Source organism: Cervus canadensis, chromosome 10 (assembly GCF_019320065.1).
Source record: "Cervus canadensis isolate Bull #8, Minnesota chromosome 10, ASM1932006v1, whole genome shotgun sequence".
Lineage (NCBI taxonomy): Eukaryota > Metazoa > Chordata > Mammalia > Artiodactyla > Cervidae > Cervus > Cervus canadensis.
In genome coordinates this window covers 59,338,365-59,445,276 of record NC_057395.1, presented here as the reverse complement: position 1 = coordinate 59,445,276, position 106,912 = coordinate 59,338,365, and the positions used below count along the sequence as shown (strand labels likewise).

At 43.0% G+C, this 106,912-nt stretch overlaps 2 protein-coding genes, 1 long non-coding RNA gene and 1 pseudogene across 6 annotated transcripts in view; 1 reads left to right on the top strand and 3 right to left on the bottom strand.

The window, feature by feature from the left end:
• Positions 1 to 318: 318 nt before the first annotated feature.
• Positions 319 to 55,590, bottom strand: CSNK2A1 (casein kinase 2 alpha 1). 4 transcript variants are annotated; one of them, XM_043478723.1, is made up of 13 exons: positions 55,445 to 55,590; positions 23,132 to 23,342; positions 20,768 to 20,879; positions 16,210 to 16,311; positions 15,645 to 15,695; positions 14,425 to 14,484; positions 12,875 to 12,958; positions 8,154 to 8,264; positions 7,328 to 7,429; positions 5,886 to 5,986; positions 5,004 to 5,152; positions 3,730 to 3,816; positions 319 to 1,700 (listed from the first exon to the last, which is right to left on the bottom strand). In XM_043478723.1, exons 2-13 carry the CDS (start codon positions 23,230 to 23,232, stop codon positions 1,585 to 1,587), a joined length of 1,176 nt encoding a protein of 391 aa, XP_043334658.1. In that variant the 5' UTR covers positions 23,233 to 23,342; positions 55,445 to 55,590; the 3' UTR covers positions 319 to 1,584. The 4 variants fall into 4 exon arrangements, with proteins under 4 accessions (XP_043334658.1, XP_043334660.1, XP_043334661.1 ...); XM_043478725.1 differs by lacking the exon at positions 55,445 to 55,590 and adding an exon at positions 41,660 to 41,682; XM_043478726.1 differs by lacking the exon at positions 55,445 to 55,590 and adding an exon at positions 37,257 to 37,278.
• LOC122447942 lies at positions 35,784 to 37,250 on the bottom strand (annotated as a pseudogene).
• Positions 55,591 to 55,678: 88 nt separating the features above from the next.
• On the top strand, positions 55,679 to 82,215 carry LOC122447943. Its single transcript, XR_006271461.1, has 3 exons — positions 55,679 to 56,068; positions 77,776 to 77,875; positions 78,941 to 82,215. It is a non-coding gene; the product is annotated as an uncharacterized LOC122447943 (long non-coding RNA).
• A 24,080-nt stretch (positions 82,216 to 106,295) lies between these two features.
• Positions 106,296 to 106,912, bottom strand: part of TCF15 (transcription factor 15) — a 6,339-nt gene continuing 5,722 nt past the window's right edge. Inside the window, exon 2 of the mRNA XM_043480160.1 lies at positions 106,296 to 106,738. Within this exon, the coding sequence (XP_043336095.1) occupies positions 106,664 to 106,738 (75 nt within the window). The 3' untranslated portion in view covers positions 106,296 to 106,663. The remainder of the gene's footprint in view (positions 106,739 to 106,912) is intronic.

Sequence of the window (106,912 nt, the reverse complement as noted above, 5' to 3'; positions counted from 1 at the left end):
GGTGGTTGGATTACAGTGGAAAATCCACTTTACACACACACAAACACACAAAAACTGGCGACTTTTCCCATCCCCAATCCCTGCACTGCTGAGACACAAAATGATTTTATGGCAAAGGATCCTTAATCCCCAGAGACACTTTGGCTTGTGGTGCTTTTTTAAGGCCTCTCTGCCCTGCCCGGTACCATGGGTTGAACGAAGGGTGTATAAAAATGGGGGCCTTGGGAAGCCTCCATGGTACAGGGCTGCAGGCCCTTCAGATGTGAACGTGAGACACCCACCCAGCGAGACCTTTACACAGGGAACTTAAATCTAACCTTGATAAATAAAACCAAACGTTTATTTACACCAAAGAATTCCAACACTGGATCTTTCACATATGAAGGACAAAGTATTATATATATACACACAGCAAGGGGTGGCAGGGCTGTAACAAGAGAGTTTAGTTTTCCCACAATTACAGGTCTACCATTTCAGTTTCACTGGAGATAGTGGCTCTGCTCCTACCACTCAGATACATTTATAAACCTGAGGGGCAGGTCTTCTCATTGGATGACATATGAGGGAAGGGGAAGGTAGGAGGAAATAAAGGTAGAAAGCTGAAAATAAACTTCAGTGGCCACATCTCTCATTAGCTCTTAAAGAGTTGCTAGCATGAAACCTACATAGACAATGTTTTTTTCCTTTTGTAAAAAGCAATAAGTTATGCCCAATAACTAACTGAATTCAAAAGGGCCAAGTCAAAGAAAACTGAAAAAGATTTTACCTTCCCCCTCCTACCAGCTATAGAGCATGTTGGGAGATGAAAGGGCAGAGGACCAAGGTAAGGAGTCTGGGAGGGATGGTATTAAAGTTTTAAACTAAACAAACTAAATTATAAATGAGCTGGATTTAGGTTAGGTCAATAAGACATGATTCAAACTGCAAGGAAGTTTTCAGGACCTGTCTGCACTTTGGGTAGATTTTCAGCATCTCAATGTAACTAAGACATATTTCCACTAGATTCACCAGGATAACCCCACTGAAGCACTTTTAGAGTAAAGTGATGTAAGTGACTAGCAGTGCACTGCTTTTATAGGTTGGGTCCTCCCTTCCTCCTTCCTTCCCACCTCCCTTGAAGAAGCTACATTTTTGTAATCTCTGGAGAAGAGTGTGAAGTACAACCCCCCCAGAGTGTGGGATGGTAGGGGAGCAATGGTGAGCATGGGAAGAAATCTCCACCCAAACACAGCAGCTGGAATTGAGGCTGGTTTATCTTTGATCTTTAGTGACGAGAAATTGAATTTGGAAGGGGAGAAAAAAATTTGTCCGTGAAATAGTCCACCTGCAGATAATTTTTCAGGGAATCCCCTGAGTTATGAAAAGTTCGAGTTAAAAAAAAAAAAAAAAGAAAGAAAAAAGAAAAAAAGAAAATCAGCCTATTATAATTTTTTTTTTATGACTGAACTACTATAAATCCACAAGCAACGGTTCAGACACGGTGCTTCTGAAGTATTTCACCCCTCCCCGCCAGGCGCAAGCTGCATCAAGGGAGAGAGTGGACTCCCCAACCTCTGCTCAGGCATCAGGAGACAGAAGGGGCCGTTACTGCTGAGCGCCGGCGGCAGCTGGAACAGGCATCCCAAGGGGGTTGGCAGCAGCAATCACTGGTGAGCCTGCCAGAGGTCCAAGGGGTGAAGGGGTTGGCACTGAAGAAATCCCTGAAAGAAAACAGCTGACAGTGAGCTAGAAGCACCAACCACAGAACTCTTAAGTCACCAGTTTTTCAAAGCACCTATTTCAAAAGTGACACAATAAATACTCTCTTTATTGAATGCCTCGCCGTAATTTTTACAAATTAATTTCAAATTAAATCCTCACAAATTAAAATTTAAGTTCCAACAAATTTAGAAGACAGAGAAGGAAATCTAAGTTTGGCGAGTTTGAGCAGTTTGTCCAAGGTGCAAAGCTAAGTAGCAGGTATGTATGCCTGGATTCCAACCCAAGACTGTCTAAGATAACACAGTCCAACCAAACCTTCTGCTCTGTAACCTGTACTAACATGACAGTCACTAGCCACATGTGACTACTGAGCATTTGCAATGTGTAACTAAACTAAGCAACTGATTTTACAATTGTATTTGACTTCAGTGAATTTAAATAGCCACATGTGGCTAGTCACCACAAACTGAACAGCAGAAGGCTAGAGTCAAAGTTCATGTGCTCATGGCCACTGTGCCTAGAGTCAGCCGGTGCAGAAAGGATCATTTCTCATCTCTAAGTTAAAATAGTGTTTTAGGATTTATTTCCACTTACTTTCTTGATCATATTACCTGTTACATTGCCCTCAGTCAGCTAGTTCTTCAAATTTTCAAAATAGTATATATATTTTCTGAATATATAATATGGTTACATGACTCAAGTAACTGCAAAGAGGATACAGTGAGAATTCTCCCTTATCCTATAACTTGGCCAACTTACAGCACTATTTTTGGGAGTGTATCCTTCCAGAAATATTTTATGGATATACTTGAATTTTATAAAAATATGCATATAAGAATCACATATAAGAACTTGATTCTATGTTTTTGCCCATTCCTAGTCTTGAGCATGGTTCTGCATCTGGCTTCTTTTCACCTCACATTACTATCTTTGAGTTGAAGCTACAAAAGAACACAAAACACTTGTTCTTTTCTCAGAGTATATAGTACTCTGCTGAAAGGATGCCCCATAATTCATCTTATCAATTCCTTATTCTACAAGGAGCTGTTTTTAATGTTCTCTGATTACAAATATGGCTAGAATGAGTAACCTTGGGTATGTATCATTTTGTACACTTGCATGATACCCAGAGGTTGAACACTAGAAGGCAGCTAGTTCTTAAAAAAAAAAAAAAAAAAAAGAAATTGAGACAACAGCAATTTTTTGAGGGTGTCGGAATAGGTGCTCTCACAAGAGTATCCATGTGGGTGCTGCCCATGTATATAATTCTTAGGGGACAGGCCTATGATTTCTTTTGGGTAACTGTGGTTTCTTCTCGGTAAAAACTCACTCTAAATCATAATGACTCAACAACAACAACAATAAAAAGTAATTGCACACAAACCATCGTAATTTACTAGGCACCCTGTAGCTGCTCTGGAAAAAAGAACCATTCTTATACACATATGTACCCATGTACAAACCCCATCTCTACTCTCCCTCATTTTCTTATGTGATGAGGACATCATCACCTACTGCCACTCTAACCTGTGAGATGAAAGGATCTCTTTTCATTCTTAATGGCTTGTTGAGACTGTCAAGTCCCAAACAATTTTTGTGATTCTGGCCTCAAAGAGACTGTTGATACTCTAACTCATCGATGCCCAATCTTTCTGGCACCAGGAACTGATTTCACAAGCTAATTTTTCCATGGACTGGGGTTGTGGGGAATGGTTTCTGGATGATTCAAACACATTACATTTATTGTGTGCTTTATTTCTAATCTAATGCCACTGCTGATCTGACAGGAGGTACTGTTCTGTGGCCCAGAGGTTGGGGTACACTTGCTCTAACTACTAAGGGATAAGAGGTTTCAAAAGCATCCTGAAATCTGGTGGAGAGAGCCACACAAGTCAGTATGTTAATAAGGTAATCATTATAAAGGAGAGCCATAGAAATCAGGCCACAAAGAAGGAGCAAAATTAAGAATGACAATTGACTTCTATATATACATTTAACAAAAAAAAGAAATTTACCAATGACACTGACCTGACATCATATTGGCGCTGCTGACAGGCGTACTGCCCCCTGGCATGCTAGATGAGCCCATTCGAGCCTGGTCCTTCACAACAGTGTCTAGAAAAAGAGACAAAAATGTTAGGTTCTGTTATGAACTAATGGTCTAGGGTCTTATAGCAGCCATCCTGATTCTTTACATTTTATTTAGACTCTGTATTATTCCCCTAATAAAAGAATTGAGGTGTCAACTACCTTCACTATGAAATCAACAAGTAATATAAAATAGAACTATTTTTGCTTGAAACTGTGACAAAGGCCAACTGTTAAACTAAATGGTATGAAAATGAAGTAATCATAGTAGAGCTAATTTCTAAAAAAAAAAAAAAAAAAAGTATTTACTTTTGGACATGCTGCATGGCATGTGGGATCTTAGTTCCCCAACCAAGGATTGAACTTGTGCCCCCTGTGGTGGAAGCACAGAGTCTTAACCACTGGATTGACAGGGAAGTCCCAGTAGAGCTAATTTAAGACAAAAACAATCCTGTTATAGTTTAACGAGACAATACAATCTACCCTACCTATCAGTATTATATTATGAGAATGAATGAGTTTTGCTGCAGTTGGTCAAGCATGGTGCCAAATGGGCCAAAACTACAGGTCTGATCAAGTTACTGCTATGACCACAGACTTCACTCTCCATCTCGATCAGCCTGTCAGTCAGCTTCAAGTACAGGAGACTGAGCAAGAATATAATTGATTCACTAAAATACCATCCCACCACTCCCCAAGAACAACCTGACACTGAAGCTAACATTACAGTGAGGATGCAGTGGAGTTAGCTAAGTGGCATTTTCACTCAAGACAGCAGAGTTAGCTATATTCACAAACCTAGATCAAGGTGTTCATATAATTAGACTTTCAAGCCTCTCTGGCTCTCTCCAATGAATGATTAATAGGACAGACATAGGGCCGTATGTTCTAATCCAACCACTCCAAACTAGCGACGAGAACTGTTGCCCACACAATAAGAAAAGAAGTTTATTTAGGGATGACATGTGTCAGGTATTCTGTTAGACAAGAATCCCCTCAACAATTCTGCAAGACAACTGCCATCATTATCCGCACTGAAGAGACCAAGGCTCACTGTGGGTGAAGTAACTTTGCAGCAAGCTAAGTAAGGGAGGCTGGGATTCCAATTGTGTTCTAGGGGTCCGGAGCTTTCTTCACAGCATGTATTCTCCCTTGCTCTGTACAGTCTGCTGGGCAGGCCTGCAAGGCTCTGTGGACTGAACAGCTGGACTCACAGAAATAGGGGTGCTCCATGGCCTCTCTTGCAGTGAGCCGTGACTGGTGGTCATATCGCAGCAGCTTGTCCAGGAAATCCAAGGCCTCAGGACTGACAAGGTGCTGGTTTTCACTGTGGACAAAGCGTTCCCATCGCTTACGGGAATGTCTGCAGAGCCAAAAGGGAGAATGAGAAATGGACCCAGAGGGAGAGAAGCCCAACATTTCAATCCTACATTTTCCTTAGTGGCTAGCATTCCAGCCAATCACAAAGAGAGGTCAAAACTCAAGACTTAACTGGAGAGACTGGAAATGGCAGTGTTGCAGAAAAGAGAAATCTGGGTCCCCACAATTTTATGAAACACAATTCAGGTTATAGAAGGCTGGGCTGGTTGGCCTCCTCCCCACCCCCACCCATATTCCTGGCATCTCTACCACTTGGCCTCCAAAAGCCTTTGTAACAAGAAAGCCTACCTCTTCGTTAAGTGGTAAGTGAATTAGGATTGGGTCTAGTCACTACTTTTAGAGTATTGTCTGTAAATCAGTTTGAAACATGCACTTTCTATGATTATTTCTTTCTCTTAGAGGGGTTTTTGTCATCTACAGAAGCAAGATAAACCTAGATTTTGATTTCTGACTCAACTACAACCCTTCTATTAGACTCTACAAGGTCAGGGATCCTCTGCCTACAACCTCCACACTCAGACTCCTGTTAGTGAATCTGGGAAAATGGCCATTCAATCCAAAGCTTTCATCACAGGCTTGCCTATGCAGCATCCTGTAGCAGTGGACCACAGATACTTTGCAGGCAAACAGAACATTAACTATTTTGGGAATCCAAAGTATCATTTTACATCCAAAGTGCTTATGGCACAGATGCATAATTTTGTTTTATGACTTACCTGCCCAAGATATCGTTGAAACGTGGATCTAATTCAATGTTGTATTTGTCAATATAGTCATATAAATCTTCTGTCCCCAGAACCTTGGCTATCCTCACCAACTAGGATTGAAAGAAGACAAAACCCACACCAAAAACACATTACATGATTAAATCAACAATTAACCATGATCGAGTTAACAGAATGGGACCATCATGGCTACAGGTATGAATGCTACACCCATTTACTTCAAATTTCCTTGCACAGCATGAATGGATTTCCACACAACATTCACATTGTTGGATGTGAACATATCCAACAATGTGAACATATTAAAAAGAAAAAACAAACTATTTTATAACCTGGTTCCTTCCCTCTGGTGAAGTCTCATCCCTCCCCCCTGACCCCAACAACCTAGCTGAAGATGTTACTTCCTTTGGAAAGTTCTACATACACTTCTTCAGACCACTCTCTCCCATTATAACCGCCTTTGTGTATCTTATCTACACTTTCACTGACATTTATGACTATAACTTATTTTCTTATACATTTGGTTCTCTTACTAGGTAAGACTGTGAAAAACCTTTTGCGGGACAGGGGGCTATTTTTTTCTATATTCCTCAAACCTGTGTGGCACCTAACAAAAAGCTGCTGATTTTAACTGAATTCACCCAATATTCTTCAACTCATATGAAGAGTAGTCATCTTCATATGAATTGTAAGTCATAGGTAAGTATGACTTCATAAAGTCATATTTACATAACATTCTTGGAATGATAAAATTGCAGAAATGGAGATTACAACATAGTAGCGTGAAGGCCGGGGGGAAGCTGGTGTGACTACAAAAGGGCAAATAAAGGATTCCTGAGGTGACAGGGATGTTCTGGTATTCTGGTTGTATTGACATTAATATCCTGGTTGTGATCCTGTACATAGTTGGCAAAAAGTTCTATTTGGGGGAAACTGGGTAAAAGATATACTATATCTCTCTGTATTAATTATGGTAACTTCACGTGAATTTGCTTCCCTGGTGGCTCAGCTGGTAAAGAATCCGCCTACAATGTGGAAGACCTGGGTTGGGAAGATTCCCTGGAGAAGGGAAAGGCTACCTGCTCCAGTATTCTGGCCTGGAGAATTCTATGGTCCAGGCAGTCACAAAGAGTCGGATACAAGTCAGTGACTTTCACTTTCACATCAATTTACATTATCTCAAATTAAATCACTGTGCTCAAACAAAGCAACAGTACCTCCCACAAGACCCTGGAATCATTAAGTGAACAAGCCATTAACTGAAAACTATTTTGGAGTTTTACACTCAGAGATTCTAATTTATTAATAGCTCTCAGGTAGGGGTTAGGCATTTGTATTTTAGCAAGATTCATTGCAGTTTCTAAGGAGTAAGCAGATCTGGCCATTGTGAGGGTACATCAATAAATTTCCCAACAGGAACAACATAATATTACCTGATCATAATTGTCATGTCCATGGAAAAATGGTTCCTTCCGGAAGATCATACTTGCCAGCATACAACCCAAGCTCCACATATCCAAACTATAATCGTACATCTGCATTAAAGAAAATGTTGTCATCACACGTCAAATGACAAGATGAATCTTGTCACTTCAAATAAAAAGCTCTTTTTTAAAAATAGAAAAACAAACAAATCCCACTCCATTGACTTTAAGGTCCAAATATCAGTATCTTTATATTCTTTTCAGTCTTTTCTTCTTTGCATTTCCACATATACTTCCTAACCCTCTCCTTTGAAACCTGTACCTACTATTTTGAATTCCTTTCTTCACTTACATAAGAATACCCAATTGTTAGCTTATGGAAACCTTTTAATATGTACCATTGTTTTATAGCATTGACTGTTTCAGAATTTAATCTTTAGTGTACCCTATAGTAGAATAGTGTTTTTCACCATTATAAATAATGCTGTAAAAAATATTTTTATGTATAAAATGCTCTTTGAATTCAGGGCTATACCAGAAAAGAAATTTCTAGGACAGAGCCTGAACTTTCAATTCTAAAAGCTCTGGAATTTCTGATTACAAGTGTCTTTCTTTTCAGTTAGGATCAAATGCAGATTTATATTCTACTGACACTGTGACAATACACACAAAAGTTGTGGTAGATGAACTGAAGAGATTCATATTTTACACTCCTATAAAAGGGACAGTCATGGATGTGCAAAAATGGCCCATTCCAAATGCAAAAGAACATTTTTAAAAAATCACATGCAAAACAAACATAGGACAAAAATTTTATCTGCCCTTCTCTTCTCACCTGATAGTCTACAAGTAGCTCAGGACCTTTGAAATATCGGGAAGCAACTCGGACATTATATTCTTGGCCAGGATGGTAAAACTCAGCCAAACCCCAGTCTATTAGCCGTAGCTGAAGGGAAAAAAAAGATAATAAATAAGTGTGTCTTTTAAGATACCCCCACAGTGCCATTAGAGTACTCTTTTTTTTTTTTTGGCCACATTGTGTGGCCTGTGGGATTTTTAGTTCCCCGACCAGGGATTGAACCTGGGCCCTTGGCAGTTAAGAATTCCCAAAACTACTCTTTTTAACATACAATTATTTTGTGTTTCTGCAAATTTCAACTACTCCTCTGACTAAAATGTCTCTACTATTCAATCTAGACTCCTGTTCTGGTGAACATCTCTTCTGAGTTAACTCCTTCAGCGAAATCTTTTCTAATTACGTAAATAGAAGCAACTACTGTCTTTGAATTGCCTCACCCACCAACCTCAGATAAATTTCTTTAATAGAACCTACAACTCTTTACTGAATATTTGCTTTCTACTTTTTTAAAAAATATGGACTGTAAGATCCTTGAGGGTAGGGACTGTTTTATTCACCTTTGCTAATTTTTATAATTCAACATAATGCTCAGTACACAGGAGAAAAATAAAAATACAGCTCTTACCAAAATAGTATTGGGTTGGTCAAAAAGTTCCCTCGGTTTTTAAGTAAAAATAAAAGACACATTTTTCATTTTCACCAAGATCTTTATTGAACAACGTATTACCGTTTTGTTCTACTACATCCTGCCATTTTCCAGGCAATTTCACAATTCCATTTTCCCAACACTTTCTGAGTAAAGAACTGTTCCAGGTGCCTTTACAGTCTTACAGGAAACTGTAAGTTTTTTCCACTAAGATAATTTCATAAAGACCAAAATAAACAGACATCCGAAGGTACAATGTCTGGTGAATATGGCAGATGAATCAGAACTTCCCAGCCAAGGTGCTAAACAGTTTTTGCCTGGCCATCAAAGAAACATGCGGTCTTGTGTCATCCTGGTGGAGGTTATGCATTTTCTGTTGACCAATTCTGGAGCGCTGCTTTCAGTTGGTCCAACTGGGAGCTGCACTTGTTGGGATTAATCATTTAGTTTTCCAGAAGGAACTCATTATAGAGGACTCTCTTTCAACCCCACCACATATACAACATCACCTGCTTTGGATGAAGATCAGCTTTTCGTGTGGTTGATGGGTGGTTCATTTCGCTTGTCCCAAGATCTCTTCCATTCCACATTACCGTACAGTATTCACTTTCATCATCCGTCACAATTTGTTTTAAAAATGAACAATTTTGTTACGTTTAAGTATAGAGAATCACATGTGGAAATACGGTCAAGAAGGGTTTTTTACACTTAACTTATGTAGAACCCAAACATCAAAGTGGTTAACATAACCAAGCTGGTGCAAAGGATTTTCAACGCTTGATCTGGATATTTTGAGTATGTTGACTATCTCTTGCGTGGTATGTAACATTGATTTTTTTCAATCAATGTCTCGATTTGATTGCTATCAACTTCAATTGGTCTACCTGACCAAACAGCATCATCCAGCAGGAAGTCTCCAGTACAAAAGTTTGCAAACCACTTCTGACACAATCAGTCACAGTACCTTCTCCACACACTGCACCAATCTTTTTTTTGCATTTCAGTTGCGTTTTCACCTCTCTTGAAACAATAAAACATAATATGCTGAAAATGTTGCTTTTTTTCTTCCATCTTCAACATTAAAATGGCTTCACAAAAATTCACCAATTTGGCTAAGTTTTTAAAAAATGCACACTGATAACAATATAATCCAACAAAATTATTTCTAATGAAGTTAAAGACAACTAAGTGCTACTAGAGTCATCGTATGGAGAAATAAACAAACTTTTTGGCCACCCCAATAGTAGCAAGGACAAGAGGCAACCTTATTTGACCTTCATGCAAAGCATGACCATATAACTTGTGTGAGCAGAAGGGCCTGAGTAATGCCTGACTGCTCCAGCACTGTCTCCAAAACTTCAGTTAATTAGGTTCACTGTATTCTTTTAGAAAACAAAGGGAAATATAACAAAAAATATGAAAATGTAGCTTTTTAATAGTCTTTCTCTTCAACATCTTAATATCAGTGCTCCAGAGTTATTCCTGAGTTTCCTGTCTTATCAGTTAAGTATTCCCAGATGACTATTTCTGGTCTTGTGGCTTCACACAGCATCTCTGCTATTCCCACCTATATTTAGCCCACACCTCTCACCAGCCATCTCTCTCTGATCACCTGAAAGACATCTCAGAATTAAAACTCTGATTATTCACTGCAAAACTTGTTTTTCCTATGGAATCCTCCTCCTCCTCTGTTATATTAAATGTAATTCCATTTATTCTGTCATTCAGGTTAAAAACTTTTCACCCTGGACTCTTCTCTCCCTCTACCCCGCATCTAATCTGTCAGCATATCCTGATGGTTCTATCAGATTCTGACCCTATCATCACATCCACTGCCACCGCCCTGGTCCATGCTATCACCAGTCTCTGATTTACTGCAATAGCTGCTTTTCTTAACTGGTCTACCTTTCACTTTTACCCTCGATTCTCCCCACAGGAACCAAAATGATCCTCTTAAAAAATATTGTAAAATGGTTATAAATTCATAGGAATCTGGAGGTGTTCTGTGTACCCTTCACCCAGTTTCCCCTCATGGTAACATCTTATGTCACTATAGTACAATATTAAAGCCAGGAAACTGACACAATTCAGAGACCTTTCTTTTCAACAGTTTTACATGTGTGTATAGTTCTACACAATTTTATCACATATGCAGATTCATACAGCTAGATTCATACCTAGTCCATGATTAGATAAAGAGCATCACAACAGTTATCCTTTATGCTACTCCTTCCTCTCATTTTCTAAGCCCTGGCAACCCTTCCGTGCTCTAACTCTGTCATCGTGAGAATTATAGAAATGGAACCATCAGTTTAAGTTTCTGAATTGCTTTTTTCACTCAGCATGAGACTTATCCAAGTTGTTGTATCATCAATAGTTCTTACTAATCAGTAATGATACTACAATGGTATAGATACATCAGAGTTTAAAGAATCATTTAACCAACTGAAAGTTTCTCTATGGATCTCAGTCTGTTTCTCCGGGATAAATGTCACTGCTGGGTTGTTTGGTAGGCATATGGTTAGTTTTTAAAGAAACTGACAAACTATAAAACAATATAGACTGACATTCTCCAAAATGAGTGTGCCACCTAACATTCTTACCAGCAATGTGTGAGAGATTGAGCTACTCCACATTCCTGTCTATATTTGGAATTCTTTTTTAAAACTTTTAGCTGTACTAATAGATGTGTAGTAAATTTTTAAATACAGAAGGGAGAACTTATCAACCCTCTGCTCAAACCCTGCAAAAACTTCTGTATCTTCAGAGAAAAGGCCTGACAGTGATCTTCAAGGTTTTACAAGATATGGTTCTATTTATCTCTCTCGATCTCATTTCCTTCTTCTCTTCCTCGTGTTCATTCTATCCTAGCTCTACCCTTGCGCTGTTTTAATATGCCAGGCACATTCTTGTCTCAGGGTTTTTGCATCTGCTATACTCTCTTCTCAAACCACACAGCTAATTCAAGTGTTCTACAAAATGTCACTTTCCTAACAAAATCTTTTCCTTGTCACCCTGTTTAAAATTGAAACACCCTCTGACACTCCCCACTCCTGTTTTATTTTTCTTCCATACAACTTTTAACTCTGTATGCCACCAGTCTCCCTCAAGTGCAAGCTTCTATGGACAAGAATTTTTTGTTTTACACATACACCCCAGCCTCTAGAATAGTCCCCATTACACATAGTGTATAAATGTGTAACAGGATATTAACTGAATGAATAAATCACCTATATCTCCAAAGCCTGCAACAAAAAGCCATCACTGCATACAAAAGGTGGGCTTGGGTCACCTTAATAAACAGAAATGTTATACTGCAACTAATACTTATGACACCTGCAGCAGCAGTTTCTGAATATTTCATCCACTTTACAACTGTACACACTTAATCCTCATAATAACCTAGTGGCATGTACAACAAATATTATTACTTGTATACCCCCATAAGAAAAAAAGGCAGATGAGAAAAAGCATTTCCCAAGAGAGTAGTTTTTCAATAAATAAGACTAAAACCCAAACTAATGTTTTACCCACAACACTAATCTCTTTTATTTTTGATAGGAATATGAATGAAGTTTTAAACATTGTGATTTTTAAAAAATTTTTTTATTCTAGTTGATTTACAATGTTGTGTTAATTTCTGCTATACATAAAAGTGATTCAGTTATACATATATATACATTCTTTTCCATATTCTTCTCCATATGGTTTATCACAGGATATTGAATATAGCTCCCTGTGCTATAAAATAGGACCCTGTTGTTCATCCATTCTATATATGTTTTGCATCTGCTAATTCCATACTCCCAGCACCACCCCCGCCAACACACCTTCACTTTGGTATCCAGTCTGTGAGTCTGTTTCACAGATAAGTTCATTTGTGCCATATTTTAGATTCCACACTGATTTGTTCATTCATTCATTTGTCAAACATTTATCAAGTACCTAATAGGTACCACAGACTATGACAGATGCTAGGGATAAAATGTTGAAAGACGGGCTGTTAACTTTCTTGTGCTGATAAATAAGACTTGTCCTTCTATCACTTTACCTTTCTGTGCTCATGATCAATCATGACATTATGGGGCTTGACATCTCTGTGCATAATCCCCATGCTGTGGCAGTAATCCAGAGCCTGTGGGAGGAACATGTGAAAAAGGGAAGAGTTAGCTTGTATAAGACTTTTTTTTAGTTGAAGTCTTTTACTTTCTCTTCCAGTTTTCCTTCAAGCCTCCAACACTCCTGAGAGTCAAGGTTAGGACAATCACTTCCACAGGTATTTTTCAGAGACTTGTGCAAACCCACGGACTCTAAATTCCCAAGACCTGTTCCTGCAGAAGTATTTCAACATCTTTTTTGTTAAAAACTCAAAGTGTATACCAACTACTTCACTTCTAATTTCTCCCTCTTACCGAGAGCCTGGATTATTTTCACAAACATGAGCCCCTCAAAGGAAGAAACCTGACCTGTACTACAAACCTCTTATTCAAAGAATAGTAAATCTCTAGTAGCTAAGAGTCTACAACAGAGGTCGGCAAACCACAATGGTCCCATGGGCCAAATATGACCTGTGGTTTGTTTTTGTGAATGTTTTATTGGAATGTTTTTATAAATTGTTTTATTGTTTTTAATAGCCACAACTATTTGCTTGCATGTTGCCTGTGGCTGCTTTCATGCTACAACAGCAGAGCTGAGTAGTGTGACCAAGACCCTCTGACCCACAAAGCCCCAAATTTTTAAACCATTTGGCCTTGTAAAGAAGTTTGCAAACTCCTGATTTATGACATCAAATCCAATTTGAAAACCAAGTCCAATTTCAAACTAGTGAGAGGCATAACTTCTGGAGTTTGCTAATCCAGGCCTTCAAGCCAGCTGAAGCCACTGGTCAAATTTTTGTCCTTTCTGAAGGGCAACCTGGGTTCCTATGATACCCAGGGTTAGGCAAGCATATCCTTAACTTTGTGAAGTCCTGCGTGCCACAAGACTGCATGAGCCAATGAAAGATAGAATAGTTCTGCTGGCACAGTTTCTCTAGGGTACTTCTATAGTTCAAATGTAGACTTTATGTCAACCCTCATTTAGTAAGGCACTAGCCAACTCTTAGCAATTTTCTTACCTATAAAGCTGATCTTTTGAGTACTGGAAGCAATATATTTGGTGATCCTACTTTAGAAATCAAAGCTCATTCTAAATCAGCAACTTCTAAGCAGAGATTCACATAATCCTTAGGACAACGGCTCTTTGAGGGTTAAGTCAAAGTTTACTGTTTTATTTGCCCAATTTTAAGTGAAATAAAGTACATCAGAAGCCAGTACAACAGGAATTATTTTTGATAGAGATTACAAATGTTTGTTAAGGAGTCTTTTAACCTTTCTTCTAAATACCCTTTCCAAAGCATTATAAATTATATTCCTACTAGACCCTATCTTTCAATCAGTATAAGAGTTCTGATGCTATTAGTTTATTAAGTATTTACAGAAACAGACTCCCCCACCCCAACAAATTTTACAAAGTCAACCCACTGGCTTTTCTACAGTCATTTGGATTATTTAACAAAGGGGAGATCAATCCAAAGATATTTAGTATTCAAGAATCCCTTACCTTCAGAATCTCATACATGTAAAATCGAATATCATAGTCTGTTAACGTCTGGTACAATTGCTGTTGAAGACAAATGCAACATTTGAGCCATGAAATAGTACTGAAAAGAAGGCAACTTCTCTTCCTCATTTGTAGTAATTCAAATCAAGACTTGGCTCATGTACCACTGTTCTAAGACCTGTCTGTTTACCAGTCTCTACTTCTCCAACAATACATTAACTTTAAAGAGATACTGTGGGTTTTCAACTCTATATGTAAAAGTGAAGAACTACTTAAGCTCATATTGTTCAAACTATAATCTACTTTTGGAAGCATACCAATTGATATTTGCAACATGCGCTGATACACATTTTCGGCTTAGTTTGTTTTTCATTTACCTCCAGATCCTCTCATAAAAGGAATGTGGGCAAATATATCACCTCCTTAGTAGGGAATTAACCCACCTTTGGCCTACACAGTCATAGCCACTACAGATCACCAGTGGGTATGCAGATGGCTTGTTGCCAAACACATCAGGACAATTTAACAGAATATTTCTGCCCCAATTTGAAAGTAAACTTTTCTTCCTTGTTTTCCTCCTCTCAGCATAAGAATTCAATCATTTATTGACATCCAACATTCTTAATACTGGACTTGTGCAAACGCAAATCAAGTATTTCTGCAAGTTAAAATCCAAGGGAGTGCCCACGTTCTTCTACTGTACTGGAATTGAGAACTGTTTGAATTTGGCTAGAGGTCAGAGATACCTATTTCAGGAGTTTGTGTTTTAGCAGAATTTACTACCACCCTTTCTTTCCCATCCATCTCTTTTTAAGATCAAGAGCCCAAAGTTTCTGAGGAATTCTAAGGTACAGCAAGCAGTCCTTGCTTTTATATATATAATATATTCCTTCTTGAACTTTGTCATTTTTAAAGCAAAATGCTCTAAGGCCAGATCCTGATTAAACATGAGCTGTTGCTTTCATTAAGTTTGACATCAGTGGTAACTGTCAAATGAATGGTAAACTGTCAAATGGTGACAAACCTACGCACTGGTCATTAAAGAGCATTAAACAAATAAAAGAGCAAAATACAAGATGTGGAAAGTGGGCACTATACAACAGTATGTCTATCTTTAAATTAATACTATCAGGATGAAAAGCTCTTCTAACAGGAACATCCCTAAAAGGTTTTTTATATGGCCTAAAACCCAGCTTGAAATGGTTGGTTATACATTATACCTTGAAGTCTGTGTTGTTTACGTGTTCAAAAACCAAGGCGGGAGTTCGTGACTAGGGGAAAGAAAAAGAAAACACACATTAGCAATAGACCTGGCAGCTTTAGTGGGCACAATGTTTGTGGACACTACGTGGTGCATTTGGCAGTCCTCGCCTCAGTAGCAGGAAACCCTCTATTGCTACAAGCCCTCCCCACTCTGATTATCACCACACTTAGGTCACTTTGGGGATGGATTTCAAACAGAAGACATGGAGCTGAAGTCTCACCAGGCTCTAGGCAGCCCAACAATGCGCCCATCGCCCATCGGCATCGGACCTGAGTTTGCAAAATGGATTAACACATTTCAGTTTCCAGTGCTATCAGTCTCTTAGCCTAGAAGAATAAGAAATAGTCTGTGGGTGGAGGTCTCTTTGAAAGAAAGACCCGAACTAGTCAAATGGTATAACTGATTAAGCACTTTTAAAGCAGGACTTAATGGCAGAGGGAAGAACAGAAAGAGGCCAGTTGTGCTCAAGGTCAAACACCACCTCAGCCCTTGTGGGCCTTACTAGTGCCTACTATACTCACCACAGGGTCTTTTACAATGTCTGCCAGTGTGATGATGTTGGGACCGCCTCGCAAATTCTCCAAAATCTTTATTTCACGCTTGATTTTCTTCTTCTTTACTGGCTGAAAGGGTAGAAGTACAAAATTTAAAAAAAATTATTTCAGGATATTTCAACAGGTAGTATAATACACAAATGGTTTGCTTATGAACTCCTTGAAGGAAGGACATGTGTCAGACATCTCTCTGAAGTCCCCTCTCCTCGTCCTGTGCCAGGTACTCGGCAGCTACTTAGCAATACTCAACTGAGAGAAAATACAGATTTCTACTCCAAACAGCAGAACCCTGCAGAATTGGCATTTAATTCTGATGATCAGTCTTAATGTGTTAACATTAGAATGAAACATGGGGCTGTTTCCATTCCTTCCTCTAAGTCTTATTAACACCCTACAGAAATGAAGGAAATCAGGACCAGTAGCAAAGATGGCCAAACTATCTTTGTGCAGTATAACCTTTTGGGTTAAAAGTGGGCCTGGGAGTCAGACTGCCTAATGTGAATCCTACTTTCATTACCTGCTAGCTGTGTGCTTATGAGCAAGTTATATAACCTCTCTAAACCTTTCATTACAGGTAAAACGATCAATAAGAATACTTATAAAATTATTGCAAGACTCAAATGAGACATCTAAAAAGATCTCAGAATATGGCTGAGACATAATATCTGTTAAGCCTTATAACCAATGTATCTTTCATATTCCTTTGTCTTCACCCATCATTTCCACATCTGTTTTAGTACAGAAATAGCTTTCATTTTTCTGAGAAGGGCTGTGGTCCAAATGCACCTCCTCTGCAAAGTCTTCTTTCTAAACAGTCTAAAACAGTGCTGGTCCAAAGAAATACAATGCAAGCCACATGTGTATTTTATTTTTCAATCTATTTTGGCCATGCCATGAGACTTGCAGGATCTTAGTTTCCTGACCAAGAAATGAACTCTGAGGCCATGGCAGTGAATGGACAAAGTCTGAACCACTGGACTGCCAGGGATTTCCTCACGTGTCTATTTAAAATATTCTAGCACCCACATTTTTTTTGTTATGTTACACATAGTTTTATTCAACTGGGTCAAGCAGCCATTATATTGGAATAGAAATGCTGAAAAGGAAGACTGTTCAGAGGTGGTATTGCTGTCAGTTAGCACCCACATTTAATATTTTAGGGCTAACAAAAAAAAATCCAAAATCTTATAATTTCAATATGTAAATCAATATAAAAAATTACTAATGAACAATTTTATATTCTTTTGTTGGTACTAAGCCTTTAAAACTACTGTATTTTATCCTTACAGCATATCTCAATTTGGATCAGCCATATTTCAAATGTTCAGTGTGACCTGTGTCTGCCACAATGGACCATGTGAGTCTTTCCTATCAGTTTTGGTCACCTCAGACTACTGACACACAGTATACACGTCTTAGAAATTATTGTAAGCATATAACATCTCTTCCTTAACAAGACTACTGGTCACTAAACTTTGATGATCAACCTGGATTTTTTAATATACAAACTGTACAGACCCACTGAATCAGAATCTTGAGAAGAAAGATGGAGATCTATTTTTAGACATTTCGCCAGTTGATGATTTAGGTCTAGGAACTACTAAACAATACTGCAGACTTTTTAAACCTTGAATCCTAAGCACATGGTACAGCAGAAAGGAGAAAGTTTTGGAAACCGACTGTCCTGAAAACCTGGCTTTGTAGCTGTGCAACTTTGGCAAAGACACTTAAGTGTTTCTGAACTTTACACCTGCCTTGCAGAATTGTGATATAAAACCACAGCTAGAAAAGGGCCCAACGTGGGGACTTCTCTGGTAGTTCAGTGGCAGAGAAGTCGCCTGTCAATGCAGGGGACACAGGTTCAATCCCTTGCCTGGGGAGATTCCACATGCTGCAGAGCTGCTAAGCATGCATGCCGCAACTCCTGAAGTCCGTGTGCCCTAGAGCCCGTGCTCTGCAACAAGATAAGCCACTGCACACACAACTAGAGAGTAACCCCCGGCTGCCATAATTAGACAAAGTCCATACACACCAATGAGGACCTCGGGTGGACAAAAAATAAAAAAAAAGTCCAATGCAAAGTAGGCATTCAATAACTGAAAGCTATTTGATTATACTAACAGTGAATTCCATTTTTAATTCAATCCATGGCTTCAGCCTTGCTTCTATTAGAATTCAGTATACTGGGTGGGAAACTTAGCCAATCATAAGTTTTCTTTTTGCTTCAACTATATCTTTCTCATCTGCTAGAGTATCTAGGAGATGTTTCTCCTCTCTAGGAAAGTCAAAGTGTTAGTTGCTCAGTTGTATCTGACTCTTTGCAACCCCATAGAATGTAGCCTGCTAGGCTCCTCTGTCCATGGAATTTTCCAGGCAAGAAAACTAGAGTGGGTTGCTATTCCCTTCTCCAGGGGATCTTCCTGATTCAGGGACTAAATCCAGGTCTCCTGCATTGTGGGAGAAGGCAATGGCACCCCACTCCCGTACTCTTGCCTGGAAAATCCCATGGACAGAGGAGCCTGGTGGGCTGCAGCCCATGGGGTCGCCAAGAGTCAGACATGACTGAGCGACATCACTTTCACTTTTCACTTTCATGCACTGGAGCAGTAAATGGCAACCCCCTCCAGTGTTCTTGCCTGGAGAATCCCAGGGACGGGGGAGCCTGGTGGACTGCCATCTCTGGGGTTGCATAGAGTCAGACACGACTGAAGCGACTTAGCAGCAGCTCCTGCATTGCAGGCAGAATGTACACCATCTGAGCCACCTGGGAATCCCTTCTCTCCAGAAACTAATCCAGTAATCTCTCTTCTGTTTTCTACTAATTGCTTTATCTCTACTGCTGGTTGATGGCAAATAGCTCCTGGTTTACAAAGTGTTTTTCCTATAGAATCCTTTAAAATCTATAAACTTACAAAAGCTAGTTTGTGATAGACCAGGCGGGTCACTTAAACCCTAATTTAATGTGATCAATGTAAATTTTGTCTTAATAAATGGGAGGAGATTAAAAAAAAAAATCTTTCCAAACCACCCATCACTAAAGACCATCAATGGCTCCCAACAACCTAGAAGAAACAAAAATTGTAATTTTTTGGCTGGAAGGAAATGCAGAGGTTATCTTTTCCAGGTCATCACTAATTTATTCTCCCTTTCTAAGTTTACTTCCTATGTATGGTCACATGATAGCTTCCATATGAAACATTTCTCTCACTTATTTCTTCCTCTTTTCTTATCTTGTGCATTCTAGATTATGCTTCCCTCCCACCCTCCCATGCACACCAATCCAAATCCTCCTCACTCAGGCCCTGAAAACAGTTTCAGGAACCTTTCCCCAAGTACCACCACTGTCTTCTACACTGTAAGACTCACTACTTGTGCCTTTCATATGACTCTAAATGATCTATCACCTCAGTATATCATATACTTTTCTGTAGGAATATCATTTTATAATTACATAGAACTTCAGTCTCCAAAGTGTGTATCTATATACAATTTTGTGTTTGATCCTAATAACTCTGAAAAAGACAGGTAAAGCAAGACTATCTCATTTTCAAAGATAATCATGTCTTTAAAAAACAACTACCACAGCTAATTACTCTTAAAGTGGGATTAGAATCTAAAAGTCCAGATTTCAGCCTAGTTCTCTTCATACACACAATAAGATATAAATACTTAAACTCTCTGGTTCTTGAAAGGTATGCCAAAACTTTCACAGGTGCTCTGTGGGCTTTTTAATTTTTGAGGGAAGCACCAGTTAATACTTGTGGTCTGCCAGTCACGATGAGCTTGAGGTAGTTCACAGTTTCAATATTACACTGCACTACATTATCTTTGATGGCATATTTTTGTGAAGCTGGGTTTTCAGCAGTTGCTACGACAAAAAGCAAGTATCATGCAAAAATCAGTGTGGAACAGGAAATGAGGCTACCGATGTCCAGTGTGATTCTGACATATGAGAAGCTGTGTAGTGACTAATAGGTATACATATCCCAATAGTAATTAATTATGGTGACAGAAGAATAAAACAATATTACTTTTCTCTTTAACTTCATATGTATAATTTTTTAAAAGGCTACCAAATTGAAACATAAATACTATTTTTAGTTATTTCTACTTCACTTAATAAAACAAAACTATTTCATTTGGCTTAGGGGCACCATCAAAGTTAATGAGGCAATATGGGTGCTATAAATTGAGAAAGTCTGGGGCCCTCTGCTTCTCGTGTCAAATATAGAAAAGTTTCTGTGGTAAGGAACTATATGCTAAGTTCCTGGTATGTGACAGGACACAGTACAGTTATAACTAAAACAATCTGTACAACAGTAGCCCATGGGCCAATGTGGCCTGTACAGTGTTCTATACAACTTGAGTCAAAAAACTGCTCTTGCTTCAGTTTCCTGATTTGTCAAATGAAGATAATCTCTTCTATCAACTTCAAAGGAACAATAAAATAAAGGCATTAAAAGCACTAGAAAAACACCTTCAAATGCTACTTAAGACCTCTGAATTACAATCTTTTTGTACTTACCTTGAGGATTTTAACAACAACTTTTTCATTATTTGTGATGTTGATGGCTTCAAATACTTCACTGTATTTACCCCGACCTAATTTTCTAACCAGCTGGTAGTCATCTTGATTTCTGGGAACAAAAAGAATCAAAGTGATTTACAAAGTTCAAATTATCAAGGACTAATTCAATTTACAGAACTGTCAAGTGTCAGTTGCTCAGCTGAGTACAACTCTTTGCAACCCCATGGATTACAGCCCGCCAGACTCCTCTTTCCATGGGGTTTCCCACCAAGAAGAATACTGAAGTGGATAGCCCTTCCCTTCTCCACCCAGGGACCAAACCCCAGCCTCCTGCATTGTGGGCAGATTCTTTATCATCTGGGCCACCAGGGAAGTCCATACAAAACTATATATACCCAGTAGAGTAAAAGAAGTAAGAGGTAGTTCAAATAATTCTTTAATTGGTTTCTTTGTATTTTTTTTCTTAAGTTGGCCAATTAAAAATGTATCTTCCAAATCCCAGAATTAAAAAATTCAAGTCTTTCAGTTATTCTTTCAAATCCCAAGCTGTTTATATTTCTACTGACATACCACACATAGACAGCTTGTATTGGGGTTTGTTATGTATGTTTATCTCCAACAACAGACAAGTTTCCCTTGGAAAATAATTTTTATTATATTTCTGTCCCCCATAGCCCTGCTCACTGTTGGCATCTAGTAAGAAGTCAATACGTGCTTTAAGAATATTTCAATTCAGCCACACTTCGGGAGTTGCTGATTTCTAATGAGTCTCTTTGCAGATAAGTGACTTTCAAACATATAGGTTTGACTTCCAACTTGTTCTCCAAGGCTCTGAGGACAGTCCATGTACTGGAGTTTGCAAACCACACTACACAACATGAATCAGTTTGGTGTTCTTCCCGCTACTTTCACCCACATTCCAAGCCCACTAAGCAACATCTGAGGTGAAAAGGAGTAAGGGAAAATGCCAACACTTTTTCTTTACCTCTGCTTACAACTTAGAGGAGTTTGCTCTTAAGAATGGCAGCCTTTTCAATAAGGCCTAAATGCTATTTACTCCTGCTGGGGACCCTTGAAAATCCAACATGTAAAAAGCCCACCATTCATTTTCCTCAAGCAGTTATAAAGAAAGTAAATGAACAGAGAAGGCAAAAGGTACTATGGACAATGGACAATGTAATAATCAGTGCAGGCCTAGGGAAGGAAGCTCTTAGTTCTGGTTGAGTTCTTTTCCTGTGGGAGGGCCTAGAAGACAAATGAAAGCAAGCAAACAGCACTAAGCCAAAAACTCAAAAGGGTTGTTTAGTGTCATTTAAGCAGAACTAAGCACAATGGACTTAATTTGAAGACAGTGGTTGAAATTTCTGCAGTAAAACTCAGATATTCCTAGAGTCCAAAGCATGTGATGTAGAGGAAAACTGTTAAGATTATCAGTAACACTTATTGGCACTGTACCACAGTTCTTGATGGCATCTTTGAAGCACACTGAGCTTCCCTGTGCAGAGGCAATATACTTACTGTTAAGAATTACGGCCATCAACATATTAATCATCAGGATTAAAACACACCCTATGATAATTTTTGAAGATTGCCTGTAAACACTTACATGCTATGAAAATCACATGTGGACAAATATAAAATGTAACATATAGGAGCTGCAGCTTTACTGAGTTTTCAAATTGCCACCTTTTGTATCTGAGTATCAAAATAATTTTATCACAAAATGTACAACCCGATCAATTATATTAGTACATACTATGCTGGGACAAGATATGCAAAAATCCAGAGGGGACTGCACAGAGGATTGAGGATTAGAAGGGCAAATATAGCTGTCCAGGCAGACTGCAACTGCTCAGAATGGAATTGGGGCTGAATTCCATGTTACACATGGCTAGTCTCATGATAAGGGCAAATGTTTTAAGGTTTTAATTTTGCTTCTCATCAGAAAGAGGACACCTTTCTGGAGAACTGTTTTATCCATCAGTATCATCATGGGACAACATTCTCTGACCTCAAAAATTCTTTTATATAAGAGTCTAGTGTTTTCAAACTCTCTCAAGTATTAATTCTCACCTAACTGCAAAGCCTTTAGCTGAGCAAGCTAATAGGTAACTCTGTTACCAGCTTTATATGTATCAGAGAAAAAAATAAGAGATTGAAATGATTTTTAAATGATAACCCAACAAAACTGTTAATTTGCCAAAGCCAATAACCTGTTTCTTTTCTGTAGAAGAAAACAAAAACTGGGTTCAATCTTGAGATTTATAAATGCAGTCAGGGAATTTCTGATGTAAATTACTCAACAAATCCACCCCAGTCGGCCCTTTGGATGAGAACAATGAAGTGAATGGAAATGATTACCCCCATTCCACGACATGTGACTCGTAATCCCAGTACTCTCGGGGTCTGTGTGTGTTCACATCTGTGTAAACTCTGGCTCTGCTTGGCACGGGTCCCGACATGTCAGACAGGTTGGCGGACAAAGCTGGGCTTGGTGTCTGGAGAACTGGCAGTCACTGTGTTGAGAGGCAGCTGGGGAGCAAGACCTTGTTTCAGACCTGTTTTCTTCAAACTGCAGAAACAAAACACATAAAGGCCAAGGAACCATTTTTAAAAAGCATATGGGAAGAAAAAAAGTCATCTTACAGTAATGGTCTCAAATATACCTCAGGCTCTCTACTGGTTAACCAATGAATGTATCCCAACTGTGCCAATCAGTATTTCCTAAAACATGGGGAAAAAAGTAAAACAACAGAACTCCAAGAAACATATCTAAGCCTATACTGGCCCTGATCCTATCCTACAAAGTAGCCTGTTACCTCTTCATCAAAAGCTTGGATGCTCTTGCAGTCTGAAAGCGAACAATGGCATTGAGGATACACCCATCAGCATTACTACTATTTACACATTCTACAAAAAGCTTTCTTTTCAACAGTTTTCTACAGCTCAAGGAGGGGTGCTAAACGGCTCTAGAATGGTGGCAAAGTTGAGTACAAACCTTAGTCTTACTCTAATATTTGATGAAACCAGGAAGGGAATAAACACTTGTTCTCATACATCAAAGTTCAATATTATTTTATTATTTGGGGAGCCTTATGTAATAATTGATAGGCACATGATCACCAATTGAGAAATACACTTCATTAAAGAAAAAAATCAAACAGTAATTTCCTCCTGATTTATTTAATATATGAGCAAGCTTAATACAAATTGGTAGAAGACAGTAATATATATTGGTTGAACTAACACAAAATTTTATACCCAGGAAAAGGTGGTCAAATTTCAGAAGCGTGCTTTCTACCAAACCAGTAAAAAATGAAGTCTCCTCCATCACCAACCACTCCAATCTAGTTATCTCCATTCTCGAAGAGTCCTATAGCATTTCTTGATTCCCTTTACTCTGCATTTAATTACAAATGTATTGCGGGAACCCCCCTCTGTTTGTTTGATGGGACACTGTCCAATGCATAAATCTGAATAAACACAATCATATTTTTAAAAAATGTAATGAGTCTCCAGGCCATGCATATTTCAGCCTAGATTGTGTAACCTCAATCTAATTACAAGGAAAACAAACATAGAAAATGAGGAAGCTTCTATTTAAAAAAGTCAGCAATGGGGAATAATATACTGTGCTCTCCAAAAATGTAAATATTATAAAAGATAAAGAAAGGCTAAAGAGACATGGCAACCTACCCTAGACTAGACTGTATCCTGTACTAGAGCAGGAGAAATGCTATAAAAAACAATACTATCAGGTCAAATGACAAAACTGGAATTTAGACAGGTACGTACACGAGTACTTACACATGATAAAGCAAATGGGGTAACATGTTCTTTGTACCATTTTTATTTTGCGGAAACACTTTTAAAAACTATTGTAAAATATATATAAAATTTATCAACTTAAACGTTTTAAAGCATACAGTTAAAAGGCATTAAGTACTTTCACATTCTTGTCCAATCATCACATCATCCATCCTCAGAAATTTTCACCGTGCCAAACTGGAGCTCCGTACCCATTAAACACCAACTCCCTCATCCCCGAGCGCCTAATAACCACCATTCTATTCTCTCAGTCTGACTACTCTAGGTAACTTATACAACTGGAATGGTAGAATCCTTGTCCTTTTACATTTGGCTCATTTTTTCATTTAGCATGTCTTCAAGGTTCATCCATGTTGTAGCATATGCCAGAATTTCCTTCCTCTTTAAGGCTGAATATATCCATTGTATGTATGTATACTGTCTATCTATCCATTCATTCATTAATAGACAGGAGTTGTTTCCACCTTTAGGCTATTGTGAATAATGCTGCTAGAAAAAGTGATGCACAAATATCTTCTGGAGTTTCTGCTTTCAACTCTTCTGGGTGGAATTGTAGATCATACGGCAATGCTATGTTTAATTTTTTGAGGAACCAGCACACTCTTTTCCACAGTGGCTGCATCATTTTATATTCCCATCAGCAATGCACAAAGATTCCAATTTCTCCATATCCTCTCCATGTAATGGCTTTTAAAAAAAATAGCAGCCATCTTAACAGGTATAAAGTGGTATCTCATTATGATTTTGACTGGTACTTTCCTAAGGATTAGTGATACTGAGCACTTTTTCAGGTGTTTATCGGCCATTTATCTTCTTCAGAGATGACCATGCAAGTATTTTATTTAACTGTTTATTTGGGGGGGGTTGAGCTGCAGAAGTTCCTTATATATTTTGGATATATCAAATATCAGATATATTATTTGCAAATATTTTCTCACATTATGTGGTTTGTTTTAAAAAACAAAAACAAAAACAAAAAACTTTATTTACTTATTTTTGGCCGTGATGGGTCTCGGTTGCTGTGCGGGCTTTTCTCCAGTTGGGGAGAGCAGGGCTATTCTCTAGTTGCAGTCCACGGGCTTCTCAGTGCAGTGGCTTCTCTTGTTGCTGAGCATCAGCTCTGGAGCGCAGGCTCAAAGTTGTGGTGCATGGGCTTATTCGCTCCGTGGCAAGTGGGATCTTTCCAGACCAGGGATCGAAACCCGCAACTCCTGGGTTGCAGATGGGTTCTTTACCACCGAGCCATCAGAGTAGCCCTGTGGTTTGTCTTTTTAAACTGTTGATTGTATCCTTTGATGCACAAAACTTTCAAATTTTGATGAAGTCTAATTTGTCTCTTTTGTCTTGTCTGTGCTTTTGATGTCCTATCTGTACTATTTTTATTTTGGTCTCATGTAAATTTGAAGTTACGTCCAAATAAAAAGTTTTTAAAAAACGAGCATTAGAAAACTGAGGCTCATTTACCTCAGAGGAAAATTTACCTACAATCACATAGCTACTTAATAGCAGAATAAGGACCAGAAACCAAACTTCTGTTTCTTGTGACAGCAACTTATTTTTGCCATGTAATTAATTAGATAACAAAAGCTAACGTCTACAGGCATTCATGATGTGCTTTACGTGAATATTTCATAATCCTTACCACATGAGGAAATGGTAAGGAAAGGTTACTATTCTTTCCAATTTACAGGATGAGGAAAATGAAGTGAAGAAAGACTAAGTAACTTGCCAAAGGACACACAGTTAGAAGGAGCTGGCAATGTTCAACCAGACTACAAATCAAGAGATAATTGTATTCACACCTCTTAGGTTTGTGTTAAGGATCCAATAAGCTAATAAAATATCTAGAACTCTGCCTATTTGAGAGCTCAATGAAACTCATTTACAGCGATCTGCATGTTCTCTCCAATTTGTCTCCTTATACCTAGTTTCAGTGGCTTAAAGCTTTAGAGGAAGAGCATGAGAGAGCAGGGGTTAACCATATATTCCAGAAGTGACAGACAGTGATACTCCCACTCCTCCCACAATACACGAGACCAAAAGATCCATATGTCTACTTATGGATTCTCCCATTCATAAAACCCAATATAACCACCACTGTTGACCTCTGGTGTCCTATAATTATACAATTTATATGGCCAGAAAATAACAACATAGTTCAGATAGTTATTAAAAAGTGGATCAAAACTGCCTTTAAAATATTTACAAATTATTTCTTTGGTTTTATAAAACAACTTGAGTGGTAATAACCTAAGTTATCTTTATCTAATATCAGTTAATTATAAACAGACACACATACCCCAAACAAGCAAAAAACCAGAAAGCAGACACTTTTAAGTTTCCTTTTTCCCAAAGAAACAAGGTCATTTGTGCTTTAGGGCTGTTGGCTTCTTTGGTGACTATTATCCCTGCACTAAAAACAGCAAAAGACACTAGGGAGATGAGTAAAGCTGTGTGTATGTGCACAAACAGCCAAAACAGTAGAGACAGCAGCATTAAGCCAGAAGAAATACTGTCCCGGCAATTTATAAATTATAATGATACTAGATACTTTTAAATTCTTACCTTCTTCTCTGCAACAGTATTTTCCTCTTCAGTCTCTATATTCCTTTAAAATTTACTCTTTCTGTTGATATTCTATACCTATAAGACGACCTTTAACTGTGGGTCTCAAAGCTCTTCCCCTATGAACTTAGCAAGTTTACAAAATCAGCATAAATTTAATAACTAGGATTAGATGCAACAGGGTGATGAAACAAGCAGTCAAGTCCTGAGTTCAAATCCCTAATTGGTTGCAGGACCTCTACTGGGCTTCTTCCAGCTTTGATTCATCACTTACAAAAACTTGCCTAATTGCACTTGCTCAAGTGAGATGTTCTTCCAAAAAGGGCTCAGAAACACCAAATACAATGTAAATTAACACTGAATGATTACTATACCATTGTTCCTTTGTGAAAACTAATAAGCAGAAGCCTAGCCTTAAAAGGCTGTGGTCTTCAATTTTAGTTTTCTTCGCTTCATTTACAAAAATTATAGGAGCTGAGGTTAACTCCCAGCCTCTGAGGGCCAACTTATGGGTGGACACGCCATTACAAAATGAGACCTCATTTCTCCATGGAAATCATCTGACTCACATGGAAAATATTCCCCAACTCCTTTAACAGACCAAGTATCAATCACACGCTTACCAGCAAGTCTTCAGCTCTCATATGGCCTTGGTATTCTCTGAGAAGAGCAGAGCAAGACTACTCACTAATGAAACCCCTGAAATCCTCAAATACCTGTTTAACTGACATTTGCAGCTTTGTGCCTCATTAACAGGGACCTGATTTATTATGAACAGGGGAATTTCATCCTCCACTGGGAGGACAACTGGCTGTTTTGCAGCAACCCAAAGCGGTACTTCACTTTACTGTCATGCATACCAAGTAATCTGCTTAGAGTCATTCACATGAATTTCAAATAGCTGGCCTTCATTAATTATGCGGGGAGAAGAAAATGGGTGTGTGTGCATGTGTATAATCGTGAACTACATAGCCCAGCAACTTCAGGTAAGTAAAATGGTACAAGGAGAGGTGAGGGAGGGTGATGGAATGGAGAGGGGATGTGAAGATGGAAAAAAGAAGATAAACATTATTCTACTCAGAAATACTACTTCACTTGCACCTCTGTAAATGTGTATGGATATTCACATGCTCTATACAGTCAGCAAAACAAGACCGGGAGCTGACTGTGGCTCACATCATGAACTCCTTATTGCAAAATTCAGGCGTAAACTGAAGAAAGCAGGGAAAACCACTAGGCCATTCAGCTATGACCTAAGTCAAATCTCTTATGAGTATACAGTAGAACTGAAGAAGTGAAGTCACTCAGTCGTGTCCGACTCTCTGAGACCCCATGGACTGTAGCCCACCAGGCTCCTCCATCCATGGGATTCTCCAGGCAAGAATACTGGAGTGGGTTGCCATTTAGTGGAGAGGATGAATAGATTCAAGAGATTAGAACTGGTAGACAGAGTGCCCGAACAACTATGGACAGAGGTCCATAACACTGTACAGGGGGCGGTGACCAAAACCATCCCAAAGAAAAAGAAACGCAAAAGGGCAAAATGGTTGTCTGAGGCGGCCTTACAAATAGCTGAGAAAAGAAGTGAAAGGCAAAGGAGAAATGGAAAGACATATCCAACTGAATGCAGAGTTTCAGAGAAAAGCAAGGAAAGAGAAGAGGGACTTCTTAAGTGAACAGTGCAAAGAATTAGAGGAAAACCCAGAATGGGAAAGACTAAAGATCTCTTCAGGAAAATTTAGAGATACCAAGGGAACATTTCATGCAAAAATACACAGAAGAACTACACAAAAAAAGGTCCTAATGACCCGGATAACCACAATGGTGTGGTCACTCATCAGAGCCGGGCATCTTGGACAGTGAAGTCAAGTGAGCCTTATAAAGCATTATTATGAATAAAGCTAGTGGAAGTGATGGAGTTCCAGCTGAGCTATTTCAAACCCTAAAAGGATGCTGTTAAAGTACTGCATTCAATATGTCAGCAAACTTGGAAAACTCAGCAGTGGCCACAGGACTGCAAACGGTTGGTGTTTATTCCAATCCCAAAGAAAGGCAATGCCAAAGAATGTTCAAACTACTGTACAACGGTGGTCATTTCACATGCTAGTAAGGTAATGCTCAGAATCCTTCGTGCTAGGCTTCAGCAGAACATGAACCAAGAATTTCCAGATGTAGAACCTAGATTTAGAAAGGAACAAGAGATCAAACTGCCAATATCTGTTGGATCACAGAAAAAGCAAGGGAATTCCAGATAAACATCTACTTCTGCTTCACTGACTATGCTAAGGCCTTTGTGTGAAAAATTCTTCAAGAGATGGGAATACCAGACTTACTTGTCTCCTGAGAAACCTGTATGTAGGTCAAGAAGCAATAGTGAGAACCAGACAGGAAACCATGGACTGGTTCAAAACTGGGAAAGGAGTGTGTCAAGGCTGTATACTGTCACAGTGCTTATTTAACTTATATGCAGAGTACATCATGCAAAATGCTGGGCTCAATGAATTCCAAGCTGGAATCAAGATTGCTGGGAGAAATAGCAACCTCAGATATGCAGAAAATATCACTCTAATGGCAGAAAGTGAAGAGGAACTAAACAGCCTCTCGATGCACGTGAAAGAACAGAGTGAAAAAGCTGGCTTAAAACCCAACATACAAAAAACTAGTATTATGGCATCCAGTCCTAACACTTCACAGCAAATAGATGGGGAAAAACTGGAAACTGTTTATAGATTTTATTTTCTTGGGCTCCAAAATCACTGGGGATGGTGACTGCAGTCATGAAATTAAAAGACGCTTGCTCCTCAGAAGAAAAGCTCTGACAAACCTAGGGAGCATAAAGCAGAGATATCACTTTGCTGACAAAGGTCTGTCTAGTCAAAGCTACGGTTTTTCCAGTAGTCATGTAGAGACATCTCTACACGACTAGAGAGTTGGGCCACGGAGAAGCATGAGAGCTGAAAAACTGATGCTTCTGAATTGTGGTGGTGGAGAAGACTCTTGAGAGTTCCCTATACAGCAAGGAGATCAAACCAGTCAATCCTAAGACTTCCCTGGTGATAAAGCAGTTAAGAATCCGCCTTCCTGGAGAAGGAAATGGCAATCCACTCCAGTATTCTTGCCTGGGAAATCCCATGGACAGAGAAGCCTGGTAAGCTACAGTCCAAGGGGTCTCAAAGAGTCGGACATGACTTACCAACAACAACAAATCGCATTAAAATAAATAATATGAATTTGTTAAAAAAAAAAAAAGAATCCACCTTCCAATGTAGTGGATGTAGGTTCCATTCCTGGTCAGGGAAGATCCACATTCTGTGGGTCAACTAAGCCTGTGTGTCATACCACAGACCCAGCAGAGCCAAAAATAAAATAAATAAAAATAACTAATTTAGGGTTAAAACAAACAAACAAAACCACCAGTCAATCCTGAAGGACATCAACTCTGATTATTCACTGGGAGGACTGATGCTGAAGCTCCAATATCTTGGCCACCTGATGCGGGGACTCATTGAAAAAGACCCTGATACTGGGAAAAATTGAGGGTGAAAGGAGAAGAGGCGACAGAGGATGAGATGGTTGGATGGCATCACTAACTCTACGGACATGAGTATGAGCAAACTCTAGGAGATAGTGAAGGACAGGGATGCCTGGCATGCTCCAGTTCATGAGGCTGCAAAGAGTCAGACGTGACTTAGCAACTGAACAACATTTACATGAAGCCTAACAAGAAAGAAATACAGGGATGGGCTAAATCTCTCAACTACAGATTTGGTTCTTTCAGACATTCCTTTGTTCATCTCTTTAACTATATGAGCATCTACTATGAAAAAGTAGTGTGGTAGACTGTGGGAATATAATAATGAGCAAGGCAGAACGGGGTGAGATGAATATGCCTTTAAGATTTTATCTGCAGATTAAGGACAATGGAAATTCATTGAAGAGTTTTACGCAGACAAGTGACCTGTATGTACATTTTGAGTAAGTTTATTCTGGCTGGTGTGAGACAGGCAGAGAGAATACATTCGGGGAAACAGAAAAGTTATCAACAGTAGCCTATGTGAGAGAGATGATGAAAGCCTGACCTATGGTGGTAGCAATGGAGATAAAAGAATTAATTATGATGAACAAAATTTATGGTGTAAAATCAACAGCTCTGGGTAGGCTGGATTAATGGTGTAAGGAGTGGAAGTGACTTTCAGATGTCTGGCTAGGGAGACTGTTGATGCCATTCAGGGAGATAGAAAACATTCTGGAAGAGAGCTCACCAAGTCAGGTTTTGAATGTAAGGTTAAAATGGTTCTTTGACATGTTAAAAAGAGAACTGAACAGGCAATTAGGTATTACAAGTCTGGAGCTAAAAGTTTTCCAGCTTTAAAATATCTACCCCCCACCTCTCCCCTAGAATCCTATGTGGCAGGCATTTCTTTTCCTAATCTACAGGTAAGAAAACAGCCTAAGTAAATTCAGCAGCTTTACCAAGAACATCCAGTAGAGATGGAGCTGGGATTCAAAACCAAGATGACTGGCGTCCAAGGTGTCTTTACATTCCTATCGAACTTAACACTTCCTACCTCATATGGTAGTCTTCAAACTTTAATTTCCTTATTAGACCTTTGGCTCCTTGAAGTCAAGATTCATTATCTAATCCATCTTTTTACATTACAGTACAAGCCCAAGGCATTGCATTTTGTAGGATGTTCAGTAAATATTATTCATCAATCAAATCAATGTTGGTTTTTTTCCCAAAAATTGAAACATAAATGAAGTTGCCTCCAAAAAGCAGGGTACCCCGAAACACTTCAGGTCATCTGGTACATAGCTAGAAAAACTAAAAGACTAACTCAAGGGCTCTTGAGTAATTCTTCCTTCCACTCTCTCCCCCTTCACAATATAGCTTTTTCTATCAAATGACAGGGCCACAGTTAAAATTTGTCTTTCACACAACAATTAGAATTAAGAGAATACTAAGAAATTTAGTTTAGCAATTTTTACAATGGCTTATCTGAAAAGTCAGGGAAACTGCTTGAGTTCTGAAGGTCAATTCTCCTATCTGCCATTCACAATCAAGGGTACCTTTAAAAAAATATAACTTACAGAAGAAGCATCACCTTTCCTTTTAATTTCTATTTTAAATGACCTTACTTAGTCCTTACTGTCCCCATGTATGTATAATAGATGCAACTTTTGTGGTTAACAATTTCAGATCACTTCTATTTTAAAAGCCCTCAGACTAAATGAAGACATGGCTAAGTTTTGTCTGTTCAAAGTTTAGCCTAATAAAAGCCAATTAATCAACTATGGAAAGTTATCTTGTCAACAAGTTTCCCTACTAAAGCCAGACTACACCTACAATCAAAGCCAATTACATGGCTCTGATTGACCTATTCTTTAATAAAATGCAAGGAAATGAAAACTTCATTAAATCATCAGGCTAAAATATATACCGTCAAAATCATAAGTTTATTGACATAAATGTAACAGAACTAATTAATTTCAATAAAAACTCCTTTTGCCCTCTTCAGCCAGTCTCTCCCTCTAATCTCTTCTACTCCATGTGATTTCTGTTTTTCAATCTGGTAACTAAAAAAGAAAATTAAAGGCTTAGTAAATGGTCCAATAACAGAAAACTGCATAAGTCTAACCAGTTATTTGTGCTAAATATATCTTTATGGATCAATTTTCTAGTATGAGAACTGGAAAAGATTATTCTGAAACTTTCAACAATTTTCAAGCCGTGAAACAGTTCTAGGTCTTTTAACCCTACTATTTACTGAGGGTCTCCATCTTAAAAAAAATAAAAATTGCCCCTTCCATCCCTAGATCAACCACGATGAACAGACAAGAGCTCATACTCATCCAGACAGAACAAAGATGAGTTCTACCGTAAGGAATGAGGAATGTGCTTATACTGCATTGACTACATGATTTAGGACTACTCGTTTAGAGGAAAAGCAGTTGTATGAGGAAAAAACAGCTTTGAAGCAGTGGCAGAGAATGACCTCTTCTCAGCAACTAGGCAGCATAAACTAGTGAGAGGATTTGTGGAACAAACTATGTATATGTTTTTGCCTTGTTGTAGAAGCAAAAGCAAACATTTGTTTAGTCATACAAACTTGTCCTTTCCTCTTTCAAAGTAGCACTGTTTAGAAGGTCAAATGAACACCAAAAAAGCCTAAGTAGTTAATACTATCTGAAGTCAATTGTTTCAAATGTCCACAGTTGCTCTTAATTTCCAATTATCTACTCCTTTCACATCAAGAGCAGAATGTTCACTAATTAAGCATTTATCTAATACTTACTATGTACCAGGAAACATGCTTGATTGCCAGGAAGGGATCTTTTCTCTAGGCCCTAGAGAATAAAGAGAAAGTAACTCTGCCCTCCAACAAAGAAAACAGACCATTACAATCGCAAGCAATAAGTACTTGAAAGAATAAAGTCAGGGTGCACTTGCAGGAATTGAAGGGAACTCCAGTCACCCACCAATCCATTACCATGCATTCAATAAATATCTGTGGAGTACCTCTATGTTTGGGAAAGGCAGTCAGGGAAGAAATAACACCTATACTCAGTTTTGAGGCATGCACAGGAATTATTCAGATGAAAAACACAAGAAATCACAAAGCCCTTCTTTAAGCAAGTAAGGAATTTTAAAGACTGTAATTTGTATCCCCAAATGACCAAAAGCTGGCACACCCTGTAGTCCTCTATAAGAAGCATATCAAATCAACAATCTTTTAATATCTGATCTAGAAAACACCAGTGCACTCTACTCCACTGTTACTGTGTGCGCCTCTCTCCTCTGCCCTGAAACAATGATTAATTCACAACCATTCCACCTGAGATCTCATTCTCTTTCCTTTTCTACTCCTCAAACAAATCAGTTCTACTGTAGAGGTGCCGAGGTCACAAAGGAAAACGCCTAGAAAGGCCAAGTAGCTAGAGTCTGCAGATGATCCTTAAAAGTGTGACTGCTTCTCAGTTTTAAAAATAAGAAATCAAGGTTTTCGCAGGTAACTCCTGCTTTCAGTAACGGCAGACTAGGTCAAGTTTCCTACAGAGAACCAAAGAGAATGGCTTTAACACCCCCCCAACCCCCTGCCATTTTCCTCTTCCTCTGCTCATCTGTCTCACTTAAAAAAATTTTTTTTTAAATTAGAGAATAACTGCTTTATAATAATGTGTTGGTTTCTGCCATACATCAACATGAATCAGCCATAGGTATACGTATGTCCCCTCCCTCCTGAACAACGCCCTCATCTCCCTCCCCATTCCACCTTCAAGGTTGTGATGTCACAGAGCAGTGGGTAGAGCTCCCTGTGCCAAACAGCAAATTCCCACTTGCTACCTATTTTACACAGGGTAATGTGCATGTTTCCATGCTATTCTCACAATTCATTCCACCCCTTCTTTCCCCCACTGTGTCCACAAGTCTGTTCTTCACATCTGACAAACAAGCATAAAGCCAAAAGTGAAGAGAAAATGAGAACTCAGAGAAGAAAGCAAACAGGGGAGCCCAAAGGGTCTTTGTTTGATCCCCTAAAATTAGAGCGTTGTTCTGACAGAAGGCAAAGCCCAGGGTTCTGACAAGGTGAGGAGTCATAATAAATAATGAATAGATATTTATTATTAAAAATTTATTCATAATTAGTAAACAGGTAAATAAATAAATGGAAGGGAGGAGGGAACGAGGGAGGATAAAGACCCTTGTCACAATAAGCCGAGACTTGAGAGTCACAATCTTAGGGAGGAAGTGAACAGGAAGTAAAAGATCCAGGGAAGAGTTACAGTCCCATCTGTAGAGGGAATATCTGAGATGAAGCCTGTTTTTTTTTAATGCCTTAGTACTTGGCTCATACAGCAGATACTTTATTGATTATTACTACTATGTAACAGGGAAGATAAAACCTACTTCTCATTTGCAAAGAGTATAAAGTTAACCCAGAATGGCTTTGACAAGTGTGTGTTATGTGCCTTTATTCCAACTCTTGCCAAGAAAGTCTTTTTTTTCTTTGGGCCCCTTTTAATGGTTATAAAGCAAAAAACAAAACAGGAAACAGTACTGATAAGGACAGAAAAGAAAAAAAAGGTTTAAAAATTAAAAATAGGGATGCTCAAAATGATGGCTTCAGTTCTATCTCAATAAGGCTGTCTAAAGAGCTCAGACAGCAGCCAGCAGTTCAGGTTCAGATCATACCTCCTAGACCGGTGGTGGTTCAACCCCCACTGTCCTGGGGTTCCAAGGCAGCAGACTGCAACTTTGAACCTCAGTGCAGTTGAGGAGCCCAAGGATATTATTTTCTGTCGTTTTAAATTAATGTGACAACTCACAACTGAATACCAAGCAAAAACCAACATCTGAGACCGTGTCTGAGGTGCCACTCTTTCTCTGCTGTAAAGGGCAGTTTTGAGGCACAATATCCGAAGCTTGGGTAGAAGTCATTCCTCCCCGCCCTTCAAAGTAGGCCCCACACACCATGGATGGAATGGGCATGAGCCTGACTAGAGGCTAGGAGTCAACAAAGCAACAAAGCAGGAACCCAGGGAAGAGTCTGTATCTCAGTCCTCAGTTCTGGTCCTGTAAACAGTGAAGACCCCACTGAAGACTTTGGAAGCAGAGGGGTAGGCAGATAAAGGCTTGTCTTTTATTGAATGAGTGATCTATGCAATTGCCGAGGCCACTATGTACAGAGAAGAGGGGGAGAACTTTATTTCTTGGTCTCCTCCTCCTTGGACAGAGTCTTGATGATCTCCTCCTTCTTGGCCTGGAGCCGCACGGTGCGTGCGGGCTTCCTTGGTCTTAGACCTGCGGGCCTCAGCCTGGTCCGCCAGAAGCTTCTTGCGAGCCTTGTCTGCCTTCAGCTTGTGGATATGTTCCATGAGAATCTGCTTGTTTCTGAACACGTTACCCTTCACCTTCAGGTACAGGCTGTGACACATGTGGCGGTCAATCTTCTTAGATTCATGGTATCGTCTGAGCAGCCAGCGCAGAATTCTCATCCTCCTCATCCAGGTTACCTTCTCGGGCATTCGAGCATTGGCAGTAACCTTTCGCTTACCTATACCCATGTGCCTGCCCTTCCGGTGAGCCAAGGTGTTTTTCTGGCATCGAGCCCAGGAATGGACAGTCACAGGCTTCCAGATGATCAGCCCATCTTTGATCAGCTTCCGGATCTGCTGATGGGAATTGGCATTGGCGATTTCATTAGTCTCATTGGGGTCCAACCAGACCTTCTTTTTGACACAGCGAAGGACGCTGGAGGCAAGCCTCTTCTGAAGCCTGAGCATACTCGTGGCCGCGGCTGCAGCGGCGAAAGGAAAGCTGAAGCCTGTTTTAAGGTGACCTCTAGATCACCTGTGTCCACAGATACCTGACACGAGCAGGTTCTCTGTAGAGAAAAGAACCCTGCTATGGGCTTCAAATGAATCTTACAAATAATTTCTCAAATACGACATCCAGGTTGTAACAGAGTAAGAACTAAAAGAAAAAGAACTGATAACAAAAGAACTCTACAGACTTTTGATCTTAGACTCAAGGAAACAACTACGTTGACTACCCTTACAGAAGTGAAATAAGGGATGTTCTGCAGGGAAAAGAATATTTTAAAAATAGCCAATTTCAGGGCTTCCCTGATGGTCAAGTGGTTAAGAATCCACCTGCCAATGCAGGGGACACGGGTTCGATCTGTCCTCTGGGAAAATCCCACATGCTGTGGAACACCCAAATGCCACAACTACTGAGCTCTTGTGCTGCAACTATTGAAGCCCATGCACCTAGAGCACCTAGAGCTGCAACAAGGGCAGCCTATGCAATGAGAAGCCTGTACATGGCAATGAGAAGCAGCCCCCACTCGACACAACTAGAGAAAGCCCGCATGTAGCAATGAAAACCCAGTGCAACCACACAAAAAAGTGAGATACACTATATATTAAAATAGTCCAATTAAAAAAAAAAAATGCCAGCACCAAAAGTTGGTGAGGATATAACAAATTAATTAGAGCAAAAGAAACGAACTGACTTCTGATGAGAATACAACATGGTATAGGAACCTTGGGAAAATCTGGTCACTGATTACAAAGTTACATAAACACTTACCATAAACTCAGCATTCCCCCCCAGGTATTTACTCAAGTGAATGTATGTTCACACAAAAACCTGTATACAAATGCACACAGCAGCTTTATTCATTAATTGCCAAAAAAAAGGGAACCACCAAGATGTCTAGGAGGTAAATGGATAAATGGTACGTGTATAATCACACAATGAAAACAAGTTATTGATTTGTACAACATGGATGAATATTAAATATATTTTGTTAAGTAAAGGAGCCAGATCCAAAAAGCTAGATATTATATGTTTCCAATAAGACATACTGAAAAAGACAGAACAGGAATGACCAACACATGGAAATGCAACTGTTCTGTTTACTATTAATTTGCTACTCTAAGTATTCTCAAAACCCACAGAACTGTCCATGACAAAGAGTGGACATTACTGGCTGCAAATTCCGAGCTCTGTCCACTGAGAGCGCCCAGAAGCTGTGCTAATGAGTAGCGTCAAGAGAAAGTGGCATCCAAACCTTGGTTTCTCAATACCTTTCTCCAATAAAAGGAATGAGGGCTCTTTAGAGAAATGGCTTAGTCTAGGATTGAGTCAGGGAAAATATAAGAAAAAGGACATAACTGGTAAAGATTGAAATACAGTCCACAATTTAATTTACAGTACTGTATCAATGCTAATTTCTTAGTTTAATAAAGTGTCATGGTTATGTGATATGTTAACATCAGGGGAAGCTGGGTGAAGGGTATGTGAGGATTCTATCTTTGCAACTCTTCTAAGTCTAAAATTATTTCCAATTAAAAGTTAAATGCAGACAACACTAGGCGCTAGAGAGACATGAACAACTGGACGCTCTCCTACACTGCTAGTGTAATGCAAACAACACTAGGTGCTAGAGAGACATGGAACAACTGAATGCTGTCCTACACTGCTAGTGTAATGCAGACAACACTAGGTGCTAGAGAGACATGAACAACTGGACGCTCTCCTACACTGCTAGTGTAATGCAGACAACACTAGGTGCTAGAGAGACATGAACAACTGGACGCTCTCCTACACTGCTAGTGTAATGCAAACAACACTAGGTGCTAGAGAGACATGGAACAACTGAATGCTGTCCTACACTGCTAGTGTAATGCAGACAACACTAGGTGCTAGAGAGACATGAACAACTGGACGCTCTCCTACACTGCCAGTGGGAATGCAAAGAGTACAGCAAAGCCCTTCTGGAAACAGTGCCGCAGTTTCTTGGAAAGTTACAAAGTTTCATGTAACCTGGCGACCCTCCCATGTTATAAAGCCTCTACAAGTGCATCTACAGCATCTCAACTCATAATCACCAAAAAAATCTTAAATGGATAAGCAAACTGTTGTCCATCCACACAGTGGAATTCTACTTAACGATAAAAAGGAACTGACCACTGATATACCTAATTTCAATGAGTCTCAAAAACAATATGCTGAGTTAAAGAAGCCAATTTTCAAAATATTATATATTGCCTGAATCAATTTATTTAACATTCTCAAAAAGATAAAACTGTAATAACTGAGAGCAGAATAGTGGTTGCCAGAGAACAGGAGTGGGAGGCTGGGTAACATGGGGAGGTGATATGTTCTGTGTCTTAGCTGTGATGGTGGTTACTTCCCTGGTGGCTCAGACAGTCAAGAATCTGCCTGCAAGGCAGGAGACCTGGGTTTGCTCCCTGGGTTGGGAAGATTCCCTGCAGAAGGGAATGGCCACCCACTACAGTATTCTTGCCTGGAGAATTCCATGGACAGAGGAGCCTGGCAAGCTACAGTCCATGGAGTTGCAAAGAGTCAGACACGACTGAGTGACTAACACACAGAAAGGAATCAGTTTTACTGTATATTAATTAAAAGAATAAAATTTTAAAAAAGGGGGGAAATCCTATCACATGCCGTATCCTAAAACATAGGACAACATGAGGAACAAATTTGAAATATTGAGAGGAAGAAGACTTAGAAAAGCTGATACAAGAAGAAACGAAAATCCTGAATATCCAGCCATTTCCATTTCAATCAGTATAACTGGCTATCAGTTTTCAACCTCCTTTCCATCCTAATGTTTTCCTACTGCATAGCTTAATATTTCTATAACACTTTTTATTTATCACTGTGCCTAAGCCATGCTGAATGTTTCATGAATATTTGATGAACTGATATTAAGACAGTGACAGACAATATATTGGCAAAGATCAAACCTGTTTGCATATGGATCTGCTCCTCTTCAACACTGAGACAAGTAGTTTGGCTGTATAGTGGATATTTGATCTGTAGCTGATTTTACAGTTGCTCTTCGGTTTTACATGTAAATTTTATCACACACATCACTAACAGAGGTAAAACAGTCATACTATCACTTCCCAATGAGATGTGAATTTAGTCAAAATGTGTGGGAGATGTTTCTTTAGAGCCATGAGCTTTTATGAGGCCATGTAATTTACCCATGTGATGAGCATCCTTGATAGAACTACAAAAACAATATAGTACTCTGTTACTGAAAAACATGAACCTTGGATTTATAAGGTCTCAGAAGGTGGTAGAAAGAACAGGAACACTTGAGCCATTAAGACCAAATATGGCTCTGGGACTGTCATTTAACCTATCTGATTTCACTGAGAAAACTGCAGGATATAAAGAGTAACAGTCTCTCCCTCTCCCTCCTTTACTATCATGGAGGTAGGTTACCTAAGAGACAACCATACTTCCTGCAGATGATCAATAAGCAATAAAAAATAGGGTGGGTTGTCCTAGACTTACCAACAACAGATAATAGGTTGGAAACAGGACAGCAAACATTATCTATCCAGCTTCCAAATCTAAAGAAATGTGAATGCCTATACCTATACTGTTTCTTGGGATTTAAAATGTTTTGAACATAACAAGCCCAGTGAAAGTGAAAGTCACTCAGTCGTGTCCAACTCTTTGCAACCGCATGGGCTGTAGCCTGCCAAGCTCCTGTCCATGGAATTCTCCAGGCAAGGATACTGGAGTGGGTAGCCATTCCCTTCTCCAGGGGATCTTCCCAACCCAGGGATGGAAACCAGGTCTGCTGCACTGCAGGCGAATTCTTTACCAGCTGGGCCACCAGGGAAGCCCAAGACCTACGTAATACCTTTCCCATGTTACAGTAGGTGAATCCGAACAACTTTTACAATGTCACAGAGGGCAAGTGATTTTAAGATATTCTGTCTAGATTCAAAACCTATTCATTCTGCTTTACAGCAAACATATATACCCTGTTTAGCTCATGCAGTCTCTTTTCTTCCAGTATTCAAAGCTGAGAGAAAATCCACACAACATCACATCCATCATTTTAAAGTGTACAATTCAGTGGTTTTTCTAATGTTTTTAACATGCAACCGTCACTACCATATGATTACCTTCACCTCCAAAGAAAACAAACATCCCATAGTAGTCACTCCTAATAACTCCCCACCCCCCCACCCCACGTCTTAACAACTATTCATCTGCTTTCTGCCTCTAGAGATTTGCCTATTCTGGACATTTCATAAAAGCTGAATCACACAATACATAACCCTATGTGTCTGGCTTCTTTCATTTAGCATGTTTTCAAGGCTCATTCATGATGTAGCTTTACAATAGTTCATCCCTTTTTACGGCTGAATCCACTGTAAGGATATACCACATTGTGTTCATCCATACATCAGTTGATGGACATTTGTTTTCACTTTATGGCCACTATGACTAATGCTGCTATGAACATTCCTAGGCAATTCCTATGAAAATTCCTATGCAAATTTTCCACAGTGTTTTTAAAGTGAATCAGCTATTAAGTTGAATTATGTGTTAAAGATTTTCGTGATAAATAATTAGTATTTTTAAGTGTAACTTGGTTGCCAACACTAAAAACCAAATTAATGTTCAGTTTGTTATAAGAAGAAATGAGAAAAGGTAGGTAGGTCTGTCTTTTTGGTAACAATGATTATGCATTCCTGCATTGACCACATCACTTTGGATCTGCTGACTGTGATTATCCAGTCAAAGATGCCACAGGTAAACCTGAACAATTCTACACATTTATCTTACTGGCCTGACTCCTGCAGGTATTTCAGTTAGCAATCCCTGACCTACATTAAACATATAATTTTATAAGTATAATAAATAAATTTAAAACTATTTTAAAAAGATAACTAGGGAAAAATACAGGCAAAGAAAATATTCAGCATAATCAGATGCAACAGTAATAAGCCCATTTAAGCTCTCAATTTAAGACCATTTGCTTCTTGATTTAGTTTCCGTTATTAGTTCAATTAGAGCTTAAAAAACAAAAATCATGGGGTAGTTCGCAGTATGCTTTCGGCCAATTAGGAAATACAGAACTGACTAGATTCATAGAAAATTTTCAATGATCAAGACCCTCCTTCCTCTGTACTCCAACAGCATACTTTGCTTACCTCTTCCATTTAGCACTGTCACTGTACTGTTTCACACATCTGTCGCCCTAGCTAAACAAAGCTTCAAAGGCAGAGAATATTGCCTTTGCAGTCTCAGGAGTCTATCACAGAAGCTGACATACAGAATACCATGCAGAAATATTTGTTGGATACTGTGACACCTAAGGAATAAAAAACAAAGCAAGAGGTATAATTCTCCCAGACCACAGACAATACTATGTATGTATATGTGTATGTATGTGTTAGTTGCTCAGTCGTGTCCAACTCTTTGTGACCTCATGGACTGTAGCCTGCCTCTGTCCATTGGATTCTCCAGGCAAGAATACTGGAGTGGCTTGCCATTCCCTTCTCTAGGGGATCTTCCCAATCCAGAGACTGAACTCAGGTCTCCTGCTTTGCAGGCAGATTCTTTGCAGTCTGAGCCATGAGGGAAGCAGATAAAACTACAATAATCCAAACAGTGTGGTATTGATACAAAACCAGACATATGGATCAATGTAACAGAACAGAGCCCAGAGATAAAGCCACACACCTACAGCCAATTAATCCTTGACAAAGCTGGCAAGAATATAAAATGGAAAAAAGACAGTCTCTTCAGCAAATGGTGCTGGGAAAGTAAATCAATGAAGTTAGGCCACACCTTCACACTATGCACAAAAATAAATTCAAAACGCTTTATAGACTTAAGCATAAGACACAACACTATAAAACTCCTATAAGAAAATAAAAAGGCAAAATATACTCTGACATGAATTGTACCAGTATTTTCTTAGGTCAGTCTCCCAAGGCAAAAGAAATAAAAACAAAAATGGGATTTAATCAAACGTATGACTTTGCATAGCAAAGGAAAACAACAACAAAAGAAACTGAAAAACCAAAACCAAAACCATGAAAAGACAATTCAGGGAATGGGAGAAAATATTTGCAAATGATGCAAACCGATATGGGCTTAATCTCCAAAATATACAAACAGTTCATACAACTCAACAACAGCAAAACAAACAGACCTTACATTACGTTTGTAAAGATTATCCCCAATAGCATGAGTTTTGTGATGAAACCTCAGGATGCATCAGACATTTCTCCAAAGAAGACATACAAATGGCTAGTGCGTGTGTGCATGCTAAATCGCTTTAGTTGTGTCTGACTCTTTGTGACCCTATGGAATGTAACCAGCCAGGCTCCTCTGTCCATGGGATTCTCCAGAAAAGAATACTGGAGTGGGTTGCCATGCCCTCCTCCAAGGAATTTTCTCAATCCAGGGATCGCACTTACATCTCTATGTCTCCTGCATTAGCAGATGGGTTCTTTACCACTAGTATCATCTGGGAAGCCCTACAGATGGCCAGTAGATACACGAAAAGATGCTCAACATCACTAATTACTAGAGAAATGCAAATCAAAACTACAAGGTACCATCTCACACTGGTTAGAATGGCCATCATTAAAAAGTCTACAAATAACAAATGCTGGAGAGGGTGTGAAGAAAAGGGAACCCTCCTACCCTAAAGGTGGAAACGTAAATGATACCACCATTATGGCAAACAGTATGGAGGTTTCTCAGAAAACTAAAAATAGAATGATCTAGCAATCCTACTCCTCGGCATATACCTGGACAAAACTATAATTCAAAAAGATATATGCAACCCTATATTCATAGCAGCACTATTCACAATAGCCAAAACATGGAAACAGACTAAATGTTGATCAAGATGTAACACATACATATATACAATAGAATACTATTCAGCCATAAAAATGACATATGCAGCCACATGGATGCAAGATTATTAAAACTAAGTGAAGTAAGTCAGAAAGACAAATATCGTATGACATCAGTTATATGTGGAATCCAAAATATAGCACAAATGAACCTATCTACAAAACAGAGAAAGACTCATAGACACAGAGATCGGACTTCTGGTTGCCAAGGAGGAGGGGGGGAAGGAAGAAGTTGGGAATCTCAGGTTGGTAGATGCAACCTACAACATTGAGAATGGATAAACAAGATCCCACTGTATAGCACAAGCAACCATATCCAATCTCCTGGGATAAACCATAATGGAAAAGAATATTAAAAAAAAAGAATGCACATGTATGTAAAACTGAGTCACTGCTGTGCTGCAGAGCTTGGCACAACACTGTAAATTAACTATACTTCAGTTAAAAAATACTGTGAAAAATAATAAAGCATACAAATATTACTGTATTAATAATAAAATGGGGAACTGTTATTTGGACTAAACAAATTTCAAACTGGAGTTCATCAATGAGACTGGAGGTCCATGAATTCCCTAAAGTAATACAAAGTAGTGTGTACAGTACATTTTTTGAAATAAAGTTCTGTAGCTTTCACTACAGGCTCAGAAAAATCTGTAAACCCCAGCAGAATTAAGAATTGTTAAGTTAGACAAAAGGAGATATTTTAACACTACAAAATATCAATTTTTAAAAGTTAACTTGATGGGAATTCCCTGGTGGTCCAGTGGTTAGGACCCCATGCTTCCACTGCAGAGGGCACAGGTCTGATCCCTGGTTGGGGAGAGGCTGCAGGCTGCACAGCATGGTCAAAAAAGGGGGAGGGGGGAAGCTAACTTCATAATTTACATAAATATTAAACAATTAAAATTTTAAGTTAAGTATATCCCATTCTTTCGGAAAGGAAGAGGGGAAGACAATATATCCTAGATTTCAATTTATGTTAAAGCAGGAGACCCATGGCTCACGAATGATTAACAAAGTGTCAGCTCCCAGAAAAGATACAGTGGCATTCAGAGTCAGATGAGGACACCAATTTTATACAAGGTAACTTGTTTTGCTTCACATTATTGCTTAAAAAAATAAGAACTCAAATTTCTTCACAAGTGCCCAAACTCTAATCCTTTAGTCTCACATTTTAAAGTATACCCCCTGAATTATATGTGGAAAGGGAACTGCTTGAGGATCAGAAAGATACACTTTAAAATGGTCTTTTCTAAACTTAAATCAAGACTATTTTCAGATCAGCATCCCCTCAACCTTAAAACTGTTAAGATACTCAATTACTGAACTTTCTCAACTAGCGCTTACATGTAGCCTTTTAAAAACTCAAAACACAAAGAGATAATAGTATTTTTAATAATGGATAAATGATCAAGACTTTTGGGCTTAAGGTTACTGGTTTGGAGGCCCTGTACTCTGCCCAAATGGCCTGAAGGCTGAGGGGACCAGAATCTCAGCATATCTGTAACCCTCCCTGACATAGTCCATTGGCTGAAAAATTCTGATTTAACTAAAGAGATCATAAGCTGAATTGTCAAAATCCATGCAGTAGGCTGAGAAAACTATTTTCATAGTGCTCCTTTAAGAGACACACAATTTATCTTTCACAGCTTTCAAGTACAAGTACTACCATTTCTTCTGGGAGGTCATCCATTCAGAGATCACTGGCACAACAAACCCAAAACAATAAATACAACCTAAATCTCCTAACCCTATAGCTTGAAAGAATAAGCCAAAAGAAAACAGGTTAATGGTGGAAATAAAATGAAGATTAGATGAAGCGATCTTCTTTCCTCTATTTTAAAATGATTCTCCCTCATCTATCAAACTAATGCCATAATCAATGGTGTTTTTTCAGTTGGGGAAAAATACAGAGGTCAAAAGTTAACAATTTAGCTCCTTGACAGTTCACAATACCCACTCCAACCCTCAAATTCCAAGATCCCAAGTAAACACTGAAAAGGAAGAAAACTACCTGGTTCAAAGCTAACAGTATAAGTTTTTTTAATCCTGTTAAGGGTCTGAATTTGGAATATAAATTTCACAATGACACCTGATATAATCCTAACAAGGGCTTCCCTGATAGCTCAGTTGGTAAAGAATCCGCCTGCAATGCAGGAGACCCCGGTTTGATTCCTGGGTCGGGAAGACCCACTGGAGAAGAGATAGGCTACCCACGCCAGTATTCTTGGGCTTTCCTGTGGCTCAGCTGGTAAAGAATCTGCCTGCAATGTGGGAGACCTGGCTTTGATCCCTGGGTTGGGAAGATCTCCTGGGGAAGGGAAAGGCTACCCACTCCAGTATTCTGGCCTGGAGAATCCCATGGGTAGAGGAATCTGGTGGGCTACAGTCCATAAGATCGCAGAATCGGACATGACTGAGCGACTAACACTAAACTACTCTAGTACATACAAATATTTCTGAATCATTTTGCTGTATACCTGAAACATTATAAATCAACTACATTTTAATAATACCAAAATCAAACATCCCCAAGCAGTCTGATCTGAATTAACACAGTTCTACCTCAAACACTTGACATAAGTTTGAAGTACAATACTGTTTCCAATAATATAAAATACAATAAATGGTGGGCAAAGAAGCTACCACCTGTGTCTTTTTACCAGGCAACACAGTGAAATAAAGTCACAATCTGCTACTCTATTCCACTTGCTACCACCCTCCGGAACCAAGATTCTTTGGGACCTAGAGTAATCTAAAGTATAGCCCATATATGTAATATATCACACCATATGTAATATATCATATAGTTATAAGTAATAACTATCATTTGAATGTCTCTTGTAAGCCAGAGATGGTATTAGATGCAGATTCCCATTTTAGAAATAAACATGGATTCAGAGGATAAATAACCTGCCAAATATCACAGGACTACTAAGTAACTGAGGCCAGGTTTGAACCCAAGTCAAATCTTATGTTTCAAAGCCTAAATAGGGATTATTTTTACTAGTTTAACACTATTTCCCCAATTCTGCACACTGATTCAACAACAACCTATCATTTGTAATACTACAATGAAATGGATTTCTTTAAATTTGGAGGCAAGGGGAGGGGTGAGAGATTTGACTTTCAACAATCTGGAGTCTTCCTTATTCTCTTACCTGAATGGGCTGGCCACAATGTCACAGTGGTATACAGAATCAGATTTGGAAAGATGGGACAACTCCCAAGGCAGATGGCTATTTGTATTCATTCTATACAGAGTCAAAAATATACAGAGGACTGTAAGTACTGATGAAGACAGGTTTCTGCTATGCCTAAGGGTGTGTGTGTATGATTTAAGAATACAGAGCAAAGAAAGCAAGTTAGTGGATTACCTGAGTGAGCAAGACACAGAAAAGATGTTAATGCAGGAAAAAGTTCTCCTCCAAACATATCCCTAACACACAATACACAAGTTAATTCCCAAACTGTGATCAAAGAACCATCAGGAATAAGATCTCTGATCTCAGGTTCACAAGTCCATAGGTGAGCAAACTTTGAACTTTCCCCAAGTCTGAGATGGAGTCACTTTTCTATCTAGAAGCAGCAGAACCCTAGATTCACCAAGACTAGATAACAACCTGACCATGTTCACTGTAGATGAGTAACTGAGGCAATCTACACTGGGCATGAGCTACATACTGACCCACCCCTAAGCAGCAATTCAGTACCTCACCCATCCCACAGGCCACATCAGAAACAGGAAGTACAGGTCAAAAGGCCTCACTGAAAAATAAGAACTCCTGGCAGCGGAAAATGGCAATGAACATATAGTTTTCATTGACAGGGAAGGAAAAAGTACCTGGCATTTTATAAATTATCTCCTTTAATTTTCAGTTGTGAAGTCAAAGTCGCTCAGTTGTGTCCGACTCTTTGCGACCCGAATTCTCCAGGCCAGAATACTGGAGTGAGTGGGTGGCCATTCCCTTCTCCAGGGGATCTTCCCAACCCAGGGATCGAACCCAGGTCTCCCACATTGCAGGCAGACTCTTTACCAGCTTGAGCCACAGGGAAGCCAAGAATACTGGAGTGGATAGCCCAACCTTTCTTCAGCGGATCTTCCTGACCCAGGAATCAAACCAGGGTCTCCTGCATTGCAGGCAGATTCTTTACCAACTGAGCTATGATAACTAGCTGGTGCTTTACTCATTAATCCTCACAAGAATATTCAGAGGTAAGTACTGACGCCCATTTTATAGATGAAGGAACAGAAGGCTAATAAATAAGTTGCCCAAGGTAGTTGTTATCCCAATTGCAGAGATGACAAAATCCAGGCTTAAGAGTTAAGTAAACTTGGTTACTAAACCCAAACTTGGTCTCATTCCAAAGCTGACGCTTTTCCCAACTATCCTGCTGCCTCCCTCCCTTAGTTCCCCCAGTAATCTTTTTTTTTCTCTTTCTTTTTTATTGAAGGACAATTGTTTTACAGAATTTTGTTGTTTTCTGTCAAACCTCAACATGAATCAGAAACGGGTATACATATATCCCCTCACTCCTGAACCTCTCTCCCCATCCCACCCCTCCAGGTTGACACAGATCCCGTTTGAGTTTCCTGAGCCATACAGCAAATTCCCGTTGGCCATCTATTTTACATATGATAATGTAAGTTCCCATGTTACTCTTTCCATACATCTCACCCTCCCCTCCCCTCTCCCCATGTCCATAAGTTTATTCTCTATGTCTGTTTCTCCACTGCTGCCCTGTAAATAAATTCTTCAGTACCATTTTTCTAGACTCCATATATGTGCATTAGAATACGATACTTATCTTTCTCTGACTCACTTCACCCTGTATAATAGGTTCTAGGTTCATCCACCTCATCAGAACTGACTCAAATGGTGTTCCTTTTTATGGCTGAGCCCCAGTAATCTTGGTTAAAGAATTTCATTAAGAATCAAAAATCCTGAATCCACTGCCCACCAAATTTCTGCAGCTGTTTCAGAAACTATACCTAAGATACAAAGCCAGTAAGAGTTTTCACAAGAAAACACTCCAGAAAGCTGCTGCTATGGCTTCTCTGCCTTTTGGCTAAGATCAAGTGCAGAAAGCTGCCAAGTTACAGAATGACACATACATTATGACAAAATGACACTCAATTTTAACTTTGAGGTCAAGGACCATCTAGAGATCAGGTAAGCACAGCACCTACCTGAAATACACCAGGCACTCACGGCTTGTTGAAAGAATTAACATCATTTGACTGGTTATAAATCCAATAAGGTCAAATGGCTATTTTGTACTTTCTGATATGACATGATTAAATTTTTAGGAAAATAATTTATCCATTCATTTTAACATGGTTGCTTTCTTAAAAATTATAGAACATTAATGAGAGAGCTAAATTGAGAAATGCCCACTAGGGCATTAGTCATAACTTCAGAAAAATTTCCAAGTGTTCACTTTTCCAAACAGATTAAAATGTTTCAGCTAATAAAAATCTGTCAGAAAAATCCACAAGACCAGAAAGTATGAAAAGAAAAAAGTGGCCAATATAAAGGCATTTAAGACATGACACATATTAAATTATAAAACATTATTCTAAGTATACCCTGGTATTTAACCCTAAAATCCTCACTTCAGATAACACATATTTTCTATGCAAGAAAACACTATCATCACTAATGTAATAAAAGCTTGCCCACCATAGTAACTGTTGCTAAGTACATTTCTTATGTCTAAGGCTGAAAGACACACTTTGTAGAAACCAGTGAAAAGTCACTCTTAGTATGATACTATTAATTCTTTCACCTTAAACTTTTAAAAAGATAATACTTGATTTCTATAATTGAAGGAGAAAAAAGTTTGGTCAACAAGTAGGTCAGCTGAACTCTACCTTGGAGAAACTACCAATTGCCTATAACCCAATGTAAATATTTGTTACAATGGACAGCAGTTCCTTTTTCTTAATAATTCTAGAGGAATTTCTTCCTTTGAAAAGCTAGATGGCTTAGCTCTCTCTCTCTATTCAGGAACAACTAAATGATACAGTACCATTTTAAATTATCCATTTTAGGAGTTCAAAGAAATGTAGATGTATGAAGACACTAACATTCTTGTGAAACAAACTTGGTCCAGGTCACCCAAAGAATTAATTGTGACAGACCAAGGATCAAATCCAGTTTCTCATTACCTTAAAAGAGTAAGTCCTTACCTAATCCAATGCCAAATCACGTAATTCTGTTTCTGAACTTGTACAAATTGTGCTGTAATATTTATGCAAAAGATACCAAACAGCTGTCAAAACAATTATCATAAACGTAACAGTTAACATCTTTTGGGCACTTACTGTGTTAGGTGCTATGCTAAATGTGTTATATGTGTTATCTCAATCAATCCTCACAATGACCCCATGAGGAAAATGAGGCATAGAGAGATAACCTATGTAAGGTAAAATATAGAAAAAGGACAGGATCGAGGTACACAGAGAATATATTCTTAAAGCCACGAATCCCCACTGCCTGGACCAGGATTCTAGGCCAGCTGTAGGACTGAGATACTTGGTTTAGTCACTTAACCTTCAGGTGGCCCAATTTCCTTTACTCTAAACCTAAAAGTCAAACAGATAATCACAAAAGTCCTTCATATCCTGAAATGCTCTAATTTTGTAATCATCTTTCTATTCAGGTAACTCAAAGACAAACTGTCTTATTTCCTCCATGCTCTGAAGTTCCCTTCACTAAAGTTGAGAGTCCACATCTTATGTATCTAATCAGTAACATAGTGATAAACAACAACAAAAAGGCCTTTCTTAAAAGTCAGAAGTCTTTTCTGCAATTATGATTCCAAAATCGTCTTCTTTTTTTAAACTGTATTGGCTCTTCTAGAAATTAATAGTTGCTCTATGGTGCTACAATAGTTTCAGGTGCACAACAAAGTGATTTAGTTACACACATATACCCAAATCTTATTTATGGCTGCTATGGGTCTTCATTGCTGTGCATGGGCTTTCTCTAGTAGACATGAGCGTAGGCTATTCACTGCAGTCCCTTTTCTTGCCGGGGAGCACAGGGTCTAGGTGCACTTACTTCGGTAGTTGCAGCATGCTGTGGGCTCAGCAGTCATGGTGCATAGACTTAGTTGCTCTGTGGTATGTGGAATCTTTCCAGACCAGGGATCGAGCCCGTGTCCCCTTTACTGGCAGGCATATTCCTATACACTGTACTACCAGGCAAGTCCCCAAATCTTATTCTTAACCTCAAGTGACCAATGACAATGACTGGACTTCCCTGGTGGTCCAATGGTTGAGAACCTGCCTGCCAATGTAGGGGACATGGGTTTGATCCCTGGTCCGGGAAGATTCTACATGCTGTGGGGCAACTGAGCCCGTCCTCTGCTACAGGAGAAGTCACCGCAATGAGAAGCCTGTGTACGGCAACTAGAGAAAGTCCATGCAGCAACAAAAATCCAGCTCAGCCAAAAAAAAAAAAAGGGGGGGTGGGGTGGGCAATGACAGGGAGAAAGACCTTATAACAATTTTGGTTTGGGGTGGGAAGTCTGAAAGAAGAGACTACTGTATATAGGTGGTTATCAATTCCTAAAAAATAATCACCCATTTTCAGCTCTTCTAAAAAAACAGGAAGTCTTGTCAAATAAAGGAAAGATTTATCAGGAAGGATTGTCAAATAAACTCAATGCTTTATTCCGCTAATAAAGATGAAGGAATTATCCAGGATGCTTATTATAGGCATGGAAGAATCATCAATTTATAGAAATTCTACCAAAATGGCCTAGAACTTTAGAATCTATGTTTTACCAAGCTGTTCATCTAGCCCCTTCAAACTTCATCTAATGACACATGCTTACACATCTAGGAAGAAGCCTAGGTTCCACTTAACACCATTATTCTGTGAGGTCTTCCAGGACCAAATACCCACTTTACAGAATAATCTCTGCTGTCTTTGTTCTCTAGAAAATAATCCCTGAACTATTCTAAAATAAAGTAAGCAAAACCCCGCTAGTTAGTTTTCTTTTTAAAATTTTCTAATTAGTTTCCTATTGTCGCTGGAACAAACTACCACAAACATAAAACACAATTTATTATCTCACAGCTTCTATAGGCCAGAAGTGACGTAGGGTGGCTGGATTCTCTATTTAGGGTCATGCAAGGCCAAAAATCATGGTGTCTGTAGGGCTATGTTCCTTGGTGGAAATTCTGAGGTGGGGAATCTGCTTTTAAGCTCATTCAGACTGTTGGCTGAAAGAGGTTCCTTGTGGGCACAGGACTAAGGTCCCTATTTCCTTGTTGGTTGTCAGCTGGTGCTGATAGCATTCCTTCTTGTGCTTACCATGTGGTCCCCTCCAGGAATGGCAGGCTGAGTCCCTCTCATGCTTCAAATCTAACTCTAGCTAGATAAAGCTGTCTGCTTTCATGTGAACAGACTGGACCTACCTACCCAGAAAATCCAGGATAACCATTCTATGTTAGAATTCTTAAACCACAGTTATATCTGAAAAGTCCCTTTGCCACAAAACAGTAACAAACTCAGATTCCAGAGGATCTTTGGAAGAGTCCACCCTCATGGCCTCCAAAGACTCATACCTCTCCCAAATGCAAAAACCATCCAATTCATCATAAGGTCTCATTTCACTAAACATCAACTCTAAGTCCAAAAATCTCATCTAAAGTTCATCGATTTAAAACTCCCAAATCTCACCATCTAAAGCAGGTGTGGATGAAGCTCTGGGCATAATACATTAAGTGCAACCCCCTGGAGCACAATTTCTTAAAAAACACCAAAAAAGACAACTAGTTATCTGCTCCCAATCTGTAATGGTGAGATAGGCATAAGGCAATAGTCAAAAACATTCCAGTTCAAACAGGGAATATAACTATAAAAGAAAGCAGGCAAAATATAAGGGAAAGTGGATCCATCGGTCCAAAGCAGTTTCAAAATGTGGGCAAACTCCATTACATTTCAAAGCCAGGGAAATCTCTTCTGTAACCTTCAGTTCCACCTCTTTGGGCTCTTGGTTCCACCCTCTAAGTCACCCTTTTTTAAAAGAAAAGAAACACACTCATATCTCTAGTTTTACCAGCCTGCTTCTTACTAGTAAAAAAATCTGGGGGAGAGGAAGGGTTGAGAGCTCCCTTTAATTTCATACTCATGTTTTTCAATCAAGCGGACATTGTTTCTGCTAGTATAAGATGCTCAAGAACTTAGAGGGCTTCACGTGAATTTCACAGGAGTTCACCGTTAAACCCACATCTACAAATAAACCAATACTTCACTTGGAAATCTCCTCAGCTAAACATCCAAGTTCATCAGTTGTAAGTTTTCTTTTCCACATGACCTCAGGACACAATTCTAAGTTTATTTGCCACTATGTAAAAAGATCTTTTCTCCAGTTTCCAATGTATACCTCACTTCCACTTGAGTCTTCACTACTTCTACTAACAATCTGTTTCTAGGCCTTTTCTATCTCATGCTCCTCTTCAAAAAACTGTTGGCCTCTTCTACTGCCACTTCCACGTTTTTAGGTAATACTACCCCATTTCTGGCACAAAAATTTATACTAGTGTTCTACTGCTGCCGTAACAAAACCACACACATAGTGGCTTAAACCAACAGAAATTTATTGTCTCGTAGTTTCTGTAGGTCAGAAGTTAGGTGGGCTTGGGTAGGTCTTCTGCTCAGGGTTTCACAAGGTCAAAATCAAGGTGTTATCCTTGCTGGAAACTGGGGAAGAATCCACTCTCAAGCTCATTCAGGTTGTTGGCCAACTTCAGTTCCTCATGGTTGGAGGACTGTGGTCTCCATTTCCTTCTTGGCTGTCAGCCGGGGCTCGTCTTTGTTACTAGAGGCTCCCTGCATTCCTTCCTCATGCTTTCCATGTGGCCCCCTCTAGCAACAGCAAATGGAGTCCCTCTCACGATTCAATTCTCTCTGATTTCCTCTTCTGCCCCATCGCTCTTGACTCCCAGCTGGAGAAAGTTCTCTGCTTTTAAGGGCGCATGTGATTAGATTGGGCCTACCCACAAAATCCAGGATAATCTCCCTGTTGTAAGATGTTTAACCCTAATAGCATCTGCAAAGGCCTTTTACCATGTAACATATTTACAGATCTGGGAATTAAGAGTTTGGACGTCTTGAGGGTGGTGGTGGTGGTCACTCTGCCTACTACAACTCCAAACCCTAAAGTAAAGCTTTAAACTCAGTCCCCAAAGAAAATTTCTTTCTCCAAGAGTGTGTGAATTAAAGGTGTATGTTCAGAGACAGAGACAACAATAAAACCAAGGACTCACCCTGGAAGAGACTGGCTAAGCAAAAGAGATTAAAAATACATTTATTTCATCCCTAAACAGTTTTGCAATTAACACACTAGGTAGAAACTCACCCTTTGTTCTCCCTTAAATGTGTGCTTCTCTTCTCTACTGTATCCCATATAAAATGATATAACTAGACATATTTGGGTTTTGCTTTTTAAAAAAAGTTACCTCAGGGTGACCTAATTTTGTAATCAGTTGATAAACTGATCTAAGCAAACTTGAAATATTTTCATTCTTTCTTCAAGTCACACACCCTCCTCCAACAGCAAATGAAAGTCAAATATTTCAAAGTCACAGAAGGACAAACCTGTCTAGGTAAAACTGCAGGTGAACTTTAAAAAAAAACACGAGGGAGAACTAGCACTAGTCCTGGTCTTTCAGCTCAAGGTCCACCAAGACAATTAAGCCAAATGATTTAGAACAAAACACTACAACGACTACAAATATAATATTCTGAAGCCTTGCCTACTGTCAGATTATTGACCATACGTATACTTTACCTAGATTGGCGGAACCCCAAATATACCAAGTAGGCCCTTTAAGAAAAGCGACACGTAAGGTCTATCGAGCACTTACAACCTGCCAGGCACTGTAGTAAGCACTTGACACAAATTATCTTATTCACTCACCACAAACTTATCCTCTAAGAAATATTTTCATCCCATTTTACAGACAGAAAAACAGATTTACAGAAGTTCGGTCACACAGGGAAACAGCAGTGGCACTTCTAACTGGGAATCCAGAGATGTACTGCCACTTCTTAGATGGAATGGACTCTTCCAACTCTTAGAAAAAAATCTTCCCTTTCATTTCCTCTCCACACGCCCACTTCTCATAGAATTCAGCAGTTGAAAAGGTAATCAGGCCTCCCCAATTAATTTGCCACCTCCCTGCCAGAACTCTTTCCTTCTCACAACAGCAATAGCCAAGAAGCAACTTCTCCCGACCTCGACTTCGCTTCCCAAAAACAAACTACATAAGCTCCACCCATCACCTGCCAAGGCAAGAAATGTTCCAACGCTGCAAAAGCAAAAACACAACCACCGAAAAACAAAAATAAAAGTCCTACTCTTCAAAAGGTCACAAACTAACATATAAACTCAGCCAATCTTTCATTCTGTGTACCTCTCCTCTTCCACCCAAGGTCCCAACTAACCCTTAACTCCAACTCCACCCGTTCTGTCCCACTTCTAGGTTCCCTTCCTCTGTATCCTCAATGACCTCGCCCCGGGTCGCCTCCACCTTGCACCCCAGTGTGCAGGTGGGAAGCCCTGCCTCGCCCAGAGGGACCTTAGGAGGCCTCCACTCCAGTAGCTCTGCTCCACAGGGAGGTCCACCCCAGCCTACACTGAGGGTATCACTCCTCTAGTCACCCTCCCCTAGCATCCCCCCCTGCGGCCCCACCCCTCAAGCTCCCTTCCCCCTCTGGCGACCCCCTTCTCCAAGTTGCCCCCTAGTCCCCGCCCCAGTCCAACCCTCTCCCCGGTCATAAGCTGGACTCGAGAGCCAGCTCCCATCCTCACATCAGCCTCTGCCCCCAAAGCCTCCCTCCCCGCCCTGGGGAGTGGCCCCAGGCCTCTCCGATGAGCTGCAGGGGCCTCGGCTGGTGAGTGTGGCGGGGGGGGGGGGGGGGGCAGGGGAAGACGAAGGGCCGCTCGGGAGTCTGCTGGAGGCGTGAGAGGCAGCCGCGCCCTGCTGCCCGCCTGGGCCCACCCGCACCCCCCAACGACCTCGCCTGGCAGCTCCCACAGTACCTGGGGTGGAAGCGGCAGCGGCGGCGGCCGCTCTCCCCTCTCCTCACACAGACAATATGGCGGCGGCGGAGGAGGAGACACACGGCTCGGCCGCCAGCCGCAGGGACCAGAGCGAGGCTGCAGCCGTCGCTGCCGGAAGCGGAAACCCCCCTCCGACCGGGAGGCGGGGAGGGACCGCTTCCGACTCCTCCCCCAGCGGAGTCTCGCAGAGTGCGGCCATGCTGGGATGTCTCATTGAATCCCTAGGGGTTCAGTTCTGAACTGCGGCGCAAAATGGAAGGCGTTCTTATCGTAAATCATAATAAGGAGACTTGAAATAATTAAGCGAACTTTATTGCAGTACCTGTGCGAGCTGACGAGAGAGAGAACACGAACCTCCCCCTAAGTGTACAATTGGTTTGACCTAAGATAAGATGGCGGTCCCTAGGTTTCCCGCATTTCATCCAGTTGGCAAGTCCTACAGTCTGCAAGCCGGTCCGCCTCTCGTGAAAAGAAGCATGCGCGACCTGCAGAGCTGGAGAGCGAAGCATTTTGGGAGTTGAAGTCTCGTTCATTGGTCCCTCGTCTAGGGTCGGGGTTCCAGCAGCACATTTTTTTCTGCTCACACTTCGAGTTCCGGAACAAGTAAACGAAAGTTGGGCCCCAGGAGTGGGGTGGCGCAGGAGTCGAGAAGTGACGGTACTAGCCCTTTGGAGACTTAAACCCAGTTCCTGCTCATCAGGAGTCCTAGCCAGAATAAAATACTTTGTCTCTTCGATCTGCCTCTCCACCCCACTTTCCCGGGCAACCGCCCCAAGGCAGGTATAGGGGACTTTCTATTGTGCAAAACTGATTATGACGTCCTCTTGGTTGAGCATCTCCTAAGACTTTCCTTTGTGCACCAAAAAGAGCGCAAGCTCTTCTGTTAACATCGGAGTTTCTGCATAATTTGGACACTGTCGCCATCCTCTCTCACCCCCGCCCCCGCCGTCTCAAGCCGCCTCTTCTGCCGCTCTCATTAAAATTTCCCGAGGCTCCCACTCACTAAAACTGCAGACTGTTCCTGGATCTTTTCTGTGTTGCCTCCCTCCCTTGGCACTGGCAATTACTTCTGTTACTGTCACCTCCTAGACTGGCTAACTTCGGTATGTCCATTGAACCAATCCAGGGATCCTTTTCTCTGGGGTTCTTCCCTGCCTTTGTTGTTGTTGTTCAGTTGCTAAGTTGTGTCCTACTCTGCGACCCTATGGACTGCAGTCTCCCAGGCCTCCCTGTCCTTCACCGTCCCTGGCCGCCTTCTTCCATCAGACTGTGACCTCCCAGTGGACAGGGCTGAGTCTGATGGTCACCCTGTTCCCTGCAGGCCCTGCTGAAGGCTGGTATGTGTGTTACTGAGAGGAATTCAGGTGTTAGCCTCACCTTTGGTGGGGCAGAGGTGTGAGGTCTGGAACAAGGGCGAGAAAGCTGGGTTATTTTGGTACCTGTTTTTATCCCTGAGCTGCCTCAGAATAGCTGCTTGACCCAGGGGATGGGCCTCCCCACCTTCTCCAGCTCTCCTTTCACAGCTCTTCAGCTGACTAGCACCTCTGCTGTCAAAGAGACAATCTCCTCCCCTGAGGGATGGAGTGGTGGCCGCTGCAGACATACAGTGGTGGCCTCAGGGAGGTGGCTGTGACCTTTTCTGGGCCTCTTCTGTCTGTCAGAGAGGTCTGTGGCATTTGACCTCAGTGGACTAAAAGTCCACAGTAATGACTCTCTTGAGTGCCGTCACGCTAGTTCGGTTCAGTTCAGTTGCTCAGTCATGTCCGACTCTGCGACCCCATGGACTGCAGCACACCAGGCTTCCCTGTCTGTCACCAACTCCTGGAGCCCACTCAAACTCATGTCCGTTGTGTCGGTGATGCCATCCAACCATCTCATCCTTTGTCATCCCCGTCTCCCGCCTTCAGTCTTTCCCAGCATCAGGGTCTTTTCCAATGAGTAGGTTCGCATCAGGTGGCCAAAGTATTAGAGTTCACGCTAGTTACTTCTGCTTTATGAGTCTTAGTTTTTCACAGGTTAGACAAGATGATTCTAGGTTTCTGTGAAGCTATCTTCCAGGAAATGAGGCCTTCATTTAGCTTTTCAGCTGTCTTTTCACTCTCTGGTTCCTTTCCCCTATCTTTATTCACATTTATTCAGTTCATAGCTTTTCATCACTCGCCATGAGACGGACAGTGTGCTAGATGCTGAGGATGTGGTATGAGCAAGACAGATACCAGTTCCTTGTAAAACTCACCTTCTAAAGTGATAACAAATAACACACAGGTAAACAAGTGAACAAACGCTATGAAGGAAAAAGATAAGTAGGTGTGAGGGGAGAACTTTAGCTTGAGTGGTTCAGAAGCCCCTCTGAGGGAAAGACAGAACAAAAGTCCTGAGGCAGGAAAAAGCTTGATAAGTTTGAGGAAGGAGGCCAGGGCAGCCAAAGCATTCGGAATGAAGGAAAGAAGAGTAGGAAATAAGGTGGGAAAGGTGGCCAGGGCATTCAGGCCATGGTTAGGCGTCTGGAATTTCATCTGAAAAGAGTAGGGGTAAGTCCCAGGGTGTAACCCTCATGAGACCTTTCCAATGATCTCAGCAGCCCTCACAGCCTCAGTTCTTCATTCTTCTACCCAGTTCCAGCCTCCATGCATGACGTCATTCAGAGGGCTCACCCAGACACACACATACAACCCCTCACACTGTGTAGGTCACAGTTGAGACCCAACCCCTGCTGTCTTCCAGGCCAGCTTGGTATAGGTCTCTGATTCCAAAAAGTTCTCAATCTCCAATGTTCAGTAGTTATGGCGCCTCCAAAAACAGCTTAGTTATCTTTAATACTAATTCCTCTGTCCTTCCATAGCACAGCTCTCAGATTAAACTTTCTTCAAACAATAACAATAGCTACAGTCGTAGTTAAAATGTTCATAGTACTTGTCCTGTGCCACACACTGAATGTTCATCATCTCATTTTATCCTCACATCAGCCTAGTGAGGTAGGAACTAAAAGTATCCCACTATACAGACGTGGAAACTGAGGTTCAGTCAGGTTGCAGGACATGCCCAAGGTCACTTAAGAAATGGAGCTTACATTCCAACCAGAGCCATAGGCACTGCATAAGAACCTCCGCATATCAACTTTCTATTGTTGCTTAACAAATCATCCCAACAGAGTAGTTTAAAATGACAGTAATTTTTTGCTTATGTTTGTGTGAATTGGCAACTTGGACATGTCTCAGCTGGGACAGCTCTTTTCAGCTGTACATGGTTTTGCCTGGGCTTACTGCTGCATTGCAGTCAGTTTGCAAGTCAGCAAACTCATTGGTCATACATATATTGCCTCATTCACGAGTCTGGCAGATGGCTGGGGCTGCTGGCTTGAGGGCCTAGGTTCTTCTCCACGTAGCTTCATCAAGCTAGCTCAGGCTTCCTCATGATGGCCTCTGAAAGGAAAAAACCAAAGCAGCAAGACCTCTTGAGGCCTAGGTTCTGAAGTTCTCTGAAGTGCTATAGCATAATCTTCACTACATTTTATTGATCAATGCCTATCACATGTCCAGATTCAAGGAGACTAGAAATAGTCTCTTGATGGAAAAGAAAACAGAGTCATATTGCAGAGTCAAGTATGTGGGGTGGGGGAATCATTGTCACCATCTTTATGAACAACGCAGCACACTAAGTGACCATGGGTATAGAACAGGTTAAGTGTATTATGGTATAGCTAAACATGGATCTATTAATAGGGAGAGCTAATATGTTTTGAGCTCTTAATATGTCAGACTGTACAAGATGCTTTCTGTGTATTAACTCATTTAATCCTCATAATGGCTCTGTGTGACAGGTTCATGTTTATCCAAAGCTATAAATTAAATACACCCAGTCTTAGGTTAAGCCACATGTGCAAGATCCCGCAGGTAGTAAGTGGCAGAGCCCTTAAAAGTGATTTCTGGACATACAAAACTGATCTTGCCATACTAGTATGTGATAAAAAGCAAGAGACAAAAGTTTGGTGAGAACACATTTAAAAAACTTTTAAAAACAGGTATATATATAAGTATTATGTGGCTTTAGACATAGTTCAGGAAAGATTTACCATAAACTCTTAATGGAACTTATTTCAGGAGAAAGGAAGAGGAGGGAAATTTTACTTTAAACACTTTTGTCTGCACAGTGTGAATTTTTTGTTTGATTTTTTTCTTTGTACAACAAAGATAACTTTATTTCTACATGTAGCAAAGAAAAAAAATTTTTTAAATGTTCTTGACTTGTCTCTTACTTCTTTCTTTCTATTTGGTTTTTACATTTACTGATTTTTTAAAAAATATTTATTTGGCTGCATCAGGTCTTAGTTGTGGCACTCGGACCCTCTGGTTGTGTCATACGGGTTCCAGAGTGCATGGGCTTCAGTAGTTGCGGCTAGCGGGCTTTGTTGCTCCATGGCATGTGGGATCTTAGTTCCCTCCCTGACCAGAGATTGAACCCATGTCCCCTGCATTGCCGTGTGGATTTTCAACCACTGGACCACCAGGGAAGTCCCTGTTTTCCCTTTTTGACACCCCAGCCCAGCCCCTTATCAATTCTGACCTGAAATTTTGTGACTATCATAGGGGGCCCCTTCTCTTTCCCTCTCCCACATGCTCTGCATACTGACTGCTCCTTTCTTGTTCAAGAGTTTTCAGTGGCATTGCATTACCTTCTAAGAAAGCCCAAACATCTTGGTCTCAGATACATGGCATGTGTAACCTTGACTCCAACTTGATTGGATTCCAGCTCTGTCATTTACTAGTAGTAAATCTTGGAGAAGTTATTTGACCTCTCTGAGCCTTAGTTTCCTTATCTGTTAAGAGAGAGAGAGAAGGAAGAAAGAAAGGGGAGAGGGTATAGCATGACATATATCTTTTGTATTTTTTTTCTGTTAGGATAATATACTGATTGCCTTTTATTTTCAGGATTCTTCCTTTTTTTTTTCTACTTTCTTTTTTTAGTGGAAGTATAGTTGATTTACAATATTGTGTTAGTTTCACATGTACAGCAAAGTGATTCAGTTATATATGTGTATATATATATTCTTTTTCAGATTCTTTTCCACTACATGTTATTGTAAGATATTGAATATAGTTCCCTGTGCTACACAATAAATCCTTGTTTATTTTATATATGATAGTGTGCATTTGTTAATCTCAGTTGCTCAGTCATGTCCGACTCTTTGCCACCCCATGGACTGTAGCCTGCCAGGCTTCTCTGAACATGGAATTCTCCAGGCGAGAATACTGGAGTGGGTTGCCGTGCCCTCTTCCAGAGTATCTTCCAAACCCAGGGATATAACCTGGATCTTTTAAGTCTCCTACAGTGGCAGGCGGGTTCTGTACCACTAGTGCCACCTGGGAAGCCCGTTTATCTCTCACTTCTAATTCATTTCTTCCCCCACTCTCCTTTGGTTACTGTAAGTTTGTTTTTTATGTCTGTGGGTCTATTTTGTAAATAAGTTTGTGTTATTTTTCATTTCTACATATAAGTGATATCATATAATATTTATCTTTTTCTAACTTATTTCACTTAGTATATTAGTCTCTATGTCCATTCATGTTGCTGCAAATGGCAATATTCCATTCTTCTATGGTGGACTAATATTCCATTGTGTATATAGGTATATGTATGTACGCCATATCTTTCTTATCTGTCTATTGATACTTAGGTTGCTCCCATTTCTTGGCTAAATAGTACCACTATGAACATTGGGGTGCAGTATGACAAATCTTGCAGCAAATTAGATTACTATGCAATGACTCAGTCTCTCCCCCAGTTAGGACTGATTGATACTCTCTACTTTGTTGATATTAGATGTGGCCAAGCAGTTTGCTTTGGCCAATGGAATGTGAATGAATATGACAATGTGCAAGTTCAGCCTAGGCCTTAAGAGATCTCTCATGTTTTCAGCTGCCTCCTTGGAATTTCCTTCTCTGTCATAAGGATGGGACTGTCATTAGTATATTCCATCTTTTGAAACAGTGTCAGTCAAAGTTGCCGTAGAAAAGTCTGGGATAAGGATAGTTTCATAGTTTAGTGTTTTCTTTGTATTATTATTTTTGGGTGACTGAGCCACATAGCTTGCAGAATCTTAGTTCCCTGATCAGGGATTGAACCTGGGCCCCTGGCAATGACAGCGCCGAGTCCTAACCATTGGATTGCCAGGGAGTTCCTAGTATTAAATTTTAGGTTGTATTTTTGCTTATTTATTTAGCTGTGCCAGGTCTTTATCACCACATGTGGGATCTCCAGTTTTTATTGTGGCATGTGAACTCTTAGTTGCAGCATGTGGGATCTAGTTCCCTGACCATGGATCAAACTTGGGCCCCCTGCATTGGGAGAGAAGAGTCTTCTCCACTGGGAAGCCTCCAGGGAAGTCTTCTCTTTTGCATGTATTATTTTTTTTTTCCCATGAACTCTTTCTCTTTTGCATGTCAGGAAACTAAACAGGTGGGAGGAGAATGCTCTGTGTCAATGTAGAAAAGCAGTAGTTTCTGTCCAAATCCCTAACATCAAATCCAGAAGAATAAGAGACACATGTAGTAGTCAAACCCAGCAGAGCCCAGCTGAGATCAGCCAAACCCCATATGCAGGTGGAAGAGGGAGAAATCAGCATTTGCTGCCGTAAGGCATGGGTATTTGGGATGGTTTGTTATGTAGCATTACTATAATGCTATATCCACTTCTAAGGGCCCTTGTTAGGATTAAATGAGTGATAACAGCACGTCATGCTCAATAACTCAGTTGTGTCTGACTCTGCAACCTCATGAACTGTATGTAGCCCGCCTGCCATTCTCGATCCACGGAATTTTCCAGGCAAGAATACTGGAGTGGGTTGCTATTCCATTTCCAAGGGATCTTCCCTACCCAGGGATCGAAACTTCATCCCCTGCGTTGGCAGGTGGAGTCTACCATTACACCACCTGGGACGCCCCCAAGTGGTACAGTAAAGCCCTTAACAATATGCTGACATGTAACAAGAGTCAAATCAATGTGAGTGATTATTATGGGGGTGCAACTGGGAACAGAGAAGTCCCTGTTCTCCCAGGTCTCACGTTTTGTAGAGAGAGATGTGCTCTGTCTGAAGGTGATGAGCACTATGGAGGAAAACAAGGCAGGGAAGGGAGAAGGGAGTGCTACAGTGTAAATTCAAACAGAGAGTCGATGGAAGCCTTGCTGGGAAGGTGATTCTTAAGGAAACACGTGGAAGAGGTGAGGTGGGGAGTTGCAAGGGTATATGGGAGAAGATTGTTCCAAGCAGAGAATAGGCAAAGACCGTGAAGTGGACTCATGCCTGGTGGGTTTAAGGAAAAGCCAGTAGACAGGATGGCTGAGCTGAATAAGCAAGGGAAAAATGATGTCAGGGAGATTCCCCTGGGACTAGTTCATGCACACCTTTGTGGATCATTGTAAGGACTTTGGCTTCTGCTATGAGTGAGGTGGGCCATATTGGAGAGTTTTGACCAGAGAAAGGACAGGACTGACTTTGCATTTTTACAGGATCTCATCACTGTAACTGATGGGTGTAGAACAAATGGAATGTGAGTGAGCTGAAGCAGAGAGACCAGATAAGAGGCTGCTGCCAGTCCAGACAAAAGATGGTGATGGTTTGAACCAAAGTTAGACTTTGGGATTATTATGAAGGTAATAATTGGGGGTTATTATGAAATTAATCTACATTTTGTAGCAGATTGATGATGGAGTGTTTGAGAAAGAGGACTTGAGGATGACTCCAAGATTTTTGCCCAGAAGAATTGCAAGAAGGAATTTGCCATTAACTGAGATGTGTAAGTCTATAGAAGGAGAACTTTCTTGCAGGGGAAAGGAGAGGAGAATTAGCAGTTCTATTAATATTTGGAACTTGTTATATTTAAGGCACCTATCAGATTTCCAAGTGGAGAGGTCTAGTTAGAAGTTGCATTTGTGAATCTGAGCCCAGGTTGGAGTTATAATTTTGGTAGTTGTTATGGACTGACTTGTGTCTCCCCAGAATTTGTGTCAAAACGCTAACCCCCCATTGTGACTATATTTGGAGATGGGGCCTTTAAAGAAGGTAATTAAGATTAAATGAGGTCATGAGGGTAGGGCCTTAATTCAGTAATCCTTAGAAGAAGACAAAGAGACATCTGAGTGTCTCCTCTGTCTTTCTGTGTGTGTGTGTGTGTGTGTGTGTGTGTATGTGTGTGCAGAAGGCAGGCTGTGTGAAGGCACACAAAGAAGGTTGCAAACCAGGAAGAGAGTTCTTACAGAAACCAGCCCTGCTGGCACCCTTATCTTGGACTTTCAACCTCCAGAACTCTGAGAAATAAAAAAAAATTCTGTTTTTAAGCCATCCAGTCTGGTATCTCGTTATGGCAGCCCGAGTAGATTAACACAGGAGTCATCATTGTGGAAATGATTTTTAAAGCCATGAGGCTGGGTGAAATCTCCAACAGAGTGAGCATAGACAGAGAAGAGGGCAGGGCTAAGGACTCAGACCCCGGGGCCCCCAACATTAAGAGACAAAGAACCAACAATGGAGCCTGAGATAGGGCAGCTAGTGAGGAAAATGGCCCTGGGAACCAAGTGAGGAAAACATTCAAGGCGGGGAGAATTTATGAACTGTGTCAAATGCTGCTGAGAGGTCCAGGAAGATAAAGATCAAGAACTGATTTAGCCAAGTGGAGGGCATTGTTACTTTGACAGGAAAGAGTGTAAATAGAAAAATGGGAGCAAGAGTCTGATTGGAGTAGGATTAAGAGAGTATATATAAGATTAAGGTATAAACACACACATACATACATACATATACACATAAGGGAAAGGAAAGTTCTTAACAGTAAAAGAACAAGTAAATGTAGAAAAAGAGGAATTAGAAATTTACCATTTGGCAACCATTCTAGTCATAATTGTTTCAGGAGAGAATCATTAATGGATATTGCAATAGTGGATTAAAGTTTGACAAGAAACAGGATATTTGCATAGTCCTGGAGTGTCTCCTCACAGGGTACTTATTAATTACAAATGGTAACATTGTAACTTTACAGTGAAGAAACCGATCAAGTGATGATAAAGAACCACCAGTAATGGGGCAGATTGACCTATCCCTCATATGACGCTGAGGGGGATGCAGCATACTTTTCAGTGGTATTTCTGTTAAAGTGCATGGCCGATTCATGAGGAAATGTCCAGTCATTAAGCTGTGTCTGACTCTTTGTGACCACATGGACAGCAGCAGGCCAGATTTCCTTGTCCTTCACTATCTCCTGGAGTTTGCTCAGATTCATGTTCATTGAGTTGATGATGCTGTCTAACCATCTCATCTTCTGTCTCCCTCTTCTGCTCCTGCCCTCAATCTTTCCCAGCATCAGAGTCTTTTCCAATCAGTCATCGGCTCTTCTCAGGTGGCCAGAGTATTGGAGCTTCAGCTTCAGCATCAATCCTTCCAACCTCTTCAGGGTTGATTTCCTTTAGGATTGACTGGTTTAATCTCCTCACTGTCCAAGGTCAAGAGTCTTCTCCAGCAAAATTCAAAAGCATCCATTCTTTGGCACGCAGCCTTCTTTATGGTGCAACTTTCACATCATACATGACTACTGGAAAAACCATAGCTTTGGCTAGACAGACCTTTTTTGGCAAAGTAATGTCTCTGCTTTTTAATATGCTGTCTAGATTTGTCAAAGCTTTTCTTCCAAGGAGCAAGCACCTTTGAAATTCATGGCTGCAGTCACTGCCCTCAGTGATTTTGGAGCCCAAGAAAATAAAGTCTATCACTGTTTCCATTGTTTCCCCATGTATTTGCCATGCAGTGATGGGACCAGATGCCATGATCTTAGTTTTTTGAATGTTGAGTTTTAAGCCAGCTTTTTCACTCTCCTCTTTCACCCTTATCAAGAGTCTCTTCAGTTCTTTGCTTTCTGCCATAAGGGTGGTGTCATCTGCATGTCTGAGGTTATTGACAGTTCTCCTGGCAATCTTGATTCCAACTTGAGCTTTATCCAGCCTGGCATTTTGCATGATGTACTCTGCATATAAGTTAAGTAAGCAGAATGACAATATACAGCCTTGATGTATTCCTTTCCCAATTTTGAACCAGCTCGTTATTCCATGTCCAGTTCTAACTGTTGCTTCTTTACCTACATAAGGTTTCTCAGGAGACAGGTAAGGTGGTCTGGTATTCCCATCTCTTGAAGAATTTTCCACAATTTGTCGTGATCCACACGGTCAAAGCCTTTAGCGTGTAGTCAATGAAGCAGAAGTATATGTTTTTCTGTAATTCCCTTGCTTTTTTTATGATCCAACAGATGTGGGCAATTTGATGCCTGGTTCCTCTGCCTTTTCTAAATCCAGCTTCTATACCTGGAAGTTCTCAGCTCATGCACTGCTGAAACCTAGCTTGAAGGATTTTGAACATTACCTTGCTAGCGTGGAAATGAGTGCAATTGTGTGGTAGTTTGAGCATTCTTTGGCATTGCCTTTCTTTGGGATTGGAATGAAAATGACCTTTTCCAGTCCTGTGGCCCCTGCTGAGTTTTCCAAATTTGCTGGCATGTTGAGTGCAGCCCTTTCACAGCATCATCTTTTAGGATTTGTACTAGCTCAGCTGGAATTCCATCACCTCCACTAGCTTTGTTTGTAGTGATGCTTCCTAAGGCCCACTTGACTTTGCACTCCAGGCAGCCTGACTCTGCAACGAGAGAAGCCACCATGGTGAGAAGCCTGCACACCTCAACTGGGAAGTAGCCCAGCCTCACTCACCACAACTAGGGAAAGCCCGTGTGTTGCAACAAAGACCCAGAACAGCTAATAAAGAATAAAAAACAACACATAAATATTTGGGCACAATATTGTCACGAAGTACAGTCAGTCCTCCATATCCAAAGATTCAACCAACCTTGGACTGAAAATATTTGGGAAAAAAAATTTTTTTTTTTTCCAGAAAGATCTAAAAAGCAAAATGTGCATATACCACACACTGGCAACTATTTACTTGGTTTTGGGGCTTCACTGGAGGTGCAGTGGTCAACTCCTTGCTTCCAATGCAGAGGGCTTGAGTATGATCCCTGGTCAGGGAACTAAGACCCCACATGCTCCAAACTGCAGCCAAAAAAACAACAACCATCACCACCAAAATACATGACATTTACATTGTTCTAGGTATTATAAGTGATCTAGAGATGATTTAAAGTATATGGGAGGATGTATGTAGGGTATATGCAAATGCTATACACCATTTTATATAATTTTATATATCCACACACTTGAGCATCTGTGGATTTTGGTATCTGCAGGAGGCCCTGGAACCAATTCCTCCCTGGATACCAGGGGATGACTTGTAGTTGGGAGGGCACGGCTGTGAGTGGACTCACTGTGAATCTGTGGGCTGAATCAGGAGCTCCGACTACTCAAACACTACAACTGCGTGGCTGTGATGGTCCAAAATGTGAGTGCCAGCTCTAGGTAAAGTTCTGAACCAAGCACAACCTGATCTGTTCCCAACTTATTTGCTTTCTTGGCAGATTCATTATTTGTTAAAACCAAGCAAATACTGTGTTGGAAAAGGCAAAATTATAGACAATAAAAAGATCAGTGGTTGCCAAAGATTTGGGGGAAGAGCAGGAGGGATGAATAGATGATGCATTGGCATTTTTAGGGTAGTGAAGCCCTTCTCTATGATACTTTCATGTGAATACAGGATTACACATTTGTCAAAACCCACAGAACCTTGCAACATAAAAAAGTGAATCTTAATGTAAACTATGGACTTCCCTGAATAATGATGTGTCAGTATTGGTTCATCGGTTGTAACAAATGTATCACACTAATGCGAGATGTTAAAAATAGGAGAAACTGGATGTGTTCCAGGGAGAAGTATAGAGGTACTTGGTGTAATTTCTGCACAAATTTTCTGCAAGCCTAAAACTAAAATAAAGCCTATTAAAATGAATGAAGCAAAACAAGCCTCCCAGAATTCCCTGGCAGTCCAGTGGTTAGGACTGTTCTCTCTGCCAAGGGCCGAGGTTCAATCCCTGGGCTGAGGTTCAATATCTGGTTGGAGAACTAAGATCCCACAAGCCTCCTGGTTCAGCCAAAAAAGCAAAAACAAAGCAACAACAAAAAACAATGACCCCTTCCTCCCCACCCCACCCCGACACACACACACTGTGTTTGTTGTAAAATAGAATTTAGTCCCAGGCTCAGATTGTTAAAAACAAGATTTTCACCTATGCTAATTAATAATGGAATGTTTGAATACCGCATTTGACTTGGGATCCGTTGCAGGATGTCTGCACTCCTGCTTTCCTCCTGCTCTATGCCCAGGCCACACCCCAATCAGTGGGGCTGCCCAACACCCCTGACAATGCTGCCCCACTTGAGATCTTGGCACTAGACCCTTGCCCTCTGTCCCTTGACCTTGAAGAACATCCTTTGAAACTCCTAAGTGCCTCTTGCTGACCTTGGGTGATGGAGTCTTGATGGCCAGATTGAAGAGTCTCCCTAGGGGCTTCCCTGGTGGTCCAATGATTAAGAATCCACCTTCTAATGCAGGGGACACAGGTTCGATCCCTGGTCAGAGAACTAGGATCCCATATGTCATGGGGCAGCTAAGCTCTCTTGCAACTAGAAAAAAGTCCACACGCTATAATGGAGACCTAGAGGAGCCAAAAAAGAAAAAAAGTCTCCCTAGCCTCAGCAACTTCAGGGTTACTGGAGTTCCTCTAGCCTCTATGAACATAGCTCACACATCAGCTTTCAGAACTCCTTCTTTCTGTATGAATCTCAGCCCCTTACTCATTGTATGAGCTTGAGTTAGTCATGTCATGTCACTTTACTAAGCCTCAGTCTCCCCATTGGTCAGAAAGAGGGTGGTAAGACCTGTCTCACAGTGTATTTATTTGTTTGGTAAATATCTGTTGCGCACCAACTGTATGTACTGGAGCTATAATGTGAATGAACATCCCTCCCTTATTGGAACTCATGGTCTCAGAAAGATAGACAAAGATCAAATAAATGTATAAAACAATGTCAGGGAGGAAGAAAAAGAAGACAGGGTCATAGAAATAGGGCTAGGGCTGCTTGGGTATAGTTAAGGCTTCCAGAAGGAGGTGGCATTGGAACAGAGATCTGATTGAAGTGGAATGAGCCACGCAAGTCTGCAAGGAGAACTTTCCAGGCAGAACAGCAAGTACCAAAGCCCTGATATGCTTGCTGTGTTTGAGAATCAAAGAGGAAGCAAGCTGACAGGGAGTGCATGAGTGAGAGGAGAGAGAGGGTGAGGACAGGAAGATAGGGAGAGAGCAGACCAGGCCAGGAATCTGGGCTTTATCCTGACTGTAGCAGGGAAAAAACCTGAAGTTATTCACTGAGGAAGCCCTCCTATGTTGTGTGTCCTTGCATATGAGAAAAGTGGGCAGGTACACTCTAAAGCCACCCTCCTGTCCAGGACCACGGTCTGTGTCCTTTTGGTGGAAAGTGCTCTTCCTCTTCCCAGCCGGCTGGTGATGGAATGTGTATCCAGGCTGTAGTTCCCATAAAATAACACGAGGTGGCGACTCGGGGTCGCGTTTCTAACTTGTGGGTTATTGATTCAGCCCTGAATATTCATTGGAAGGACTGGTACTGAAGCTGAAGCTCCAATACTTTGGCTACATGATGCGAAGAGCCAACTCAATGGAAAAGACCCTAATGCTGGGAAAGATTGAGGGCAAGAGGAGAAGGGGACGACAAAGGATGAGGTGGTTGGATGGCATCACTGACTTCAATGGATATGAGTTTGAGCAAACTCCCAGAGATGGTGAAGGACAGGGAAGCCTGGCGTGCTGCAGTTCATGGGGTCACAAAGAGTCGGACATGACTGAGTGACTGAATGACAAAATTGATTTCCAGCGCAGTGGTTACCAAACTTGTACGTCATCAAAATCACCCGGAGGGCTTGTTAAAACCCAGCTTGCTGGGTCCCACTCTCAGAGTGTTTGATCTGTAAGTTTGGGGTTGGTCCCAAGAATCTGTATTTCTAACAAGTTCCAGGGGATGCTGATGCTGCCAGTTCAGGAACCTCACCATCAGAACCCCTGGTTGGAGCCCTGAAGTAGAAATCAAGACCGCCTCCTTCCTTTCAGAGATGGGGCAACAGAGGTGTCTGACCAAAACACTCCAGTATCTTCCCATCATGTTTAGAATTAAATCTAAGTCTCTGATCAGATTCCCCTCCATCCTTGCCACAAGTCCTGGTTTCTCTCCTCACCTTATCTCCTGCCACTTTCTAAGCAATGGCCACACTGTTTTGCTCCGTCCTTGAAGCTGGTTCCTGCATCATAGCCTTTGCACGTGCTGTGCCTCTCACCTGTGATGCCTTCCCCACAGTCTTTTCCTTGGTTGGCACCCTCTCATTCCTTATGCCCCAACTTGAATGTCACCATTTGAAAAGCTTTTCCTCTGCTGGCCCGGAAGCTGGCAGCCCTGCTCCTCTTCACCCCTGTTCTTTTGCTTTTGAGTGCTTGTGTGTGTGTGTGTTAGTCGTTCAAGTTGTGTCCAACTCTTTGCAACCACATGGACTGTAGCTCCCCTGTCCATGGAATCTTCCAGGCAAAAATACTGGAGTGGGTTGCCATTCCCTTCTTTCTCCAGGGCATCTTCCCGACCCAGGGATCAAGCTCAGATCTCCCACATTGCGGGCGGATTCTTTACTGTCTGAGCTACCAGAGAAACCCAGCTACCTTATCTTGGTTGATTGTTTCCTGTTTAGATTCTAGGCTTTTGAAGTCAGGGACTGCCTTCTGCTTCATCCCAAGTACCCAGGACAGTGCTGGCAGCATGTAGGCCCCCCAGGAAATAGTCATTGAATAAATAGAACTAAACACTTTTCCAGACCCTACCGGACAGCCAATGGGTGAGCAGGGACTCCATGTAAAGGATATGGATTGTGTGATGTTCAGTATCACCTCACCCTAGTCCCAACCCTGACATTCAGAGTGATCTGGAAGGAAATAAAGATAAATAAAGGGACGTACTTGGTGGCCCAGTGGTTAAGAATCTGCCTGCCAATGCAGGGGACATGGATTTGATCCCTGGTTCAGGAAGAGTCCACATACTGAAGGCCAACTAAAGCCTATGTACTACAACTACTGAAGCTCTTGTGCTCCAGAGCCTATGCTATACAACAAGAGAAGCAGTGAGAAGCCTGCACACCACAACTTGAGGGTACCCCCCCCCCACCATTTGCCACAACTAGAGAAAACCTGAGAAGGCCCAGCACAGCCAAAAGCAAATAAATGAATTTTTTTTTAAAGATGAATAAGGTGGTGTTTGTTAAGAGTTTATAGCCTTGCAAGCAATCCTAGCTCACTGTCTACCTCATTTGTTATCTATCATAGGGGCTGCTCGGAGGGACTCCCCCAGAGTTCTGGGTTTGGTGGGCAGAGACACTGCACAAATAATAAATTTGTAAATCCTTTCTACCTCTGTTATTGTATTGCACCCTCAGGTTAAAAAAAACTACCCCACACTCAGCAATAATGCAAAAGGAGAACTGTGTGTTCTTTCAGAAACATGCTGGAGCATCCTTTTAACAGGCCCACTCAAGGGTTATCTAAGTCTCTAGGGGAACAGATCTTTTTCTGACTTGTCATTTACTCATCTGCTAGGGCCCAAACACAGGGAAGTTCTGTGTTCACTTGTAGGTTTATTTATGATTTTTGTCCAGTAGAAAAGGTCATCCTGAAGATTGCAGTTGTTTTGCCCTGTAGGAGTTTAGGCAGTTTCACTCTGCAATCATTTTTCAGCATTTTGTCTTTCATTGGTTATAAACTTTCTTACACTCTTTGAAGCAGCTTAACGGCCCTGCTGATTGGTTAAATGCTAATGAATTACAGATAATTTTGGCATGTGCTTTTTTTTTTTAAGTAAAGTCTTTATTTTCAAGGAAAAAGTACCTTTTCTCATTTTCTGTTCTTGGTATAAATTTTAATTATTTCCAGAAACCAAAACTTCCTGAACCCCCTCAGTGTCATCTAAAACTTGAGCTTTCTCTATTTCTGGGTAAAATGAGCTGTGCAGTTCTACTACCCTTTTTGACTTCAAACTTTTCTTGGCCAAAATAACAGTATAACACCAACATTTCCTCTATGCTCTTCATCTATGACATCAGCTCCTACATCTATGAAGTGTTTTACAGTCAAGCCAGAACATGGAGCTACTCTCCCAAAGCACCCAGAAGGAAGGGCTAGCTGAATTTCAGGCCATGATCAGGGCCATGACGTGCTCTGAGAGCCAAGCAAAGAGGAGCTGCATGCCGCCTCCTCCGCAACCTGGACGGCTTTGCTGGGGGTGATGACTTATGCCTCTTGAGAACAAGACACGGTTGCACGGAATGTGGGCCCAAGAGAGAGCAGGGAGGACAAGCACTTAAAAAGAGAATTATTTATTTGCCCACACAGGGTCTCAGTTGTGTCATTCGGGATCCTCACTGCAGCGCACTGACTCTCTAGCAGTGGTATGCAGGTTCAGTAGTGTGGGGCTCGGGTTTAGACGCCCCCAGCATGTGGGATCTTAATTCCCTGACTAGGGATCAAATCCACAACCCCTGCAATGCAAGACAGATTCTTAAACACTGGACCACCAGGGAACCCCTTGGCACATGCGTACTTTTTATTTGTATGAGAATTATGTCCTTAAGTTTGAAAAAATTGATCTTTGGGGATCATCTTTATGATAGTGGCTGATCATCCCTGTATTCCAGATGAGTCTGTTGAGGCTCAGAGAGATACAACATTTGTCTCCATGAGCAAAAGTGAAGCGGGGTCTTGACCTTAGATTGGCCTGACCTCAGCGCCCCCGGTCCTTCAGCAATACCACACTCATGTGCAAAGTGCTGTTCTGGGCACTTTATAAACTCTTCCACTTAATTCTCACAACTCAACAAATGACATGTTGCTGTCTGCATTTAAGGACTAGAGTTGGGAAAGAGGTCACTCGATGTCACTCAACTCTTTGATGGCTGGCAGCAAGCCTTTTGGAATCCAACAGACCTGAGTTTCAACTCTGGCTCACAGCCTCTTTAGCTAAGTGACCCTAGGCAAGTTGTTCACCTAACTTCTCTGAGTCAAACTGTAATATGGGAATAAGAGCCCCTTCCATGTGGGGGCTGTTGGTAATACTGATAGGCAAATCTAAGCCTGGGGCCTCCAGGCTCACAATGACACCAGCTTCTCTTGTTCTCGAATCTAGGGGGAAAGAGCAGTTGATTTGTTGCTGGCTCTTCCTGGTCTTCCCAGGTGGCACTAGTGATAAAAAAAAAACCCGCCTGCCAATGCAGGAGATGCAAGAGATGCAGGTTCTATCCCGGGGTTGGGAAGATCCCCTGGAGTAGGAAATGACGACCCACTCCAGTTTTCTTGCCTGGGAAATCCACGGACAGAGCAGTCTGGCGGGCCACAGTCCATGGGGTCACAAAGAGTAGGACATGACTAAAGCTTCTTAGCTTGTTCCTGGGCTGACTGGCATAAGGATCCTGGAAGGACAGGCAAGTACCTGGTGAAAATGGGAGGGAGAAGCTGCTGGGCAGGAGTGTTGGGGAGCTCAAAGGAGTCCCCAGGTTGAGTGCAGGTGTGGACTGCTGGGCCGGGACTCCAGTCAGTCAGCTGGGGACAGCAATGGAGCCTGGACTTTGGGGTCAGGGAGCTGGAAGTTCTCTGAGCTCCAGCATCCGGATCTGTAAAATGGAATAATAATGACTCTTCCCTGCTTTGGATTATTGTGAGGCCTCTGCTGACAGTGGGCTTAGTTGGAGGGGTGCTATTCTAGGGTGTTCTCTGGAACCTCAACCCTTGTCTGTGGCCTTTCTAAAGCCTGAGGAGGTTATTGATCATGTACTGATTAGGATAATGATGGTAGAGAACATCTGGGATAGATTAGGGGCCACTAGGCGGTCCTCCTTCAGAGTTTTGGGTTTGTTGGGTCAGAAACATGGCACAAATACACAGCCAAGGGTCATTTAGGGCTTTGCAGTTTTACAAAGACTTCCACGCAGTGGCATCACGCCCTTGTGTTAAGACAAACTCTCTATGTCAAGCATTCTGTTAAAGGCCTGACAGGCTTTATATTTTGATCTTCCAGGTGAAGTAGGTGGGTGTCTTGACCCTCATTTTTCACCTGAGAAGAATGAGGCACAGGAGGGCTAAGTGACTTGCCTCAAACTACACAGGTAACAAGTGGCAGACTGGGGACTGGAGCACAGACAACTGAGTTTCCGAGCTGGCCTTTTGAGTGGAGAGACCACGCAGCAAGTTGGAGGCTCAGAGGCCTTTGGAAGGACCCCAGGGCTCCTCTGGCCACTCCTGTCTAGCCTTGTGCCCCACTGTACCCCCTGGAAGTGGCTGGAGGGGAGAAGAGAGGATGGCTGGGGCGCTGAGCCTGAGGGGGAGGCTTTAGGGCGCAGGCCAGGGAGGCAGGGAAGGAAAGGATGTAGGGAGGGCCTCTGTCCCTCCAGAGCAGCTGAAGGGAAGATAAAGTCCTGAGGAGATGTAGCTAGGGGCCCAGATGAGGAGGAAAGGAAGAGGCTGGGAGGCGGAAGATACAGCTGCAAGAGAGGAAGCAGAGTCTGGAGTCTCAGGGGAGAGGGGAAGGGGTGGGCTGGGGACAGGCCAGGCCCTTGGCCCAGGGTTCTGGACCCCTGCCACTCCAGACTCCACAGATGGGACCCTGTGGAGGGACCCTCAACAGATGCCACCTTCACTCCTGTGCTGCACAATGCTGGTGCCACCAAGGTGAGCCCAGAGTCCCCGGCCTCAGTGGCTCACACACTCTGAGCGCAACTGAGTGACCAGATGGGCACTGTCCAGGCCATTCATTCATTCATTCATTCATTCAACAAACACCTATGAAGTGCTCACCGTGTGCCAGGCTGCTCCTGGGCTCCTCCTAGCAGGAAACTAAGTCCTTCTGAGGAGACACCAAGTTCCAATTCAAGGAGCCCCCAGTCTCACGAGGAGACAGACAAGACACAGGAAACAAATCAGTGTACAATAATATCAGGTCAGGCTGTAAAGCCCAAGAGGTGAGCAGAGCTGTTTCATGAGGGTAGTCAGGGAGGGCCTCTCTGAAGTGACATTTGAACAAAGACCTGAAATCTTGGGGCAAAGGAACCTCACTCATGCCAGCGTTGATTACTCTCATAGTAAAATTCTGCCATCTTCTCTCCTCTGTGGACTCACTCCCAGGTAATGTCACCCAGCCCCGCGACTTTAGCCTACCCATGCCCTGATGACTCTTAAATGTAGATCTAGCAGGTAGGCAATTCCCTGGTGGTCCTGTGGTTAGGACTCTGTGCTTTCACTGCCAGGGGCATAGGCTAAATCCCTGCTCAGGGAACTAAGATCCCACAAACTGTGGGAAACAACCAAAAAAAAAAAAAAATCTGACATGTGAATCCAGGCTCTCTCCTGAGCTCTAGATGCTGGTATCTGCGTGCCCATCAGCATGCCCACTACTGTTGCTTCTGCAATTCTCTCTGTCAGTAAAGGGCCACCCTTCATGCCGCTGCTCAGGCCCAACACCAAGGAGGGACCGCCTTGACTCCTCCCACCTCACCCCTCCGTCTTGTCCTGCTGGTCTCATCTCTAACATGCATCTGGAACTCCATCCCGTCTCCCCTGTCCCATCATCACTTTCATCTGGCAGCTGGACTGTGATGGCTCTTAGACCACATCAATTCCAGATTGAGAGCTGACGGCCGGGGGCAGGTGTGGGCTTGTGAGGACACAGCCTGGGATCCCAGGTCCAGACTGAGTCCTGCCTAGGCTACTATCTGTCGTGTGATCTTCAGCAAGCTGCCTCCCCTCCTAGTCTGTTTTCTCCTCCCTGAGGTGGGGATGAATGTGTCTGCCTCACTGGACAGTGGAGAAGGTCCAGTGAGATAACTCTGGCCTTGGTGAGGGGCAAGGAGGCCCCCGGCAGGAGGCAAGGATTTTATTCAACAGGTGTTTATTGCACCCCAGCTATGTGCCCGGCACCGTACTTGGTTCTGGAGGTGTGATGGTGGCAGATAAGAATGTCACTGTCTTTGCTCTCAGAGCTTTAATGGTGGCAGGAGAATGGGGAGACCGGGAGGGCACCCCTGTCAGGGGCATGGCATAAGCCAGGGTGTGGAGGTGGGATGGATGGCAGTGCAGGGGCAGGGAACCAGAGGCACAGTCTCTTGCCCCGGGCCATGGGAGGACCTGTGAGAACCTCAGATGTCAAATTCGGTTCAGGGACCTTGCCCAGCAGCACTGGAGCCCCCTGTGTCAAGGAAGGAGCCCTTGCTGCCAGGCTGGAGGGAGCCACCTTCCTGCTCCTGTCACACGGCTCCCCCTTGACTGGGAGCTCCAGCCTAGGACCCTCCCCAGCAGGGACACCCCTCCCCGAGAAGCCACAGCCTGGCAGAGGGTCTGGGGTGCTCAAGATGGCATTTCTCACCTGGACCCCAGATCAGCTCCTGGTTGGGGAGGATCAGCTCCTTTGTGAGAATCACCTCATTGAGTCCCCAGGGCCCCAGTTCTCTGCCTCTGAGGCTGGAAGTGAGACTGTAGGAGTTAGGAAAAGACCTGTGTGTGTATATGTGTGTGTGCGCACGTGTGCGCATGTGTATGGGTGAGTACACGTGAGAGAAAGAAACACAGAATGAGCCTGAGTGTGAGAGGCAGATTGAGGTGTGTGTGAGAGAGAGAATGAATGTGTGTGTGTGTGTGTGTGTAAAGCATGAGAGATCATCTCTGCCCAGGCCAGGCAGCTGGACTAACGGTCCATTTCCCCCCTGGTCCAGAGGCCTCCTCCAGTCCCCCAGCTGCCCTGATGGGCCAGGTCAGCCCCCCCACGGGAGCCCCCAGCCGCTCCCCACTCGGCTTTCCTTGTATTGTGCACAGCCTGGTTCCTCGAGGAAATGGGGCGGCTGCTGGGTGCGGGGGCGGCCGCCAGCAGCCCCACCCCCTTCCCCCCATTGTCACTCCTGGCTTTGGCCCCTGGCCCCTGCTGCTGACGCTAAAAATAGTCTTGTTCACAGGGAGACAGCCGCACCCCTGAGCGGGCTTCCAGACTGGGCTTGGGGCCAGAGTTGCCAGGACAGATTCGTTGTCCCCGGGGAGGGGAGTGAGGTGCACCCATCGAGTAACCAGGGTCAAAGCACAATAGGGCTGTGTGACCTCAGGTCACCTTCTTCCCCTCTCTGGGCCTCAGTTTTCTCATCTGTCAAATGGGGATGAGGACACCTACCTCCTGGAGTTGCTCTTGAGAGTGGACAGAAGTGCGGCTGGGTCCCTAGGGCTCTGTCGGTGCCACCTGAGTATCTGGGAAGCCTAAGGCGAGAGGGCACAGGCCTTCATCCTCATCCCTGTGAGAGACAGTCCAGTGGCTACCAAGGGCCTCCGATTTCCCTCTGCACAGAGGAGCTGAGGTGCAGGAGAGCCCACCTGGAGTCTAGAAGCGTCTAAAGATGTGCGTGTGAGACCTGGGAGATACGGGCTCTCTGTACCTCCAGGGTCTGTGTGAGGGCATGCTGTGAATTACGTGGCCAAGCTGGGACTCGAACCCACGTCTCCAGCTTCTGAGGTCTGTGTTTTTTCCGCTCTGAGGGGCTGCTTCCATGCTAATGACTCTGCAGACTTCCTGGCTAGATCACCTTGTCTTCAGTCCACAAACACATGATTCATCGCGAAGGAAGACGCTGGGCGGTGGGTGTTGAGGCTCGGGCTGGGGGGCTGGGTAGTTTCCCTGGAGCAGGCATGGGTGGACAGCTGCCCGCTCTGTCTCCTGGCCGCTGAGCTGGGTCTGCAAAGAGGGGATTATCTGTGTGTCTGTCTACCGGGCTCTTTCTTTCTTTCTTTCTTTCTTCTTTTTTGCTTTGTCCTTTTTTCTCAACCATGATTTGTTCGACATGGGTTCTGTTGTATACTTTCAGGATCTGGAACTCTTAGAATCACTCTGGCCACAGTTACAATTTTATATGTCTTTCTGTGATTAACTGTGTCTCCCACTAATCCTGGGCCCTTGGGCAGTGACTGAGGCTTTATTATTAAAAGTCATGTATCCCTGGAGACAAATACAGTGTGAGTGTTCTCCCATGAAGACCCTGATCCTGTGCAGGTTGATCTCCATCCACTTGTATTTGGGGATTTGTAGGGACGGCTCATCACCTGGTTTGGATGTAAATCTGGGCGGTGGGGTTTTGGTTTGCTAACTACTTGCTTCACCTATTTTGATGTGGGGATTTGGAAAGATTCAAAAACTGTGTTTCCACCACAGTCACAGTCATCTTCCCAGAAGCCTGACTCTTTCTGAATTTTTATGCACAGGGGGAAAAATCAGTACTCGAGGTGTTGAGCGATGGATCTCCTTGGGACCCTGGAGATGACCACTGTTTCCGGTTTGGGCCTCCTTGCACATCAAGCAAATGTAGGTACCCAGATTGTTTTTACACGGACACTGATGCATCCTGCTTTTTGTATTGCACTTAGCACAGTGTTTTGACACTGTTCCAAGTCAATATACAGAGTACCTCCCCACTTACAACCAAAAATGGCTGCATGTAAAGCAGGGATTTTTAGCTTTTTGTCCTATGGACCCCTTTTGGCATCTGGTGGTAGGATGGACCCCTTATCACAATCATGGTTTTTAACCACATAAAATAAAGCGCATAGAGGTACAAAGGAAGTCAATCATACTGAGATGCCATGACCGCAACAGCAGCAAGAATTCGCGATGTAGTAACAGAAGAGCCTCCTTATAACGACATTAAGTTAAAGGTGCACAGGCAGGTTTGGGGTCTCAATGAGCTTAAACAATATGTGTGTGGGGGGGTGTCTACACGCACTGTGATGATGTCAGACAAGTGTCTCCAACTTCTGCTGTGGCAAGGTCACTGCTGACCCTCCCGGGGCTCGTGGTCCCCATTCATACTTGAAGGGAATGCTGAATTTCAGTTAGAGGTTGGTGACTGTACAGTTTTTATTTCATTCCTATCCAAGCTCTCAGAGTCCCTGAGTCCTGGAGCCCAGGTCCAGAACCTCTGTCACAGAGTGTGGCTGCCCTCACTTTATTCATCCCCATCTCTGATTGTAAAGTCACCCTGTCTCAGCGTTTCTCCAAATCCCATCATTGCACAGAGGGGGAAACTGAGGCCCCCCGGCTGGCGAGTGGGCTAGGGTGACAGAGCCCCAGGTCCTGACTCCTGGCCCAGATGCTTGCCCGGCTCCTCCCCCACCAGGCTGGTGGCAGGGAGTCCAGCAGGAGCAGGTTGGCAGCTGGTGTCCTGCCCGGAGAGTGACCCGGCCCCGCCTGCGCCCTGCACCCCGCCCTGGCCAGCACAGCTGTGGATGTGACAGGAGGCTTGGCTCCAATTCACCCAGGCACATTCCTGGCCCAGCCACTAATTTTTTTTTTTTTTTTTTTGGTGACTCTTTCTCCCACACCCCCAACCCTCACCCCCCTTTTCCTCAAAAATGCTCTGTCTCTCCCCAGAGGGTCCCTTTGGGCGGCGGCTCCTGGAGGGAAATGCGGCCTGGATTTCCTGGAACACTCGGAGCTGGAGTCCCAGCGCTGGGAGGAGGGAAGCTGCTGGCAGCAGAACACCACCCCGCCCCCCAGACATAACTGGTTTCTCTGGAAAAAGGGGGTGAGCTGGAGCCTCAGGATTCCCGTTACATTGGACGCTCCTAGAAGAGGTGCCTACTCCTGTGATGGGCCGCCACGAGACACCCCTTCAGACAACTGTGACTCTGTGACCTTTGGGGCCCTGTGACCTTGGACAAGCCACAGGTTCCTGCTGGGATCTGGTCTCCTCACGCCTTAGCCTGGGGCCTGTGACCAGGACCTGCCAAGGCCTGTGGATGGTCCAGTGAGGGGATAAAGCTCAGCACGAGCAAGTGAGGTGTTGGGGGGTGTTGGGGAGGCAGGTTTGGGGGATACACTGGGGCAAGGGTGGGATGAAGATCCTCCATCCTCCTTCATTCGTTCATGAGACAAATAACTTGTTGAGCACTTACCATTGTGCCAAGCACTGGCGCACAGCAGTGAGCACAAGAGACCAAGGCTCAATCCACAGACAAAAGTCCCCGCAAAGTCAGGAGGAGATGGGGAACAGTGAAGCAGGGTGTGAGGGCTGGCGGAGAGCCTCTGCTAGGGGACCGGAGAGCTGAGGCATGAATGAAGCGGGCTAGGCTGCAGAGGGGGCGGTGGGCTCCTAAGGCTCAGAGGTGGGTGCAGGTGAGGGAAAGAGGGGGAAGCCCATGCTGAGAGAGAGGTGGGGGCTTGTAGCCCAGGAAGGGCCTTGGCTTCATTCATGGGAAACCACCAAGAGCCCTGACATGTGCAGTGACATGTCTGCAAAATAACCCACAGGGGTTGGGGGTGGCGTAGGCGATGCTGCAGGAGACGCGCCCTCAGAGCATGGGCTTTGAGACCAGGCGAGGCTGCTTCCCAGCTCTGAGTGTGGGCAGGGAACTCCCCCTCTCAAGCCTCAGTTTCCTCCTTGGTAAAAGGGGGGCTCATAGCACTCAGATGACCAAGAAGAAGGACCATGAAGGGTGTAGCGACAGCTTCCCAGGGTGGGAGTTGCTCTTTCTGTGAGTCTGAAGCCACTTGCTTGGGCAGAGCTCAAGGCTGGCTTTGAATGTGAGCATGGGTGTGGCTTTGAATGAGGCTGCTCAACTCCCAGGGATGTGTGGGGTCATGACCTTGGATGGGGATACCCCTGAGTTGTCTGCAGCTGCTTTCCCTTTCTGAGGCCAGAGCTGGATTTAGGAGAGCCACTAGGGTGAGGGAAGAGGGGCAAAGAGCCACCCTGAGATGCAGAGGAGTCTGGGGGTCCTCCTCTACAGTCTCAGGTTGCCCTTCTGACTCATCCTTCGCCCCCAGAGGGGGCTGGACCCACTGGTATGCTCAGTCAGTCTCCCTCTCCCCTGATCCTCAGCTGCCATGAGGGAACACAGCAAAACCCAGCCCTGGCGCAATGCCGGGAAGGGTAGGAAAGTAGTGGTTTGTTGTGCCTGACGTGTCTGGACAGGGCCGCCTGTCGAGGAGAAGGGACCCCACCTGCCCGGGTACTGTGCTAAGTGCTGTCCTGCATCAGTTGAAAGCCAGTGGAATGATTTCCTTCCACTCCAACTTTCAGTGGCCTCCTGTTGCCCTCCAGATGAAGAACAGACTCCTGTCATGGGTGCACAGGCCTCCTGGTTCTTCCTCATTGATGCCAACTTTGTTCCAGTATCCAAGCCTTGCATTGATCCCTACACCAATCCCCCTTGGCCAGGTAAACTTCTGTGCCCTGTTCAGCTCAGTTTTAACTGCCACTTCCTAGAGGAAGCCCATCTTGACCTGCAAACTAGATTGAGTTTCATGTTGTTTGGTCCTAAGGTTGCCACCTCCTCTTCTGGCAACACCTATCACTGTCGTAATTTCATGGTGTGATTACTCGGTTATTGACTATCTCCATGTTAAGACTGTAGTTAATGAGGTCAGGGACGCTGTCTTGTTCACAGTGGTAGCCCCAGCGTCCGACACAGTGTCTGCACATAGCAGATGCTCAATACAAGCCTATGGGATGATGGAGGAATTCTCTTGACAACCAGGGGAAGGAGGTGGTATTATTCTCTTTTTTACAGATAAGGAACCAACAGCACAGAGAGGTTAAGTAACACGCCCCAAGGTCACACCGCCAGTGCACAGCCAGACTCAGATGGTGTCTGTCTGGGGATGACTCCCTGCCAGCAGGGCTCAGAAGGTGGGCAGTTGGGGTTATGCAGAGAGGAACTAGGACCATCTGGACAGGGAAGGGGTGTGGGGGCGTGCCCCACCCATCCGTGTTTTCTCCTCGCTCTGGTGGTTCGTGGCTGTTTTCCTCAAGGGCGACTCAGGTGACCTTCAGGTTGGTCCCAGGGGCCGGCTGGGTGGAGGGCCTGGTCTGGCCCCGGCTGCTTTCCTCGCCCCTTTGCCCGCCCGCTGGCTTCACGCACAGATTACAACTTCCCCTCCACGGCAGTCTTACGCAGGCCACCTCCGGCTCGCCATTGTCTCATTGTTTGCCGAGGGAAGCTCCAGGAGGAAATTAACCTGCTGCTCACCCCAAGCAGGGAGTTTCACCCCCAGTCCCCACTGGGAATGACTGGGGCCTGGGCAGGAGGGGGTGGGGGCAGGTAGTAGACAATACAACAGGCAGCCTTGAGAGGAGTGAGCTCCCAGGCAGGGAAAAATGCAAGCAGAAGCGCCATTCCCTGGCAGATTTACTGGGCCGTATTATGGGCCAGGCTGTGCATAAGGGAACTGGAGACACAGATGTGAGACAAAGGTCTTCTTGAGGGCCCTGCAGCTGATGGGAGCTGCTGTGTGGGGGCCTCAGGGCCAGATGGCTCTGCAAGCTGGACAGGTAACCAAGTCTGAGAGCGTGTGGGCAATGGGGAGTGGTGGGGCATAGAGCAAAATGAAGACTGAGGGCATCTCCTAAAGGCCTTTAGATCCTGATTTCATTTTAACAAGGTGCTGATGAAAAAATGCTCAAAATCCTTCAAGTTGGACTTCAGCAATATGTGAACCGAGAACTTCCAAATGTACAAGTTGGGTTTAGAAAAGGCAGAGGAACCAGAGATCAAATCGCCAACATCTGTGGGATCATAGAGAAGGCAAGGGAATCCAGAAAACATCTACTTCTGCTTCATTTACCATGCTAAAGCCTTTGATTGTGTAGATCACAACAAACTATGGAAAATGCTTCAAGAGATGGGAAGACCAGACCACCTTACCTGGCTCCTGAGAAACCTGTATGCAGGTCAAGAAGCAACAGTTAGAACTGGACATGGAACAACAGACTGGTTCAAAATTGGGAAAGGATTACATCAAGGCTGTATATTTGTCACCCTGCTTATTTAACTTCTATGCAGAGTACATCATGGGAAATGCTGGACTGGATAAATCACAAGCTGGAATCAAGATTGCTGGGGGAAATATCAACAACTTCAGATATGCAGATGATATCACCCTAATGGCAGAAAGTGAAGAGGAACTAAAGATCCTTTTGATGAGGATCCTTTGATAAGGGTGATATAGGAGAGTGAAAAAGCTGGCTTAAAACTCAACATTCAAAAAACTAAGATCCTGTCATCCAGCCCCATCACTTCATGGCAAATAGAAGGTGAAAAGTGACAGATTTTATTTTCTTGGGCTCCAAAATCACTGTGGACAGTGACTGCAGCCATGAAATTAAAAGATGCTTGCTCCTTGGAAGGAAAGCTATGACAAACCTAGACAGTGTATTTATTAAAAAGCAGAGACATCACTTGCCAGCAAAGGTCCATATAGTTAAAGCTATGGTTTTCCCAGTAGTCATGTATGGATGTGAGAGTTGGACCATCAAGAAAGCTGAGCACCAAAGAATTGATGCTTTTGAATGGTGGTGCTGGAGAAGACTCTTGAGAGTCCCTCAGACAGCAAGGAGATTAAACCAGTCAATCCTAAAAGAAATCAACCCTGAATATTCATCAGAAGGACTGATGCTGAAGCTGAAGCTCCAATATTTTGGCCAGCTGATGCGAAGAGCCTACTGACTCATGGGAAAACACCCTGACACTGGGAAAGATTGAGGGCAGGAGGAGAAAAGGATGACAGAGGATAAGATGGTTGGATAGCATCACCAAATGAATGGACATGAGTTTGAGCAAACTCTGGGAGATAGAGAAGGACAGGGAAGCATGGCGTGGTGCAGTCCATGGGGTCACAAAGAGTCAGACACGACTTAGCGACCAAACAATAAAATGAAACAAAATGCATCCCCTAGACTGGTGTAGTGTGCAGACTCTCAGTCTAGACTTTAGAAGGGAATTCTTGTTCTGGGGTAAAACTGGATCCCTGATTATTATTGGCATCCCACACTGCTGACTTTGGCTGGAGCTGTGGTGGTAACTTCCCAGCAAAGTGATGGTATCCCACCTCAAGTACCTGTCAGTCATTTGGCTTCTCTGAAGCCTTGGGAACTCCCAGCCAGGACTTGGGATCAACTGACCCTTTCCAGAGGCAGCCCTCTATCATGCGGGTGGGGGGTTGAAGTGAGTAGATTATTGTCTCAGCCTCTTATTCACTGAGTTGACTTTCCTTGGCTGCTGAGAAGGTCAAACATGAGATAGGGCACCTTTACCCATGTTGGAAACTGGCTCAGTCACTTTTTTTAAATTGCTTTTCCTCCCTTCTTTGTTTCAGTCTCCCAAATTCCCCCCTTGCTTCCTGGGCTACTTGGCACTCAAATCCTTGTCTCAGGTTCTGGTCTCAGGGGAATCCAAGTTAAGACAATCTCTAACGTTCTTTCGGAATAGAGTTTATGATTCTAACCTTCTGTGATTCTAAGACTGAGTGACTTTCACTCTGTGATTACAAGTTTTCATAAGTTAATCCATCTGTGATTCCAGAATGGCATCATTTTAATGTGGCCAAAACACACCTCTCAGCCATGTACTCAGACATGCAAAAAAATGTAACACTACGTTTTCTGTAAGGATTTTGCTTCTCCTGAGCTCCTATTTTTCCTGATGCCAAAAAATGCAAACTTCAATCAAATCTAGGCAAAAAAAACTATTTCAGATTTGAATGAAATTGAGTGAGTCAAACTTTCCCTGTCTTCCGTTTTTTCCTGGATTGATTTAAGTCCTGGATGGGTGGGAGCATCTTGATATTGGTTGGGGGTGAATGGGGAGGTCTATGACTGGTATTTCTCAAGATGTAGCAGTCCCCCCTCGCCCCGCCCCAGCCGACTCTCCAGCATGCCTCCCCTTGGCATCCACTGAGAAAAACTCCACTCATGTTGATACATTGACTTCTAGAGTCAAAGAAACATAGTTCCTCCTGAGACGCTAAGTGTAAATACAGTTATAGCCACTCCCAGCCACTTAGTTGCCTGGGAAGAGATTTGAACACTGTTTGTACCTCATGAAGCCGTGGTATGCAAATTCATCATTCAATTTATTTGTTGAGCATCTATTGTGTGTTGGGCGTTGTGCCAGGTATTGAAGATACACAGATGATAAGACAGACATGATCCCTCCCTCATGTCATTCACAAGCCAAATAAAGTGTGTATATTTATAACTTACATATCATGGTGTCTGTTATGAAGGAAACAAATAGGGTAGGCAGAGAACACCTCTTTGAAGGGTTAACATTTAAGCCAAGACTAAGAATCTAAGGTCGAGAGAAGCCACCAGAAGAGCTGTCAGGAAAGGGAGATGTCTGGGTTGTATCTGTCGCTGTAAGCATTTTGTAATGTTGAAGACGTCACTTGCATTTCTTTTACACTTTGCCTTTCCTTTCCCCTGTTTGTTAGTGGCCTCTAGCACCTTAGACAAGGCAGAAAAGGAAGAAATTCTTTTTTGAGTCTCAAAGTCCTAAGCTTTTGGTTTGGAAAAATTATAGAAATTTAGTCAAAGCCCTGAAGAATTTGAGCATATACAATTTATGCTGTAACTAACAGAGTGGGAAGAATAGGTGAATCAAAATTGGTTTTCCTCTGTAGGAAATGAGATACAGATTATCTGGGAAGTGGGGAGAAAGGAAGTGTAGCAAAGATATTTAGTCATCAGGCAATTATCAGACTTCCCCTTCTGTAGCTGCAGATGGTCACACAGCTGAAGACTACATTTCCCAGTGTCCTTTGCAATTAGATGTGGCCACATGATTAGGTACTGACAAAGGACATGTGAACCCAATGGTGTGTGCAACTTCTGGGTTATGTATTTAAAGAAAAAAGGGACGTTCTATCATCACTCCTCTTCTACTCCTGCCAGCTGGAGTTTGACATACTGGCAGAAGTTGGAGCGGCCTTCTTAGACCATAAGATGAAAGCCACGTGAGAAGGATATCAGAGCAATAAAATGGAAGAAGCTAAGATCTCTGACACCAGGGGACTCCATATCAACTGCACTTCCTATCCTCTACTGGTTAGTGAGAGAGAAATCAACTTCTATCTTGTATCAGTTCAGTTGCTCAGTCGTGTCCAACTGTTTGTGACCCCATGGACTGCAGCATGCCAGGCCTCCCTGTCCATCACCAACTTCCAGAGCTTGCTCAAACTCATGTCCATCGAGCCAGTGATGCCATCCAACCATCTCATCCTCTGTTATCCCCTTCTTCTCCTGTCTTCAATCTTACCCAGCATCAGGGTCTTTTCCAGTGAATCAGTTCTTCGTACCAGGTGGCCAAAGTATTGGAGCTTTAGCTTTAGCATCACTCTGTCTTATATGGGACACAGTTTGGCCTGTGTTACACTAGATAAATTTGCATCCCAAGTAATACAGAAGGTCAGATACAGGAAGCTATAAAGTGAGTACATACTGGTGTGTGACCCTGAGAAAAGAATACAGAAACCTCAGGTAATCTTAAGGGATCAGAGAGCAGAACTTATGGTCTCAATCCTGGGTTAAACCTAAGAAAGCTGTGAACCTAGATGTCCGAGAAGGTATGCAGACCCCCTGGACCATGACTCTTTCTGCACATCCCAGGAGGTGAGAGAGCAGGTCATCTGAGCAGGGAAAGTGAAACAAGATAGCCAGAATTGAGCAAGATTAAGTTTATACCACTCAGTGGAATGGAGACTATTTACATTGGGTGTGGCCTAAGAGTTACATTTGCTTCACTTCTCCTCCCCTCTCCTTCCCCTTCTCCTCCTTCCTTCTCTTTCTTCCACTTCTCCTGCTTCTCCTTCTCTTCTCTTTTTCCTCTCCTTTCTTCTCCTCCTTCTTTTTCTTTGTTCTTGTCCTCTTCTTTCTCCTCCTCTTTCTTCTTCTTTTTCCCCTCTCCCCCTCCCAATACATTTTTGGCTGAGCACCAAGGCTCAGGTTCAGGTCCCAGCCCAGTCCTTCAGTGTGCTGTATGGTCTTGAGCATATTGCATCACTTCTCTGGCCTGGAGCGATCTCACTGGGAACATAAAGAGGTTGCACTCGTTTGTCCAAGGTGGCTCTATCTTCATTAGTGTTCTGTGGCTCTTCTCTATATCTGATACTGAAGAGGGCTTAGGAAATGTGTGACAAAGTATCTCTCTTCCAATTCATGAAGTAATTGGACACAAAGAGATGAGGATACACGTATATACACACTTACACAAATGAACATGGATAACCAAACATCACAGTAGCTAAGAGGATATATGGTGTCAAGGTTTAAGATGCAGGTTTTGGAACTAAACAGTCCAGAGTTTCACTCCCATCTTCTTCACTAACTAGCTGATGACCTTGGGCAAGTCACTGTACTTCTCTGAGTTTTAACTTTCTCACGTTTAAAATGAGAATAATAATAGCTAAGTTTAGGTCTCTCATGGACAGAAAATGAAGTAATATATGTAGCGCACCAAGCTCAATGCCCAGCACATGGTGGGCACTCAATAAATGGTTGTATTTATTGAGTCTGTTGTAATGATTGAGAACTGTCAATCGTGGTAGGAACCAGTGAAATGTAGAAAAGGGCAGGGTGAAGGGGAGGTCTCAAGTGCAGAGCAGAAAGATCCCTGAGGGTTGGGATGTGGGAAGGCAAGCCATGAATGGTGCAGGGAAGTGCAAAATGGTTAGCAGAGGGGATAAGGTACTACTAGAGGGAGAAGGAGAAAAGATACACAGAAACAAGGTGGAACCAGGCTTGAGAAAATCTCTTCCTCCCCTGGACCTTATTTTCCTTATTTGTAAGGTAAGCATAACAATATCTGCCTTTCAGTGTTGTTGCAATGGTTACTAGAGATGACAAGGTCAAGCACCCATGAAGAGGCCTGGTTCATAGGAACATATCAAATATCAGTTTCACTCATCTCCCAGGGAAGAGGTAGTCACACAATATCAAGGCAAGAAGGACCCTCAAAAATATATATATGGTGATACACATGCCTATACATGAACTGTTTGCACATCATCCATCAATCTACCCAGCTATCATTTATCCATTTTTCATACATCCATTCAAATACCAACAATTCATTTATCACCCATCCACCATCCATCTAGCCAATGTCTATTCAGACTTCACCAACTGTCTATCATATATTTACCACCAACCCACTATCCATCTATCTATCATCCATTCTATATCCATCCTTCATCAATCTATTTATCACCTGTACTTCCATTCAGTCAGCCACCTAGCCAGCCATCATAATTCCATCTATCTATTTATCTATCATCCATCCAACCATCATTCATCTTTTCACCATTCACTAGCCCTTAATAGCCATCCACCACCTTTTATACAATTATTAGTTCCTTATCCACCCATTCTTTATGCATCTTTTTATCCCTCATCCAGTCATCCATTCATTATTCCATTTGTCACTTATCTTTCCACTCTTTCTCATACATCAAGTATCCACTCAACATATATTCTTCATTCGTTTCTTCATATCCATCATTCACAAGTTAATCATCAAGTCACCAATCTAGGTTCCATCTATTTCTCTTCCATCTACTACCCATACTTCATTCTTTTGCTAAATATCTATCATTTATTAGGCACATCTGTCATCATCTATGCAACAGATGCCTATGAAGCCATAAAAATTAATCTAAACATTTTATCATCCATTTGTACCCATCTATCCAGTTGTGTTTCATCCATCCGTTTATGTTTCATTTTCCGTGTTACCTAGGGATAATCTACACTAGGAATCTACACTGGGGATACAGGGTAAATAAACTACAATCTGTCCTCAAGTAGTTCAGAGTCTAGTAGAGAAAGACTGACAAGCCAGGAAATAGTTAAACGTAATGTGATGGCTTCTGTTATAGGAGAATGATTGTACCAAGCACTGTGGGGGAGAAGTCAGCCCCTAAACTCTGTCTGAGGGAACAAAGGAAGGATTATCAAGATGAGTGGCTATTAAATTGGGTTTTAAAGGATGAGTAGAAGTTCAACTGGTGTTTTTGTTGGGGGGAAACAGTCCTAATGCAGGGAAGTGAGCACACAACCTTACTAAGAGCAACAGAGTAGAGACTTGTAACTGCCTGTGGCCTCCTAGACTAATGTTTCTACTTCCCAAATCTGGGCAGACATGTCAGTGAAGAAAAACCCACGTCAAGGCAGGGGAGAGGCTGCTTAGGATGGGATGGTGAAGAGGATTTCCTTAGACCTCAGCTCTCCATTCACAGAGAGGTCACAGCAGAGGCCCTAGGAATTGGCATGGATTTGACAAAGAGAAGAATGGCCTTCGGAGGAAAGAAAGAAACAGGGAGCAGATGAGGTGAAAACATTTAGTCTGTAGCATCTTAGGTGAAGATGGATCAGAAAAGAGACACCTAGTATATCCTTGTTGGAGAAGGTAATGGCACCCCACTCCAGTACTCTTGCCTGGAAAATCCCATGGACGGAGGAGCCTGGTAGGCTGCAGTCCATGGGGTCGCGAAGAGTCGGACATGACTGAGCGACTTCACTTTCACTTTTCACTTTTATGCGTTGGAGAAGGAAATGGCAACCCACTCCAGTGTTCTTGCCTGGGGAATCCCAGGGATGGGGTCGCACAGAGTCGGACACGACTGAAATGACTTAGCAGTAGCAGTATATCCTTGTTACCTTTACTCAGGTAATTATTAATAATATTTCTACTCTCTTACAGTCATGTTTTATTCATCACAGACTATGTGTTAAGCTTTCCATGCATTATCTCATTTTGTTCCCCGCCCCTCAGAAAGCCCAAGAAGTAGTTACTACTTTCATTTCCATTTTTCAGATGAGGAAACTGAGTCTCTGAGAAATTAATTTATTGTTGTTATTCAGTCACTAAGTCATGTCCAACTCTTTATGACCCCAGTGGACTGCAGCATACCAGGCTTCCCTGTCCTGCACTATCTCCTGGAATTTGCTCAGGTTCACATCCATTGAGTCGGTGATGCTATCTAACCATCTCATCCTCTGCCTTCCCCTTCTCCTTTTGCCTTCAATCTTTCCCAGCATCAGGGTCTTTTGCAATGAGTTGGCACTTTGTATCAGGTTGCCAAAGCATTGGAGTTTCAACTTCAGCATCAGTTCTTTCGATGACTATTCAAGGTTGATTTCCTGTAGAACTGACTGACTGGTGATCTCCTCGCAGTCCAAGGGACTCTCGAGAGTCTTCTCCAGAGAAGTTAATGGGCTGTGCTTAGTTGCTCGGTCGTGTCCGTGTCCAACTCTTTGCGACCATATGAACCGTAGCCCGCCAGGCTCCTCTGTCCGTGGGGATTCTCTAGGCAAGAATACTGGAGTGGGTTGTCATGCCCTCCTCCAGGGAATTGTCCCAAACCAGGGATCGAACCCAGGTCTCTCACATTGCAAGCGGATTCTTTAACATTTGAGCCACCAGAGAAGCCCTATTTTCCCTGCTAGGGCCTACCTAACCGAATCTTCAATGCAAAACAAAAGACTCAGTTCAAGCAGGGGTAAGGACAAGAGTAAGAATAAGAGAAGTTAATGCTAGGATTTAAATCTAGTTCATGTGGCTACAAATTCCATGTCTTTCCCACTCCACTTCCTCTCTCTCATGGTCCTTTGGGCATGTTGTATGGTTGTGCTGGTCACTGAGCTTCGGAGGTGAGTAGGGAAGGAGGTGGGGCAGTGGGAAGAGGAGAATCATACATGACTTAGACAAAGTCACTCATTTACTAAAACATGTGCTCCATCACATTGGAGATTATCTCTGTATCCCCAGACTTTTAAACGGTGCCTGGCACATGGTAGACAATAAATATTTGTTTTTGCTTGAACTCTTAATAAAATGTTGTCATTATTTTTTTTTAATGTGACTGATAGCTTAAGATAAGGTCAGTCTTTATTTTTTTAAATTTTATTTATTTGTTTTTGGCTGCACTGGGTCTTTGTTTCTGCCCATGGGCTTTTTTCTAGTTATGGCGAATAAGGGCTACTCTCTTGTTGCAGGGCTCAGGCTCTAGACTGTTCGGGCTTCAGTAGTTGTGGTACATAGGCTTAGCTGACCTGTGGCATATGGAATCTTCCTGGACCAGGGATCGAACCCATGTCCCTTGCATTGGCAAGCAGATTCTTAACCACTGGACCATGAGGGAAGTCCTTGACTGAATTCTTTTGCAAAGAAAATGGATGACCCGTTAGAATATAGAGCATATAGACTCAGTTGTTCTAAAATAACACAAATCCTAAGTGATGATAGCATAAAGAAGAAAGTATTTTCTTTGTTTCAGGCCTGGACATAATAACTCAGGACTAGCTTGATAAGGTTGGGGTCCCAGGCTTCTCTTAGCTTGTAGCTCTGCCATCTCTAAGGTGTTGCCTGGCTCCTTATGGTCTCAGATAGTTCCTCCATGTCTACACCATGGCCAGCCAGCAGGGGTGGGGTTGGGGGAAGGAAAGGGGTAGTCATGACTTAGAAGACATGCAGGGTACTCTGTGTACCATTAGTCAGAATTTAGTCACATGGCTAGAACTAGCTGTAAGGGAGAAGCTGGGAAATAGAGTCTATTTTGTGTGGCTAGGTGTCCAGCTAAAGATCAGAGGTTTTATTTCTGTACGAGAAGGGGAGAATGGGTGTGAACGACCAGCAGTGGTCTCTGTCACAAATGAGGACCCTATGTTTGAGCACCAGTATTCTTCATGGTGTGAAGACTCCGTAGGGATAGATATGGTCTCTCCCACTAGACTGCAGGCTCCCTGAGGGGCAGGAGGCTATGTTATATCACCCTGATATCCCTGGCAGCTTCTAGCTCAGACTTAAGAAGGAAGCTCTCTCAGACCTTGGATAGAGTTTTGATGATATGATGGAATCAGAACAAGTGGGTTAGAGGGCTTTTGCCTGGTGATGATCAAATGGTGAGGACTAAAGTTCAGGCTGGGCATCTGGGAGGAAGCCAGCTATAGTGGAGGGACTCAGGAAGGTAACTTACGGGAGGACTGGATTGGGTGAAGGGGCAGAGAAGATCTGGGAAGGAGGAGGCAGAGTTGGGGGCAGAAGGGACCGTGCAGTAATCACAGATCTTCTACAATAAAATGCTCAGCAGTCCACAGAGCATCTTGGCTTCTGCTACCTTATCAGTGAGGCTAGATGGTGCCTGAATTTGAGTGGGGGATATGAGGTGCATCTTGAATGCCACTAGCCTGTCCTGTTCCTATCAGAGAACCGGCACCGGTTGCCTCCCTCTTTCCTTACCTCCCTCCTGCTCTCCCTCCCTCCTTTCCTTCCTTCCTTTCCCCTTTTATTTATTCAGTTTATCTCAGAAATTTGGAAGGATTCCATCTTGTACTGGGATCTTTCAAGAGGTCTCTAGGCTATTCTAAACTGGGAAGCATATAACCCCATTCTATCTATCTATCTATCTATCTCATATACAGGTGTATATATACATATACACAGACACATGCATATGTATATATGTGTATATAATCATCTACTCTGTCAGTGCTAGCCACTATGCTAGTCTCTGGGGAACACAGTGGTGAACAAGTTGAAGTCCTTGTCCCATGGAATGTACAGTGAGGAGAGACAGATAATACATAAATGAATACATAACTAACTATAATTATTAAATTATTAAATCAGTGCTACAAAGTTAATTAAATTATTAAATCACTACAGTGGCTTCCCTGGTGGCTCAGTGGTTAAGGAATCCTTCTGCCAATGCAGGAGACATGGGTTCGATCCCTGGTTGCGAAGATCTCCTGGAGAAGGAAATGGTAACCCACTCCAGTTTTCTTGCCTGGGAAATCCCATGGACAGAGGAGGCTGGCAAGCTGCAGTCCATAGGGTTGCAGAAGAGTTGAACACGACTTCGTGGCTAAACAAAAGTACAGAATGCTATGAGAGCATAATCACGTTTCATTCCAGCATTCATTATACAAATATTTAACAAGGGAGCTTATATATATTAAAAATAATTTTTTCAAAAGAAAAAGTCATGCCCCTTGTTCAAACATAAAATGAACATGTGTCAAAGTTTTTATTTAAATGATTAATTAATGAGAGAAACAATAAGGTGTTAAAAACTAGATCAAAGGAGAAGCCAAAGCATATATATGCTGAAATTAATTTGTTAAGATGTAAAACTATTTTCTTCCAAGAGGGATGGGGTGGGGGGGTGGGGGGAATGATTATACCTCCAGCAGATAAAACTTACTTGCTTCCCTAAGGCAAGAATTATTTGTGTCACTACCAGTCTTGTTACAACTTACACAGAGATGCACCATAGCTCAAAGAAAAGGAAAGGGATCAACTATCACAGAATCAGTTAACCCCAAATGAGGTGAAGACTAGGGATAGGATTCTATAGGACAGCCGGTGATCTTTGTGGTTCTTGTTTTGTTTTGCATTTTGCCATTTTGAAGTTGTTTACAATTTTCCTCAATATGAGTCAAATCTGTACTAGGTACAGGTAATACAGAGGTAAACCGTACAGACACAATATCTCCCTCAGGGAGAAGAATGTTAAATGTTCCCTTAAGTTCTTATAGTGGGGCAGTGGTCTAGGGAACAGAAAGTTTTGGGAAGCCAAACCAAGTCTCTGCCATTTTTGTCTAATAGTCAGATCAGATTATAAAAGCACTTTATAGCCTGAGAAAAACCAGGGCTCTCCTGTCTAGTTCTAAATCCCCAAACAAGCCAAGCCTTGAGGCTTTCTTGTGAATTTCCACCTCTCTAACAAAAACAACTTTATTTCTTACTTCTGCAAAACTATGTCCAAAAATAAGTGATTACCTTTGCAGATATAATAATCAGGTGAGAAAATCATTTTTTCTAACTTGGAGAGACTAATCCTTGGTAATTTTTCTCCCTTGACATATCTGTTGCATTTTTATTTTGTTAATACAAATACCTGTTGTATTGTATCTGTGGTCTTTGTTGCTGCACAGGCTTTTCTCTAGGTGTGGAGAGCGGGTGTTACTTTCTAGTTGTGGTGCAGGGGCGTTTCATTGCAGCTGCTTCTCGTGCTGTGGAGCGCAGGCTCTAGAGTGTTCAGACTTCAGAAGTTGTGACTCCCGGGTCTGGAGCATAGACTCACTAGTTGTGGCACATGGGCTTCGTTGTCCCATGCCATGTGGGAATCTCTCCAGACTAGGGATTGAACCCACGTCTCCCACATTAACAGGCAGATTCTGTACCACTGAGCCACCAGGGAAGCCCCACTGTTATATTTTTTATTCACTGATTTATCATTCCAAAACTTCTTTTCAGGTACATTTTTGTTTGCTTTCTAGCTGCTTTTGTCTCTAAATTTTCTTTGAGACAACTGACAGTTATATACACTCACACATGCCAAACAACCAGGATAATTATACACTGTTCTAAGTGCGTGAAATAAATCAATGCAGTGATACAATCAAGATGAACTGGGGACAAAGTCCTACTGTATAGCACAGGAAACTATATTCATATTATGCGATATTAAACTATATTATGTGATAAACCATAATGGAAAAGAATATGAAAATGAATGTGTACAATGTACAACTGAATTCTCTCTAAATTAACACAACATTGTAAATTGACTATAATTAAAAAGAAAAATAAAACTTGGGAAGAGGGGAAAGATTACTTTAGATAAGGAGTCAGCAAACTTTTTCCTGTAAGGGATCAAACAGTAAATATTTAGGCTTTGAGGCACATCTAGTCTCTATCACAGTTCTTAGCTCTGAATTATAATGGGAAAGCAACCATAGACACTATGTAAATAAATGTATATGGCTGTATTCCAATAAAACTTTATTTATAAAAACAAATGGTGGGCCAGATTTGGAATATGGGCCATTGTTTGCCAATCTCTGCTTTAAATAATGCAGTTTTACAAGGGCTTCCTGAGAAGATATTTAAAATGAAGCCTGAAGAAAGAGAAGAAGCTAGCATCCCAAGCAGAGTGGACAGGATGTGCTAAGACCACAGGGTAGAAAAGAGTCTGGTGTATCTGAGGAATAGCAAAGGGACCAGTCGCAGAAGCACAGTTATAAAAGAATGAATAAATGAATGAATGAATGAACTCAGTGCCTAACACAAAGACTGCTTACATAACAGGGGCTATAATAAATATTTGTTAAAATTTGAGTGGGCGATATATTCACACAGTTCAAAAAGTATAAAAAGGGATCTTGTGAAGAGTCTCATTCCCAGTCTGTCTCCTTCCCACCACTTTTATTCGTTTCTGATCTTTTCAGAGTTTCTTCATTCAAATTTATGCAAATGAAAACTACATCCTTGACCCCCAGGCCATGCTTGGTGAGAGTAGCTGGGACTGAACAGGTGGAGACTCCTGTGCCCATGTACAAGAACCAGAGCTCCCAACTCAAGCTCCATCCTGGCTCCATCCTGACCTTCTCCACCCTGGCCTGTGTGCAGGGGAGGCTCGGCCCCTCCACAGGAAAAACAGCTTCCTAAGAGTGGGTGGAGTGGGACAGGTCCCACCTGAGCTGCTGCCTGGTGGAGCCACTCCCAACTTAAGAGCAACTGAGCCCAGAGTGGAATTTTCCTCCCTTTCCCGTTTTCCTTCAACTTGTTGTTGAGGAGAAAGTCTCTGTTGAATGCTGGTGTGTTTTTAACACCTCTCTTAACACTTACTTCCCTTTTTAACAGAGAGCAGGCCTCCACCTCCGAGCCTTCGGCAGGCAGCCGGATCTGGCAAGAATTTAATGACATTGTTTTGTTTTCATTGTACTTATTTTTATGGTTACCTTCTATTTATGGCATGAGATACTGGTTTTCCATTTATGGAGGGATCTAAAGTTCCCTTTTGAAATGAATATATCTATGTTTTTAAAAGAGGGTTCATTTAAAGAAAAAAAATATTACATAACTGATGGCACAGGTGGTACCCAGACATGGAAAAAATTGAAAAGAGGGACATGATGGGCTGAAAGGTAGGAAATGCCTCTTAGGTCAAATGCCTTGCCAGCCCCTGTGGAACAGAAAGGACCTCTGAGGCTTGGCAAGGGGAAGGGACTTTTCGAAAGTCACATAGATGACATGGATTGAGACTTGGACCTCCTGATCCCCTTGTGGTGGGGACATGCTGTGCCAGAGGGATAGGGCAGGGTCAGGGATCATGTATACTCTCGCGGGCCTGACCATTGTGCTAGCCAGGGTCAGGGTCTTTCCAAAGATGGCCAAAACACAGACTGAATGTAAAGAGGGCTCAGATTGTGGAGGAGAGGAGGTAAGCACAATGATGTCCCTCAAGCAGAGTCCATGTGCTAGACCCTGAGCTGAGACCTTGCCCAGGGGCACTCACAGATTCAAGGGGAGGACAAAAATAACTTAAGTTCCTGGTGGCAGTGTGGTCAGTGCTCCAACAGAGGCATAGCTGTTACATTCATCACTGCTGACATCTGGGACTATTGCCTGCCCCAGTAGCCATTTCTTTTGGGAAAACCACCGCTCCTCCCTTTCTTGGTTTTGTAGCTCAGGTCAGGCAAACCCCACACTGGTTTCAGAGATGGCCATAGGATTAGGTCTAGCCAATCAGAATGCTTTGCGCCTCTAGCCATAGTGATTGGCACAGGTCGGTAATGTGACCCAAGGCAGGCTAATGGGGGCCTTCTCTTGGACTTCTGCTGGAACTACTAGAAAAGGGGCCCAGTCCAAGGGATTTCTAAAAGGATGAGTCCTGATCCAGCATTGTTAGCAGTCATCTTTGATACCAACACCACATCAAACTTCAAAAGCATCAATAAACTATTTAATGAGCACCTATTAAGTGCCATGTATGGTCGTGAGAGTTGGACCATAGAGAAGACTGGGCACTGAAGAATTGATGCTTTTGAATTATGGTGCTGGAGAGGACTCTTGAGAGTCCCTTGAACAGCAAGGAGATCAAACCAGTCCATCCTAAAGGAAATCAACCCTGACTATTCACTGGAAGGACTGATGCTGAAGCTGAAGCTCCAATACTTTGGCTATCAAATGCAAAGAACTGACTCACTGGAAAAGACCCTAATGCTGGGAAAGACTGAGGGCAGGAGGAGGAGGGGGTGACAGAGGATGAGATGGTTGGTTGACATCATCGACTCAATGGACATGAGTTTGAGCAAACTGTGGGAGATGGTGAAGGACAGGGAAGCCTGGCATGCTGCAGTCCATGGAGTTGCAAAGAGTCGGACACAACTTAGCAAGGGAACAACAACGTCTACATGCCAGGTACTGTTGAAGGGCTGGTAAGGCAACAGTGAACAACGCAGCCAAAGGCCATGCTATCTTATAGCTTCCATTCTAGTCTAAACAGACAGGCAATAATCATGATAAATTGATAAATAAGTATCATAAGGTCAGGTAGTAATAACTTACAAAGAAAAACTAGGACAAACAAAGTGGATGAAGGTTGGTGGAGAGCTGTTTGGGATTGTGAAATGTTCTGAAAACAGATGGCAGTGATGGTGTTCATGGTGAAAGTACTTAATGTCACTGAATTGTACACGCAAAAGGGTTAAAATGGTGAATTTTATGTTATGTCTATTTTATCAGAATTTTAAAAATAGATGGGTGGAGGAGCGCTATTGTAGTGATGGTAGTCAGGGCAGACCTCCTTGAGGAGGGGACATTTGAGCAAAGATATGAAAAACGGGAATTAGTGAGCCTTGAGGATACATGGAGGAAGAGCAGTCTAGGCAGAGGGAACTGCACAAACAGAAGCCAGGAGGCTGGAGTGTGCCCGGTGCGCTGTGAGAATTGCTAGGAAGCTGGTGTGCCTGGGGCCAAGAGGGCAAGGAGGGAAGGCAGAGAGCAAGGGGGACAGGGAGGGAGGAAGATGAGGCCACATGGGGGGCAGAAGCTGAAGCACAGGGAGAGAACTTTGGGTTTGGTTGTAAGAGTGATGAGAACCCTTGCAAGTGTGGGCAGGAGAAGGGGCAGGAGTTGGCCCTTTCTGTTCAACTTTTCCCCTCTCTCCAGCACTGTCTCTTAATCAGGTCAGTCATCTCACCTCTGCTTCCTGAATATCTCTCCTGGGCTGCTGCCCTCTTCTTCCTACCTTCATGACCACTACCTAATTTATCGTTTTTTAACACAGATAACACAAGCAGCCTCCAACCAGCCTTCAGGCCTCCTGCTAATAGGGCCTCCACCATGTCCACTGGAGGATTTTTCTACCTGCACTTGTGACCAGTCCTTCCCTTGGGGAGAGCCGCGTCTTCCCACTTTCCAGTCCAGCCCTGTCCAGCTCTCCAGTCTCTTCTCCCTTCACACTCGCCCCCCACACCTTGGCTGCTCTGAGCCTTCCAGGAGTCCCCCTGCTGCCTCAGGCTCTCTCCTCAAGGCTGGTGCACGTACCCTCTCCTCTACACAGGTCCCTTTTTACCTAGAGAATCTCCCCCATGATCCTTTAAGAGTCAACCCAGCACCACTCTCTGCAGAGACTTCCCTGATTGTCTACACCCTAGGCTACCTTAGCTGCCTCCTCTTCTGTGTTCCCCCACCTCTTCCACCAGCAGTCCAGAGGACGCTGTCACGCATGGCTGCTTGGTTTGGTTTGATTTTTTCCAAACCGCTACCTCTCCTCACTTCCTGGAACCCCCTAGTTCTCTGCCCATAGTATGTTCTCAATAAATATTTGTTGAATAAATGAATGAGTTTGGAATGTATCTTGCAGAAACAACAATAGCTAACTTGGTTTAAGGATGTGCTATGTGCCAAGCTAAATACTTTAGAGTCTGGATCTAATTTCTTTTTCACAGTCTTAGGAGGAAGCTACTGTAATTAGTCCCATTTTAGAGGTGGGAAAACTGAGGCTTGGTGAGATTAAGCAGTGTCCCCATAGCCCTGAAACCTGGAAGCAGTGGAGATGGCAGCGGAGCTGGCAGCAGAGCTGACAGTTCAGAGAGCCCAGTTCAAAGTCATGGGCACATCACACAGCCAGGGAAGGTTTTAATAGCATTATTGGGCCCATGATGGGGTTTCCAGGAGTCTCTGAACTTTATATGAAGCTCAGTTGTTCATGAGCTGTTTTCAGAGAGCAGGCTGATTGCTGTCATCAGAGTCTCAGAGGGGTGCTTGATATTCAAGATGCTCTTCTGCATACAAGAGAAAGGTGGAGAATTTTTGAATATTGGACTGATGAATTCCAAGTTATGCTTTGTTTTTTTTTTTTTCCCCCAAGTTATGCTTTGGAAGGATCACTTGGGCAATCATTGCAGCATTATTCATAAGAGAAAAAATTTGAAATATCCTCAATGTTCACCAAGAATGGACATATTAATTATTTTATGGAATCCTTCCATAGAAGGGAACACCATGCAGTTGTAAAGATGAATGAAGAATCTCTTTCAGCACCAATCTGAAATGATTCTAAGATACATTTTTAAGTAAATGAAGGAAAGTGCAGATGAGGGTGTATAATAAACTTCTGTTTTTAAAAAGGGAGTTGAGGGTAAGATTACACATCTAGATTTGTTTCTATATGCATAGAATACCTTTGGCAATATTCACAATAAAATAGACAATGGAAACCCTACTTCATACAATTTTTATAAAGATTAAATGAGTTAATATTAGATAATTGTTTAGAAAAGTGCCTGGCACTTAGTACATACTAGAGGAGATTTTGTTGAATAAAATAAAAGAGGAATTGCTACAGTGGGCAGACAGGAGATGATAGGCGGCGGTGGAAAGACTTATTTCATCTCATGCTCTCAGGCAACTTTTGAATTTGGTAACATGGGCAAATATTATTATTATTTTTTTTATTATTGACGTGGACCATTTAAAAACTCTTTATTGAATTTATTACAATATTGCTTCTGTTTTTTGTGTTTTGGTTTTTGGCCACAAGGCTTGCAGGATCTTAGCTCTTCAACCAGCATTCCCTGCATTGGAAGGCGAAATTTTAACAACCAGACAGTCAGGGAAGTCCCCGTGGGCATGTATTATTGATACATATTTTGAAAGTCAAAATTAAGTGTATTCAGATACATAAAAGATAATCTGAGGGGATCAGAGACTGGAAGGAGGTCCCACCCAGCATCCCCGGGAATTAGCTGGAATTGGTCAAAGACTGCATTGTGTAGTGTGAAAGTCAGGACGTGAGGAAAAAGCGGAGGGGGGCGGGTGGACACCAAAACGCCCACGCCCCAGGGCCCACTATAAAAAGCACATTTGAAAACATCAGACTGGAAATGTTTTTTTTATTTTTATTATTATTATTTTTTTAAATAGCCAAAGCTCGTCCCCCCAGGAGGCGTGTTGCAGCTGCGGGCCGTGGCAGTTCCCAGGTGATGTCAGTCCTGGCCCCGCGCCAGCCCCGGCCCCTTGGAGACGGTCTTGGTGGGTTCAGCTTGACTGTTTTTCCTTCCTGAGACTTGAGGACACCTTCCTGTCTCAAAGAAAGCAGCCTTTCCAGGGCTTTCTGAGAGCCTGGGGCGGGGGAGGTGGTGGGCCTGGGCTGAGAGGAGAGAGGGAGGCAGGGGAAGGTAGGTGAGGGGTGGGGAGGTGGGGGAGGCCGCATCCAAGAAGAGTGAAGGCTGGGCGAGCTGCAGACAGGCCCAGCTCCGTCCGGGTGGCTTCAAAACCACCCCACAGGGGACAGGAGGGGGCGTGCTCCTTGGGAATCCAAGACCCGTCTCCCTGACCCCTTCCTCCCGCTGCCCTGGCTGCTGCCTGGGGGGATGCACTGGGGTGGGGTGGGGTTGGGGGCAAGATTCGTTCCCACGGAGTTCCCAGCTGGTCAGCGCCTCCTCTCTTCTCTAAGCTCTGGGCCCATCCCTCTCTCCTCTCTGGCTAAAGGCCCGTTGCCAGTATCTTCTGAGCTTTCAGGCGTGGGTTTCTACAGATGGGATGAATTGCAGAGCCGGGTTCGGGGTCTCACTGTGCTCCTCACTGTGTAACCTCGGGTCAGCCACTGCCCCTTTATGGTCTCCACCTATGAAATGGGTCAAACCCGCCTCGCAGGGTGGATACGAGACTCTGATTCTGAGACTCTGGTTCCCTCAGTGTGGGCTGGACTCTGGGCAGGGGAGAAGACCCAGACTCGGGGGGATGAACTTTTCCGTCTTGTTCTGGAAGCCCAGCCTCTTGGTCTTTCAGCAGGTCTCCGCTAAGCACCCGCTATGTGCTGGCACCGTGTGAAGCCCTGGGATGCTGCCGCGTGATGGTGGAAGCCAGAGGTGTTGTGAGCAGGGGTTCTGGCCCAGCTCAGGGGCCTGGGGAGAGTTGCCTCCTACCTCGGAACCTCGACACTGAGCATGTGGACAGCAGAGGAGGAAGATGAAGGGGTGGCTCTGGACTCTGCGTGTATGCTGTCTCTTCAGTCGTGTCCGACTCTGTGCAATCCTATGGACTGTAGCCCACCAGGCTCCTCTGTCCATGGGATTCTCCAGGCAAGAACACTGGAGTGGGTTGCCATGCCCTTCTCCAGGGACTCTTCATGCCTGTGTCCAAATCCTGGTCTATCATTCAGTGGCTGAATGACCATGAGGATGCTAACAGTCCCTGCCTCTTGGGGTTGGAAGAAGTAGATAAATTATGGGTTCATACCACGCCCGGCGCAGACCTGGTGCTCCGTGAGCTCCCCCATGCTTTTCTCCTCTGTCCGCAGAGGCTTGCCTTACTCGGAGTACTTTGCAGAGCAGCCCTGGATGCCCAGAGGAGACGTGTCAGGGATTATCAGGTTATGTTCAGGGGAGGTCCAAGGACCCACAAGAGCCCCAAGCACTGCATCTCATGCAGGGGTGGCCTAAACAACTTTGCAGGACCTTTGCACACTCAGCAAAGTCTTTTCTTGCCTCCGAGGCATCATCCTTTTGTTTCCTCTATTCTTTCTCATTCACACACCCCCACAGACCTTGGAAGCACCCATCATATTTTTACTCTTTCTTTGCTCACAGCCTGTTTTTCGGATAGACCTTGGCCTCCGTGAGAACAGGCACCACATCTGTCTTACTCTCTGGCCAGAATGACCTTTTCGATCTTGTTCTGCAAGCTCAGGTTCCGTCCAGGCCCTTACAGGACTGGGCACATACCTGGTGAGGCCGTGTGGGCCAGGTGGCAGTTCCCAGTGGGAGTTCACTGAGGCTCTGCAGCCAGAACCTGGTTCAAATCCACTCGCTTGCCAGGGGCCATGTAAAGGTGGGCATGTTCCCTGTGCCTCAGTTCCCGAACCTATAAAATGGAGCCATAACTTGTTGAGTAGGTTATAGGTTACATTAACTTAGGCAAAGTGTGTAGACCAAGACCTGACACCTAGTAGGACCTTAAAAAAAGTCAGGCACTTTTCCAAGTCTAGAGGATCTGGGCATTCAGAAAACACCAACTCCTAAATTTTACCAGTCTTCCCTCCACAGGGCCAGTCTGTCCTAGTTTATATAGCCCTTCTGGTCTACTTGGTGCAGGCTGTGCTAAAATGAGGAAAACCAAGGCCCAGAGAGAGGCAGACACCCACCCTAGGTCACACAGGAACAGTGGCCAAGCCAGGTCTCCTGTCTTCCAATCAGTTCAACCTCAGGATCTCCTTGGTTTCTAGGCCCTGGTGGCCTACCCTCTGACCCTGGTTCCCCCGGGAGCCCAATCCCAGGCTCGTGGGGTCTACAAGTCTGGTCTGGATTAGACACGCTGGTAAGCAAACGCCGGGCCCCCCCAGCAGGCTGCCTGGCGGGACCCGTACTCACAGCTGCTGAAGCTCACAGGGATATAAATCATGGTGGCAGAAGCCTCTGGGGCTGGGACCACCTTAGCCTCCTGAAGGGCACAGCGGCCTGAGAGTCATGGGTAGAAATGCTTGGGTCCACTGGGGGTTTTTCTGTCCTCTGCTGGGGCAGCTGGAACAGGGCAGGTCAGAGCGGGCCAAGAGACCATTGGCAGGCCTTACCTCCTAGAGGGCCAAGATCTCAGCTCTGTTTTAACTTTTTGCTCTGGAGTTCTTTACAAACATGCAGCAAAGTAACAGAAGGAGTGCAAAGAACTCCAATATACCCTCTACCTGGATTCCCCGAGTTTTAACAGTTCGCCACATTTGCTTTGTCTTGCTCTCACTCTCACAGTTAATTTTTTCTGATCCATTTGATAGTATGTCACCTACATCATGTTCTTCTACTCCATAATACTTCAGAGTGTGTTTCTGAAGCACCAGAATATCCTCTTACATCACCGTACTGTTAGCAAATTCAGTAAATGTAATGTTGATGTATGTGTGTGTGCTCAGTTGCTAAGCCGTGTCCAACTCTGTAACCCCATAGACTATAGCCCACCAAGCTCCTATGTTCGTGGGATTTTCCCAGGCACTGGAGTGGGTTGCTGTGTCATCCTCAAGGGGATCTCCCCAACCCAGGTGTCGGACCTGAGTTTCCTGTGTCTCCTGCAAGCAGCTTCTTTACCACTGAGCCACCTGGGAAGCCCCAAGTGTGATACTGATATAGCTTAATCTGTTGTTCTTACTCCAGTTTTGACAACTGCCCAGTAACATTCTCTATAGCATCAACCCCCAGTAGGACAGGGCCCAGCCCAGGGGCATGTGGCATTTTGCTGTCCCTATCTAGACTTTAGATAGCAAGCCCACAGGAGGTAAAATATACAATAGCAAGAGATGCAGACAGGTTGAAGAAAGATGGTCAACCTTACATGTGTGTCCCACAGACTGATGATTTTGTAAATCTTCTAATGTTCTCATGATAATTCATCATTCTTGTGATTGTATAGGTTGCTTAATAAATTAACTTGCTGAATATGCTAGAGTTTTGAGGATTCTATTCTGTAGTGTGTTTATTTAAAAATCTAATAGGAGCATCATAAAATGGAAGTGGTCTGGGCTACTGAGGGGAACTAAAAGTGGTGGAGGAGCCCTGGGTTAGAGAGAGGGACTTTGCATTCTCAGCTCCAAAAGCTGTGCAGCTCTGGCCCTTCGCTGTCCTTCTCTGTTTCTCCATTTCCATGGGTGGCCTCTGAGGCTTTCCAACTTGCAACTGTGGAATTAGAGAAGAGAGTCCTAAATGGCAGGCAGGAAGACTTGGGCTCCTGGTGGCTCAGCAGAGCCAGGGACTAGCTAGGGGACCTCGGGCAGGTTGCTTGTCTGTATCAGCTCAACTTCTCATGGTGAAATGATGCACTCTGAGATCCTTCTTGTGCTGATGCTCCTTGCGGCTAAGAAGGCTTGGGTGGAGGGTATAAACTGATATTTAGGCCTCCCCTTCAGGGTCCCAGGTGGCCTGGATGAAGTTGCTCATCCCACCTGCCTCAGCCCTGGGTTTCTCCTCCCTGAACTCCTTAACCTCCTCTAGCCCTGAGTTAAGTCCTCACTTAGGCTACATGGAATGGCTGGGTTGTCCCATCCTACAGGCAGAAAGTGTGTGTGTTGGGGGCAGGGATGTTTGGCAAGTGGCTCCCAGAGATACTGGTCCACAGTTGTGCCTCTCCCAAGTCACGTGTGTTGCACTGGCCTTGTAGCTCACATGGGCCCCAAGATATTAACTGTCCACTACCCAGGAATGAGGCCCAGGGAAGACAACAAGCAGCAAAACGTGCAGAATGGAGCAGTATGCAGCTGCAAAAAAGCATGAGGCAGCAAAAAAGCATGAAACAGCTCTTTAAACACTGAAGTGTCTCCAAGATGTATTGTTCAGGGGAAAAAAAAAAAAACGCAAGTGAAGATCAGTGTGCGAAATGTCACTTCTCACATGGAAAAACAAGATACACGTGATATGCTTGTATCTGCAAAGACTGCCTCTACAAGAATCCCTAAGCTCTGGTTAACAGAATTGCCTCTGAGAACTGGAAGTGAGTGACTGGGAGAGGAGACTCACTGTCAGTTTATCCTGTCTTCTGAAGTGTGAGCTCTGTACGTGCATTGTTTATTTCAAGGGGAATACGATGGAAGCAACCCAGTATCAGGAGGTACTCGTGAGAGGCTCCTAGGATGATGCTAATCGCATTTCTTGCTCTGCATGCTGGGTGCACAGGTGTGCTCAACCTGTGAAAGTACACTTAATGGCACATGGACCGTCCTGCACTTATGTTACACTTTGATAAAAGTTTTAACTTAGTATGTTGTAAATGATTATTTAAGTATATGTGTTTTACAAAAACTCTGCAGGATTATTATAGTGTTAACAGTGGTTGTCTTTGGGATGGGTGGTATTTCTAAGATCCTGCAGTATTTGAGTTTATATATATATATATATATATATACACACACAATGAATACCTAAGCAGAGAAATCTATATACTTTTTCAGAACCAGTAATCAGTAGAGAGCATTTCTGGAAGGACACACGGAAACTGCTAACAGCAGTTGCCTTTGGGGAGGAGCCTGAGGGAGGTACATACTTTTCACTGCATCTATTGGATACAACTGGTCTTGTTTACTCAGTGCATAAATGGACTATTAAAAACTATTTAATAAGGCAAAACAAATAATTATTATTCTGTCTCAGCTGTTCTCGCTGGTTAGGGATTAGGCCAGGGAGACTGGGAGGGGTCAAGCAACTTCTCTGGGGTCGCCCAGCAAATCTGGTGGCAGAAGTGGGCCTCTAGCCCAAAGCATACAACTATCTGCTCTGTCCTTACTCCCAGGTTTCCTGCCATTGACAAGGTCACAGTCGTCTTCCCGTGGCTTTGCCAGGGGCTGCCTGGACCTGGGTAGGTGTGGGGTGTACAATGTGCTTTCCTAATTAGCTCCCGAAGGGGGACTGTTTGCTGATCTGCAAAATGGGCGGCCCCATTTCAGGCTCTGACTGAGGGCCAAATACAGGGTGTGACAGAGAGGGTGCAGCATAGAATCTGAAGCCAGTCTTCAGCTGGTAAAAAGTGTCTGTTAAAAAAAATAAAGAAATAGGCATATGAAAGTACCTGGAGGAAAGGGCGGCTGCCTGGCTCTGCAGTCTCTCCTGGCCCCTCTCCTTATTCCCTGCCTCCAGCTTCCCCAGCTTCTCTGATCCTGGACCCACAGGGACAGAGCCCCACAGAGAGAGCCAAGAATGGCTCCACTGACCAGCCGTCCCCATCGCCCTCTCGGCTGGACCTGTGAGATGGGGAAACACCACCTCCCACCTCTCAGAGCTGCTGGGAGGATAACAAGGGTCACAGGGGCTGGCACCCCGACTGGGGCATCTCCAGGGTAGGGGAAGGAGCTCACTTTGGGCTTTACAGGTGGACAGACCTCACATCATCACCCTGCCATGTGCCAGCCATGCGCCTTTGGGTGTCATTATTTCTTCAAACCATCTCAGTTACAACAGGGGTAAGAGTACCCCCTGTTAGCACATACTCGTTTGCACATGTGGAAAACCACATGCTTCCCCAACCCTGTCTGTAAAGACATGGATAAGGCATAGATTAAAGTATGGTACGTTCACAAGATGGAACAAACAGCTACTAAAGAAATGAAGAGAACCCTTTACCTTTATGTACTGACTTGGGATAACAGCCAAACAGGATTAAGAGGGGAAAAAAAAAAAGAAAAACACATGGAGCAGAAAGAAGGTAACAAGGGGCTACTGTCTGTGTAAAGGATAGAAGAAAACATACATGAGTATTTCTGTATTTGCTTGGTTATTCACACGGAATAGAAAAGTCGCACAAAACTAGTGGCTGAGCCTGTCTGCAGTGGGAGAACTGTGGCCGGAGGACAGGAGGGAGGGAGACTTTTTTTTTACCACATACCCCTCTGTACCTTTTGACTCGTGAACCATGTGGATGAATACATTCCTCATTCAAAAATAAATAAAATTAAGATTTTTCTTTTACCAACCACACCAGATACCCAACAGTTGTTCAAGAAGACAGTGATGAAAAACTGGTTATCTAGATTTCTGGAGAGGGAGACCCCTATCGTCCTTCAGCCCCACTCCCTCCAGGGCACAGGGCAGCACCTGTGACACCCGTGTCTCTTCCAAGGTCCAGGAGAAGGGCCACCTCTGACCTCTGATGTCCCAAGGCCCCTCCCTTCTGCAGCTGGGAACATCTTTTACTTAAAAATACCTTTTATTTTAAACCCATCAATTCTCTCTCTCACACATACACCCACACTCATCCATAGACGCACACATCCTCTGTCACCAACAGTCTATGTTTTTCCAAAAGATCTGCCTTGTCTCTGACCAGCCAGGGCTGGGGCCGGCTGGACGGGACCTCACGGCTCTCCAGGGTGGGGCAGAGATGTCCCAGGGGGCCTACTCTGAGGGTCATGGGCCCAGGTCATTGTCCTCTGGTCCCTCCACAAAGAAGGGACCCAGGTTTGGCTCCTGGGGTCTTCTCCCCTGTTCACCCAGTGGCTGGCCTCTGGCCTTCTTCTCAGGGTCCTGCTTGGAGCAAATGACACAGGGATCCAGGCTCATCTCCGTGGCACTCGAAGTGGGGCTACCCCCCTCACCTTCAAGCAGCTGCCCCCCAGGTCACGACGGCTTCCCTGTGGGAAGGGAAAAAAGAGGTATTAGGGGGTTCAACTGTCTTCTTGAACACTGGAACTAACCTCTGTGCCCAGCAATAGGGGACTTGATAAACACATCAGTTAGCCACACAGTCAAGTTCATGAAGCAGAAGGCAGAAGACACTAAATGGACTAACAGGGGATGATGCTGCA

What these genes read in the sequence shown, in the direction of transcription:
- CSNK2A1 (XM_043478723.1), bottom strand. Translation starts at nt 23,232, where the DNA reads ATGTCGGGACCCGTGCCAAGCAGAGCCAGAGTTTACACAGATGTGAAC. An exon ending in ACATGTATGAGATTCTGAAG is followed by an intron (nt 12,959 to 14,424) that starts GTAAGGGATTCT and finishes TTCCTCCCACAG; the next exon opens with GCTCTGGATTACTGCCACAG. An exon ending in TTCAACGATATCTTGGGCAG is followed by an intron (nt 5,153 to 5,885) that starts GTAAGTCATAAA and finishes TTGGCTCTGCAG; the next exon opens with ACATTCCCGTAAGCGATGGG.